Source organism: Biomphalaria glabrata, chromosome 8 (assembly GCF_947242115.1).
Source record: "Biomphalaria glabrata chromosome 8, xgBioGlab47.1, whole genome shotgun sequence".
Taxonomy (NCBI): Eukaryota; Metazoa; Mollusca; class Gastropoda; family Planorbidae; genus Biomphalaria; species Biomphalaria glabrata.
Genome location: NC_074718.1, coordinates 25,406,937 through 25,551,115, shown reverse-complemented (window position 1 = coordinate 25,551,115; position 144,179 = coordinate 25,406,937). Strand labels below are relative to the sequence as shown.

At 36.6% G+C, this 144,179-nt stretch overlaps 4 protein-coding genes across 9 annotated transcripts in view; 2 read left to right on the top strand and 2 right to left on the bottom strand.

Annotated features, from left to right (window-relative positions):
* LOC106067148 (uncharacterized) overlaps positions 1 to 3,228 on the bottom strand; it is a 9,641-nt gene extending 6,413 nt beyond the window's left edge. The window contains exon 1 of the mRNA XM_013226289.2: positions 3,097 to 3,228. Coding sequence (XP_013081743.2) covers positions 3,097 to 3,201 — 105 coding nt within the window. The 5' untranslated portion in view covers positions 3,202 to 3,228. The remainder of the gene's footprint in view (positions 1 to 3,096) is intronic.
* Positions 3,229 to 18,629: 15,401 nt separating this feature from the next.
* Positions 18,630 to 57,257, top strand: LOC106053072 (polyunsaturated fatty acid 5-lipoxygenase-like). 4 transcript variants are annotated; one of them, XM_056037505.1, is made up of 16 exons: positions 18,632 to 18,882; positions 21,097 to 21,779; positions 22,933 to 22,977; positions 25,798 to 25,929; positions 28,440 to 28,537; positions 35,744 to 35,876; positions 37,219 to 37,314; positions 38,670 to 38,766; positions 40,288 to 40,405; positions 41,764 to 41,856; positions 43,957 to 44,017; positions 45,045 to 45,150; positions 49,612 to 49,703; positions 53,730 to 53,900; positions 54,626 to 54,792; positions 57,105 to 57,257. In XM_056037505.1, exons 2-16 carry the CDS (start codon positions 21,279 to 21,281, stop codon positions 57,214 to 57,216), a joined length of 2,022 nt encoding a protein of 673 aa, XP_055893480.1. In that variant the 5' UTR covers positions 18,632 to 18,882; positions 21,097 to 21,278; the 3' UTR covers positions 57,217 to 57,257. The 4 variants fall into 4 exon arrangements, with proteins under 4 accessions (XP_055893483.1, XP_055893480.1, XP_055893479.1 ...); XM_056037504.1 differs by having other exon boundaries at positions 18,632 to 18,974; XM_056037507.1 differs by having other exon boundaries at positions 18,633 to 18,974; positions 40,291 to 40,405.
* Positions 57,258 to 62,669: 5,412 nt separating this feature from the next.
* On the top strand, positions 62,670 to 134,397 carry LOC106071023 (polyunsaturated fatty acid 5-lipoxygenase-like). 2 transcript variants are annotated; one of them, XM_056037503.1, is made up of 15 exons: positions 62,670 to 63,440; positions 98,906 to 98,950; positions 101,641 to 101,772; positions 111,705 to 111,802; positions 123,790 to 123,922; positions 125,043 to 125,138; positions 125,835 to 125,931; positions 126,620 to 126,737; positions 127,251 to 127,343; positions 127,476 to 127,536; positions 127,712 to 127,817; positions 128,586 to 128,683; positions 128,787 to 128,960; positions 129,506 to 129,672; positions 130,561 to 134,397. In XM_056037503.1, exons 1-15 carry the CDS (start codon positions 62,937 to 62,939, stop codon positions 130,673 to 130,675), a joined length of 2,037 nt encoding a protein of 678 aa, XP_055893478.1. In that variant the 5' UTR covers positions 62,670 to 62,936; the 3' UTR covers positions 130,676 to 134,397. The 2 variants fall into 2 exon arrangements, with proteins under 2 accessions (XP_055893478.1, XP_055893477.1); XM_056037502.1 differs by lacking the exon at positions 101,641 to 101,772 and adding an exon at positions 100,410 to 100,541 and having other exon boundaries at positions 62,671 to 63,440.
* A 2,629-nt stretch (positions 134,398 to 137,026) lies between these two features.
* LOC106071024 (anaphase-promoting complex subunit 10-like) lies at positions 137,027 to 143,112 on the bottom strand. 2 transcript variants are annotated; one of them, XM_013231048.2, is made up of 3 exons: positions 142,856 to 143,112; positions 138,450 to 138,612; positions 137,027 to 137,395 (listed from the first exon to the last, which is right to left on the bottom strand). In XM_013231048.2, exons 1-3 carry the CDS (start codon positions 142,977 to 142,979, stop codon positions 137,116 to 137,118), a joined length of 567 nt encoding a protein of 188 aa, XP_013086502.2. In that variant the 5' UTR covers positions 142,980 to 143,112; the 3' UTR covers positions 137,027 to 137,115. The 2 variants fall into 2 exon arrangements, with proteins under 2 accessions (XP_013086502.2, XP_013086503.2); XM_013231049.2 differs by having other exon boundaries at positions 142,865 to 143,109.
* Positions 143,113 to 144,179: the final 1,067 nt, after the last annotated feature.

The following is a 144,179-nucleotide window of genomic DNA, read 5'->3' as shown; positions in this document are numbered from 1 at the left end:
GGCCCACAATCCCTTAGTATAGAGTATGCATCAACACTTCTTAGGCATTTCAGTTGTAGCTCTCTTGTCTGCCTGCATTAAAATACCAACCCACACACACACACAATTTTCAAATGAAATGCCTCTCCCCCAACAACAGACCTTTTGGTCCTTGTATCTTGTATTGGGATGTCTGACCCTACACAGACACAAACAAACCAAACCAAACGCTTCTTAGGCATTTGAATACTGAAAGTTCATAACCATAATGCATTCCTGGTTAGTTTGACCTGAATCTTTTTTTTATAACTATTACTGGCATTATCCACTGGCTACACTTGTTGATTTGTTCCCAGGCTATTATAATTGTTTATTTGCCATGGACCCCGTCTTTTTTTATTCTTACTTATAGGAATGTAATAAAATAAACATCATCCCAAGCAAACTCACTTCTGGCCTGTGAATTCTATATCACTTTCTTCTCTACCAACCTTTTTGCCACCCCTGTTTCCCTTAAAAATATTTACTTTTAGTTTCTGTTACATCTAATAGACTCAGCACACTAAACCTAACCCTCCCAGCACATACTTTTTGCCTGTATCAGCTATTCCCCCCTCCCCACACACACCCTACACCTGAGAAACTATTCCAACATATAATCTCTGAGTATTCTTTGACTTTTCAACTATATATTTTTTATATCAAATTATTTGAAATGGTGTTTTCAAACACCAACAATTTTTAAATTGTTAAAATCATGGTCTAGACTAGATCTATAGTCATTTCTGTCTAACGAACAGATTAAGCCTGCTGCTTCAAACTTTACATTTGAATTTTTAGCGGCGTAATATGGTTAGTCCAAGAAAAAAAAATGGAAACATGTTTAAACTTGTCATCCATTTGTCTTTGTTTTTTTTAAAGGTATTACTGTAATAAATTGTGAATATTCATTAGTTATGAATCTCTCTATTTTGTGTCTTTTTTAATAAAATTTCTTAATTATTTCTCGAGTTAAGGGGTCGTGTTTTCTCCTGATGTTTATACACTTGATTTCTCTTATCAGCCGTTGTGAGACATTGGTCCAAAATAACTGACTCTAGACTAGACTAGAGACTATTCTAGACTTAGAGTTTAGACTTAAACTTTGTTAAAGTTAGTTACTAGAGTCTCTAGACTACTCTAGACTCTACGACTAGTGACTAGACCTAGATTCTAGAGACATCTAAAATTCTGAAACTTAAACTGACAAACTTAAAGGGAAACTCCGATAGTTTTTCAAATTTTAGTTATTGACATATATTTAAATTCTGCGTAAAAAGTTGTAATAGTAAACATTATATCATTTTTTATTTAAATGCTTGGAAAATTTTATATTTAATAAATTAGACAGAAAATTCTTCACGCCCCCCAAAAAACGGGGTACTGCGAGATGTTTTTAGTTTTTAAAAACGTGACGTCACAATAGTGCTGGCTAAATTTAGATCTAGACCTATATAACCGATAAACTCTCTCTAGTCTAGATCTAGACCTATCGGATCGCATTTATTGTTATGCTTCACGGCTAGATGTAGTCTCCACGTTGATTTATAATCGGTCATTGTTTATAAATAATATTCTAGATCTAAACCTCTATTTCTACTTGAAGAAAATGAAATACTGTTCTTCAGCTTGTTGCAGTAGTTCCAATCACAAAGATAAAATCAGCAAGTATGCTGACACAGAAATTAGTGTCTCTTTTCATGTTTCCAAGAGATGAAGTTTTAAAGGGAAAATGGGAAAAATTTATTCGTCTGAAGAGCAAATATTTTACAAAGGCATTAGCTTATTCCTATTTATGCTCAAACCATTTTGAGAGAAGCTGTTTCAGCAACTTCATTGCTGTGGAGATGGGATTTGAAAAAAAAAATGAAGCTAATACCAGGTGCAGTACCAACAATACATTGGATTTCCAGGCCAAAGAATTCAATTAATGATACTACTGAGACATTTTAAACAACTGAAGTTCATAAATATAAATGAAATCAGATTTGTGAGCTAGAAATTTACTACGAATACTAGATCTACTATTAAATTTCTTATTTAATAAGTAGATCTATCGTCTACGAAACTCAATTCCAACTTTTTAACTTTTGACCTTGGGGGTGTGTCTCGCCGGCTGAGCCAGCGTCAAGCTCTCTCATCACTTTTTCCTTGTCAACCAATGTTAGGTCAAAACGGCACAAAAAAATCATAACTTTCTTACTGTCAAACATACAGTCATAATTTATACACCATTAGAAATTTCTTTTAAAGTATTTTAATGATGTACTAACGAAATTTTTTTTTATCAAAGATAATTTTTTTTTCGCCTTCCTATCTATAGGATTTGAGTGCACACTCGTGACGTCACACAGAAATTCAGTGAAAATCTGACCATTTTTGATGCGCAGAAAAATTATGTCACAAAAACACCAATTACTAAGTTATTCTTGCTAATAAAAAAAAAGAATAATATATTCATTATCTATAAATCAAAATACATATTATATCAAAAATTGTCAAAACCATCGGAGTTTCCCTTTAAACTGTAAACTAACTAGATAGACTAGATAATATAATTAATTTAGATTCTAGACCTAGTAGTACTAGTAGATATCTAGTCTAGATTCTAAAGACTCAAGACTAAGTCTAAGTAAGTTATAAGATCTACTACCGTACTAGTCTAGAATAGTCTCTAGAGATTCTAAGTTCTTCAGTCAGTTTCTAAAAAGTAAGTTTCTAAAGTGACTAAAGACTAAAGTTAGATCTATCATCTAGAGTCTAGATAGAGTAGAGACTACTAGAGTCAATAGAGACAATTACTGACAGTAGTCTGAGAAGTCAGTAGAGTGAAGAGTCTAGATCTACTCATCATCTAGATCTAGTTAAATCTAGTTAAACTCACTTAATTTCTTAAACTTAATTATTAGAATAATTAAAGTTAAAATTATTAAAATTAAAAGTTGTAAACGTAATACTAATAACGTTATATTATTATTTAACTTATTTCAACTTATTTTACAATTTAATGCCCTAGATCTAGATATTTAGACACTTAACAATCATCGCTGATATTAAAAGGTAATGCAATATTGTTACCTTTTCATAAATTGAGTCAAAGTTTGTTTTGAATCGTCTGGCATTTGATTCAAAAGAAAAGTCTGAATAGAAGCCATTTGTTTTGGTTTCTGAATCACCCGCCATCTTATGAGGCTACAAGGGAAAAAAAAACATATTGAAATTTGTTCTATATAATTATGTCCACATTTTCTGAAGAGCTAGTCTATACAACTGACCTATGTACACTTAGACAAGGAAGAAAAACTACATGGCCTCTCGGAGCTAGCTATCTTATAAAATATAGACATTACTTCAAAAAAAAAAAGAAGATGATTATGTCCTACGCGTTATGCATCTAGGAATGCATGTTAACCAATGACTTGAATTCTGCTAAGTCATTGGTTTTCCTGGCTGCCTCAGGCCACCCATTCCATGCCCTAATAGCCCTAGGGAAGAAGGAGCATTTGAACAAATTTGTCCTAGCATATGGACCGTGAGGAGTGTGCCTTTATCTTTGTGAGTATTTTATTAGATTTTTTTTTTTTTTTTTAATTATTTTTTTTTTTTTTTTTATTATTTTTTTTTTTTTTTTTATTATTTTTTTTTTTTTTTTTGCATTCGAAGATTATGTTTTCTTTTATTTGTTTGATTCTTAATAGTTTCATCAATATGGGGATTCATAACAGTTTTTCATTTATTATAACACCTAGGCGTGACCTAGGTATTTAGCTTTTGTGGTCTGTATTACTGGTAATTTACCATGAATAAGATAAGTGGGATTTTTTTTTTTACTCTTAATAACTGACATTTTTCTAAGTGGAAAGATATGCTCCAATTTAAATCCCATTTCTGTAATTCATCTAATTCTCTTTGTAAAACTTCTGTATCTTGTGTTGTTTTTATTGTTCAGTATATTATGCAATTGTCTGCAATTAATCTGAATTTTGTTCCTGAAATAATGCTATGTAGTAAATCATTTATGTAAATTAAAAATAGTACTGGAACTATGATTGTCCTATGAGGTACACCTGAGTCTACTGTTATTGGTGTTGATTTAGAGCCATTTATTATTAGGGTTTATTATGACAACTACCTGTTGAGCAAAACGCAATTCGAATCTAACCCTGAATGTTTGGACATTTTGCCAGTTAGAACAATCTTTTTTTTTACTTAAGATATTTTAAAAGTATTATAATTCAATATTTGAATCACTTTTATAAATAAATAAAATAAAATAATATACCCGGTATATATATATACTGTAGAGGGACGTATAAACAAGTATAGAGATATTTAAAATTATTTATATTTAAATATATGCATTTTTATAGATATAATCTGTGAACAAATGTCACTTCTGTAGGTGTCTGCATACAACGCTCCAGGTGCTGTATGTGACCCGGGGTCCGTAATTTGCCGATCACTGCCTTAGATATTTGAACACGCTTAAAATGCTTGAATTTTCAATAAAAGTAAAATACATATAGGCCTACCCTTTCAGATCTTGCTATATATGGGGAGAAAAGATATAAACCTTATCTTTAGCCTATCTATGGCAGAGGTCAACGAGGGTCTCGCGTGGCCAGCACAACTACCAACTGGTCGAACGGTTTGCGCGCTGGACTGTCGTTCGGATTTATCGACGGTCGAGGGTTCAAACCCTACCCGCTCCCATCCCCCGTCGTCCTGCGGGAGGTTTGGACTAGGAAGTAAACTATCTTCAACTCTGAAGGAACATCCGAAACATGTAAAACATTTGACAACAAACAAACGTCTTTACTTCCCCAAAGTTTGTCAGGTACCCACTAGAGTTGGGTGGTGTCAGATGCGTCCGTAAAATCTCAAAACTAAAAAAAAAAAGCCATGACACCTACATAAGAATAGTTTTAAGAATTTTTTTTTCTCTGAATTGAAAAGAAAATAATAAGCAAGTCAATTAACTGGATTTAATAATAATAATAATAATAATAATAATAATCTTTATTATCTTTAATAATCTTTATTAAATTTGTCTTACAATTTGTGCATTACACCAAACAAAAAACATTATAACTATTAGAAACCAAAGTGTACATTCAAATACTGCCATTATGTCTTAAAATGGATATATGAACTACCAATATTGATCGGGAATTTTCACGTATAAAGGTAATCTTAGTAATTAGTGATCTGTTGTCACTATGATTATAGGCCTACAGATGTCGTTAACGTACGAAAAAAGGTCAAGATCAAGGACACCACATTGTAAAATAAATGTTACCAACGCAAAAATACAAATTGCTTTGTGCTACAAGTAGGCCTACAAACGAAAGAACGTTGACATTTGATTTTACAGTGCTGAGAAATGTACAGAAATTATCACTTTATAATCAAATAATTTGTTTATCAATAGGCACTACTTTCAAATTATGTACACCAAAAAGTTAATGTTTATACATTTATCTTTATAATAATAATAATCTTTTATTGTCCGTACGGAAATTTGTCTTACAATTTGTGCATTACACCAAACAAAATACATTATATTTTAGAACTATAAAAAACCAAAATGTACATTCACACCAGACTTACTCATAATTTACATGCGAAAAGTTTACATCAGATTGTTTCTATTTAATGATTTGATTGCCAGGGGAACAAAAGAGTGTTTGTGTCTGTTTGTCTTTGCTATCGGTGTCTTGTATTCTTTTGTGATGGTAAAATCACAAAATCCTGACCCAAAGGGTGATTTTTTTTTTCTAGAATCGTTTTAGCTTTATTATAGATGTTTGTCTCAAACAGCTGCCCAAATGGGGTTTGTTTTTTGCCAATGATTTTACCAGCAGCATTTAGGATTCTATAAAGTTTATTTTTATTTTTAATACTCAGATTGCCATACCAGGCAGTGATACTAAAACTTAAAATATTGCAAATGTGAGCGTGATAAAACATAGCCAAGGCCTTTTCGCTAACATTAAACGAGGACAGTTTTCTCAGTAATCGTAATCTTTGCAGCCTATTTTAGCTGATATAATCTGTATTTGCACTAAAATTTAGTTTATTGTCTAAGATAGTACCAAGGTATTTAAAAGTTTGCACTATTTCAATAGTCTCTCCAGCTACAGAAACAATATCATTTTCTTTCTTTTCCCTACGAAAATCTATTATCATTTCTTTGGTGTGTTTTTTTTTTTACATTTAATAATAAAAAATTATCTTTACAGTATTTTTCAATGTGTTCTATTTCTCTGAAATACTCTGAGCTCTCTGAGAGCAGGGCAAGAAGAGCCGCATCATCAACGAATTTTGTAAAGGAGCAAAAAGGACTATCGGATTGAAAATCATTGGTGTACAAAATGAACCACAATGGCGATGTCACAGCCCCCTGGGGCGCCCCTGTATAACTATGCGTGCATTTGATATAATATTGTTTACCCTAACGCTCTGAGGTCGCTGGGTCAAAAATTCGAGATTACTTTTACTTTTGACTTGTGCTCCTGCCATTTTGTTCATGATATCCGACGCCTGTCTCATGTCACTTGTCTTAATCGAGTCTTCCAGCTTGGTGCGGTAGTTTCTCCTCCCTTCCTCAAGAACGACGTTGAGATTTCGTTGAGCTCTTTTCCTTTCCTGTCCATCGCCACTCATATATGTACTTCTCTTTTTGATGATTTCCCGTTTTAGTTTTGCAGTGACCCATGGTTTATTGTTGGGGTATATCTTGATACTCTTAGTACTGATACACATGTTTTCACAGAATTTGATGTAATTTGTCACTGTGTCGTCCCATTCTTCCAGATTTGAAGTCTCTTTAATTAAACCATTTCCAGTCGGTGCAGTCTAGACAACCCTGTAGTTTGAGAATGTTGTCTTGAGTCCACTCTTGTACGTTTTTTTTGAATGACTTTGCCTTCTTTAAGTTTTGTGCGTTAATTAGGCAGCATTTGTACTGTTTTGATCCTAGTGGTGGCTTTTCACGAGATGTGAATGCTCCTTTGATATTACAGTAACATAAGTCCAGAGTTCTGTTTTCTCTTGTCGGACATGAGATGTGTTGATAGAAGGTGGGTAGGTCAACCTTCAAGGTGCATTTATTAAAATCACCCAGTATAACTACTGGTGCGTCCGGTGACCTTGTCTGAAACTCATGCACTACGTCAGCGATTATTGCAGCTGCGACTTCCGTATTGGCAGTAGGCGGGACATAAACCAGGACTATGTAAATAACACCAAAGTCTCGTGGCAAATAAAAAGGTCTCAATGAGAGCGCCAGTAGTTCCGGACAGCACATCTCTTTTTAACAGTGTAGTTGGTACAATACTTGATGTTGATGTACACACACATCCCCACTCCTTCCTTTTTCTTAGACTCAGCCGTTCTGTCAGATCTCACGCAAAAGAAACCATCAATAGCAATCAGATCGTCGTTGTCATTGTGACAGGTGGGGAAATGTGACGTGTGTTTGGCACGTTTTATGTCTAGGGGATGATTATTTTTGATAGCAATCACACCCCCACTTATCAGCATATGAATCGGGAGCAGGCACGCAACGAGACAAAGCAATGAAAGATAGATACAAAAGTTAAAAATAAAGACTATTTATTTACATAAATATACATATAAGAATAAAAAGGGGGAGGGTTTGCATCTATCTCTAAGTATTACTAGCTTTAATCATCACTCTTGCACCTATGAGAGTATGTCACTTTGTCCTCTGACTTAGCTGGTATTCCTGTTGATGTCGCAGCTGGCTGTGTCCTGGCTTGAGGTTCTGCAGCTGGAGGTGGCGCTCTAGCGGATAGAGGGACGCCGGTGATATAGTTCTTGTGGAGTCTCAATCCCCAAAATCTAATATCTGTAGTGGGCACAGTAGGGCGGGTGGCCGGCTACCGTGGGCACAATGTTACTGCGGGCAGAGCTGATCTGCCGTGGGCAGCGTAGTTGACAGGATATGTCCAGTGGGTTGCAGAGGGTTGGCGTAGCTATGACGTCTCGCACGGATCTGCCTCTATAGGGACGTCGCGCCTAATAGCCTGACAGGTGGGCTGTCGAATAGGCGGGCAACGCCGATAGCGCCAAGTGGTAGAGTTGAGTAGATCTCAGTGGGTAAGTGCAGTGCTGAATAGCACTAAGCACATATGCAGGTAAATAGATCGTTGATCCAATAGCTAGGCAATAGGTGATTCTCGATGGCAAATACAGTGCTGAATAGCACTAAGCATCTAAATAGGCAATAGGCAAATAGGCAGGTAAGTGATCCGATAAATAGGCAGACACCTGAGGGAGGCTGCGGATAAATAAAGACAAGTTAGGACATGTCTCTCATGCATCTTATCGATGCCCTCGACTGAGGTGCATTCGTCAGATTGGTGAAATTGCTTTAGAGCACAATGAGGAGATGATGACAAATGGGATTTGGAAAATAGATGGCAGATAGTAGCATTACATAAATGTACATAAAAGGGGGAATACTAATTTAAAAATGTACATAGAAGGGGAAATAATAATCTCAAATAAACAACACAGGTGGATAGAGAAAGAAAAGGGGGGGGGGTGAGTTGGGCGGTGATCAGCGACCGAGACGCTTTGTTTGCATATGACCGTGGGTCGAGAACAATGGAGCGTGCTTGAATGTCCCTTCAAGCGGCGCAACTCTCATTAGAGTAAAATGAGTAAAGGGGAGATAATTCATATATCTTCTCTAAACGCAGTATCAGTGCGCTAGTAAAATTATCAAGGCGGTCAACCGAGATAAAGGAAATAGACTAAGATGTACAAATATATACATGGTTGCATCAACGATCAATTGAGCAACGTAGCATTAATAGGTTAATGCAATACATAAATAAATACATAGGACATGTTTATGTTTTCTACTTACGCCAGTGAGAAATACACAATGCACTAATTAAATACAAATGAACTAAGCAAAATACACATGATAATATGCAATGGAAATATACACAGCGTAATTAAGATGGAACTTGTGATTAAGTTCGGCTTACCACCAGGTATTCCTCTAGGAGAAAGAATGTATGAAGTAGTCCAGACTCGATAGCTCAGCTCGTATGAGAATGAAAGAGGGTCTGGCCCGATTTAAATCTACTTATATACAGGCCTGGAGAATGTGGGCGGACACCGGAAATGTCCTAGGCTTAGCATTATCTTACACGTGGGTGAAGTAGACTTGAGCCGCACCTTGGAATATCACGCGGTGTGTTGACCAGGTTAATCTCTTAGATCAAAGAGAGACTTGAGAGAAGGGGGGGGGGGGAGAAGGATTAGCTTGCATTCAAACCAAGGTGGTGTCAATTGCGACCGTCCTTCAGACATCCGGCGGGAAGACAAAAGAGATTGGGTGTTTACCTTTCCCCGATCAAGGGCAGATAAATGAAAGGACGCGCCTTCGCTATCTCCAATGTGGTCAACTAAGTCTAGCCTGGAGGAGAAAAGGTGGCGCGGGTGGAGAATTCAGGGGTAGGATGGGGAAATAATTAAAATAAAATAAATAAATAATGAAAAATAATAATTAATGCTGTGATAATTTAGAGTGACTCTGACAGCGAGTTTTTGACTTGTCACATACGCCGCCGCCAAGATGGATCTATCGCAGAAAGATCCATAAAGTGCGAGCAGACTGATGTCACTCTAACTTTAAGATCAGTTGTTATCACAGCATTAGAAAAAAAATCCGGAAAAATAAGGGGTAGCCATGCCAGGAGGAGAGTCTGTCCAAGTCTGTCCGTGGCCTACTTTCCGTCCCTGAATATGTAGTCACCTGGGTGAAACATGTGGGGCTGCTCGGGAGAGTAGATTGGGCGATTGGATGAGTTATATTTTCTTCCTGGGGCGAATTGGGGAGGGTGATTGGGGCTTAGGCGGGGTGCCCAAGGCACGTGTGCCCGTTGGGGCTTACCTCCGAAGCCGCTGTGAGGCGCTTCTTCACGAGAGTAAGTAGTCAGCTTACCTCGGTATCGTCTGACATGATCAATGTCAGGGAAGAGTGGCCTGATAAAGAATGTGGAGTTCTGCCTGAGAACGTCCCCACGAGTACTATAATTTGGCTTACGTCGGGGCTTCCTGACATGGTCAATGCCAGGGGAGGGTTGATTTCGCATGGTGGCTGAGGAGCCATGGTGAGAAGTGTTTTCACGAGCGCGAGGGTTCGGCTTACCTCGTGACTTCCTGACACTATCAATGCCAGGGGGAGGCTGATTCGGAATGGTGGCTGAGGAGCCATGAAAGGGAGTGAGTCCACGAGAGCAAGGGTTCATCTTACCTCGGGGCATTCTGACACTGTCAATGTCAGAGGAAGGATGCATGATTGTGGCTGAGTAGCCTGGGTCAAATAGATCCTCACGAGCGCGGGTGTACGACTTAACTCGTGACTTCCCAGCAGTGTCAATGCCAGGGCAGAGTGGTTTGAGATTCGCTGATGAGTCGGGACCGGGCGGGTGAGTGTGGCGACCAGGGCTTCCAACCTGCTGGTTGCTGCCACGTTTCTGCTTCGTCGATCTACCGACGGGCAGAGAAAAGTAAGGTTTGTTGACTACTCCAAGAGGGACATATTTGGAGCCTAGAATGAAATCATACACTGGCGTGTCCATGACGGCGGCGTCAATGGTGCCATGTACGTACCTGCACTCTACGTGTACCCTCGCGACAGGTAGAACCTGCGGGGGAGTGCCACGGTCTATGGACTGGATTGTCACTGTTCCACCAGTGAGATCCGATGGGTCAATCAGCGTCTTATTGATAACCGCGCCGAACGAACAGCCTGAGTCGTATAGGCCCAAAACTTCGACACCGTTAGCCAGAATGTTCTCTACTCCCGGAGGAGAAGAGATGGGGTGAGGTAGCACCGGTGGGAGTTCTGGTTGGCCGAGATCAATGGCAGTGGGTTGAGGAATCACGGCCATCGTGGAGACGAAGTATGTGTCCTCCTCCGGTTGGTCAGAAGGATCGATCGCGGAGGGTTGAGAGACTGGCGTCACCGTAGATAGGGTCCGTGGGGCCTGCTGCTGCCGTTGTGGAGTGGGTCTACTGTCACGCGCGCTATGACGTGAGTCACGCTGAGAGTAGTTAGCCTGGTTATAGCGAGACAGGTGGTTGGGGCGGTTACTGTGGTTATTAGGGGCTGATTGCCGGCCTGGTGCCTGGTTGTGCTGGGGAGTTTTAGGAGGAAGGTTGGATTGAGCAGGGGAAGTTTGTTGGTCTGTTTGCTGGTCTGTCGCGGTTGCTTTACCTTTTAAGTCCTTACGGGCGTTCAAGTACCGGTCAGCGGCGGAAGCTATGTCAGCGGGTGCAGTTGCTTGTTGCTCCTTGACATAAACTCTGACCTCCGGGGACATGCATTCTAACAGCTGCTCAGAGAGTATGAGGCATGCTAGGCCATCAAAAGTCTCTGGCAATTGGCTGAGAGCGTGCCACCTGACAAGGTACTTGTCCAGCCTCTCGCAGAGGTTGCCGTAGGTCTCTCTGCGTTCGAGGCGGGAACTTCTGAACTTTTTGTGGTAGGCCTCGGCGGTCAACTCGAACTGGACGAGTAGCGCCTGTTTGAGGGCTGTGTAGTCCTCTCTCTGGCCGGAGGGAAGTTTGGAGTAAACCTCGTAGGCTTTGCCTCGGAGGCATTGGGATAGCCGGAAGCACCATTTCTCCTCTGGCAGACCGTAAAAGCGTGCTACTTCCTCAAATCGGACAAGATAAACTTCGATGTTCTCTGTCTTGTCGTCGAAGTGCTCCATTGGCATGTGGGGTAGACCGTTCAAGGAACTTTGAATGGATGCTGGGCTAGCCGGGCGAGACTCGGAAGAAGCCTGGCGGGCGGCCTCGTTCTCCTTGTCCGCGGCTATCTTTTCTCTCGCCGTTATTTGTTGCTCTCTTTCTCGCTCTGTGACTTCTTTAGCGATAGCTATTTCAGCTTCCTTTCTTTCTCTTTCTCTGGCAATAGCTATTTCAGCTTCCTTTCTTTCTCTTTCTTTAGCTGTGTCTGTTTCCCTTCTCTCCCTTTCCATAGCTATTTCATGCTCCCTTGCTAATCTTCTTTCTTCTTTTTCGTCTTCCTTCTCCTTTCTTTTTTCTTCCTTTTCGTCTTCCACTCTTTTTTCTTCCTTTTCGTCTTCCTTTCTTCTGAGCGCCTCAAATTGTGCTCTCACATATTCTTTCCGTTCTGCCTCATCGTCAAATATGGTGGCTGCGAAGTCCTTTAATTCAGCTATTTTCTGCTTCATGTCAGAGTCCGCTTTCGAGCGTGTGCCGCTGGCCATAATGATGAGGGGTGGGCGATGAGGGGTGCTGGGATGGTGGAAGGGCAGATAGAGTGGATAATAGGATTGAGCTTAGAATTAAAGAAAGTGGGTTAGTGGAAGTGAGTCTATGGTTATATGAAAGAGTGCAAAAGGAGTGTGGTGTCTGCCTACGTTAATCACAAAGTTCCTGCAAGAAAATATTACACATGAAATGCAATAATAGTAATAAATAAAATATGACAGAAGTGACACTCTTGTTAATGCGAAGTGATGATACTTATAAATATTTTAAGGAAAAAATATTGATATGGAATTTAATTACTGCTGCCTGTTCGTGCCTGCTGTACTAATGGGTTAAATCCCGGACGGGCCCCCAAAATGTGACAGGTGGGGAAATGTGACGTGTGTTTGGCACGTTTTATGTCTAGGGGATGATTATTTTTGATAGCAATCACACCCCCACTTATCAGCATATGAATCGGGAGCAGGCACGCAACGAGACAAAGCAATGAAAGATAGATACAAAAGTTAAAAATAAAGACTATTTATTTACATAAATATACATATAAGAATAAAAAGGGGGAGGGTTTGCATCTATCTCTAAGTATTACTAGCTTTAATCATCACTCTTGCACCTATGAGAGTATGTCACTTTGTCCTCTGACTTAGCTGGTATTCCTGTTGATGTCGCAGCTGGCTGTGTCCTGGCTTGAGGTTCTGCAGCTGGAGGTGGCGCTCTAGCGGATAGAGGGACGCCGGTGATATAGTTCTTGTGGAGTCTCAATCCCCAAAATCTAATATCTGTAGTGGGCACAGTAGGGCGGGTGGCCGGCTACCGTGGGCACAATGTTACTGCGGGCAGAGCTGATCTGCCGTGGGCAGCGTAGTTGACAGGATATGTCCAGTGGGTTGCAGAGGGTTGGCGTAGCTATGACGTCTCGCACGGATCTGCCTCTATAGGGACGTCGCGCCTAATAGCCTGACAGGTGGGCTGTCGAATAGGCGGGCAACGCCGATAGCGCCAAGTGGTAGAGTTGAGTAGATCTCAGTGGGTAAGTGCAGTGCTGAATAGCACTAAGCACATATGCAGGTAAATAGATCGTTGATCCAATAGCTAGGCAATAGGTGATTCTCGATGGCAAATACAGTGCTGAATAGCACTAAGCATCTAAATAGGCAATAGGCAAATAGGCAGGTAAGTGATCCGATAAATAGGCAGACACCTGAGGGAGGCTGCGGATAAATAAAGACAAGTTAGGACATGTCTCTCATGCATCTTATCGATGCCCTCGACTGAGGTGCATTCGTCAGATTGGTGAAATTGCTTTAGAGCACAATGAGGAGATGATGACAAATGGGATTTGGAAAATAGATGGCAGATAGTAGCATTACATAAATGTACATAAAAGGGGGAATACTAATTTAAAAATGTACATAGAAGGGGAAATAATAATCTCAAATAAACAACACAGGTGGATAGAGAAAGAAAAGGGGGGGGGGTGAGTTGGGCGGTGATCAGCGACCGAGACGCTTTGTTTGCATATGACCGTGGGTCGAGAACAATGGAGCGTGCTTGAATGTCCCTTCAAGCGGCGCAACTCTCATTAGAGTAAAATGAGTAAAGGGGAGATAATTCATATATCTTCTCTAAACGCAGTATCAGTGCGCTAGTAAAATTATCAAGGCGGTCAACCGAGATAAAGGAAATAGACTAAGATGTACAAATATATACATGGTTGCATCAACGATCAATTGAGCAACGTAGCATTAATAGGTTAATGCAATACATAAATAAATACATAGGACATGTTTATGTTTTCTACTTACGCCAGTGAGAAATACACAATGCACTAATTAAATACAAATGAACTAAGCAAAATACACATGATAATATGCAATGGAAATATACACAGCGTAATTAAGATGGAACTTGTGATTAAGTTCGGCTTACCACCAGGTATTCCTCTAGGAGAAAGAATGTATGAAGTAGTCCAGACTCGATAGCTCAGCTCGTATGAGAATGAAAGAGGGTCTGGCCCGATTTAAATCTACTTATATACAGGCCTGGAGAATGTGGGCGGACACCGGAAATGTCCTAGGCTTAGCATTATCTTACACGTGGGTGAAGTAGACTTGAGCCGCACCTTGGAATATCACGCGGTGTGTTGACCAGGTTAATCTCTTAGATCAAAGAGAGACTTGAGAGAAGGGGGGGGGGAGAAGGATTAGCTTGCATTCAAACCAAGGTGGTGTCAATTGCGACCGTCCTTCAGACATCCGGCGGGAAGACAAAAGAGATTGGGTGTTTACCTTTCCCCGATCAAGGGCAGATAAATGAAAGGACGCGCCTTCGCTATCTCCAATGTGGTCAACTAAGTCTAGCCTGGAGGAGAAAAGGTGGCGCGGGTGGAGAATTCAGGGGTAGGATGGGGAAATAATTAAAATAAAATAAATAAATAATGAAAAATAATAATTAATGCTGTGATAATTTAGAGTGACTCTGACAGCGAGTTTTTGACTTGTCACAGTCATCCTCCTCTAATCATATTTCAGTAAACGCCCTAAAAACGTTGTCTTAACGTATATGGGCACATATTTCATCCACTTTGTTTCTAATTGAGCGGACGTTAGTCGTTAGCTAGAATAATCGTAGGAAAATCTTCAGTAGTTTATAGATCTAATGGGCTTTGTTGCTGCACATACAAATTATATATGTGTCAGAAGCGAATAGCCCAATTTTTCAGTAAAAGAAATTATAAAAGTCATTTCTCTATAGAAGAAGTTACGAAGGTTCATAGACATAAATAAATATAGACTGGCCGATTAAAGAGTTTTATGAAACGAAAATTTGTGACTTACAATTTTGTGTACTTTATTATACAGCATTTATGAGCAGTATAAAAGTTAAGTATTCATATCTATTTCAGCCATAACCTATATAACTATTAAAATATTTTCACTAGTGTTTTTTTTTTAATCTCTCAGCGTGGAGATCATTCAATTTTTCATAATTCGGAAATCCGAATACAATAGATATACATGTTTTCAAGTTACATGAAGTTACTTCCTTTTTCCAGTCTATATTTATTTATGTCTATGACTTTATTATACAACATTTATGAGCAGTGTAGTTTTGTTTAATCTCTAAGACTGAAGATCATGCAACTTTTTAGAATTCGGAAATCCGAATACAATAGATATACATGTTTTCAAGTTACATGAAGTTACTTCCTTTTTCCAGTCTATATTTATTTATGTCTATGACTTTATTATACAGCATTTATGAGCAGTGTAGTTTTGTTTAATCTCTAAGACTGAAGATCATGCAACTTTTTAGAATTCGGAAATCCGACAACAATAGATATACATGTTTTCAAGTTACATGAAGTTATTTCCTTTTTCCAGTCTATATTTATTTATGTCTATACGAAGGTTATATAATATAAAACCACATACCTATATATACTACAATAAATATAGGTATTTGCTCTCTATTTAGGTAGGTTTTACTATTACACACCAAGTATCATAGTTTAGAAAAACCCAGGTTCGTTTTTTTTTTGTTGTGTAACGCTATTTGCTAACAACGTATAGAGCTAAATTACAACTCTTTATTAGTATAATTTAATCTATATATTAAATTCTGTATGAATGCATTGGTAAAATAGTAGATCTAGAGCTAAATATTATTAATTGCATTAGTAGATTATGTTAATAAATTAAGTGGAATAGATCTATTGTTCTAGAACTTTAGAATCTACATTTTTTTTGGGGATCTCGTGCAGCACAGCAGACAAACTTACAAAAGCCGTCAAGTCGCAATATGTTCTGCGTATACAGTTCACTCCATTCACGGTTCTGCGTATAGTGTAGGCGTTGTCATATCACCACACGGGCACATGTGATTCGTAAAACATTAAAATACACTGTAAACACTGCACTTATCATTAATCTTCGGAATCACTGACATTGTCATTAAGTAGACTCTATATCTAGATCTACTTTCAGATCGAATCTAGTTTAGAAATCTAGATTTTATCTTGAGACTAGATTGCCACTAGTCTAGATCTAGCTCTACCTGACTAAAGTCTATTAATTAAGATAGGCCTACATCTAGGCCCCTACTATATAGATTATTTTATATAGAATATGTATCTAGATCTAGAATAATTCTATAGCTAGTCTAGATCAGACTCAGTAGATCTACTGTCTATACAATATTGAATATACTTCTACTTATAGATCTACTATTCAACGCCAATATAATAATAAAAAGGCTTGTCATCGAGTCCGAAGATTCATGAGGATCTCGAATGCAATATTTCCCATCGATACACAGCCCCAGCTGTAACTTACATATTTCCCCACAACCAGGACAAGCATAACCATTGTCCGCCTATGGTCGATTAAGATTTTCTTTTCGCCGTCTGCGTCTGTTCTCGGCAGCGGATTTCCTTTTGGTCTTAAATGTGCATTCCGCGGCCTTTGTGAGTGACCGCCAGCTGTCTGTCTCGCTCACCAAAAAAAAAAAAGACTGCTTTTGGCATACGTTCGTCCCCCATACGGGGTACGTGCCCTGCCCAGCGTAACTGTCGGACTATAAGAAGTCCCTCAATACTAGTCCATACCGGAGTTCGCAAGGACATCGCTGTTTGTAGTGCTCTCTGGCCACCGTATGTTTATGATGGAGCTCAAGCATCTTTGGTGAAAGCGTTCAAGTAGTGTTTGGTGTTTTTTGTTTAATACGCATGTCTCGGATCCATATAGAAGGGTTGAGAGAACCACTGCTTGGTAAACACTTTTTTTTGTAGGCAGGCGGAGCGATCTATTCCGACAACTCACTCCTGGAGGCGTCCAAAAGCACTACTGGCCATGACCAGACGGTTATCAACTTCCTTGAAAGCGAGGTGTCATTCGATACTATGCTTCCTAAATATGTGAAGTGTGTCAGGAGGGTTTTGTTTCCGGGCTCATCTAGGGTATGATGTACTTCGCCGGGCTCCACACCTGAACAGTGTTTATTAACTTTCTGCCGAGCTCGTAATTTAGCCTTGGCTCGTCTGCCTGAGCACCCCTAACAGTCTAGCAATCAATTGATGCAAAAGCACTATTGGCCATGGCTAGACGGTTATCAACTTCCTTGAAAGCGAGGTGTCATTCAATACTACGCTTCCTAGATATGTGAAGTGGTCTCCCACGTTAAGAGGACGTCCATTTATGGTGATCTTTAGGGCTGAGTAGGTTTTATTGGGTCACTTCTGTAACATTACTTCTGTTTTCCCAAGGTTGATAGATAGAAGCGGGATCGTATGCGAATTCGTTGACCGCCATCTGGAGATCATGTTCACTGTAGGCAATCATCGGCATAGAGGAGCTCTGTTATGAGGATGACCATTTCTTTTGAAGATTGCCGTCCTAACGAAACGTGATGTCGATGCCTTCTTGTAATCGCTGCCTCATTTGACCCAGCATTACGCCAAAGTAGATAGCGAATAGAGTAGGAGCAAGTACACAGCTTGCTTCACGCAAATTTCTATTGGGAAATGATCGACATGTCACCATTATGTCTAATCTTGCCTTTTTGTCCCACATGAAACTGCTTGAGAATGGATAGGAGCGTAGTTGGGAATCGGAGCCTGGCCAAAATCCTCAATTAACCATTGACCGTGTCGAAAGCCTTGGTGAGGTCCACGAAGGCAGCGTATATATAGGTTTATATAGTGTACTAGACTTAAATCTAGTCTAAAATCAAGACTGTCTAAAACCCTAGATCAAGACTGCCTAGAGTACCAGTAAATTCTGATTATCTTAGATTCTGCTTCTACTATATTTATATCCTAGATCCATACTGATTCTATAATTACAATTGGAATTCAATGTGAATATTTATGATTATATAGATACGGATTATAACTAGATTTGATAGATCTATGACTATTATGACAAGGCCTATGGCATGTTTGAGATCAATTTTTCAAAGCAGCTATAATTAATGGACTTCATCTTAAACAAGTTCATTCATATATTCACATGCTATTTTTTAATTTATAAGCTTAGCATTATTTTGGACCAATGTCTCACAACGGCTGATTAGATAAATAAGGTATAAACATCAGAAGAAAACACTCAAGAAAACATTAAGAAATTAAAACAGACACAAAATAGATAGTGAGATTCATAAGAAACGAATATTCACAATTGATTACAGTAATACCTTTTTAAAAACACCTTTTAAAAAATCATTAAAAGTTTTAAAATCACAATTTTTATTTTTACAATTATTTTTGTTTGTGAAATTGTGTATCGGAAAAAAGCCGGGTACTTGAAGTAAGCTAGTCCTAAAAAATACACAGATCTTGGGTAAAAGACTCATCAAATAAGGTACTGTAAATGCGTAGTTACACGCGCTAGTTTCAGGTCTTTTATTTTTATAGCCTCTATATATAGCCTCTATATCGGGTTTTATCCCAACTACCCGTACTTTTGTGCAGAAGAATCATTTGGATCTAGAAATGATATTATAAGAACTAGATTCTAGATCTACTTGTTTGAATTCTTTCGTCTTAAAAATGAATTTTGACCCGAGCATCAACTTCCGGTGACATATTTAGTCCAGCTGCAATGCAATATTGTACTTTTTATTTTAATAGAATTAATTGATTGTTGTTCTAGATATTATTGATATTCAAGGTAGATCTTTTAGTTTAATAGACATCGCTTAAGTAGATACCAGATCTAGTCAACTAGATTTGATCAATATAGCCTAGTATTTTTTTTTCTTCCTAATTGGCCTAAGAGTTGAGTGAAGACTCTTGTAATTCTAGGCTAGGGAAGCTCACTTCCATCGGCCTGTATGGACAAACTTTTGTCTGGGAAAGATCCAAGCTGATGTAAATTTTTACATCCCTATTAGCAGGCTAGAGGTGAGGCCGAAGGTCGAGCAGCCTCCCCTATACCTTCTCTGTACCACATGAGCCGTGTAGGTGTTCGCCATAAAAAAACTGCTTTTGAAAGAACGGTTTGTAGATAGTGACATGCTTGTTGGGGCTTTCTCTTTTGTTTCCTTATTCGTCTCCTTTAAGGACACTATTTCCACCCGAGCGCCACGTCGAAGCTGAGAAAAATTGCCTGGGGGGAGTTTTTGTAAAATGTGCGTTTTGTGATTTGAAGATAGTCTATGCAGATATTTGCATACCAGAATTTAGGCTTAAATATTAGTCAACGCCAGACCAAAGTACTAGTTTATAACACAAGAGGTCTGGGAATACGTTATGCTTTATGCTATGTGTAGAGATTTGCATACCAGAAATTTGGTTTAAATACTAGTCACAGCTAGACCAAAGTACTAGTTCAGAACATAGCACTGCACCGGACGTGACCATTAATAGCCAACCACTGGAAATTGTTGACCATTTTTGTTACCATGGCTCCACCATCTCCTTCAATGTGTTACTGGATAAAGACATCAGCAACAGGATAGCCAAGGCAATAAGCACCATGTCACTGCTGCAGAAAAGAGTGTGGCACTGGCACAATACCTTGCTGGCTTTCAATAGCAAAGCCCAAGTTTACCGTGATGAGCACTCTGCTATACGGCAATGAAACATGATCATCCTACTCTTGGCAGCAAAACAACTAAATATCTTCCCCCTCCGATGCTTAAGGCGAATTTAAAAAAAAAGTGATGTGAAGAACAGGTTGCCAGGACATCCGCGGTGTTATCAGCAGCAGGCGCCTTGGCTGGCTTGGTCATGTTCACAGAGTGCCACACGACCTTCTGTATGGTGATCTAATAGAAAACAGGACAGCCGCTGGCCGTTCACTTTTAAGGTATACTGATGTATTTAAACGCGACATGAAGGTCTTCAAAATGGAAACTAACAGTTAAGAACGAGAGGCACGCTGAGAGCTAGCATAAAAGAAGGGACCTTGATTGCAGTTGGCATACACCAGAAATAGAAAGAAGGGTAAAAGTGCAACAGCGCTTGGTGATGACAGATGGTAAACATGTAACCGCAACTGTGTATCAAGATTGGATTGGCCTCTTCTGTCACATGAGAAGTTGCAAAGAGAAAGGACCGTCACTTTGGACACGTGAAAGGCCACATAACAGAATGTAGAGATTTGAAGATAATCAATATTTGAAGATAGTCAATGGAAATATTTGAAGATAGTCAATCGAGATATCTGAAGATAGTCAATGGAGATACTTGATTCAACACTGTTTACGGTAGGAATGTATCTCTTTCTTTGAGTATTTCGATCCGCAGTACTGCGGGGGATAGAGGCGAGTAGGATTCGAACGCGAAACCATCAATGTGGGAAGCGTGGTCGAGAGGCTAAGTACGCTTGAACTTGACTTGCCATAGCTACCTATGAAACGGGGCTCGAGGTTCGAAATCCGATTCGAGCAGAGTTGTGTTTACTGAGCGCCTAAAGGCAGCACGGAAAACCTTCTCCCAGATACCTCCTTCCCCTCACTGGTCCACAAAAGAAATTGGACCATAGCGCTCTTAGCATGCTATAAGCTAGAAAGTAGCGCTATATAAAAGCTATAATAATTATTAATAAAAGGAGATCAGGAATGAATATGAATAATAGAGTGATTGATAATATATCTTCTCTGTAAACTTGTAGTGTGCGCATGTTGTGAGACAATATGTATATTTAGAGATTTATGAAATTTATTTATTATGATTTTTCTTTAATTAAATATTTTTTAATGCTCGGCAGCGAGAAATTTAAATGTATAATAAAGACTATAAAATCATCCATTTTAATAATATTTTTTCCTTTTTGTTTATTACTACAGCTATTTCTATCTGAACGTCCGTGTGAATGAAAGAAACAAGGTGATGACGGGGTTATGTTCCTCAGTGCCAGAGTTTTAGGATTGACAAGAAAAAATAATTTAAGGCTCATTAGCCATGACGCTCTAATACTTTGCCAACTTTATTCGACAAAACCCAGAAAACTAAATTTAAAGACTAAAGCATGGGATGTTGCTTTGGCACGAATTACAACGATTTTGTTCTCAGAGTGACCACCGGCAGTCAGAAGAACGCTGGCACGGACACTAGCGTGTATATCATCTTGCACGACGATTTCAACCACGCCTCTGGGGTGATCCACCTGGACAACTGTCTGCATGATGACTTTAAACGAGGCAGAACGGACATTTTCAACGTGCCTACCAGTAAGACAGAGTCTCTCCACGTGCAGGGGAACATTATCCAGATCGAGCTATGGCGAGAGCGTAGTACCTTTGATTCGGACTGGTATGTGAACAAGATTGAGATTGAGAACAGGTTTAGAAACACGACCTATTTATTCCCTGTGTATCGGTGGATCAAGGCCAATGTACATTATGTAATCAACCAGTTCGATACTTGCCTGGCCCAAGAAGATCATTTGACCAAGCAAAGGAGCCATGAACTGGAGGAAAAGAAGAAAACTTACGAATACGATTTTATCTCCCCAGGACTCCCCGTAAAGGTAAACAAATTGCAAAGCATGAAACATATAAAAAATTTACATAAAATAAAAGAAAAAGCTTGTTGTATCAATCAGTCATGTAATTAAATTTGCAATAGATCTAGACTTACAATAATAAATCTGTGCGATTACAAATATTTTTTACCAATGGACCTCATTCACCAATCGTAAACAAACAACATTTAATCACGTGGTAATATTGATAAAACAACGGGAAAAAAACTGTCGCGTGATAGCCATTGTGTATTAAAAATTAGATCTTAATTTGTATAGAAGAGAATCATGTGGCTAAACATTGTTTGTTTACGATGGGTGAATGAGGTCCAATGTTTTTGTTTGGCGAAACGTCAAGCTTTTAGCTTTCTCAGTGCACACTATGCCTCCCTTCTCTTATAAGAAGTGTAGTTGCATTAAGTTTGTACTAGATTACATTTGTGCCATTAAATATATTGTTTACCAATTGCTTTTGTTTAGCGCCATTTTATATTTGTAACTTTCCCAATACTCTATGATCCTATCTCTTATTTGGACCAGTTGTGAGACTAGGGGTGGGGGGAGCGGAGAAAACAAGTTGATATTTGGGTGAATTGTACCGTAATTGTTTTTTAAAAGCACTTAGGGATGGGGAAGGCCTGAATCTGAATTCGAACTCGTGACCCTACCCGACATTCTAACCACTCTGCTAGTAAGGTGTGTATGAAAATTGAAGATTGATTGTTTCAAATTTACTTTAAATTGGCAACCTATAAAGAGGACTAATTCAGCTTATACCACCACCTCAGTCAAGTGCAGTTTCTTTCCCTTGTTTGAGATACCAAACAAAATAATTTATTACCAGTAGCTAATTAACTAATTGGTTAATTTTTTCTATTGATTCTTGTGTTGTCAGGTACAAGAAATAGTTGTGAAAATTTCAACTTGATCCGAGATTTGTGTCTGAGAAGTAACGTTTACAAACTTTTTGCCAGACAGACAGAGTTGATATGAGCTTTTTAATAAAATGATCGAACACAAATAGTCGCATTATTCATTCTTAGTCTATGATATTTTACATAATAATAAAACTCTAGACAGCTTTTCAATGTGCGTAGATCAAAGAACACTTTAATTTTAAAAAGTCTCTTCTCTGATGTTTTTTTTTTATGTTTATCAGATCAAGAAGTTTCCCCAAGATGAGGCTTTTGACTCTGACACTAAGGTACGTATGATGTTTTCAATAAAAAAAAAATGAAATTAAAAAAAAAAAACAGCAACGAAGGGATGGTGGTGTAACACAAACGTATAGCCGAGTGGCTGTTTTGACAGGACCTCTTTCCAACCTTGAGATCTATTGGGGTCAATTGGAGAGGATGATGTAAAGCTCAGTCGTAAAAAACACGGTATAATACTTCCGTCGTATTCACATTAGTGACCAATAAATTTAAACAGAGTATTATTGTAACTCGCCGCTAGTTTTACATGCTTAATGGGCCCATTACAGCAGTACCAGAGTTTCCATCACGTGGCGCATTCATTTACGGGATCCTGGGTTGCCCGTATCCCTCACCTGACCTTGGTTGTGTCATCCTAAAAGGAATGCTTTACAATAAATTTGGAACCAACCTTGGCTGCAGGATTTGTTGGAGGAAATAACGTCCAAGGGGCTTCACTCCGGATTTTTCATCGTGGTTAATTTCCGAAGCCTTAGCACCGCTAAATAAGAGTACGCTCTCACGAATGCACATCATCGCCAGGTTGACTGCCCAACCTACCCGAAGCTCCTGGTCATAAATGCTCCAGGTATCCGCCTAAAATACTTCATCAAGTGATAAAATCAGTTTCGGTGGGCTTAGTGTTTGAGCCACACTAACAGGCCAGACTTGGATGTCAAAGAGAAATGCTTTTTAGGAGTATTTGTAGACAGTGAAAGCTTATCCCCCCATGTGCACCCTCTCACTATAACAATCTTGAAACTTTTAATATTATGCGAAGGCCAAAAGAAGGAAGAGACGAAAGATGAGCTGGTTTGGTCATTTTGTAAGTCATGACTCATTTTTAAATGTTAGCCTTCAAGGAGCAGTGGAAGAAACTTGAAGAAGAGACCTTAATATTCTGCTAAGAAGAGCTGCTGACAGGAAAGAGTGGATGGTCTTTGTTATTTGAACAGTCACAGCATCCCTATGACGAAGGTCAAGGGCAGATGAGAGATGAGATTAGTTCGAACATTAAACAAAATGGGTATTAAAACTTAATAGCTTTAAATAAAAGCTCAAGTTTATGTGTTAGATGAACCACTATTTCTATTTATCAACCAATTTTATGGCTTCAAATTCATCTGCGTTTACATTAGATCAGTTTAATGCCGATAATGTTTTATTAAATTAATACTTATAACTATTTTTTTATTCAAACTCAGAGTCCCAGTATAGTGACTAAAACAACTAAAGAAAAAAATAAATTTTGATATATACTTATGTAGAGGTAAATTAAAAAAAAAAGATAGTCAGGTGAAAGGGAAAAATTAAAAAGAACAAATAGGAGGGGGTCGGATGGGGTAGAGAAGACTTGACTTACTTGACTTAGTCCTTTTGACTCCTAGTGGCGCATGGTGCCGCAACAGCACTTCGCAGTCGGACTCTAGGTAATTCTCCTCAGCTGGGTCCATGTCCATCCTGCCTCTTGGTCTACCGATTTTCTCCATGTTTCTCCAACTTACTGACGAATTAGCCCGAAAACTCCACCTACCTAATAACAGAGAAAAATAACCAGATTTTCAAACATAACTCCAGGACTTAACTACAAACAACCAAACATTAAAAAACATTTATTAGATAATACCCTAACAAAAGAATCAAATACACTGGAGCTCAAAGTAGCACGCTCGAAACAATTGAAAGCCATCAAAAACATCTATCCATATATATATACCGACGGATCGGCCTTCAAAGCCACTATCAATGCTGGTCTTGGTGCCTTCCTGGTCTTCCCCAAAAATAAACACTTTGAAATAAGTGCACCCTGTGGTGATTACTGCTCAAACTTCAAAGCCAAAATTGAGACAATTACCATAGCACTAAAGACAGTGGAAAACAAATTATATGAAGGAGTGCAATCACCATCAGATATTGTCTTTACAGACTACCAATCCACTCTGCAAGCACTTAACAGCAACACCTCAAACAGAACAAGAGAGTTGACAACACTAATTGTGGTAAGCCATCAGATGATATCAATATTAAATATCAATATCACACTATAGTGGATCACTGAACACATTGACATTATGGGAAATGAAAAGGCAGATAAACTATGGAACAACCAGACCTGTTAACTACCTCACCCTAAGGTCAATATTAGTCAACAATCACAAGGAGGAGTGGCTCAACCAATGGGCATCTGGAAACTCAGGCAGAGCCATGTACAAAGAAATAACTATGCCTAACAAACTGAACAGTATTAACTCCCCCGCAAAGAGCAATCTACAATCTTCCAACTAAGGACAGGACACACACCTCTGTTAAATTACCACCTAAACAAAATAAATTCCAAACAACTCCCCATTTGTAGACACTGCTATCACCCTTATGAAGCCGTAAACCATATTCTCTTTGAATGCCCCTCCCAAATCCACCTTAGGCAGACCCTACTTCCACCACAGCCCAACATAACCAACACCCTTTACGGCAGTGCTGAACAACTGAAGAAAACAGCACACTTTTTTTCCTTGGCACAGTCTGCAAAAGAACTCACTGCTCAGCAGCAAAAAGCTGGCTAGAAGAAGAAGAAACGTTTATTAGAGTTAAGCAATACGTCACTGAGTACCGACACTTATTTTTTTTATTTACAAAGCAAAGCACTGTTATATATATATATATATATATATATATATATATATATATATATATATATATATATATATATATATATATATATATATACATATATGAATGAAAAAAAAAAACGATTTTTGTATATTTTGCTTGTTTTATATTAGATCTATTTGTTGTTTTAATACATTTTCATATTTATGAATTTTTAGTGGCGAATAATTTCGAAAAAAGTAAAGCTGATTGTTTTAAGTAAAATTTTACTGTCAAGTGCTGAGTGGAAGACAATGGAAGACCTCAAAAATATCTACACGAAAGGGAAGGCACTCTATATGCCTTATAATGTTAGTAAATGGTTTGTGCCCTTTATATTTTTTAATGATTTTTTTCACATGTTTGTCATAAAAAAAAAAAAAAAGCTGTGTCTTTCTTTTAATAAAGTTTATTTGAACTCTGTCTGTCCGGTACAGGTTTTGTACAGTTTACGTAGCCCGCACCCATTCTCGTATCGAATGGAAACTTTACACAATAATTTGTTGTACCTAAGAAAACAGAAACAATAGGGCTGTAAACGAGTTTATCAATCAATTATTATTATTTTAATTGATAAACAAAAGTAACCAGTTATGTAATTAGTGATAATAACTACTTTTTGCATATAGAAAAACGAAGCTTATTGATGTAATATTGAGATATATTTATGGCAGTGAATTTGCGGTTCTTCACCTTAGATATGCTTTGTTTAATTAATTGTAATATTTTTCTTGTTTTATAATCTTAGTAAACAATTTGAGATTTGTATACAAGGGAGGCCAATCCACAATTAGCACATTTTAATTTGTTTGGGTCTATCCTTTGTACAGAAGACGGAAGTCTTGATAAACAAAGCGCTCTTTAGTCGTGTGGAGTCAAATGTCTAACCTTTTTGAAGAAAGTAATTTGTGTTATTGAGTTGGCAGTAGTGATAGGCGTCCTTGATATTGTTTGTTTTATCTTACTATGTCTTACAACTCTACCAAATTTCCTTTTTTTTTTCATTTTCTACATTTGTTTCTGTCCTATTAGATCACCACATCATATCTTTAAATACACTTTTCTTCTTTTTACAAAGTATATATAAACTCTGTCTGTCTTCTGTCTTCTTCTTTTTACAAAGTATATATCAACTCTGTCTGTCTGTCTGTCTTCTTCTTTTTACAAAGTATATATCAACTCTGTCTTCTGTCTTCTTCTTTTTCCAAAGTATATATCAACTCTGTCTGTCTTCTTCTTTTTACAAAGTTTATATCAACTCTGTCTGTCTGTCTGTCTTCTTTTTACAAAGTATATATCAACTCTGTCTTCTGTCTTCTTCTTTTTCCAAAGTATATATCAACTCTGTCTTCTGTCTTCTTCTTTTTACAAAGTATATATCAACTCTGTCTGTCTGTCTGTCTTCTTCTTTTTACAAAGTATATATCAACTCTGTCTGTCTGTCTTCTTCTTTTTACAAAGTATACATCAACTCTGTCTGTCTGTCTATATTCTTCTTTTTACAAAGTATAAATCAACTCTATCTGTCTGTCTTTCTATATTCTTCTTTTTACAAAGTATATATCAACTCTGTCTGTCTGTCTGTCTTCTTCTTTTTACAAAGTATATATCAACTCTGTCTGTCTGTCTGTATATCTGTCTGTCACTCTGTCTGTCTAACTGGTAAAAGGTTTGTACACGTTATTTCTCCAACAATCTATCTCGGATCAAACTGAAATTTTACACAATTATTTCTATTACCTGACAATACAGGAATCAATAAAAAGAAAATTAGTTTATTAACTATTGGTAATAAATTATTTGGTTTGGTATCTCAAACAAGGGAAAGAAATTGTAATTGATTGAAGTGGTGGTATAAGCTGAGGTAGTCCTCTTTATAGATCGTCGTCTGAAGCTTAGAGAACACAAATCTGAAAAATAGGATGAGACTGCAGAAACAATAGATAACTGTATAATCTTCCATTTTCTTAAGCTCTCCACTAGCAGAGTGGTTACTGTGTAGCTTGATCGAAAACAAACTTATTTACGTCAGGCAACCTCACGGGACCAACAACCAAAACACTTTTATTTAAAATGAAATGGGCACTAACACTATCCCCCCTTTTCCCAATCATCTTTGGCTGACATCACCGCCCCCTTCCGGTTTCCCGCGCTTGTACACCATCGTAGCTCATTTCTTTCGAAAGAGAACAACATCGGACAGATAAGTTCACTTAAGCCTATTTTGTTTAATTGTGTGTCTTTTTTTATATTTCTTTTGTAGCTGATGAAGGCCTCGTGGCCCAGACTATAGGTGACATATATGCATTTTTTTTTGGGGGGGGGGGGGTATTTCCTATACAGTTGTTCACCCCTGCAGCAGTAAATCTTTGTTTTTGAGTCTCTGAACTTTTTTATTTTTAGTCTAGATCTATCAAAAATGTAATTGTTTTTTTTTTCAAAGTATTTTTTAAATATTTTCTTTTTCTCTGTATACATTATATTGCTTCATAAATACAAACGAGATCTTAACAAAACAATCAAAGTATACACTAAAGAGCACATTAACTTATAGTGTGAAAATGTCTGAAAAGTTGCAAAACATTATAAAGCGAAATGTTTTTATTAAAGAGTAAATTAATAATTTAGTGCATTATAATAGATTACTCGTTTGTGAGGCAATGATACCTCCATCAATAGAAACACACAATTGCTTCAGTTTCATATTGCCTTCCCAACATTTCTGACGTGGATATATTATAGTGTCTTTGTAAACTCTTAACATGTTCAGGCGTTACATCTTGAGATGTTCTATTGAAAAATTCTTTCTATTTCTATTCAGGGCAAAGATTTATGGTCGGATGATGTATTTTTTGGGTATCAAAGAATTTCAGGTATCAATCCTCTGCTGATAAAACTTGTGACCCAAATTCCCCCAAAGTAAGGATCATTATTTTAATCTAGAACATTGCACTGTCATATGGTAGTGTTAGTTTGTTTGCCTTTTTGTTCATAGAACAGAGACCCACAGCATACACTTTCATAGAACAGAGACCCACAGCATACACGTTCATAGAACAGAGACCCACAGCATACACGTTCATAGAACAGAGACCCACAGCATACACGTTCATAAAACAGAGACCCACAGCATACACGTTCATAAAACAGAGACCCACAGCATACACATTCATAAAACAGAGACCCACAACATACACGTTCATAGAACAGAGACCCACAGCATACACATTCATAAAACAGAGACCCACAACATACACATTCATAGAACAGAGACCCACAGCATACACGTTCATAGAACAGAGACCCACAGCAAACACGTTCATAGAACAGAGACTCACAGCATACACGTTCATAGAACAGAGACCCACAGCATACACGTTCATAGAACAAAGACCCACAGCATACACGTTCATAAAACAGAGACCCACAGCATACACATTCATAAAACAGAGACCCACAACATACACGTTCATAGAACAGAGACCCACAGCATACACATTCATAAAACAGAGACCCACAACATACACATTCATAGAACAGAGACCCACAGCATACACGTTCATAGAACAGAGACTCACAGCATACACGTTCATAGAACAGAGACCCACAGCATACACGTTCATAAAACAGAGACCCACAACATACACGTTCATAAAACAGAGAACCACAACATACACGTTCATAGAACAGAGACCCACAGCATACAAGTTCATAAAACAGAGACCCACAGCATTCACGTATATAGAATTGAGACTCACAGCATACACGTTCATAAAACAGAGACCCACAACATACACGTTCATAGGACAGAGACCCACAGCATACACATTCATAAAACAGAGACCCACATCATACACGTTCATAGAACAGAGACCCACAGCATACAAGTTCATAAAACAGAGACCCACAGCATACACGTTCATAGAACAGAGACCCACAACATACACATTCATAGAACAGAGACCCACAGCATACAAGTTCATAAAACAGAGACCCACAGCATACACGTTCATAGAACAGAGACCCACAGCATACACGTTCATAGAACAGAGACCTACAGCATGCACGTTCATAGAACAGAGACCCACAGCATACACGTTCATAGAACAGAGACCCACAGCATACACATTCATAGAACAGAGACCCACAGCATACACGTTCATAGAACAGAGACCCACAGCATACACGTTCATAAAACAGAGACCCACAGCATACACATTCATAAAACAGAGACCCACAACATACACGTTCATAGAACAGAGACCCACAGCATACACATTCATAAAACAGAGACCCACAACATACACGTTCATAAAACAGAGACCCACAGCATACACGTTCATAGAACAGAGACCCACAGCATACACGTTCATAAAACAGAGACCCACAACATACACGTTCATAAAACAGAGACCCACAACATACACGTTCATAGAACAGAGACCCACAGCATACAAGTTCATAAAACAGAGACCCACAGCATACACGTTCATAAAACAGAGACCCACAACATACACGTTCATAGGACAGAGACCCACAGCATACACATTCATAAAACAGAGACCCACAACATACACGTTCATAGAACAGAGACCCACAGCATACAAGTTCATAAAACAGAGACCCACAGCATACACATTCATAAAACAGAGACCCACACCATACACGTTCATAGAACAGAGACCCACAGCATACAAGTTCATAAAACAGAGACCCACACCATACACGTTTATAGAACAGAGACCCACAGCATACACATTCATAAAACAGAGACCCACAGTATGCACATTCAAACAGAGACCCACAGCATACACATTCATAAAACAGAGACCCACAGCATACACATTCATAAAACAGAGACCCACAGCATGCACGTTCATAGAATGCCACAAGGTCGAAATCCACAAGGCATTCTGTATGGTGATCTAACAAAAGGCATAGGAGCCGCTGGTCGTCCACTTTTACGGTATACTGATATGCAAACGCGACATGAAGCTCTTCAAAATCGACACTAACAGCTGGGAAAAAGTGGCACAGGATAGATTCACATGGAGAGCAAGCATAAAGGAAGGGTCATTGATTGCAGATGTCAGTAGCACAACGATGGGTGCAAATGCAACAGCGGCTGGTGATTACAGATGCCCAACCTGTGACCGCAGTTGTGTATCAAGGATTGGCCTCTTTAGTCACACAGGAAGTTGCCATATATATATATAAGAGAGAGAGAGAAAGACAGACAGAAAGAGAGATAGAGAGAAATTAATCTATTAAACATAAAATTTAATGCTATTTGGGCAGTGACTAATATCCTATAAAATGATCTTGACATTTCCTGTTCCCCGTGACTTAAGAAATTTAGCTAAATGGTTATTGCATACCCAGTTCCCAGTGACTTATGTATTATCATTATGTATGTTATGATCTTAACATTTCAGGTTCGCTGTTTGTTGGCTATAATAAATTGACCATGACGTTTCAAGTTCAAATTGATATATGCACTACAAAATGATATTGACATTCCATGTACTCGTGACTTATGCACCACTTTCTTCTTCTTCTTCTTCTTCTAGCCAGCTTTATTGCTGCTGAGCTGTCAGCTCTTTTGCAGACTGTGCCAAGGAAAAAAAGTGTGCTGTTTTCTTCAGTTGTTCAGCACTGCCGTACAGGGTGTTGGTTATGTCGGGCTGTAGTGGAAGTAGGGTCTGCATAAGGTGGATTAGGGAGGGGCATTCAAAGAGGATATGGTTTACGGTTTCAAAGGGGTGCGCACAGTGTCTGCAAAGGGGGAGTTGTGTGGAGTTTATTTTGTTCAGGTGGTAATTTAATAGTGGTGTGTGTCCTGTTCTTAGTTGGAAAATTGTAGATTGTTCTTTGCGGTGGAGGAAGTTAATACTGTCCAGTTCGTTAGGCGTAGTCATTTCTTTGTACATGGCTCTGCTTGTGTTTCCTGATGCCCATTGGTTGAGCCACTCCTCCTTTGATAGCTTATCTACCTTTTCATGGTGGTTGCACTCCTTCATATAATTTGTTTTCCACTGTCTGTAGTGCTATGGTAATTGCCTCAATTTCGGCTTGAAAGTTTGAGCAGTAATCACCACAGGGTGCGCTTATCTCAAAGTGTTTATTTTTAGCGAAGACCAGGAAGACACCAAGACCACCATTGATGGTGGCTTTGAAAGCCGATCCGTCTGGATAAATATGGATAGCTGTTTTTTGATAGCTTTCAATTGTTTCAAGCGTACCTAATTTGAGCTCCAGTGGATTTGATTCTTTTGTTAAGGTGTTATTTAGTAAATGTGTTTTGATGGTTGGTTGCTTGTAGTTTAGTCCGGGTGTAATGTTTGAAAAACTGGTAATTTTTTCTCTGTTATTGGGTAGGTGGTGTTTTAGGGCTAGTTCGTCAGTAAGTTGGATCAGAGTCCTTTGCTTTTTTAGGTTGTTTTTCCTATTTTTCTGTGTTGGTAGTTTATTTGGATGATCGTCCTCCAACCTTCTGTATCTCTCAATAGCTTCTAATGCTGCTCTGTTGCGCCTTAACTTGTCATCTTCAAAAATAGACCTTTTCTCCACACTCTATCATAGGCTTGCTGCAAGTCTATAAATACTGCTATAGTGTGCTTGTTTTCATGAAACCCTTCATGAAACCCTTCTACTGTGTCCTGTCTACTTGCTTTCCTGAAGCCAGCTTGTGCATTGTGGAGTGAGCAAGTACTTTCTAGTAGAGATGGGAAACGAACCGAACCCGAACCGAACGAACCGAACTCGAACCTCACTTATGACCGAACCGAACCGAACACGAACTTTGAACTTTGAAACTGCTTGGTACGAACCGAACCGAACGAACCCTCCTTTTCTTAACCGAACTAATTTTGCAATTTTTACTTCCCTTTTTAATATTTTGTGTTAAAAAAAAATAATTACTTAAATATTTTATTTAAATTCTAATGATTCCATTATACTTTGAAAACTTGGGAGGGGGTGGTGGTATTTTGAAAAAAAAAAAGCGGCGCGCTTTGATTCCCATGGGTTTTTCCGTACGTGCCGACTCTCCCCCTAACCTTGAATTTTCGCGGGCTGTTTGCAATATTGGTTTTGAGTCGAATAGGCGCCCTCTAATTAGATCTAGATCTAGATTCAAGATCCTAGTAAGTAGAAAGTCAACATTAAAATATTGTCACTTTTATTTGAGATGACTGTTAGTTGATAGTAGAATAGTTTTTGCCGATTAGAGAGTGTAGATATGAATCTACAATAAGTTTATTTGTGTTCTAGTTTAAAATAAATTTTAATTATCTTCTATTAAGTGAATTATTTTTACAAAATTGTGAAGTATTCCATATTGGAATATTATCAGTGGCGTAGAAAGGGTGGGGGAGGAGGGGAGAAATGTAAAATCCCCCCGAGCCCCCACTTGAAGGGGGCCCCAAATTAGTGTTTTTTTACAATAAATATTCAATATTACGCAAAATGCAGGGGCCCCCAAAGAGGTCCAGCCCCTCCCGGGCCCCCAAATGATGAAAAATTCCTATCTACGCCCCTGAATATTTTTACTATTATTCTGTTTTGCATTATTGATCATCAGTATTTTTAATGCAGAGTTTCTCAAACTTTGGGTCCTCTCCCGTGGGTGGGGATGGTTAGTACCTTGAATTGGGGGATGGGGAGACGCAACTTCTTGACAAAAGGGGTGTCATAGAGTGTGTGTGTGTGTGTTTTCTGGTGGCGGTAAGAAGAGGCTAAGCGATTGATTGGTGTTTATGCATTAAAGATGTTGAAATTAGCGTAATGCAAATGTGAAACGGCAAACAATCTTGAGACATGAAAGAGTAAAGAATTTGTTTTGTGGTGACCTAGATTTTTTTTAAATATCAGTATATTTCATTAATATTACATCTCTATCTCAAATTAAATATGTGAATATTGTAATAACAGTTAGTGAGTTAGGATATATTGAGTTGTTCACATAAGAACTTTATTTTAAAGTTTATTAAGTTTATATATTATTATAAGGCTTGTCTTCGAGTCCGAAGATTAGTGAGGAATGCAGTTTTTCCCATGGCTGCGCTTGCCCAGCTGTGACCTACATATTTTGCCACATCCAGGGCAAGCATAACCACTGTTCGCAGGTGGTCGATTTAGTTTTTCTTTTCGCGTCTGCGTTTGTCCTCGGCAGCGGATTTTCTTTTGGTCTCAAATGTGTATCCCGCGGCCTTCGGGAGTGAACTCCAACTGACTCGTTCTAAGGCCGCATGCAACCAGGTGCTCTCTTCTATGTCAGCTAAGCAAAGTTGACGCCTAAGTTGGTCTTTGAAGCGTTTCCGTGGGGCGCCTCTGTAACGTCGACCACCTTTTAGCTCACCAAAACAAAAAGACTGCCTTTGGCATACGTTCGTCTCCCATACGGGATACGTGCCCTGCCCAGCATAACTGTCGGACCATAAGAAGTCCATCTATACTATCCTTACCGGTAAAAATATAAAACGCCTATATTGGTTCAATTGTACTAGCTGTTTGTAAGCGACAAACCAACGACCAACTAACAAAGAGAGGGGGCATCGAAAAAAAAAGTTTTATTTTTAGTGTAACTTATCTGAATATTAGTATAATTACATGTTTAAAAATTAAAATATATTAAGTGGAGATGTCATTTTATCTTCTAATAAGACCTTGTCAACATAAGACTGCGTTTTGAAGAAAACATTTTAAAACATCTCCGCTAGTGTGATTCTTCTGCATTTTTTTGTCTCAGAATAGTCGAATTTCTTCCGTATATTGCAATTTATAATAGTGACGACTTATGTGTGATAAGAAATCCTCGATAGAGACGTCTTTACACGAAGAATATTTCTTTAAAAAGATCACGCCCATTATAGAAGTACGTGCGCAATATGTAGGCCTACCTAGAATGTCCCTTGCATAATTCTATTGGCCAGGTCTGCCTCTTAATTTTTAGATTTAATATGGCCCTCGACTTTTTTTTATTATGATGAATAGTGCATTCTGAAAGAAAGCACATCGATATTAGCCTTTTTAAAAAATTCGCTTAGCGCCGAGTCACGCCCTGAATTAAACCACTTGCCGACTTGAGCGAAAACCTGCCGCATCTGCATTTCTATCTCCATTAAGAAATTTTTACAACGCTTTAAATGTATTTAGGCAACATTATTTTGGAAAAAGTATTGCCCATAGGCCTATTATATATTGCAAAGTATTTGTTTAACTAATAAATTGCATTAAACCTTATAACTTAATTTTGCTATTACATAATTTCATAGCATCGAACCGAGCCGAACCCGAACTTTAGACCTGACCGAACCGAACCGAACCCGAACTATACTCGTCATCGAACCGAACCGAACTCGAACTTAAATCTGACCGAACCGAACCGAACCCGAACTTTAAAAGTTGGGTTCGATTCCCATCTCTACTTTCTAGCCACTAATAAAGTCGGTTATTGATCATTTTTTCTGCCATTTTGCCAATGTTGGATGTTAGAGATATTGGTATATAACATTTTGGGTCTCCAGGTGGTTTATTTTTCTTTAAAATGGGTATTATGTTTGCGGTTCTCCATTCTTGTGGTATGTCTCCAGTTTTCCATGTATGGTTGATAAAGTTAAGTATACAGTTTTGGGCCTGTGGTCCTAGTCCTCGGATCATTTCATTTGTTATTTTACCGGGTCCAGGGGATTTTCTTGACTTGAGGCTTTTTAGGGCAGTATTGAGCTCATGTAGAGTGAAGGGAGTGTCAAAGATCTGACAGTTGACTGTTGGAGCTTTTTCTTCTTTCTTTAAGATATTACTAAAGGCCTGGTCCAGTTGTTTTCTTGGCTTTGACTTGTTAATGCTGGCAAAATATTTATTGAAGGTATAAGCCTTTTTAAGGTTTTCTGTTATTGTGTCGTAAGTGCCTTTTATAGGTTGGGGGGTTTGTTATTTGTTTCTTTCCTGCTAGCCGGTGCAGAAGGGTCCAGGCCTTTCGTCCATCTTTGTTTAGATTTAATTGTTCGCATGTTGTGGTCCACTTTTTCTTTTTTTCTGTTTTTATTTTGTATCTTATGCACTATAAAATGATATTGACATTCCATGTAGTCGTGACTTATGCACTACGAAATGCTATTTCAGGTTCCCAGTGACTAATGCTCTTACCAAGCCGTTTCTTGAAGGCTATGTCTTGGATGAGGCGTTAGAGCAAAAGAAGATTTTCATGTGTGATCTCAAAATACTTGAAGGCACTCAAGCTCAGAAAGGTTTTGTTGTAAGTCATTCCATCCATGATCCTCATTGGGGTTCAGGCTCGCCTACAATATGGTGTGTATTTGCAGAAGAACTTAAGGTCCCCACGATTCTATAAGCTGCATTTATAAAAATGAGAGACTGTGGACAATCGGAACCAGCTGGCTCCAATGGACCTCATTCACCAATCGTAAACAAACAACATTTAGTCACGTGATAATATTGATAAAACAATGAAAAAAAACGTATCACGTGACTGCCTTTATGGATTAAGTAATTTGTATAGAAGAGATAGAGACCCACGTGGTTAAATGTTGTTTGTTTACGATTGGTGAATGAGGACCATTGTAATGTAGTTTGAGTCAAGAGATGCACTGTTGTTCGACATAATGCCAGTAAGGTGGATAGCTAAACCGCTATAGGCATTTTATATTTTAAGTAACAGAAGTTGACAAAACTTCTTTTATAAACATAACTAAATATAACTTTTATTACAATCTAGACATCTTCAACTGGAGATGAAATCAAATAAATCAAATAGTAATTATACTATGAAATGGTATTTGAAAAAACAATTAACTCGCTAAAAAAAAAACACGTACTTACTGTTTCAGATTTCTTGATTGTCTCCCTCTCTCAACATCTGCATTACGACAAATCAGCTCATATTTCGTCATTCACACTGCATAGCCACCAACCAATCGCTAACTTCTTCCCACCGTCACCTTAGAAACTCATATATACACTCTATAACACGCACCGAACAAGACGGACCTTGAACCCGATGTAAAATGTGACGTAATAGGGCTACTGTAGCAACAAAAATAAAGTAACAGATAATGCCAGGCCTTCACACTATCGAGTACGGAAAGTAGACAGACATTGAATCTCATAGTGTGAATTTAACTGTGTTGAACATAGATACTGTTCTGCTATTACGAGCTAATATGTAGTGTTGGTAACCTCTTCGCTGTGTCTTGAGTGAAGTGTCAGGGGAAGGTAACAACTAATTGCAGCTAACCAACTGAACACAGGCGAAAGGCCAACAATGAAATGAGACAAGCAAGAAACAATCAAGAAATCCTTTGCCCCTTTGGTCCGCTTCAGCCCTTCGTACACATATCCGTAGCCCTGACTCGACACTAGCCCAGAGCTCTGCGCATTTCTAAGGTCGCCTCTGACACTCAAACCAGGGCCCTTTTGTTTATTTAGGTAGCCGCTACTTCATCAACACTTCTCATCCGAATAAAGGTAGCCACTACTTCATCAACACTTTTCATCCGAATAAAGGTAGCCACTACTTCATCAACACTTCTCATCCGAATAAAGGTACCCACTATTTCATCACAAACATTTGTCCTTAGATTTGCCACCCCATGGCCATGTTTTTCCTTGATAGAACCAATCACCTGAAACCTGTAGCCATTCAACTGTTTCAAAAACCGGGTCCGAAAAATCCAGTAAGTACACTTGTATATTACGTTTAATCGAAAGAGACACTGGCACAGAAAATACTACAACAGAAATAGAATGTTATGGATTGCATAGGAGAGCTTTATCATGTGGTATCTTGTAACTCCAATCTGACAATTGAAGTAATCTAAATGAAGTTGATTTAGGCTTAGCGATCCAACATTTTGCATTGAGTATTCAGCAATGACTGGCAGAGAGAAGCTGTTCTAACCACGTGACAGTGTCTTGGTCTCCGGAGTTCCGTCCACTCTGATACGTAATTATAAAAAAAAACGTACAAAAAAAAACAACTTACATGATGGAAATAACGGCATATTTATGGCTATGTATCTCAACACTGAAAAATGTACTTCCCCTTTTCAATATAAAGCAAAAGCAATTATTTACCACAAATTATATTTTTGTTATTGATTCATGAGTTTTCATCGGCAATGAATAATTGCGCAAAGTTTCAATTTGATCCGAGAATGGGAAGGGGAGAAATAACGTGTGAAAGAATCCTGAAAGACAAACAAACAGACAGAGTGAGTTAATGAAAGCATTGTCAAAACATTTGTGGAGTAATGTGGGATGGCTTTTGACGTTCATCTGATTGCGTGATCACTGGGTGGTGAATGCTGGTCCAACGAACACAACATAGAGGAAATGTTGTTTTTTTTTTTGGTGGGGGGGGGGGGGAAGACATCTAGATACTATGCAAAGTTCTATTCAACTTTTCTCAAAATCAATACTGCTGCCTGCAATCCTATGTTTAGTGTCGTGGGTCATGATTAGCGGAATACTGTCCATAGGGTGCTTTGTGACCAACCCATTGACAAAGCTCACTTGAAACACAACAGAGCTCAAGCTATGCCCCTTGGTGTTACAAACACAACCAAAGAACACTAGACAAAGGTGCATACTGTATGTCTCAGACTGAAAGGAATGGAACAGAAAGAAAGAAGTTGAACCACACCTACTTGTATGAAACTTAGTGATATGCATAAAGCACATTTCATCTTTTCAAGCACTCCTTCTTTCCTTGTGCCATTAGAGCAGGGCATGGGTTGCCTGAATCAGCCAGGAAAAGAAACAGCTTATCAGAACTTAAGTTTCCAATTAACATGCACGGCTAACACAAAGATAAGTGCTAGGCGTAATTATTCTTCTCTTCTGATGGAACGTCTGTGATTTATAAGAATAAATAAGATGATCTTTGATATTACATATAAACTCCGGTTATTTGGACCCTCAGCGATCCCGGAGAGCCTTTCAATAAGGCTGGTGGTAGTCACAGATTTTAGCTAATTTTGCAAAGCAATTATATAGACCTACGTATTCTTTTTTTACTGTTATCAATTAGATATTTACCCCAGCAAGTCCTTTCTGGACGTGGACAGTGGTCAAAATGTGGTACAATAACGCAGAAGCCATTCATCATCAAATTTTAGTACACAACGGTAAGTTTTTAAAATTTTCCTGAAAGTAATGGCTGAAACAGAGATGGCTTAACACTAGTTCTAACCGCAACAAGTACTAACGAATGATATCCCGGTGGAGGTCTTGGCAAAGTTGAATAAGACAATGTCCGAAAATTGAAATGAGTTAACGTTTGGGATACGGAAAGAAGAATGATTATCAAGTATCAAAACAACACTAATACTACATCACTAACCAGATCCATCAATACTACATCACTAACCAGACCCATCAATACTACATCACTAACCAGACCCATCAATACTACATCACTAACCAGATCCATCAATACTACATCACTAACCAGATCCATCAATACTACATCTCTAACTAGACCCATCAATACTACATCACTAACCAGATCCATCAATACTACATCACTAACCAGACCCATCAATACTACATCACTAACCAGACCCATCAATACTACATCACTAACCAGATCCATCAATACTACATCACTAACCAGATCCACCAATACTACATCACTAACCAGACCCATCAATACTACATCACTAACCAGATCCATCAATACTACATCACTAACCAGATCCATCAATACTACATCACTAACCAGACCCATCAATACTACATCACTAACCAGACCCATCAATACTACATCTCTAACTATATCCAGTATTCTATACTGCGTTATTTATTGTTCATAGTTTGGATATGTATCACTGATATGGCTGATACGATACATTTGAGCCAGATGTGATGATACGATACGTTTGAGCCAGATGTGATGATACGATACGTTTGAGCCAGATGTGATGATACGATACGCTTGAGCCAGATGTGATGTTATAATTAGAGTGCTTGATGACAGCTATGTCTTGGCGTTACGATGAGGTGGTGTTGATCAGACAATACATTTCTGAAGTGATAGTTTTTTTCTTTAACAATATCGTGATGCCGGAGATACTAGTTTAAAGTATAAATTTAAGACTGAAATCTTCTTTTAAATAAAAACAAAGCTTTATTTTTGAAACCAGGAATCACTTTAATAACATACATATATGGATCTATATCACTAAACTAGGATCTTCTAATCTATACCATACCTTTACAAGATCCAGTATTATTGTCTAGTTTACTGTCTTTTAATGTTTTCAAGTCTGGATTTACATTACCAAGCTAGAATTTTATATAATCTGAGTAGATCTTTTTCGAGTGGGGGGGGGATCGTGGCGGAGTAAACATTTTCTCCTTTTGTTTTTCCTTTTTAATTATACATTAGTTATTGAGAGCGATGTAATCATTTTTAGTATTCTTTTTTTAAAAAAAAGAAGAAACGTTATCAGTGTCGCTAATTATTTTTTTTAACTGTTTCTTTATGTCACATATTTCATTGACTTGAAAAAGGTGAAAAGGATCAAAACGTCTTCTTTTTACATTGTGTTTGTTCTTTTTTTGCGAAATGTTGCTTTTAAAAAGGATCAATGAAGCCGATGTACTCTTTTCAATGCTAATGCCAAGCACATTCATGTTTTACAAAGCAGGCTACCACTCATTGTTTGAAGGCATAGTCATAGCTGTACATCGGAACCTGTCTCCATCACATCCTATATTCAAACTTCTGGCATCTCACACAGTAATGCTACTGGCCATGAATGAGTAAGTTGCGTTTAGAATAAGTAGAGACGAGAGTTCCCATTGACTGCAGTCCTACTATAGAGCTGGCCGCTTTTTGGTGTATCCGGTGTACAAACTAAAGGAAGTGATGATACGCTAGTTGTTGTTTTTAAAGTAGGCCTATATATATAGAGAGAGACTTTCATTAGACTTTCTATGACTCAAACATTATTTTCATGCAAATAAGGCGCGACCAGGAATAAAGTAGATTTAATACGTTTATCAATAGCTACACGTTGACATATTGTCAGGATTACTCATGTTTTTTTTTTTTAATTTAATTTTGTTGGCAACTATGAAGTTTAATTTAATGTCCTTGACATTGCTTAGTTTCTAGTGAAAATGTCTAAAACTAGATTCGACTTCTGTTCACGTGAAAACAAAACATGACCTTTCAGCACTATTGTCTCATTGTCACTTAGGCCTTAGTCAGGGGACCGTTGGGACACCACACGAGATCTGTCGACCGTCTTTTTACATTCCTCTGACTGTTACCTTTGATAGAATCTCTTTCAATGACAGGCCCTTCCATTCTTTTATGTTGTTTTCCCATCACTTTCTCTGTCTGCATCTTCTTCTTTTTCCTGGTACTGTTCCCTGTAAGAAAGTTTTTGCGAACACTGAGAACCTTGTGATATGGCCATAGAGTTACAGTTATAAATAAACTGCTGTTTATTCTGCTAGTTACATAGAGTTAAAGTTATAAATAAACTGCTGTTTATTCTGCTAGTTACATAGAGTTAAAGTTATAAATAAACTGCTGTGTATTCTGCTAGTTACATAGAGTTAAAGTTATAAATAAACTGCTGTTTATTCTGCTAGTTACATAGAGATAAAGTTATAAATAAACTGCTGTTTATTCTGCTAGTTACATAGAGTTAAAGTTATAAATAAACTGCTGTTTATTCTGCTAGTTACATAGAGTTAAAGTTATAAATAAACTGCTGTTTATTCTGCTAGTTACATAGAGTTAAAGTTATAAATAAACTGCTGTGTATTCTGCTACTAAGAGCCATTTTTGAGGTAGATTGTCGACTCGAATTCCTTTTTAGTGAGACTTAGTCGGGTTCACAATCCTCACCCGAAATACCCCCTCTCTTTGGAAAAATGTTATACTCTGATCTGTTTTCCTACCTGTCTCTGGGGAGTCCATTAATAAATTTACAAATTTACCCGAGTATCTACTTTTCGTATCTATTGCGTTACAAAACAGAATCCCAAATATTGAAAGCCAGTTAACGATATAGGCAACAGTCGTCGAGAGTTACCGAAATATTTGGACATTAATTTTATGTACCTTTTAATTATGTATTTCTCAACAATTTCTGTCTTACTTGAAGGCGAGGACGAAACTTTATTTTCTGTAAAGGTGGATGGTTAGAAAAAGCTTTAAGCATTAGCTTAGAAGGTTTTGAGGAACTCACTAAAAAAGGGTAGGTTTACATTTTGTTTGTTAAACTAGAGACGTCAAACTTAATAGTACTGGTACATGTGATAGTTAAACTATTATAAAAGTGATACATCTAGATCTAAAGATCTACTTTGCCGCAAATGTCTCAAACGGCTTCGTTTGAGAAACTGTTCCGAATCTGAATGTTGGCATTGAACAACATGCGCATGAAACAAAGAAACATTAGATTGCCCTCTGCACAGATATTCTAAGCTTAAATAGTTATGCATCATTCCAAAATAGCTATACGTCATTCCAAATTAGCTATGCATTTTGACTAAATAGCTAAGAGTTATATCAAAATAGTTAAGCATTATGCCGAAATAGCTTGGAATTACGTTGAAATAGTTATGCATTATGAGCTATTTGCTAGGCATGTCAAAATGACAGTGTGTCTCACGTACTTTTCCTTACGAACCCGTGAGCCATTCAATCATGAGACAACACATGACGTCATTCTCCCATTGTTTCGTGACACTAGAAGTGAGCCATTGAGACAAAATAGATAGGCATTGGGACTAATAGATAGGCAGAAGCAATCGCCCGTTCTTTTCTCTTTTTACAAAGCTTATGTTTGATGTCTAGTGCAATTTTTTTTACACTTTATTTCTCCCACACACATTCTCGGATCAATTTGAAACTTTACAGAATTAATTGTTGTATCTAACAAAACATGAATCTGTCATAAATTATCCAATTATATAAGGCTCTTTCTGACTCGGAAGACAATGGATGCCCCCTGATGAGTCACTGGCTTTAATTTCGTCTAGAGACGGGGCAGAATCTGGAGCGACTGATCAAGCCAATACTGAAGCGGCAGAGTTTGCCCCAGTTTGTGCATGTATATCTGTCCTAGGGCTAGCTGATACAGCAGCTTCCTTTTTCTTTCTCTTGACTAATGCAGCTTCTTTTCTTTTGCTCTTGGCGACGTTCGTGCTAGAACGTAAAGTCTGTCTCCATTCTGTCCAATCTTGGGCTATTCCTTCCCGCATACTTTCGTTGATAATTCTGTTTCTCATGTCTCGCTTGCAGAATCTCTGTATGTCAGTCTTGGGCGGCCCTAGGGTCTGACTCCCACCACAGACTCAGTGTATAGGATGTCTTTAGGAATTCTTCCATCTGGCATGCAGGTGACATATCCGAGCCAGTGTAGCCTTCTCTGTCAGAAGAGCGTAGATGCTGTGCATATTGGTCAGTTTCAAAACGTCCTGGTTGGAGACATGATTCCTCCAGGAGATGTACATTATGCGTCGCAGGCAGCGTAAGATGAAGCTATTTTATCTGTGTTCTTTACGCATGTAAGTTGCCCAGCTCTCACTTTAAGGTGAGCTAGGTCAAATAGGTTTACTGTGGGTATACACGTCATCTTCCAGGGATTTAAAAGCGCTGGTGAGTACAACTGAAAAGAAGATGCCGAATAGTGTTGGAGCCAGACCACATCATTGTTTTACTCCGCTATTGATGGAGAATTATGGCTTAAAGGCGGAAATAGTGCCCTGCATATTTGCATGAAAAGCTGACACTCGTTTCAGTAGCTTGTTTGGACAGCCAATTCTCTCTAATACGGCAGACAGACCGTTTCTGCTGACAAGGTCAAACGCATTGGTCAAGTCAATAAAAGCTATAAAGAGGGACTGCTTTTTGTTCTCTCTTCTTCTCCTGTAGCTGTCGCAGGGAGAAGATCATATCTGTTGTGGATCTACAGGCCCTAGAACCACACTGCGATTCTGGGTAAACTCGTTCTGCCTAGATCTGAAGCCGCTTCAGTATTACTCTAGCATAAGCGTTTCAAATTATGCTGAGAATGGAAATTTCACTTTATTACCCAATTAGTTACTTATTTATTGGTAATTAAATATTTTGTTTGGTATCGAAAAAGGAAAATAAATGCTACTCGTTGCTGTTGTATATTTGATGTTGTTCCCCGTTTTACTTTTTGAACAAGTTTTTTCTCCCACCTATCAAGATCAAATTGAAATTTTGCATAATTATTCATTGTCGATGACAATACAGACATCATTTAAAAAATGTGTTTATATTTAGTTGTGTCCTCCATAAATTAACTTCTATAAAATATTTTCAGTTTGAACAATTGGAAAATCGACGTAGATGGAAGTCTACCAGACGATCTCAAAAGAAGAGGCGTGAGTTATTTATTTATTTATTTCATTTGTTTGTTTGCAAAATGTATCTAGATTTATGCCCACTTTTATGTTTCTCAACTAGTTGAAGGGAGAGGTTTGATTTGTTGTATTTTGAGTCTCTGAAACGCATTGTTCAGGCAAAAATTAAAAAAAAAATTTGAACGTAGATAAAATCGCGAGGCCCCAAGACGAATTTCCCAAAGACAGGTACAACATGGAGGTCGAATAGAGGAAAACGAAGACATGGCGTCCGTTCTTAGGAGATAAAAAATCCGTAGGCACAAGCTGGGAGGAGGTTATGGATGTCTCTTATAGCCGATCTCTGGGGAGAGATCTTTGGGCCAAATGCGCCGAACGGCGCTGCAGGCTCTAGTTGTAATTAAGTCTTCTGCCTCAAGGGCTTGTGTGGTTACCACCCCACTAATCCTGGACAGTTGGGAAAATGGGGGGGGGGGGGGGGGAGAAAGAAAAGAAAGAAAGGGGGATATCTGGGTGGATTTTAACGTAATTGTATATGTATAAAGTATTTTCAAAACAAACAAACAAAAGGGAAAAGATCTGAATTAGGGCCGACGTGATATTTCCCCTGTGCGATACTTACGGCTAGGGAAGATTGTATTGTATATTGTTTGTTTCAATTTAGGTCGAAGACCTACAAAGAGGACTAATTCAGCATATATCACAGCTTCAGTCAAGTGCAATTTCTTTCCCTTGTTCGAGATACCAAACAAAATAATTAATTAGTACAAGTTAATTGACTAATTGGTTAATTATTTTGAGTGATACTTGATAAAAGAAATATTTGTGCAAAATTTCAGCTTGATCGGAGATTGCGTATTGGAGAAATTACGTGTACAGACTTTGTATCAGACAGACAGACAGAGTGAGTTGATATAAGCTTTGTAAAAAGTGTGTACAATTTTCTCGTGCAAGATTATGAATATCTTTAACCATCTTTAGCCTATTCTAATTGATTGCCCTTATGAGCTGCATGCCTTGAAGCTTTTGATTGTTTTCTCCATCTTAGGTTGATGACCACAGAGTCTTACCTTGCTATCCCTACAGAGATGACGCTATGTTAATATACAAAGCCATCAAGGAATTCGTTCAGTCTTATATCGAACTTTATTATTGTAAGTTGAAGAAACCACTTGTACTAGTTGTTTAATTTAAAACAAATTTCTTCTGCCTATTCCATAGGGGTTTCCAAACCTTTTCGGCTCGTAGACCCATGGGCGTAGCCAGGATTTTTTTTTCTGGGGGATTATTTTTCTCCTCCCGACCCCCCCCCCTTTTTCCGCGAAATAAAGTATCTCTCTCTCTCTCTCTCTCTCTATATATATATATATATATATATATATATATATATATATATATATATATATATATATATGTGTGTGTGTGTATGTGCGTACATAATAAATCTTGATTACATTCTGACACTTCAATCTTTCTGTAGACGCTTATTGTGCCCTAGAGTCTAGTCAATGTCTCGTATAAGGTATCGATGCGTACATTATGAAGTGTAGATCTCATCTAGGAGACGCTTCCCTAAAGTAAAGTTCCCCTTTCAGACCTTGCGATAGGGCAGATGATGTTAAGGTCATGTTTCTTTGGTCAACAGTTAGCAGGGTGTCATGTGGCCAGGACAACGACTAACCGCGTTTAATTTCCCCAACTATAGTCAGGTGGGTGGAATCAGGGGCGCCCTAAAAATCCCAAAATTCAAAATCCCCATCTTCGTCGGGATTCGACCTCAGGTTTGGAAACCAAGCGCTTAACCCGTCCTACTATGTATGGTCTTAAAAATGTAAAATGTAGCATGTGTGAAGTGGCTGAGACTGTCAAAAGACTGACTGCCTCTTCCCCTTGGATAAACAAAACTGTTTTGTGGCACCCTTTATGAGAAAACCGCGCCATTTCTATTGTAATACTCTTGATGAGAGGAAGGACATGAGATGAAATATAGACGCAATAGACATAATGTTGACATCATGGGCGTAGCCAGGGGGGGTTGGGGTTCAACCCCGCCCCCGAAATGAAATCCCCCCCCCCCTGCGGGAGGGGGGGTGTCGGAGTTTTGTGAATGATCTTTTGCTTTAATTTTGTTTATTTTAGGTGAAATTTTCATACTAAATCATCACTTGCCCTAGCACAGCCAAGGGGATTTGAGTTTAACTACCCCTACCAGGGGGTTTTGAGTTTAAAACCCCTTACCAGAGGGTTTTGAGTTTAAAACCCCCTACCAGGGGGTTTTGAGTTTGAAAACCCCTACCAGGGGGTTTTAGTTTGAAACCCACTACCAAGGGGTTTTGAGTTTAAAAGCCCCTACCAGGGGTTTTTGCATTTAAATCCCCTTCTTCTATAAAACAAAAAAAAAATGGAAACGACAATCCCCAAATTTCAAGAGCACATCTAATGAAGATTTTGATTTTAAACCCCTCTCCAAAATTTACGATAAACCCCTCTTCAATATAAAAAAGCAAATTACACACTCAAATTTGTATGAGCGTAGCCAAAGGGTTTTTTAGTTTAAACCCCCCGCCAGCAGGGTTTGAAGCTAAAAAATAAATTTTCAAAATACAAAAAAAAAAAATAATTTCGCAATGAAAAGGCTATGAGCGTAGCCAAGCCTATTGGGTGTTTTGAGTTTAAATTTCCCTTCAGAGGGGTTTGATGCTAAAAAATACATTTTCAATATAAAAAAAATCAAATTACACACTAAAATTCTTTGAGCGTAGCCAGGCCAATGGGGAGTTTTGAGTTTCAACCCCTCTACTCCAAATGGCTTTTTTAAAAGTTTAAAACCCCTCAAGATAGTTTTGAGTTTAAAATCCCCATAAAGAGCTTTTAAAGGTTAAAAGCCTCTCTCTTCAATATTATTTCTAAAGCAAACTAAAGTCACTCAATTCTATGACCGTAGCTAAATGGGGTTTTGAATCTAAAAAAACATCTCCAGATATATTTTAGTTTAAAATCCCCCAACAGATTATTTTGACGATAAAACTTCCCTTTTCGATATAATATCTAAAGAAAAAGTTAAATATGTCTACCAGTGGCTGGACTCCATTAATAAAGTGCAATGAAATTGAAACGCACTAAATGTGGCTCTACAAAGATGGCTAAGACGGATTTTAAGAGTCAGTTATAGAGATCGGGTCTAAATAGAGGAAATCCTATGCCGAAATGGGAGTCGACCCCTTAGTAAGGTTGTGACAGAGCGTCGCATGAGGTTTGCGGGACATGTTCTCCGACAAAATGAATTACGCATAATAAGAGTTGCGATGACTTCCTAGTACAACTTGGCGCCACACTTTCATGGAGATCTTCAGAGCAGGTGGGAAGAGGCTTCAGACATTGCCAGTGACAGATTTTTGTGGAAACAGCTTGCCAGCAAATGCGCCGAACGGCGCAGGAGGGTCTAAGTCAGTAAGAATAATACATTAGGTTTTTTAAATAAAACTTTTTAATAGCAAAATAATGCTCTGTAGGTACCTCAGAATATGCATTTAGTTGGCTTTCAGTACCAGAAATAGTGCTTGGCTCTCAACGCTCCCCCAGACCCCTTGCTTGCAAGGGCGAGGAGTCTTCAATTTTTTCACTAACTCCAGGAAGAACCTATTCTAGGGCACAATAAACGTCTTCCAAAAGAATAAAGGGTCAGAATGTATTAGAGATTAATTATGTACACACACACACATATCCATCCATACAAACATATTTATAAAAAAAAAAAAATCCCCCCAACCCCCCCCCCCCCCCCCCCCGAAACAAAAATCCTGGCTACGCCCATGGTAGACATAGAGACATAGTGTAATGTTAGACAGAGAACTTGTTAGACTTACTCAGTGCTTTTTTTGTAGAAAAAAAAATAGGTGCCGGTACTCAGTGATTAGGCGCGGTACTCAGTGATTGATTGCCTAACTTTTAAATACTAATAAATTAATAAATAATTAATATACATTAAAATACAAGAAAGTAATAATTTTTCACCACATTCAAAAAGGTGCCTGTACGCCGTACCGGTGCGTACCGTCACACACACACAAAAAGCCCTTGACCTACCTATACAAGCAATGTAATTATTGCTACAATGATTTTAGCCACTGTTAACATAAGACAAGGTAGCACGGACCACCTCATCGAATTAAACATGTCTGTTATGCCTGATAGAGCAGATGTGTCAGCGAGCCATAGCTTGAGTATCACTTACATGAGTATCACTTAAGCTAGGATTTAACTTTAAAAGTAATGTTCTACATTACAGCATACAGTATCAGTCCGATGTATATAGGAGTATTAAGAAAAAAAGTAATGTTCTACATTACAGCATACAGTATCAGTCCGATGTATATAGGAGTATTAAGAAAAAAAGTAATGTTCTACATTACAGCATACAGTATCAGTCCGATGTATATAGGAGTATTAAGAAAAAAAGTAATGTTCTACATTAAAGCATACAGTATCAGTCCGATGTATATAGGAGTATTAAGAAAAAAAGTAATGCTTTGTTTTCCTTGGAATAAATAAACACCTCAAAACCAATGTTTCCCTTACAATTGTAATCCTTACGCCTTTGCAAAATAAAACGTAACATGTTATGTCCATATGGGGCATTCTAGGAATCTAAATGAAATGCAGAGTAAACCCTCGTATTTATGAAAAGTTTTCCTGCAAGATTCGCCGAAACCCCATCTCAGCAACCTCTGCAAATAGTGAACGATAAAAGTGATAAACTTTGCTTTAAAACCAGTCAAAGTTGGAATGAAATGAAACACCCAGTCAACAAGTAGGACAGTTCAAGTGCACCTCTTTGTAGTCTTGATACATCACAAAAAAAGAAACACAAAGGGGACTTATTTTTAGATCACAAAGCTTGTATCTGTCCGTCTGGGTGGATTTGTGTACACATTTATTTCTTCCACTTCCCAGTCTCGGATCAGGTTGAAACTTTGCACAATTATTCAATGTGGATGACAAGACATGAATCAATAAAAAATTAGCATATAAGCTAATCAATTAGTCGCAATTAATTAATTTTGTTTATATAGAAAATGTATTAAGCTAATGGATGACAAGCCGTGTGTAGAGAATTATGTCTTTGCTAAAAAATTTAAAGTATGGACCTTTTTGTAGTACAAAACCATCTTTTTTTTTTAAGCTCAGTGGTTAACACGTTGGCCTTCCACCAAGGAGGCTCAAGATCTCGAGTTCGAATTCAGACTGGTGCAACTTTGTTTTTAAACCTTCTCTCACAAAAAGTGAATGAACCATGGTGGACTGAGCATGCTGTAAGCCCGAAAGTTGCACCAAAGAAAGCAATACAAATGTAGCTTCCCTACAGACCGGAAGGTCAGAGAAGGGAACTTAACACCTTTTGAATTTCACTCAATAGAAGCATTAGTTGTTTTTTTTTTTCTTTAAATTTATATTTGATTAGTACACAGACAAAAAGAAAGTTACATTAACTCTAACGACAGTTGATAGAATTTGAAAACATAGACTAATATTCACACTTACAGAAACGCAGTCTGCATTATGAAATAAACAACTTGTCATTTGACCTTGCATAAAAACGTCTATCTTGCATCCAGCCACAAGTCATCTCTTAAAGAAGGATTGTGAGATACAGAACTGGGCAAAGGAACTTGCAGCTCCAAGGAACAAGGGAGGTGTTGCCGTATTGGTAAATTAAATAATCTCTCTCTCCCTCTACGTATGTAAACTAGCTGCAAATTTTCGGAATCTTCATCTTCCTCACAGGCTTCTTCCATTTTCTGTTGTCTGTCCATAACTTTGTTTCACTTGCTTTTATATAGACAAAGGACTTTCCGGGAATAGAAACTATCATTAGAAAATCCGGCGGTTTGACTTTATGAAAGCATTTAATGATAAACCGTAGATCATCTAGTTAGGTTACGTGACGTTCTGGCGCAGCCATTTTGGCTCGATAGTCGTTTTTGGCGCTATGGTCGTTATGACGTCGTTATTTCGGCGCGAGAGGTTCTGTTAGTATTTTATAAAATATATATAAAATAATATATATATAAAATAAACATTGAGTTTTGTTTTACTTTATTAAAGTGTACAAAGTAAACATTCTCTCTCTATCCCCCCCCCTCAACCGCCCTTTCTCGAAAACAAAAGTTTCAATTATTTTGACTATTGTTTGAACGCGTATATAGCGTTAGATAAGCTCAGGGCATGTCCTGTCAGTGGTTGTTGAGCCAAATCCCGCCTTCACATACAGCCCATTTACGAGTGTTGTAACTATCACGCAGCATAATGAAGCTAGTTTATTTTTAGTTCTCTGCAACCATCTCCATAGCAACGTCTAGGTTGGTTGTCAACGAGCTCTTGCAGTAAGCATGCTTTCTTGGGAAAAAAAAAGATTCCCTGACCATAAAAGGAGCAGCGAAGATTTATCGGGGTGAAAGGCGTGGTTTGTTTGCAAATGTAGAGAGAGGTTCTTCTTCTTCTTCGTTCTCATTTTTATGTTGGAGCGTTCATATGACTAGACCATTATATGAGATGAACTGCGCAGTGGTTTCCAAATCAGGGAGCTCTCCATATAGTTATCTTTCTATTGGGGTGTTTTGGGGCCAGTGTCTTGTACAGGCCTCTTGGTAGAGAGAGCAGTTTTGGAGGTCATGGTCGGCATTCCCTGGTGACACTCCACATGGGCAGATTTCACTGGTTCCAATTTTGAGATTCCGGTACATGTGTTGTCGCATTTAGTTGTGTCGGTCCTGAGTCGAAAGATTAGACGTTGATCTTCTCGGGATAGCTTATAATAGGCATCATCTTTCTTGTGATTTGGATGAGAGCTTGTCCATTTCCCATTTATTTTATTTACTACTACTTTCTTCATTTCTTCTGGATAGAGTGCAGAGTTTAATTGTGAGTTTGTTCTCCCACTCTTGGCGAGTGTGTCAGCCTTCTCGTTTCCTTCTAGTTGTATATGAGCTGGTATCCATTGAATAACAGTTTATTTGTTGTTGTTGTTGAGCTTTGTAAGTGCTGTCCTGAGACTTTTTATATAAGAGGAATCAGAGTTTTCAAGCTTTGGAGCTTTTTTTTTTTCGCATCGGTTAGAAAGACAATCTGACTGTGTAAGATACTTGGATGATTTTCTAGCATGGTAGCAGCTAGTGCTCGTGCTTCCCTTTCTGCTTTGTGACTGTCAGAGAGCTCTCCAGTTGCAATGGATTTTTCTAGTTTTTCTCCATCGGGCCATTCGATGTGTATTCCAGCTCCTCCATTTGTGGTGGCTTTATGGGATGAGCCATCCGTGTAAACTCTGATCCACAGAGCGAGGTTAATGAATAACAAGTTTTGGAAAAGACGGGCAAAGTCAGTTGTAGAAAAAATCTAGTTGAGTTAAGTTGTAATTGAGTTGTAGAACCAGAACAATGGTTACTTTTAGTATATTTAGTTTTATAGTATATATATCGTGTCGAAATGATTTCGCGCCAAAACGCCGAAATTCGATCCAGGAAATCCGTCTGTCTTTTTAACATTTTTTTTTTATTATTATAGTAACTATATGGCTCCTTTTGTCTCGAAAGGCAATGGATGCGCCCAAATGAGTCACTGGTTTTGGCTTAATCTTGAGACGGGGCAGAATCTGGTGTGGCTAATCAAGCCAATTCTAGAACGGCAGACTTTGCCACAATTCGTACATGTGTATGCCTCTGATTTAGGGCTAGCAGACAGGGCAGCTTTCTTTTTATCCCTCTTGATTAAAGCCGCTTCAATTCTTTTGTTCTCAGCAAGGGTTGTCCCAGCACGCACAGTCTGTCTCCATGCACTCCGGTCTTTGGCTATGTTTTCCCACTTACTTTCGCTGATGCCTGAGGCTCTCATGTCTCGCTTGCAGACATATGTTAGTCTTGGGCGGCCCTTGGGTCTGACTCCTTCCACAAGCTCAGCATATAAGATATCTTTCGGGATTCTGCCATCTGGCATGCGGGTGACATGTCCAAGCCAGCGTAATCTTCTTTGTGTCAGGAGAGCATACATGCTGTTCATATTGGCCAATCTTAAAACTTCCTGATTGGAGACATGGTCCCTCCAAGAGATGCCCATTATGCGTCTCAGGCAGCGCAAGTGGAAACTATTCAATCTGTGCTCTTGGTACATGTATGTTGACCAGCTCTCACTGCCATAAAGGAGAGTGCTCACAACACAGGCGTTGTAGACTAGGATTTTGGTCGCTGTGGTCAATTTACCATTTTCCCAGACGCGCTTGGAGAGTTTTGCCAATGCTGTGGTAGCTTTTCCTATCCTTTTTGTCAGCTCGATGTCTAAGTCTAGGTTACTGACAATTGTTGAACCCAAGTAGGTAAATTCCTGCACCACTGAAAGGGTGTGGTTCCCAATTTGTATTATAGGTATTTCTGCGACGTCTTGTGCCAGGATTTCGGTCTTGGAGAGACTTATAGTAAGGCTAAACTCTTGACAAGCAGCTGCTAAGGCGTTCACTAGCTTCTGTAGACCTCCTTGTGAGTGAGATACGAGTGCCGCGTCATCGGCAAACAGCAGCTCCCTTATCAAGATACGACGCCTTTTCGTTTTGGCTTTAAGACGTGCCAGGTTAAAGAGCCTTCCATCGGATCTGCTATGGATGTATATTCCGTCTTCCAGGGATTTAAAAGCACTGGATAGTACGACTGAGAAGAAGATGCCAAATAGTGTAGGGGCCAGTACACATCCTTGTTTGACACCGCTCTTAATGGAGAATGGCCTGGAGGAAGAACTTTCAAACTGAACGGTGCCCTGCATATTTTCGTGAAAAGCTGACACTAGTTTTCTTAACTTATTTGGGCAGCCGATTCTCTCTAGTACAGCAAACAGACCGCTTCTGCTAACAAGGTCAAAGGCCTTGGTCAAATCAATAAATGCTATGAAGAGGGGCTGCTTTTGTTCTCTGCTCTTCTCCTGTAGCTGCCGAAGAGAGAAAATCATATCTGTTGTAGATCTACCTGCCCTAAAGCCACACTGCGACTCTGGATAAACACGATCTGCCAGGATCTGTAATCGCTTTAGTAATACTCTAGCAAAAGCCTTTCCGACTATGCTAAGCAGTGAGATGCCTCTGTAATTGTTACAATCAGAGCGGTCGCCTTTATTTTTATAAATTGTAACAATGTTGGAGTCTTTCAATTCCTGGGGGACCATTCCTTGTTCCCAGCACAAGCTTAGCAGTTCATGGAGTGGTTTGATTAGGGCATGTTTTCCAGCCTGAATTACTTCAGCAGGAATGCCATCTCCTCCGGGTGTTTTCCCATGTGCAAGCATGTCAATGGCAATGCTCAGCTCCTTTACTGAGGGCGTTTCGTCTAATTCCGTCAAAACTGGAAGTGATGGGAAGTTGGAAACAGCATTTGGTGAGATGGCGTTTTCAATCTGGTAGAGTTCTGCATAGTGTTCAACCCATCATTATAGTAACTATTATTGTAGCAAGTCATCAAGTCTGTCGAATCAGTGTCGAGCATAGATCTCTGACGTCGACTGCCTATGCTGCTATGAATTTTAAGATCCACGAGACCACGGGCATACCGACTTGGCGTGTGTTAAGATCTATATCTTTTGTCCTTCAAATTGGACAGCCCTCAGATTCAAGTACTTTTTAAAACAACCACAATCATGGAAAAATCAAATTATCTAGAAAAGCCAAATGCATTTTTTTCTTTGTTCTGTTGACATTTAGGGTTCTGATAATAATCGAATTGAATCCAAAGTTCATCTTTTGCAAATCCTGACCAACATTATCTTCATCTGCTCTGCTGGTCACACAGCTGTCAACAGTCCGCAATACGACGCTATGGGTTTCCCGTCAAATTACCCAGGCAAACTGAGAGGAACACCACCCACAGACCCTGTAAGAACTGATCACTAATGTACATAAAATATACATACAATAATACCTTTACCTATCCCTTAGTATTTTGGACCGTTGGGGCACCAAGCAAGACTCGTCGACAGTCTTTCTCCATTCCTCCCTGTCTTTTGCCTTGTTTAGAACCTCTTTCAATGGCAGGCCCGTCCATTCTTTTATGTTGTCCTCCCATCGCTTTTTCTGTCTGCCTCTTCTTTTTCCTGGCACTGTTCCCTGAAAGAAGGTCTTTGCGAGCCCCGAAGATCTTAGAATATGGCCATAGATTTTAAGCTTGCGTTTTTTTTACTATAGTTAGCAGGACATCATGGGGTCCGATCGCTGCAGTAACCCTGTCTTTTATCTCTTGGTTTGGGATGCGGTCTTTGAATGTGATACCGAGGATCCTTCTGTAGCATCTCAATTCCATTGCTAGGATCCTCCTCTCTAGCTCTGCAGTCAGCGTCCAAGACTCACAAGCATATAAAAGTGTGGCCATGACCAGGGAGCGCATCAGTCTGATTTTAGTGTACAATAATATATGATAATATAAATATCAGGATAGTAATCTCAAAAGGAATAAGTGAAAGTGCTATAAAAACTCGATTTCGGAAAAATACATGATTTTGAGACGAACGGTTCGTCTTTAAGAACTGTTGATGTTATATACAACATTTACCTCGATTACAAGATGTGTATAAAGATACTGGTGTACTGTTTTCTAACACTAGGCGCAGGTAATCACGGAAAAAGATGTTTTGAATACACTCCCAGACAAGCGTTCTACTCTGAGCATAATGATCATCACCAAAATACTAAGTGGCCTCAAGTTAAGTCGTCTTGGAGAGTATACCACGCAATATATTTTTGATCCGGAAGCTTGCCAGATTGTCAAGAAGTAAGTCCGAATAGCTAAATCCATCTTCTTAGTAGCATCGAAAGAAAATAGAATGGGTAAGTAATCTAAATACAAGTTAAAATATTTGAAAGCATCAACTCATTATGGGATGAGCGCTCAACCTTGACGAGTGACGGACACGGCTTGAAAGTTTGATCTACATGCCCTATTGTTTGATAGACTTAGCTTTAATGGACCAGCGTTTATTTTTTCTGAAATGTGTATCCATCTGCCTTGGTCTTTTAGCCTAAGTATCAGCATTGGGAGTTGTCAACTCCAACTGAAAACCCCGGTCAATAAAGTTGGTCAGAGCACCTGGCCAGAGGTCAAGCGTGACGTGCGCTCATGTCGGATAGTCTGGCCGCATTGCAAGATGAAAAAAAGTTCAAAGTCGTCTTGCGCTATCGAGAAGTCAACAAGATTGATAGATAATTAGACTTGAAGAGAATAATAGGGACGGTGCCTAGGTGGTCAAACTGGCTAGTTGGCAATATGGTGGGGTGTCCGGACAGTGAATGTTATTATTATTATTTTATTAATATGACAGGTAATAAAATAAATATTTGTGCGTAATTTATTTAATTAATTAATTTTTTTTTTTGCTCAAAGGACGAATCGTAACAATCATGTACCTACGGATGGGGTTTATTGTTCACAGTAGAATATAAGCACAATCTCATAGCAGCCCACATTAGAGAAAAGTCATTCTTGCTTTAACCCTTTCTATCTGTCCATCTGTCTGTCATGCATATCACCTTTCTATCTCTCCATCTGTCTGTCATGTATATCACCTTTCTATCTCTCCATCTGTCTGTAATGCATATCACCTTTCTATCTCTCCATCTGTCTGTCATGCATATCACCTTTCTATCTCTCCATCTGTCTGTCATGTATATCACCTTTCTATCTCTCCATCTGTCTGTCATGTATATCACCTTTCTATCTCTCCATCTGTCTGTAATGCATATCACCTTTCTATCTCTCCATCTGTCTGTCATGCATATCACCTTTCTATCTCTCCATCTGTCTGTCATGTATATCACCTTTCTATCTCTCCATCTGTCTGTCATGTATATCACCTTTCTATCTCTCCATCTGTCTGTCATGTATATCACCTTTCTATCTCTCCATCTGTCTGTCATGTTTTTCACCTTTCTATCTCTCCATCCGTCTGTCATGTATATCACCTTTCTATCTCTCCATCTGTCTGTCATGTATATCACCTTTCTATCTCTCCACCTGTCTGTCATGTATATCACCTTTCTATCTCTCCACCTGTCTTTCATGTATATCACCTTTCTATCTCTCCATCTGTCTGTCATGTATATCACCTTTCTATCTCTCCATCTGTCTGTCATGTATATCACCTTTCTATCTCTCCATCTGTCTGTCATGTATATCACCTTTCTATCTCTCCATCTGTCTGTCATGTATATCACCTTTCTATCTCTCCATCTGTCTGTCATGTATATCACCTTTCTATCTCTCCATCTGTCTGTCATGTATATCACCTTTCTATCTCTCCATCCGTCTGTCATGTATAACACCTTTCTATCTCTCCACCTGTCTGTCATGTATATCACCTTTCTATCTCTCCACCTGTCTGTCATGTATATCACCTTTCTATCTCTCCACCTGTCTGTCATGTATATCACCTTTCTATCTCTCCATCTGTCTGTCATGTATATCACCTTTCTATCTCTCCATCTGTCTGTCATGTATATCACCTTTCTATCCCTCCACCTGTCTGTTATGTATATCACCTTTCTATCTCTCCATCTGTCTGTCATGTATATCACCTTTCTATCTCTCCATCTGTCTGTCATGTATATCACCTTTCTATCTCTCCATCCGTCTGTCATGTATATCACCTTTCTATCTCTCCACCTGTCTGTCATGTATATCACCTTTCTATCTCTCCACCTGTCTGTCATGTATATCACCTTTCTATCTCTCCACCTGTCTGTCATGTATATCACCTTTCTATCTCTCCATCTGTCTGTCATGTATATCACCTTTCTATCTCTCCATCTGTCTGTCATGTATATCACCTTTCTATCTCTCCACCTGTCTGTCATGTATATCACCTTTCTATCTCTCCACCTGTCTGTCATGTATATCACCTTTCTATCTCTCCATCTGTCTGTCATGTATATCACCTTTCTATCTCTCCATCTGTCTGTCATGTATATCACCTTTCTATCTCTCCATCTATCTGCATTGTGTTTCACGTTTATATCTGAAACATTACAAAGCGCTCTTGAGAATCCACTTTCAGCATGATCTAAAAATTTCTTTTTTTTATCATTTAGATTTCAGAGCGATCTTCTGGAATGTTCAAAGGAAATTGAAAAAAGAAATCAAACTAGAGAATACTCTTATGAATACCTACTGCCTGAAAGAATAACCAATTCATTTACTTGAAAGATTTTCTTGGAATAAACTTTTTGTTTTAATTTTAAAAATTTTTATTAATTTTTATTATTATCTGGATACATTTATTTCCTTTTTTTTTTAAAAAATCATTTAAATTAGTTCTTATTGTTTACCAATTATTCCTATATTCATTTAGTCGTAGCCTTACTTGTGATTAATAGGGCATGATGGAAAGTCTTACAGGCTGCAGTCAAAATGAACGTAGTGTATCTAGATTCCCAGACGATTACTTGATTATTTGTAATATTTTTTTTAACCGTTTTTTGGTTAGGGCATGTAAAATTCAGGGCTTTGGTGTAGGACAAATTATGCCATTGTTTGGTGTCTACGTCATGTTTCACTCAGACGGCAATCTGTTCAATCTTCTACGTCTCCCGTCTCATACAAAAACAAAGGAAATAGTCCTAACAAAGCTTCCCTATCCTGATGATTGTACCTAGCTCATAATGAACATGATCTCCAGCTCGCGGTCAACGACTTTGCATACGCTGCCGGCCGCTTTTTTTGGTTTATCTATCAGGGTTACATTAGACAGTTTGTGTGGAAACACAAACTCAAAATTGGCCCCCGAAGTGGTCCACCGAGTCTTCACCAGGATTCGAACACGGGACTTCCGGTTCCAAGTGCTTTACCCCTCAGCCACAGCATCTCCATATATTCATTTAGCGTACACTTATATTTAAAAAAAAAAAAATAATAAACCTTATCCATACATTCAAAATTAATAATATGTTACTTGTAATAAAGAGAAACCTGCCTGGTCGTGCGGTTTGCGCGCTGGACTGTCGTTCGGATTTATCGACGGTCGAGGGTTCAAACCCTGCCCGCTCCCATTCCCCGTCGTCCTGTGGGAGGTTTGGACTAGGAAGTAAACTATCTTCAACTCTGAAGGAACATCCGAATTATGTCAAACATTTGACAACTAAAAAAGATTTATACTTCTTCTTTTAGTTTATCTATAAACCTCGGTAAAACAGAAGCCATCTTTTTCAAGTCAACTAATAAAACCTGCTAAGCCTCAAAGATTACCGTAAATGGATAGCCCAATAAGGTGGTAGACCACTTCACATATCTAGGAAGCATAGGGTCAAATGACATATTGCTTTCAAGGGAATAACTATCTGGCCAGGGCCAGTAATGTTTTACACTTTTTTGGACGCCTCAAAGCGAGAGTTTGGCGGATTTAATCGCTCCGCCTGCCTACAAAAATTAGTATCTACCATGCAGTGGTTCTCTCGACCCTTCAATATGGAACTGACACATGGGTAGAATACAGAAAGCAACTGAAACTACTTGAACGCTTTCACCGAAGAGGGATTTCTTATGGTGAGACAGTTATGCTAGACAGGGCATGCATCCCGATTGAGGGACGAACATATGCCTTAGGCAGTCCATTGTGGTGAAGTGAAACGTGGTCGAGATAACAGAGGTGCCCCACGGAAACGCTTTAAAGACCAACTAAGGCGCCAATTTGCGTTGACTGACAAGGAAGAGAGCACCTGCCTGCAGGCGGCTTCCAAACGAGACACCCGGGGATTATACAAAGGCTGCGGGATACACATTAGAGGCCAAAAGAAAATCCATTGCAGAGGACAGACGTAGACGGCGAACGGAATATCCAAATCGACCACTGCAGGTATGTTTATGTCAGCGCTGGATGTAGCATAGAATGTGGCGTAGCCATGAGGAATACTGCATTCCTCCTTAGTCTTCGGGTTCTTAAGACACGCCTTATTAGTAGACGTTAATAAAAGAACAAAGTAAAAGTTTAATCAACCTTTTTATAGGCTTTGCATTGTACGTATTGCAGGGGTGGGCTATTTACAAGCCGCGGTCCATATGCGCCCCGCCAGAGTGTTTTATGCGGCCCGTGCCTACTCTAATACATATTAAAAAATGCAAATATATTGAAAATAAATCATTTTAAATGTCTTTTTTTTTAAATTAAAACTTCCGATTCTTATCACTTATGATGAAGAGTTTAAGGTAAACGAAGACTATTTTATTGACATTTCGAAAAATTCAGTCAAAGACGCAAACTCAGACTAGCATTTATTCAATGATTAAGTGTTGGGATGGCTTGGAACATGTGTAACAAATGATGGAGCCCGTGCTTTGACTGAGAAAAATAGTTTTTTTAAAATAAACTTTAAGAACAGTATCCCAACCAACGGCGGACTGAGTGTCAAAATCGGCTCGGGCATTTGTATATAATCCGGACAACAAATTGTATATCATACGAAGGGCCTCCAATTCTAAGTCTACTTGTTCTCAAAATCATTAAAAGTTTGATAAATGTATCGATAACTGTTCGCAAGCGTACAATGAATTACATATATATATATGTTGTAAGAAATATAGAGGTATTATGTCGCTTTTAAATCGTAAATTGCGCTGGCCCTATAAGGATGAAGCCTACCAATGTCTACGGATGTAGGCTATAACATCACTTCGTAAAATGTGTTAAGATTAAATTAGTATCTGTCACTGGCAATGTCTGAAGCCTCTTCCAACCTGCTCTGAGGACCTCCATGAAAGTGTGGCGTGAAGTTGTACTAGGATGTCATCGCAACTATTATTATGCGTAATTCATTTTGTGGAGAACATGTCCCGCAAACTTCATGCGACGCTCTGTCACAACCTTACTAAGGGGTCGACTCCCATTTCTGCATAGGATTTCCTTGACTTAGACCCTATCTCTATAACTGACTCCTAAAATCCTTCCTAGCCATCTTTGTAGAGCCACATTTAGTGCGTTTCAATTTCATTGCACTTTATTAATGGAGCCCAGCCACTGTTAGACATATGTAACTTCTCTTGACTACGATCTTGGAATTAGGTGACTATTTTGCTTTAGGGATAGGGAATAGGGAAGTTTTATCGGCAAAATAATCTGTTGGGAGGTTTTAAACTAAAATATATCTTGAGGTGTTTTTTTTTTATTCAAAACCCCATTTAGCTACGGTCATATAATTAGGTGACTTTAGTTTGCTTTAGAAATAATATTGAAGAGAGAGGCTTTCAACCTTAAAACGCTCTGTAAGGGGATTTTAAACTCAAAACTATCTTGAGGGTTTTAAATTTAAAAAAAAAGCCATCTGGAGGAGACTTTTGGAAACTCAAAATTCCCCATTGGCTTGGCTACGCTCAAAGAATTTTAGTGTGTAATTTGTCGTTTTTTTTTTAGCGGCCCCCGAAAGGGGAAAAGACGCTATTAGTTTTGTGCGAAATGTCTGTCCGTCTGTCCGTCTGACCGTCTGTCCGTCCGTCCCGTTTAGATCTCGTAAACTTGAAAAGATATTGAAAATCCGACATCACAATATTTTAGACCATTCAAAGTTCTGATGCAACGGCTACTTTTTTTTTTTCTGAAAGCGAAAAATCTAATTTATAAAATCAGTTATGCAAGCAGTTTTTTAAAGAGAAAAAGGTAATTAGTATGCATGATAAGTTTGACCTAATTTAAAACAAATAGTAATCTTGTAAACTTCATTTTCCTAGAAATTTTTATATTGCGGAATTTTTTTATTTTTTTTTAAAGGATTCGAATAAGAGTATGAGCCTTTCAAAACAATTATATCAATTATAAGACATCAGATATGCCAGGGGAGTCGTGGTGGCTGAGCGGTAAAGCGCTTGGCTTCCGAACCGGGTGTCCTGGGTTCGAATCCTGGTGAACACTTGGATTTTCAACTTTTGAATCTTTGGGAGCCTTTGAGTCCACTCAGCTCTAATGGGTACCTGACATTAGTTGGGGAAAAGTAAAGGCGGTTGGTCCTTGTGCTGGCTACATCACACCCTCGTTACATCATCTGCCACAAGGTCTAAAAGGGGAACTAGTTAGGCCAGGTTCACATCTAAATTTACATTCACTTTCACCTATTCTTTGATCCGAGGGATTGTTGGGGCACTACACAAGATCTGTTCACCTTCTTTCTCCATTCTTATCTCTCATTGGTCTTTGATATAATTTCATTCGGATGTTCTTTCTGAACATATTGAAGCCTGCCTGGGTGGACCACTTCGGGGGCCGATTTTGAGTTCAAGTTTCCACACAAACTGTCTTTTGTAACCTTGTTTATATTGAAGATGTATTTTTTAGCATCAAACCCCTCTGAAGGGAAATTTAAACTCAAAACACCCAATAGGCTACGCTCATAGCATTTTGATTGCGAATTTTTTTTTTTTTTATTTTGAAGATTTATTTTTTAGCTTAAAACCCCGCTGGCGTGGGGTTTAAACTAAAAAAACTTTTGCTCATAGAATTTGGAGTGCGTAATTTGCTTTTTTTTTATATATTGAAGAGGTATTTTTAGCTTCAAACCCAGCTGAAGAGGGGTTTAATTCAAAACCCCTTTGGCTACGTTCATACAATTTTGAGTTTGTAATTTGCTTTTTTATATTGAAGAGGGGTTTATCGTAAATTTTGGAGAGGGGTTTAAAATCAAAATCTTCCTAAGATGTGCTCTTGGAATTTTGGTAGGGGGTTTTAAACTCAAAACACCTTGGTAGTGGGTTTCAAACTCAAAACCCCCTGGTAGCGGGTTTTAAAATTAAAACCCTCTGGTAGGGCTTTTCAAACTCAAAACACCCTGGTAGGGGTTTAAAACTCAAAACCATTTTGTAGGGGTTTCAAATTCAAAACCCCCTGGTAGGGGGTTTCCAACTCAAAACCCCCTGGTATGGGGTTTTAAACTCAAAACCACCTTGGCTGTGCTAGGGCAAGTGATGGTTTAGTATTAAAATTTCACCTAAAATAAACAAAATTAAAGCAAAAGATCAGTCACTAAACTCCGACCCCCACCCTCCGCCCATGATGTGCATGTTACATCTTATCAAACATAGCTTTCCCATTTCTTCCCACGATGAAAAGTAAAACTATTTCCAGTGAAATTTTTTAAAAGTACAAGTCTAATTTGGATTCATTGATTATGTAATTTAAAAGCAAAAATTAAGACGTCAAGAAATTGGACATTTGCTTATTCTACATTGACCTACATTATATATATTTTTTTTTGAGTTTTCCAGTGTTTCTAATTTTGTTATCTATAAAAACAAATATTGTCTGAAAGATAAATAGATAAATAAGTTCCTTTTTTATATCAATATTTTTTTTCCTTGCTACTTATAATTGTTTGCTATTTATAACCGAGACATGACTCTTTGATCGCTAACAATGTTGAATTTTTAGAAAAAAAAAGTTTTAACACCGGGTAAAGGATTGTCCATAAGGGCGTTTCACTGTTTTCCTAGGACCTAAAATAAGGAAACTCCCACAGCCCACGTGGGCAGAGTCTCCTTTTTGCTGTACAGTCGTGAATGGAATTCCTTTGGCCCCTACTACACACGAACGACCAGAGATTTCCTCTACGCTGACCTACTTGCCTAAAATATCCGCCACTCGTTCGCGCGCTTCAAATGGTGTGACGGAGGCTGACTATAACCTACACAGGCAGCGTCCTCACTTGCGGAAGTCAGTTCACGACTTTGACCTAAAAGGCGCTTTCTGTAAGCCAGTACCGGGAGAATAGTAAACACAGTCAGGTGTTAAGATCTAGATCGAGTTGTTCCAGTAAGATTTGTTGAGTTAGTTGTGTTAGGTCGAAGCCTTGTACTTTCATACTCTGTGATAGGTCGCGGAAATTTTCTGTGTTCTATTTCATTCAACGCTATTTGGATTAGGGAAAAAAACAGTCTAATTAATTTCAATGATGGGAGGCTGTTTCGGTAAGAAAAGTGGAGAAATTATGATCTACGTTCAGACTGGGGACCGGCGAAATGCCGGTACGGATGCCAATGTGAAGATTGTCATGCATGACGAGTACAATCACGCTTCGGACCCCATCACCTTGGACAACTACTTCAAAAATGATTTCGAGAGAGGCTGTTTGGATACGTTCTATGTCCCATCCAGCAAAATAAGGCAGCTCCAGCGGATGGGCAAGATCGTCCGCATAGAGCTCTGGCGCAACGATGCCGGGGTGGCCAGCGACTGGTACGTGGACAAGATCGTGATTGAGAACAGAGTGACCAACAGCTCTTTCGTCTTCCCGATCTTCCGCTGGATCAAGGCCAAGTACCACTACCAGATCAAACACTTGGACACGTCGCTGCCCCAGCAGGAGGAGTTTCCTGAGCAGAGAAAAATGGAATTAGCCGAAAAGAGAAAGGAGTACGAGTTTGACCAGAAGGTTCCCGGCGCCCCAGTACAGGTAAGAAATAGTCGTGAAGTACTGTTATCCATATTTGTCTATATTGAACTTGTTCACACCATCTACTCAAGCGTGGTCTCCTTAAGCTTTTAAGTCGGTGTGTGTTTGTGTGATGTGGGTGTGTTTTATTAATCCTCCGCTGTTTACTATACAACCACGATGACCTACATTTGAATGTAATCTTTGAAACGTGGAAACCGATCTAGACTATATACACACTACACAGCTCGTTGACAGGAGTTGAACCAGGTGAACAGGTTGAATGATTGCCACACGTTTCACTTTTAGGTTGATAACAGCCTTTGTGTAGCTCTACTTTTAAACGCTTCATTTCTATCGCCTATTGTTGGCGACAATGTTTTTGTTGCTTTCACTTACCCCCCCCCCCCCCAGGTCTTTTTTGCCTTTAAAAGCTATTCAATAATTTATACAAACGATAAAATAGAAGCCGTTGAAATATTTGAATTTTGATTCTTTCAGTATAATAGATTTTCTAATATGTAGAAAGGGTAGAAAGTTATATTACTCTATAAGAAAAGAACAGTCAAGTGTTCTATAACTTCATGAGAGTTGTGCTACTATTTGGCCTGTCGACATTGTTAAATTAATTTGGAATACAACATACCGACTAGAATCGATGAAATATAAAATTAGCTTTTGAGCAGTATCATTGTAATTAAGTAAAGGTTTTAAAAAGATATTACTGTTATGTCCATATAGATCTGTTGATACTAAAACATGTGACTGAAACATCATCCTATTGGCCTGTCTTATCAACAGAATACGTTATTTTGACGTGGACTATATCAGTTGTGTTCGAACCCGGCCCATATACGCATTGTGGCGTCCTCAGCTCCTCGATCCTTGAACTTGAATTTGATGAAACTGTCACAGTTCTGCGTATTTCTCAGGAATCACAGTTCTGCTTATTTCTCAGGACTAGAGATCTCAACATATTGACATTTAATACTAAGACATAGAAGCTTCTACTTCTCCTTTCAAAGAAAGGACTATTATAAAAACTAATTTATAAAAACACAAAGCTTATAAAAGGGAAAGAACCGCACATATTTATTGACATAGATCTTAATACTGCAAGATTCGACTCCTTTTTTGCATATGATTCTTAATGAATTAATTACCACTAATATTTTTGTTTATTGATTCATGTGTTATGATCAACAATGAACAAGTGTGTGCAACGTTTCAGCTTGATCCGAGAATAACTCGCACAAGATTTTACCAGACAGAGTTAATATAAGCTTTGTAAACTTCCGTCTTCACCCCCCCCCCCCCCCACTATATAAGTAAATTTTTAACTGTAACATTTTGAGACGCTGATACGATGACTTTAGTCTATAACTTGGGAAGAATTTTTTTTTTACCACTTTTTGGAATGTATGTGGATTGACTTATGTCTCGGTTTATATGGTTTCGGTCACAGTATATGCATAGGTCAGTGTGACATAGCAGAAGCTGCATCTACCGAAAGGTCAAGCTTTTCTGTTCCTGGTTTAATCGTCTCGGTTTAATGGACACTTTTTGTTTTGTTTCCGGTCAGATGGGATGGTACTGCAGATTGCTGAGGTGGGCCGTTATGGTTGACTGACCTCTTGACCCTGTCCGCTTGTTCACCTTTAAGTCTTACTTGTAGTTTTTCAGTGGCTTTTGTGTCTACAGTCTATCTGCCCCCTCCTCCTTTTCCCGTCTTGTAACATCATTGGGGGGGGGGGAGGGTTTTAAAAGGACGTGTAATCTTTTAGATCTTGGCCTAGTTAATCTTTTAGATCTTGGCCTAGTTAATCTTTTAGATCTTGGCCTAGTTAATCTTTTAGATCTTGGCCAAGTTAATCTTCGAGACTCCTACATCCATCATTAGCAACGCCACATATTTGCATAGCGGAGCAGGGACGATTTGGCGCAGCCGTTGACGGCATAGAAGCAAACGGTTACAATCGAAAGAAAATCTGTGTGAAGGTCTCAGCACTCATACTGTTTGCTGTGTGTGGGATGTGGATATAAGAAGTGTGAAGGTCTCAGCACTCATACTGTTTGCTGTGTGTGGGATGTGGATATAGGAAGTGTGAAGGTCTCAGCACTCATATTGTTTGCTGTGTGTGGGATGTGGATATAGGAAGTATGAAGGTCTCAGCACTCATACTGTTTGCTGTGTGTGGGATGTGGATATAGGAAGTGTGAAGGTCTCAGCACTCATAGTGTTTGCTTTGTGGGATGTGGATATAGGAAGTGTGAAGGTCTCAGCACTCATACTGTTTGCTTTGTGGGATGTAGATATAGGAAGTGTGAAGGTCTCAGCACTCATAGTGTTTGCTTTGTGGGATGTGGATATAGGAAGTGTGAAGGTCTCAGCACTCATAGTGTTTGCTTTGTGGGATGTGGATATAGGAAGTGCGAAGGTCTCAGCACTCATAGTGTTTGCTTTGTGGGATGTAGATATAGGAAGTGTGAAGGTCTCAGCACTCATAGTGTTTGCTTTGTGGGATGTAGATATAGGAAGTGTGAAGGTCTCAGCACTCATAGTGTTTGCTTTTTGGGATGTAGATATAGGAAGTGTGAAGGTCTCAGCACTCATAGTGTTTGCCTTGTGGGATGTAGATATAGGAAGTGTGAAGGTCTCAGCACTCATAATTGTTTGCCTTGTGGGATGTGAAGTTATAAAGTGTGAACACATGAGAAGCTGGAAACCAACGATTAGAATGTAACTAATCAAGCTGTCGGAGGCTCTGTGGCTGAGTAGTCAAGCGCTTGGCCTCCGGCCCGGGGTACCAGGTTCGAATCCTGGTAAAGATTGGGATTCTTTAATTTCGGGATCTTTAGACCGCCTTTGAGTCCACCCAGCTCTAATGAGTACCTGGCGTTAGTTAGGGAAAAGTAAAGACGGTTGGTTGTTGTGCAGGCCACATGACATCTTCGTTAACCGTGGGCCACAGAAACAGATGACATTTACATCATTAGCCCTAGATCGTAAGATCTGCAAAGGCTATTTTTACTTAGTGAGTGTCCCAATCATCACAGCTTGATTCAACAACAAAATTGCTTTCAGAAAAAAAAAGTAATCGTTGCACTAAATGTAGAACTTTGAAAGATTTAAAATAGCATGGTATTGGATTTACAACTTTTGGTGCCTTTGATCTCAACGAGATATAACTCACAAAAAACAACAACAACAACAACTAATAGCGCCTAAAATTATGTATATGTTTTGGTTGAGAAATATAAAACTATTTATTTATATATTTTGTTGGCAAGCGGGAATGTGGTCTACGTGGCTCTGTGCGAGAAAGAGGCGGGGCAAGCCGACAAACAATGCGAAATGCCAGACATCATCCCCCATTGTCAAAAGTAAACGATTAGACCATTAGAGTTGAGTTGCAGGCCGTACTTTAAGTTCAGGTGTACTTTGTCGATGTAAAACTTTTAGCGAAGAGATGTTTAAAATCTCCAAAAACTCAAAGTACTTTTTTTAAATTCTAAGTCTTCTGTTTTAGTCGTTTAAAAAATGGGAGATTTATTCTACCCTACCCACCATGTCATAGTTACGCTGGGAAGGGTTTAACTACACTGGACAGAGTAGGGTTAAACATACCGTATCATTAAACAACGAATGGTTGAACAGTTTTGCCGCGAGAGTTGATCCTCATGGACTTTTCCACTATCGAAAGCGCTTATTGGTACGGTACTCAAATTCCATTTGACTGAGGCCCTGAGCCCAAATCTTCTATTTTTAAAGCCCTGCACAAAACCTTGCTGGTGTTGGTAAATCACCATAAATTAATGTCCAGGTCCAGAACTTGTGGCATCCCAGATCTGTCGAGACGCACAGCAGCAAGTTTGGTGCAGTCCAAAAAAAATATGGGTCACGGTTTTCTCTTCCTCACCGCAGCCGGGGCACCGTGAGTCCAAGTTTGGCGAAACATCAACCAACTGTACAGTGGCCCGTCCTGCACTCCGCTACAACAGCTTTCTCAGGTCTAGCAAGTCTGCGCCACGAGAAGATCCAGGTCGCCTCATATGTTTTCAGACTTCGCGGGCTTTTTGGGACCTGTTCCAATACTCAAATCATTTCTCCATTTCAATCGTCTGGATTGTTGCAAAAGCATTCGTTGGTACCCAATAGCTGCATTTTTGTTAGAGCTAAACAATTGATTTGGAGTTGAACTAATATAGGAAATAGATTGCCCATATTTTTATAATCTATGGTTTAGGGAGATTTGTTAGAATCAAATGATCGGCCATCCAGCTGAAAGTTCTTTAGCCAATGTCTAGTATATTCTTAGTTCCCTATCTTTCTAGACCTGTATTCTCGGCATAATCTCAACCGGTTTAGTGTGAATGTCTGCCTAGTTCATACTGTGTATTTTAATGACACATTTCTGAAATTTGATAGCAGTTGGGGTAACGGGAACATGTTGTGCCACATTGGTCTCAGAGAATTTTTATTGGAAATATTAGAAGTCTTTTTTTTTTGTATACCACTCTGAATATAGCCTTTGAAGTTCCCACAGCACAGGGAGAGAGGATGAATAGTATATCTAGATGGTAGTGAAATTATACTTAATGAAATAAACGAGGCTAAAGTCCACACTTCCTACTATTTCTACTTGCAGTCCAAAGTGGTTGCTTTCATCCCCCCCCCCCTTTTTACCATTTTTTTTTAAATTTAATTCTCCTACGCTTTCTTTGAAATGGAAATTTGAACCGCAAGTTGAATGGGGCTGTGTTGTAACAGGCTTACATAACTACATGCCCAATTAGAAGAACTGGTCTTTCCATACTGAAGTGAAGCTGTATACAATAACAATTCGTTCACGTGTTCAGTCTGATAGGGGCTTGTACTCAAACTCAACAGGATATATGAATGGTATTCCACACGCTGAGAATAGAAATAAATTAACCTTCTTTTCAAATGAATACAACTTAAAGTGTAATACAATTAATTAATACGATTTTTTTTTAAATAAAAAAGTTCATAATCTTATTGAACTGTCAAGATGGAAAACGTAATGTATCCAGACGTGAGGGCGTAACTCAGTTCTTTGTTGGTATTTCATGACATCTAAGACCTCCCATCTCTTGATAGCCCATGGCATTAGTTAGAGAGTGAATAAACTGTAGGACGTATTGTTGGCTACACAAACTGTAGGACGTATTGTAGGCTACACACAAACTGTAGGACGTATTGTAGGCAACACACAAACTGTAGGACGTATTGTAGGCTACACACAAACTGTAGGACGTATTGTAGGCAACACAAACTGTAGGACGTATTGTAGGCAACACACAAACTGTAGGACGTATTGTATGCAACACACAAACTGTAGGACGTATTGTAGGCTACACACAAACTGTAGGACGTATTGTAGGCAACACAAACTGTAGGACGTATTGTAGGCTACACAAACTGTAGGACGTATTGTAGGCAACACAAACTGTAGGACGTATTGTAGGCAACACAAACTGTAGGACGTATTGTAGGCTACACAAACTGTAGGACGTATTGTAGGCAACACAAACTGTAGGACGTATTGTAGGCTACACAAACTGTAGGACGTATTGTAGGCAACACACAAACTGTAGGACCTATTGTAGGCAACACACAAACTGTAGGACGTATTGTAGGCAACACACAAACTGTAGGACGTATTGTAGGCTACACAAACTGTGGGACGTATTGTAGGCAACACAAACTGTAGGACGTATTGTAGGCAACACACAAACTGTAGGACCTATTGTAGGCAACACACAAACTGTAGGACGTATTGTAGGCAACACACAAACTGTAGGACGTATTGTAGGCTACACAAACTGTGGGACGTATTGTAGGCAACACAAACTGTAGGACGTATTGTAGGCTACACAAACTGTAGGACGTATTGTAGGCAACACAAACTGTAGGACGTATTGTAGGCAACACACAAACTGTAGGACCTATTGTAGGCAACACACAAAATGTAGGACGTATTGTAGGTAACACACAAACTGTAGGACGTTTTGTAGGCAACACACAAACTGTAGGACGTATTGTAGGCAACACACAAACTGTAGGACGTATTGTAGGCAACACACAAACTGAGGACGTATTGTAGGCTTCACACAAACTGTAGGACGTATTGTAGGCAACACAAACTGTAGGACGTAATGTAGGCAACACACAAACTATAGGACGTATTGTAGGCTACACAAACTGTAGGACGTATTGTAGGCAACACACAAACTGTAGGACGTATTGTAGGCAACACATAACCTGTAGGACGTATTGTAGGCAACACATAAACTGTAGGACGTATTGTAGGCAACACACAAACTGTAGGACGTAATATAGGCTACACACAAACTGTAGGAAGTATTGTAGGCAACACATAAACTGTAGGACGTATTGTAGGCAACACACAAACTGTAGGACGTATTGTAGGCAACACATAAACTGTAGGACGTATTGGAGGCTACACAAACTGAGGACGTATTGTAGGCAACACAAACTGTAGGACGTAATGTAGGCAACACACAAACTATAGGACGTATTGTAGGCTACACAAACTGTAGGACGTATTGTAGGTAACACACAAACTGTAGGACGTATTGTAGGCAACACATAAACTGTAGGACGTATTGTAGGCAACACATAAACTGTAGGACGTATTGTAGGCAACACACAAACTGTAGGACGTAATATAGGCTACACACAAACTATAGGAAGTATTGTAGGCAACACATAAACTGTAGGACGTATTGTAGGCAACACATAAACTGTAGGACGTATTGGAGGCTACACAAACTGAGGACGTATTGTAGGCAACATACAAACTGAGGACGTATTGTAGACTACACAAACTGTAGGACGTAGTGTAGGCAACACACAAACTGTAGGACGTATTGGAGGCTACACACAAACTGTAGGACGTATTGTAGGCAACACACAAACTGTAGGACGTATTGTAGGCAACACATAAACTGTAGGACGTATTGGAGGCTACACAAACTGAGGACGTATTGTAGGCAACATACAAACTGAGGACGTATTGTAGAATACACAAACTGTAGGACGTAGTGTAGGCTACACAAACTGTAGGACGTATTGGAGGCTACACAAACTGTAGGACGTATTGGAGGCTACACAAACTGTAGGACGTATTGTAGGCAACACATAAACTGTAGGACGTATTGTAGGCAACACACAAACTGTAGGACGTATTGTAGGCAACACACAAACTGTAGGACGTATTGTAGGCAACACAAACTGTAGGACGTATTGGAAGCTACACAAACTGTAGGACGTATTGTAGGCTACACCCAAACTGTAGGACGTATTGTAGGCTACACAAACTATAGGACGTATTGTAGGCAACACAAACTGTAGGACGCATTGTAGGCAATACACAAACTGTAGGACATATTGTAGGCAACACATAAACTGTAGGACGTATTGTAGGCTACACAAACTGTAGGACGTATTGTAGGCTACACCCTGTTCAATTTTTTTTTACTTCCAACCCTGACCCCATTTTGCTATCTTGTAAAACCTAACCAGGTTTGGTCACTGTGGCGCGGCAGTAAAATGTCACTGTGTTACCATAGCTCTGAAAGCTATAACAATGCCTGAGCTGGCACTATTTCGATCTTAGCGTTACTTAAACTTTCGGGGCGCGCCCCTAAAGACGGCGCGACGAAATGACTAGGGGGAGTGGGGTGCGAAGCCTTTCTTTTTTCGAGGACAAAAAAACAACAAAAAAAAAACTCTGTTGTATTTGAACTGTGATTATAATATTTGAGTTGTAATCCATTAAAATACTATCTTGTAATATATTTTAAAAACTCAATTATAATTTAAGTGCTGTTGTTTCATCTTCGAAAATATAATCTTTCATAGTGTTTTCGTGAGAGGTTTATGCAACAACTTTGATTCCAAATTTCTTTTGAAGACATGTCAATACGTCTTCGCTAATGCGGCTCTACATTCTTCCCGCCCTACACATGCCAGAATGCATGACTACGCTTGGTACCCTCGCTGGAGGAGCTTACGGCGTTCTCCCAGAACGAACCCCTAGCTGGCTAAGGGTTGGGGTAATTTTGATTGGTTAAAGGGGCGTCACTAGTAAACGCTGTCTTAGATCTATTCTCTTTTACCGTTCTCTTTTTTCTTCTATCGACAGTTGTCAACATCATGTCAATGTCCATACATGAACAGTCAATGATTCAGTTACAATCTTTTATTTTATTTGTTACCTATTTCTTTTTCATATTTCTTTCAAATTCTTTCCTATTGGTCTCGCTTACAAGATTATTTATTAAACAAAATGAAACAATTTTTTCATAGATAGACAACGATTCCTCTACTAAGGTATAAGTCCGTGTAATACCAACTGTTAGATGGACAACCATTCCTCTACTTAGGTATAAGTCCGTGTAATACCAACTGTTAGATGGACAACCGTTCCTCTACTTAGGTATAAGTCCGTGTAATACCAACTGTTAGATGGACAACCATTCCTCTACTTAGGTATAAGTCCGTGTAATACCAACTGTTAGATGGACAACCATTCCTCTACTTAGGTATAAGTCCGTGTAATACCAACTGTTAGATGGACAACCATTCCTCTACTTAGGTATAAGTCCGTGTAATACCAACTGTTAGATGGACAACCATTCCTCTACTTAGGTATAAGTCCGTGTAATACCAACTGTTAGATGGACAACCATTCCTCTACTTAGGTATAAGTCCGTGTAATACCAACTGTTAGATGGACAACCATTCCTCTACTTAGGTATAAGTCCGTGTAATACCAACTGTTAGATGGACAACCGTTCCTCTACTTAGGTATACGTCCGTGTAATACCAACTGTTAGATGGACAACCATTCCTCTACTTAGGTATACGTCCGTGTATTACCAACTGTTAGATGGACAACCATTCCTCTACTTAGGTATACGTCCGTGTAATACCAACTGTTAGATGGACAACCATTCCTCTACTTAGGTATACGTCCGTGTAATACCAACTGTTAGATGGACAACCATTCCTCTACTTAGGTATAAGTCCATGTAATACCAACTGTTAGATGGACAACCAATCCTCTACTTAGGTATAAGTCCGTGTAATACCAACAGGATCACAACCGAGTTTTATATGAAACGTTCTTCCTTTGTTTCTGTGAGTACACAGTACATTTTATAATATCGTTTTAAAGCATAGTGGTGTCAGCATAGAAGAAAGCAGCAGTCCTTTCAAGAAGATATCCTTCAGAGACACTGACGATTGGTAGGGCACACCCTTTGCAAGCCTGCATTCAGCATCACAAGACAAACCATTACCTGGAATCCTTAAGGAAAGAGAGACTGCCCTGAAATATATAACGCTGAGATTTCGATGCATACGTTAAGTAGATGGGAAATACGTGGGGGCAGTTGTAGAGACTTGCCCATAAGCTCAACCAACAGGATGAAACTGGATGGTGGCCTATGGTCCACACGTGACCTCACACAAGACATGACAGGATGATATCGGTGTCAACATTTTGCCGTTTTATAGATCCTGGTGTCAACTTAGTGTTTCCATATTTGATCAGTAATATAAAGTACGTTGCACAACGGATATAACTTTCTACTTTTTATTTAACTGGTACAGTCAGAGAAACTTCCGTCAAAATCCTGACTCACTAGACTAGTTTATACGTTAATACATGAACTTGAATTTAGCAGCGAAGCGATCTATATCAAATAACAACCCTGTATTAGATCTATAGGTTGGAATAGTTGGTTTCAGGACTGGAAAGTCTACTACTCCCTTTGTGCCCAGGCAAGAAACTGTCCGGCGAAGCTCCTTAAAGCTGCCACACGGGTTGAGTAAACACATTTCCCCCTCAACTCTTCACACTTATACAGGAATTAAAAACCCTTGGAATGCAAACGATTAGCTCCAACTTGTAAGCAATACAAGGCTAACTAGTTGTACCGTTTGTAACAAAATGTTGAACATCGGTCACTTGTGCGTCCCCCTATCTTTAAAATTGTAGGGACGCCTCTGACGTTTAATGCGTCTGTTTGTGAACGCTGGTAAATGTTTTTAAAGTACTTTGCATGCGTTTTTGACACAGAGCACGTTTTATCTGAAAAAGATAATCAATCCTAACTAGTCATGCGATTTGAATCTATAAGTTAATATTATAGACTATCAGTCTACCTATTGGCATTCTGATGTCATCAATGGATTACAGGGATGCACTTTAGCATCACGTGATATCATACGACCAATTTAGTTAGGCACGTGATTAGTGTCAAGAACTACTCACATTGGTGTTGGAATGATCTGTCTATCATGTCAGGTCCCCTTAGATCCCGTGACACAAATCTTAATAAGGAAGCAAAGATGCGGACATTATGGAATATAGGCTCATGAAAAGGTCACGATTAGGTGATTTAACCCGAGCTATTCACTTGTTTTGATTGACACTTAAGTCTAAGAACTTTGCCTATTGTCATTCCTTCAGTTCTTTGTTAAATCAGATGAGATACATATTATCAGTGTCACCACTCGTCCAGTGAAGGATGGACATGTCCGTATTTTCGTGGCCGTGTTCTCTTATACAAAATGTTATTTTTGCAAGGGTTAAGATTGTTATTTACATGTTTCTCTATTTTCTTCTTTTGCATTGAACATGATTTTGGGCGTGTCCAAGGGCAATGTTTGTAAATATAGTGAGCCTATCGTTGGCGTTCATTTAGTTTTATTTAACAGCTCCTACACCGACATCTATCTATCTATCTATCTATTTATTTATCTATCTATCTATCTATCTATCTATCTATCTATCTATCTATCTATCTATCTATCTATCTATCTATCTATCTATCTATCTATCTATTTATCTATCTATCTATCTGTCTGTCTGTCTGTCTGTCTGTCTGTCTGTCTGTCTGTCTGTCTATCTATCTATCTATCTATCTATCTGTCTGTCTGTCTGTCTATCTATCTATCTATCTATCTATCTATCTATCTATCTGTCTGTCTGTCTGTCTGTCCGTCCGTCTGTCTATCTATGTCTATTTATCTATCTGTCTATTTATCTATCAATCTATTTATCTATCTATCTATCTATCTATCTATCTATCCATTCACCCGTCCGTCCGTCTATCTGTCTATTTATCTATCTATCTGTCTGTTTATCTATCTATCTGTTTATTTGTATGTTTGCGCATGGCTCAGTCTACCAATCTTGTCAATGCCTCCCCACACACACACAAACCGTCCTGCCTACCTATTTACCCGTAGCTTCCCCATTCATTCAACAATCAATGTCATAATTTCTGCCCCTATCATTGTCCACACTGTCACGTGACAGTGTTAAGGACATTGTAGAAGCCTGTCAATGTTTCTTTTGTTTTCTTCAAATTGTTTTGCATTCTACAACACATTGAATGTAAGACTTCATTTCCTTGCCGAGCGGAAGACATGCTTCTTTGCAGACGTTGTTGTCCTGTTTGTTTGTTGTTTTTGTTTCTCTTGTAATAGAACAAGTGCCAAAAAGCTGTTGTAGTCATAAATCGTGTAAACAAATTAAAAGATCATCTATCAACATTTTGTTATTGTAATAGATGAGTTTTCAACCAATCTTATGCGAATAGATTAAGTATCAACCTGGTGTAGTAATAGAAGACTTATCAAAGACTTATCAAAGACTTATCAAAGACTTATCATCCATTAAATCTATGACGTACAAACTTTCATTTGTGACGTTTTTTTTTCTGAACCGTATAGTGACCAAAACCAAAACAAAAACTAACTTAGCAAACGGAGAATGTTACCCCCACCCCCCCCTTTTTTTTTATTGGGAAAAGGGGTTTTGTTGGCATAAAGGTAATAAATCTTTCTACTTTTTTTTTTAAAGACATTCGGTAATATATTGAACTCACTTTGACGAGAGTTTAGTTTCAGCTAATATTATTTAATTGCTAAAGAAACATAATGTTGTTGTATTCAAACAAGGTCTAAGATTTTTAACTAGATCTATTTCTTTCTTGGCTTCTCTTGCATTAAATGTCAATCTATGACTAGGGCGTGTCGAGATTTGACGTTTGCCAATATAGTGGCTGCTTAGGTCGAGTATTGTGATCTTGTGAAACACCCAGCCCACTGTTAGCTAACATATCTATGACATGTACTCAATAAAACAAAACCACGACATTTTAAAGCAAGGTCCTATTCTAAACATAGCAATCTCAAGTTGACTCCCTCATAGTGGAGTATTCTCATGCCTTGTGGAGTAAACGGTTCAACTATGTAGTACCCTAATATCACTCCCAGCTAAATTCTTGTATGCAGATGTTAATCTCGGAAATGGCTTTTACTCCGGTCTATATATGCGCGCACATCTCCGAACAAATACAAAGTACTGGGTATCGTCAATACAAAGTAAAGAAACAAACGAGTGATCGTTGTGCTGGCTACATTATACTCTGGGCAAAAGTCATGCGTCATAAGGTCTCTATTTCTCATAAAGAAAAATGTAAAAAATATACTATAATAAAAGACCTAATAGCATTTGTATAAATACATACAATATCAAACTATATTAAAAGTACATGGGTCAATGGTAACTGTTTGACACTTTGTTAGTATTATTAGTTTATGTAGAGACGCATCATAATTGACGGATTTTGAACACAACTAGTGACGTTATGACTTAGTTGGTTTAGAGGCTACTTACAGACAGAAAATCAGTTGGTGATAGGATTTCATAAGTGTAGGACGTATTTATCGACAGAGACTCCACTGTGGCCTTTAGAGTATTAAACCATCATATCAATTGTTTAACAGTTTTGGACTTGGCTTTACTTGTTAACTTTGTGTGTGAGTCCTTTTTCCGTCTTAGTGGTTAGTCGCATTGAATACACCCGCACAAGTAACCCAGACATTTCCAGAGTAATCTGTCGAAGTCAGACAAGCATCACTAACTGCAAGACAGATAGGCCTCATCACATAACACACATTGCATCACAAATGAACATGTGCTCAGTGGATTGCCCAAACTATCAGAAAATGTTGCTACGAACTAACATCTTGAACGTAAACAAAATATCATTTGACAAAAAACAAATTATTTCCTTTCAAAGTGCTGTCATCCGATCACTATACAAGAGTATATTTCTATCAGTCAGAGACTGAGTGAACATTTCAGCATCTATTTATTTATTTCTATATTTCGTACAAAAGAAATCGTGCATTGTTAAGTGAAAGAACCTTTAGACGGCAGAGTCCACATGACAAAATACCAGGAAATGATCCTCCACTAAAGTCTTGACGTCAATGAAGTTAGTCGTCCTGTTCTTGAGACTCTGTTCTGGTTCTTTTTTGTATTTCAAGCATTTGAAGAAAACACAATCCACCTCCCCCTTCCCTCTCTTGGTATAGTCAAGCGAAGAGAAGTGGTTGAACCCCCCTGGCAATGGGTGGAGTTTTTTTGTTTGTTTTAATTTTGTGTGCAAAATTTTCGTCTGCAACGTTCTCTTGAGCTCTGCAACGTGTCAACAAACAAATGACAGAATGAGACAATAGTCAAGGTGACAGACAAATGACAGAATGAGACAATAGTCAAGGTGACAGACAAATGACAGAATGAGACAATAGTCAAGGTGACAGACAAATGACAGAATGAGACAATAGTCAAGGTGACAGACAAATGACAGAATGAGACAATAGTCAAGGTGACAGACAAATGACAGAATGAGACAATAGTCAAGGTGACAGACAAATGACAGAATGAGACAATAGTCAAGGTGACAGACAAATGACAGAATGAGACAATAGTCAAGGTGACCGACAAATGACAGAATGAGACAATAGTCAAGGTGACCGACAAATGACAGAATGAGACAATTGTCAAGGTGACAGACAAATGACAGAATGAGACAATAGTCAAGGTGACAGACAAATGACAGAATGAGACAATAGTCAAGGTGACAGACAAATGACAGAATGAGACAATAGTCAAGGTGACAGACAAATGACAGAATGAGACAATAGTCAAGGTGACAGACAAATGACAGAATGAGACAATAGTCAAGGAGACAGAAAACTAAACCATTGGTTTAGAAACTTTTGAAATATTTGTATTTAGATAAAAGTCAAAGTGCTGAAGTTGAGCACGCGGGGTGTGGGGCATCTTTAGCGGGTTTTTTTAATTGGACCTAAACAAACAAAACATATAACAAAATAAATTGTATTATCGAATCGATTGGTATCTTATCCAATAGCGTTACGAAACAATTTTACATGAACAATAGAGATTTAGCACGGTTATTTTGGTTTTCTTTAGAATTGTTTGCATACACACAAACATACGCTTTCGCTGTCCCTCTGTTACACACACATTCTTTTCTCTTTCACACACTCACACGCACATGCCAAACACACACACATGATTTAAAAAAAAACAACATTGGCGTCACTTTCGCGATTGTTTTTTTTTTTTTTAGTCATTGTAGCAGTTCAACCATATAACCATACTAATTGGTTCAACAATATATATGAGTGTCCTAGAAACACAAGCACATCAACATTAAAAAAAAAAGCATAATAGGAATAAAGATTAGGGCATGTAATATTTACTATGAAATGCCACAGAACTATTGATTCCAACCTGTTCAGTCTTCCGTATAACTGACCCGTCGTCTAAAGCCTCCTTCCTGTTAGTCCCGAGTCGTGCTGTCTGCAATGTACGCCCTCATTTATTGAAGTTTGTCTTTAGCCTTACCAAAACTGATCAGACTATTTCATATTGTATTTCTAGAATCGATGGTGCGGTTAGGAAGGAGGGTAGATGACAGGTGATGGGGACTAAGTATATTATAGGGCGTTTTAGCACTTCACAAAACAATAAACACGATAACAAGAGACCTCTCTTTTGATAAACAATGTAGATCAATTGGCAGGTTTAGATATCTGAAGCACTATAAACTTAGAGTATAATCAGATTACAATAGCGCTTATTTAAAAGATGAGAATGAATATGAATAAAGTGATAGTTAATAGAAAGAAATAAGAAAGCCTTTGGGTTAACAATAAGTCATAGTCTTGTGTAGAGACCAGAAACAATGAACTACAAACTATCAATAATCACAATCCTATTTTTCTTCTTACAAAATGTACATTTAAAGCTTGATTACCATGGATACTTTACGTCCGGTTCCAGGTTGTCGCCTGTCTGGAATAGGACATACAGGATGGCTGCCTAGTCTTGCTGTATGCTCGCTGGACTGTCGTCTCGATGGTATCGGGTTCATACCCTTCCCGCTATAACGCTGCCACCCCCACTCGTCATCCTGTGGGAGGTTTGAACTACCAAGTAGATGATCTTACACTCTATTTCCTGTTAGTTTCAACTAAGATAATGTTTCGAAAATCCTAGATCGAAATAATTAATCTCCTTTAAATTTTAATCATTGTTGTCACCGGTCTTTGACTTGTAGCACCAAACTGCTGGTAGACAACTCAACCGTTATAGGCCTAATAGATCTTAACTAATAAACTTGAATAACTTTCTTGTGAATAATACTAAACATAACTTTATTTATAATAGAGACAAAATCAAGTTAATACCGTTAATATGAGATCAAATAAATGAACTTGAATAAACTATTTCTTAACAAAATTTAACTCACTACAATAACACAAACTTTCAGTCTCACGTTTTGGAGTCGTCTGTTTCATTACTCGGACTACTAGATCTTAGCATTAAATTAGATGTTACATAGGTTAGGACTGAAAAGAACTTCTTAGAACTACTTGACAAAACAAAGCCTTGTTTCAGAGTTTTTGAAGTTTTTTACGACATTTAGTGTTAGAGATCTCACTGTCTGTCTAGATATAGTATAGGTAGGTCTGTGTTTGAACTCTTTCAATTTACATATATAATTATTTGTAAAAGACAGTAGGTTCGACGAATTCGAAACTAAAACCCTTTGTTTCACAATTAATCTACTAGATATAGATCTATATCTAGTAGACTTACAAATTTGAAACAGAATTATTACCTCGAACATAACTGTGGCTAATTGTGACGTTTGATGGACTGCCCAGCCAGCTTTGAGCTGTCACTTCATACGCTCCAGGCAACCGCGCTATGTGGCGAGAGAGAAAAGGGGTGGGGGGGGGGGAGGCCGAGGTTTGAGCAACAGTGATCCCCCTCCTTGCTCCCAGGCAGATCTCTCAAGTGCTTGCAAAGTATTGTTTCACACGGCTTGAGTTTTGGTCCGTCTAGTGAACTTTAGTGTGAATGAATGTGAACAAAGTAGATTGTAGAAGTGAACTTTAGTGTGAATGAATGTGAACAAAGTAGATTGTAGTAGTGAACTTTAGTGTGCATGAATGTGAACAAAGTAAGATTGTAGAAGTGAACTTTAGTGTGAATGAATGTGAACAAAGTAGATTGTAGTAGTGAACTTTAGTGTGAATGAATGTGAACAAAGTAGATTGTAGTAGTGAAGGCTTAGTTCAGTCCATCCGGTTCACTGGTTCAAGTCTACCATGGTGCTGTGTGGCCATCTGTCTAAAGGCCTCTGTCGTTGTTTCTTCTCTGTCGTTGTTTCTTCTCTGGCGTTGTTTCTTCTCTGGCGTTGTTTCTTCTCTGGCGTTGTTTTTTCTCTGGCGTTGTTTCTTCTCTGGCGTTGTTTCTTCTCTGTCGTTGTTTCTTCTCTGGCGTTGTTTCTTCTCTGGCGTTGTTTCTTCTCTGGCGTTGTTTCTTCTCTGGCGTTGTTTCTTCTCTGGCGTTGTTTCTTCTCTGGCGTTGTTTCTTCTCTGGCGTTGTTTCTTCTCTGGCGTTGTTTCTTCTCTGGCGTTGTTTCTTCTCTGGCGTTGTTTCTATCCCTATGGACGTCCATCTGGAGCTGCTTCTAAAGTCTAAAGAAAAATGTCCTTGTGTTTCTTGTGGAACGATGTGACAGTCTCTTAGTGAGTCCGTGTCTAATTGCAATAGTTTCCAATTTTATTGTTAGTTTCTTTCAATTTGGTAATTACTATAGTTATTTTTAGCCCCCCCCCCCCCAAAAAAAAAAATATTAAAAAAATAAAAAGCTTCTGCTAGTTTTTGTGTGGTCTGTCTGTCCGTCAATCTCTCATTGAAAATCCAATTTCAATCTATTTTGTAGCATGCTAAAACAGGTGCAATAGTAATTTTTTTCCTTCCATAAGCGAACCCTTTTGTTCTTATAAAATTGAATAGGCAGACAATTTTTGTTTTCACACAACAACATCTTTAAAAATACTTAGAAAGCTTATCTAGGGTTTACAAATAATGGCAGTGATCGTTTCCTCTAAATACTGGTTGGGAATTATGACGCCAGCTCAAGAAGAAGGATTCTGAAGGAACATGCTTTCCTTTTGTGGGACGTCTGGTAACCATAGCTCTGACAACAATGTTGCTCTATGAAACAAAGTTGCTAAGCTGGCTAGATGTAGCAGAAGGAGAAGTCAACATTTCGCTACTTTTTAATTGTAAGTTTACTTCGTCTTTGCAAGCGAACTGGGAGCTATTTTTATCACAGAAACATCTCACATCAGAATGTTAGGGAGAAAATAAAACAGCACTTACATAGTGACTGTGTTTTGACAATACGTTGTACCTTAGTTTGTTCAGTTTTGAAGTGATGGGAAACGCGATAGACTAAGTACTTACACATTTACTTGTGAAGAAGTGAGCCGATGTAGGTCAGAGGACACAGTGTCTGTGTGTCCGGACGGTTTCCACCAGTGTATCCTTGTTAAATTTCCAACATGTATGACACGTCAATAATATCTCGAGAGTTGTTTCCCCAACGGTAATTTAGTTGTAAATATTCGTTGTCCTTAGACATTTGTTGCCCACATGAATAAAGCAATTCAATGAAATCATGAAAACGCATATTTAATCTTGTATAATGTTCAATGTCGGGCCACTTTGTATGTATATATGAGGCGTCAAGGCTTAATAGATATAGTCTTTGCTAAACAAGGAATATCCTTTTTAAAATCAGTTCCTTCTTTATGTTCAAATAATATAGTAAAGTAAATATTTATAGTTGTCATTGAAAAACAAAGAAAACAATTAAACAATGACCAGTATGGGGATCGGAACCACGACATTCACGTTATTAGCACGCCGTTCTAACTATTGGGACAACTGGCTATGCTATTGTGTTTGAAGTTTCATCTGGAGAGGAATGTTAAAATGTTTCCTTCCGTAATGGAGTTACTGGCTTGTAGCGTTTGAACATAGACTTATATATCTACTACTAGACTGGAAACTGGAAATAAATTTTTATCCGCGACTGATCGATCGTGAACATTGTGTAGAAAGTTGGATCAAGGCGTTGTTTTGTCAAGTAGTTTAAAGAAGTAAAGTTGTTGTTTTTTTCAACCCTAACCTATGTAACATATAATTTTATTTTTTAGATCTCCATGTCCAGTCTAGATATTGTATATATACGTCTATGGTTTTGAACTTGTGGTTTTGAGTTATTGCCTTGTGGTCTCGACTAAGATCACTGACGAAAGTGTGCACTAAACGTAGGAATAAAACAATAAAAAAAAAAAAAAAAAAAACATATTTAAAAACAACAACAACAACAAAGCTCTAAAGTGTAATTGTATCAATTAGTTTGGATCAGTCATGTCATTACATGTTTAATAGATCTAGACCAGTGATTCCCAAAGTGGTCTATATAGACCCCCAGGGGTCTACGAAGACCTCCAAAGGGTCTACGAAAATGAAAAAATAAATTGGGGGTCTATGAGATGTCCACGGGGGTCTACGATAATAGATTTCATCCAAGCAGGTCGTTACTTAATTTTCATATTCCATTAATGTAATTATTTAAAACATTAATATATGATTTGTACCCGAGTTAATCTTTTAAATATTTATCCTGCTATTCAAACGAAAAAGTGTTGTATTCAATTTCAATACTTATTTAAATACCTTAATTTTGTCTACATTTAACTAATATTTAGAAAAAAGGAATGTAGACAGTACAGCATTAATTATTTAAAATTGGGATTCATTCCTTCCTTGTCAAACACACAGTTGCCTAAGTGACTTTTTTATGACGATATGAGACCAGTTACGCTGGAGGATCATCTGAGACAATGCCACCCTGACAAAAATTAAGATTTGAAAAACTTTCGAACGCTCAAAGTTCAGAATAGACTCACAAAATCTCTGTTCGACATCATATAGAGAAGATGATGGTTTGTGAGCATCTTAAAGATTTCTTTACTTATAGCGAAATACGAAAAACAGCAAGGTCAAACATTGAATTTACCAGCCGTTTTACACAAATCTACATCTGTTATTATTAAAGAATTTCTTTAAGCGACAATACAGTTCAAGGTCGCTTCGGTGGCATGAGTTATAAAATTAAAATCTTCTTGTGTAAATCTTTGCAAACCATATAAATACAGTTTGGTCTGACAAGGTGTATCGCTGTGTGCTACAAACAGTCTAATGGTCACCATCTCATCTCATCTTTTCTATGCCTGTGGTCCTTTCTGGGCATAGGCCACCAACCAGCTTCCCCCAGGCATCTCGGTTCTGGGTGAGACTCTCCAACTGTCCACACGTCTTGCCCATCTGCTTGGCATCTTCTTCCAAATCGCGGTGCCATGGTAAAGCTCGAGCAGCCTTCCATCAGCTGAAGAACACCTGGGGATCTAGGGAAATAAGCACCACCACCAAGATTTAGGCTCTTTAACACCATTGTTAAAGCCAATACTACTTTATGGAGCAGAGGCAAAGAACGAAGCAGCATCCCATTGAAGTAGATATCCTTCAGAGACGCTGAAGATAGATAGGTCACACCATTCGCAAGCCTGCATCCAGCATAACAAGGCAAGATCAAACCTGGAAGAGGGGACGGCCCAGGAATACATGTCGATAATGGTCACTTTCTCCTTATATTTCCTTAAGGTTGACCCACAGGACCTGGTTTAGGCTCCAGTTACTCGCCTTCGCCCCTCTCTTGTTAATGAAAACAGTTCCGCAGACCCAATATTTGAGCCACATCAAGAAATACACTAGCAACTGCTCTTTGCGAAACCTTTTACAATGCTACTTAAGGCATATTAATTAATTAATAAAATAATTAAATAATTAATTAATATTTAATGTTGGAAAGACTACTTTATAGAACGACAAATTCGTATATGAAACATAATATCCGTAGTTGTGTAGTTTTAAATTACTTTTTCACTCTAAAACTCAATACAGTTAGAAATTTGATTTAAAAAAATATTTTGATGAAATTGCAAAAATTTGCAAGTTGAGCAGGGGGTCTACCGAAAACCAGAAAACATGGCAAGGGGTCTACAAGACAAAAAGTTTGGGAACCACTGATCTAGACTAAGAACAATACATTTGTGCGATTAGAACTATTTTGACCAATTGTTTTTGTTTGACGCTATTTCAGGATTTGAGCTTTCTCACTACGTTATGGTCCTAGCACTTGGTCTGGACCAGTTGGGAAAAAAAGATGTGGGGAAAAAAAAAGGCTTTCTAGGTAGATTTTACGTTTTTAAAAGCAATTTCCCCCCTCCTCCCCCACCCCCAATGGCGAACGACCTGAATTCGAACTCTCACGCCACATCGGGCCGACGTTCTAGCCACTCTGCTAGTAAGGTACCTATGACTAAAGAAGATTGTATAGTCATATATTGTTTGTTTCAATTTAGAGTGGCGACTTTCAAGGGGACTTTAGCTTATACCACTTCAGTCAAGTTCAATTTTTTTTTTTGCTCGAAATATCAGACAAAATAATTTATTATCAATAGTTAATTAACTATTTAAAAAAAAAATTGATTCTTTTGTTGTCATGTAAAAAAAAATATTTTGCAAATTTTCAGCTTAATCCGAGTTTGGGTGTCGGAGAAATAGCTTGTACAAATTTTTTACCAGACAAACGGAGTGAGTCGATATTAGCTTTGTAAAAAAAAAAAAAAGGCTGTCTTCTCTCTATTTTGTCTCTTTCTTTCACCATGTCTCGTTTCTTTGTCTTCTCTCTATTTTGTCTCTTTCTTTCACCATGTCTCGTTTCTTAGTCTGTCTTCTCTCTATTTTGTCTCTTTCTTTCACCATTTCTCGTTTCTTAGTCTGTCTTCTCTCTATTTTGTCTCTTTCTTTCACCATGTCTCGTTTCTTAGTCTGTCTTCTCTCTATTTTGTCTCTTTCTTTCACCATGTCTCGTTTCTTAGTCTGTCTTCTCTCTATTTTGTCTCTTTCTTTCACCATGTCTCGTTTCTTAGTCTGTCTTCTCTCTATTTTGTCTCTTTCTTTCACCATGTCTCGTTTCTTAGTCTGTCTTCTCTCTATTTTGTCTCTTTCTTTCACCATATCTCGTTTCGTCTCCTCCTCATTATCCTCACTTCATTCTTTTGTCGCCCTAGATACTTCTCCCCGTTCCCTAGATACTTCTCCCCGTTCCCTAGACACTTCTCCCCGTTCCCTAGACACTTCTCCCCGTTCCCTAGATACTTCTCCCCGTTCCCTAGATACTTCTCCCCGTTCCCTAGACACTTCTCCCCGTTCCCTAGATACTTCTCCCCGTTCCCTAGACACTTCTCCCCGTTCCCTAGATACTTCTCCCCGTTCCCTAGATACTTCTCCCCGTTCCCTAGATACTTCTCCCCGTTCCCTAGACACTTCTCCCCGTTCCCTAGACACTTCTCCCCGTTCCCTAGATACTTCTCTCCGTTCCCTAGATACTTCTCCCCGTTCCCTAGACACTTCTCCCCGTTCCCTAGACACTTCTCCCCGTTCCCTAGACACTTCTCACCGTTCCCTAGATACTTCTCCCCGTTCCCTAGACACTTCTCCCCGTTCCCTAGATACTTCTCCCCGTTTCCTAGATACTTCTCCCCGTTCCCTAGATACTTCTCCCCGTTCCCTCATACTTTCATTCTTCTGAGCGACTTCTTTTCTCATTCTCTCTATCTCTCCATTGTCAACTTTCTAGCGCTCCTATTCTAATACACAAACGAGCAGTGTTTTAAATAAGACGTGTTGTCACTTAAACCGGCAAACATGCACATCAAGAGCATATCCCACTCTTGGACAGTATCGTCCAGCCTTTTCCTCTCATGCTCCCACTCTGGTATTGTTTGTTGTGGTGCTGCCCTGATGCAGTCACTTTGTGGTGCTCTGTTATGTCAGTACTGGAGCGGTGGTCCCGGCTGAAGACGTAAATGTTCAACTGTCAATGACTGACAACTCTGTATCCAATGTGCTCATAACAATGTACTAGGGAGAGGGTCGAGGGTTTAATTGTGTCTGAGTAAATAGATATGAATAAAGGCTCAGAATGACTGCGTGGCCATCCCGATGGTGCCAGTTCGAACACTGCCTGCTACAATCCCTTTCTCCCCTGCAGGAGGTTTGGACTAGGCTGTAATTAATTTTTATTTCTATGTTAACATTCGAAACTTGTTAACAAATAGAGCATATATATATATGAGTGATTTTGGCGATTGACTTTGATTAAGTCTATTGATATTTTCATACATGTGTGTTTACATTTATTTATGTGTAGATCTACACGTTAAAATGTTTGTGTGCCTGCTAATCTGGGCAGCAGAGTGTTCTACGATGCGTCACTGTCCAGAGAAATAGACAACGGTCTCGGAAAGGCCAATAGCGATTTTGGTCGCCTCATACTGAGAGTATGGCGGAATAGGTCTCTTCACATAGCCACAAAAATCTATGTTTATAAAGCAGTGGTTCTCACCACACGTTTGTACGACTTTAAGACCTGGATTCTGTATCGAAAGCATTTAGGGCTCCTCGAACTCCTCCATCAAAGATGCCTTCGCGCAATAATGGGCATCCGCTTGCAAGTCTACATTACAAATAACTGTGTTCATCTGGCGGCCGTTGCTGTCAGTATAGAAGCACTAATTACCATTCTTCTCCGTTGGCGAGCTTAAAGGATTTCGACGTAACAGAGGTGCCCCGCCCCCCGTAAGCGCTATAAAGATCAACTCAGGCGCCATTTTGCCCTCACAGGCATAGAGGAAAGTAGCTGGCAGCAGATATCCTATGAAAGAGACAGTTGGAGAGCTTTCACAAAGGCTGGGGAACACACATTTGAGACTCAAAGAAAGCCATTATTGAAGACAGGCGCAGAAGACAGAAAGAAAGCTTAAATAGACCGCCAGCGGACAATGGCTTTGTCATGCGGAAGAATATCCAGGTCGCAACTGGGTCTGTGTAGTCATGTGAAACACTCTGCACTCATCCTTAATATTCTTTTTAATCTGTTGAGCATGTTTGTCTTAGTGTGTGTATATGAGTTTGTCTTAGTGTGTGTATATGGCCTATGTGGGTACATGCGATCAGATTGCACATTTTCGCTTAATTTTTACTATTTTCTTTTATTTAGTAAAATGTTTAAATCCAATAAAGATACATGAAAAATATTACTGATAATATTATATAATTATAAAAAAATGATATTCTTTAACACTGCTAGAAATATACATTGAAGAAGAAAATCCAGGTTTCTGTATCACATCTTTCTTATATTATAAAGTAGAATGTTAGGTGTATGTATGTTACTTATAGACATCAAAACCGCTTGACCAATCTTGATAAAACTAGGCAGGAATGTTCCTTGGGTACCAACTTAGACCGTATTGTATGTATTGTAGCCCTAAAACAAACTTAAGGCAATAAAATGAAATAAAGTTGTCCGACTCTATTAAAGCTATAGTATTTTATGAATCTAGGCCATGGTTAACAATGTTGACATGAGAAAGGATCGAAAGGATTTAGACCTAGATCTAATTTTAAGAAATACACTTTGCGCAGATAGTTTTTTACTTTGACACATGAAAATACAAAAGAAGATCCATTGATTTCATTATATACTAAAATTAACCTTCAATTTTGTGTTTCAAAAGCATTTTTCACATAAATTAGTTCCTGATATCTGTGACTACAGATTTCCTGACGAACATTCTTTCATTAGACATTACCAAATGGTTACACATTAACAGTGATTAACACATCTCTCTACTGAGTCTATTCCTAGGCCTAGGTCTAAAACTCTTATTGAACTCTAAGATGATAAAACTTCTTTTCGCAAAGATAGTTTTATGCTTTAACACATAAACATACTAATTATTGTCCATTCATATTTTAATCAAATTAATATTCAAATTCGTTTTTCTAAAGCATTTTTAATACATTCGTTCGCTAAAGCTGCGTAGCCTGTTGAGATAGGCCTATCTTCATTCATGAAAAAAAGGTCACGCATGCGCAACACAGAATGAACTCTATAAAAGCCAATTTTTAACTCTAGATTAGTGTAGAATTAGATCTATGTCTTCCTCAAGATCTACTTTATACTTAAACACATGAACATACAAAATTAAGTCAATTCATCTCAAATTTTAATCAAATATATGTAGGCCTACAAGCAAATGTTTTAATTTGAAAAAATGGATTTAAGCCAATTAGCTATTTTGATTTGATAGCTTCATTCACACTATTTTTACATTGACACATTCGCTTTACTTATTACATTATCATTTCGTTTAATTGTTTACAAAACACTCTCAGTGACTATATCGACAGTAATGCGCATAAAAAGACCCGCGGGTCGCGGGTAACACATGTCTAGTTTAAATATAAAAAAAAGAAATACTTCCACTTTTAGTGCGATTCATACGAATCGAATTTTCTTTGATTGGAGATTTCCACTATAAACTAAACAATGTTAAAGAAGTTTAACTGAACTTCACTGTTGACCACACAAGTAAATATCATCGACTTCTGTATGAACTAGATCTAGACTGGACATGGGAATATTGTCAGTACAAAAAATGTGAAATTGTTTTTTAAAGTTGAAACAAGGCGTTGTCTTGTAAAGTAGTTATAAAAATAAACGTTTTTTTTTTAACCCTAACCTATGTGCTGAAATACATACATATAATATACATATACATATAATTTAATTTTTAGATCTAGATCTAGTAATTGAACATCAAAAATAAGAGTAATTTTTATATACATAATCTAGAAAGATCTAGGTACTCAATGTATTTAATTGTACATAATATGATTAAAATCAACACACACGAATTATTTCGATCTTTTTTTGAAACATTATCTCAATGGAAACTAACAGGAAATGGCGTTGTTTATATATTATTATTATTTATATATTAGCGTGAATGTATAGTTCTGTGATTAATAGTCTATTCTAAAGAGAATCCAATAATTGATTTTGCATTATTTCTAAACTTTTGAAAACTAAAGATCATTGCTTGTCTACGACAGAAAAGATTGCTTGGAGCTACTTCCCTTAGAATTTGAAAAAGAGTTACGTACATAAAATTCTCTCTATATATAGGTCTGTGAATCGATCAATCGCGTATAAGAATTTGTTTCCGGTTTCCAGTCTAGATATAAGTCTATGGTAAATATTTATATACAAACGGAAGAGTTTAGATTCTGCAGTGCTAGAAAAATGCGCCAAAATTTTTCATAGAATTTTTTTTTAAAACATAACTTATCAACAATTTTTTATGTCAAGCGTATCAACACTTTTTTTTATGTCAAGCGTATCAACACTTTTTTATGTCAAGCGTATCAACACTTTTTTATGTCAAGCGTATCAACACTTTTTTATGTCAAGCGTATCAACACTTTTTTATGTCAAGCGTATCAACACTTTTTTATGTCAAGCGAGACACCAAAAAGAAAACAATGTTGTTGTTGTTGTTTTTACCGCTATATATTAAAATCTCTCTATTTTTTTAATTATATATTTTCATTTTGATTAGGACTTTTTTTTTACACTTCCGCTGACGCAAGTCACATGATCGCGACAGCAGACGATTGGAATACACAAAGTCAGTAAAAGTCAGGAAAAGTTAATTGTTAAATGCATCCGTAATCAGTATCGCCTTAGCAAAAGGTCTAAGTCCTAAGTTGGCGTTGAAAAAAAACAAAAACAAAACTGGAAGGTTTTTTCCTCTTCCTCTTCTTCTTCCTCTTGCGCACCAGGATGTGTACATCAACATTACACGTGTGCACCAGGATGTGTACATCAACATTACACGTGTGCACCAGGATGTGTACATCAACATTACACGTGTGCACCAGGATGTGTACATCAACATTACACGTGTGCACCAGGATGTATACATCAACATTGCACGTGTGCACCAGGATGTGTACATCAACATTACACGTGTGCACCAGGATGTGTACATCAACATTACACGTGTGCACCAGGATGTGTACATCAACATTACACGTGTGCACCAGGATGTGTACATCAACATTACACGTGTGCACCAGGATGTGTACATCAACATTACACGTGTGCACCAGGATGTGTACATCAACATTACACGTGCTGTTCTTTGTATGTGTGTTATGGAGTGTGTGTGTGTGTGTGTGTTTACAAGGTGATGATGAAGAAAGCTTTTAGTTTTTAGGTCTTGGGCAATGAAATCACGGCAGAGTCTGTCATAATTTGTTAAGAACGCGAGTCGACCCAAAGATTTGAAAGAGTAAAAGAAGTGTATTGTAGTGAGTTAGATTTTGTTTGAAATATCATTACTAGGTTGATATCCAAAGTTGAATTGGTCAATGTTGTTCATAAAAGCTATGTTAAGTTTTGTTTTAATTAAAAAGTTTGTTTTTTCAAAATATCTCACATTCTACAATTAAAAATATAATACGCCTACATCGGTTCGAACTCGGAATCCTCGTGGAGACTGCCTGGAGTGCAAATCACACGACCAGGCAGAAAATTATTTAAGCAATCTGCGCGGTTTTGACCTTAGTGCGTTTTGGCTCTCGAGGGACGATACTGAGAGAGGGGGTGGGAAGGATAAAAGTCGAGAGGAGTCTGGTGCTGTACATTCAAGCATGCCCTAACGTCACACACGCGCACATCCATTTGGTTCTATTTCCAGCGTCAAAGGGCCGAGGAGCCGTAGTTATGACGTCATTGGAAACAAGTGGGGGCGAGAAGTGGCGGTAACCTCTACGCCCAAGTGTAAACATTGCCTTTTTTTTCCTGTTAACTAGTAGAGTTACTTCCCTTATGTTGGTGGACTTTACAGTAGTCATACTTTGAACAAGATTGGACGTGTTCTTTTTTTTTTTTGATCCTCCTTTTAACGGGAGGGTTGCAGAGGCGTGAGATGGGGGGGGGCATAAAGGAAAGGGAGCGGTACAACGGCCCTAATGAAGTAAGGCGTCCATCACATTTAGTCAGAGTCATTTGAACTGACTCCGCCTACATCTGTCGCCACGGCATGGCTAGGACACCTGATCTCAATGTAAGGTGGTAATTCAAACTGACATGTACAACGTAGTTAATAAGTAACACTCCCATTTCCCACCCACCCCCCTTTTTTTTTTTACACAAAGAAATAGTTTGTAGAATTGGATGTAGTAAATAAATACCACAAGGGTATATAATCGCACGGTTTTGAGTTGACATTCTGACGGTGTCTCCGCTGTGGGGAAAACTGACAATATCCAATGTTCCATATGACTGTCCTAGAATTGCCGAATTCCGACTTCATAGGTCAGGGAAACCTCTTGCTCTGAACATTCCTGGAAATAGTTTTTGAACTAGTCACGTTAGGTTCTGTTTTCACGGAGTATAAGTTCTTGTAGACACGTCAACGTGACGTAATGGATAGAAGTAGACATATGATCACGTGACATCCTTTCAAGTACTTTTTTACAACTAATAATCACGTAATATAAAGATATTAGCACTCATAACTTTTGATAATCGCGGGACAAAATTTCAGAGGACAAGAAAACAGTGCTGGCTGAAGAAAAGGGCCAGAGAAAACAAAATCAAGGCAACCGACGAATAACCTGCTCAGTGTTCGGCCCAACATTCCGGTCTCACCAGCCACACGAAGAGGCACTAAATCGCAGTGCAAACACCCCAGCTTCCCTGTATGACAAAAGTGGTGATAATTTGATCTTAGAATAAAAATATATTAGTTTAAATTAAAGAACATAAATATTGTTTTATTTTTCTTTACATTCTTTTCGAAATTCATTGACCTTAAATGTTCAAGACGACTCTAGATCTCTTATATGTGTATAAGTGCAAAGGCTGCCTACTGTCAACAAAAAAATATCTATAGTTTTCAATTGATTAGAGATAGATCATTAGGAAGCCTTCGTTTTACGCAGAGATCTCTTGTTTTCTTGGAAACCGGAGTGAATCATTTCTGGCTTGTACACGATTAAAACCCGCTTGAAACTATTCTAGGAAGCTTTCATGGAGAGCTCTGATGTTTTGTTATTTTTTTACTTTTTTCCTTCCTCGTTGAGCTCGATAACATCTATATGCGAAATGATTCAACAAACCAAACCACAATCTTTCTTGGAGAGCTCTATTTGTAGGTACTAGATACGGGATGTGTGACTGAGTGACATAAACTATTTGGCTACCTGAGGCTGAGTGGGGAACAAGTTTGAATCCCATGTAGACTGGATATTTTATTGGAGATATGCCTCGAGTTGTTTGCTTAGCATGGAAACCCCCCCCCCACACACACACACACACAGGACCGGCCTTAGGCCTCTGCAACCTATGTGGCCGTAGTGGGCCCCGCACTTTCATAGGCCTCACGCTAATTCTAGGTGTAAATGATTCAATTAAAACATTATAAATTATATATAATAACAGGGTTTACTCGGCCTCCTGATTTTCCAGGGCCTCTTGGAAATCTCATGAAATTCCAAAATACGCGAAAAAGTCATAAAAATCTCATGAAATTATTACAAATCTCCTGAAAACTCATAACAAATCTCCTTAAAATAGAAAAAAAAATTAACATTATGCTTATCCCTACCCAGATTGGGCCCCGCGCAATCCATTTCGCATAAAGCCCCGCAATTGTTTGGGTCTGCCCTGCCCCCCCCTCCCCCCCCCCCCCAATGTCCACAAATAAGATTGGACCAGAGAGCACTGCTTTCCTTGTGAGCAATAATACTAGATCTAATAATATTGCAGACCTGCCACATCACCAGAAAATTTCTCCGTGGACGTTGAGGCTACAATGGATTTTTTTTCTCTCTCACGAAACTCCACCCTGGCAGTGCCAGAGAATGAATATAAGTTCGTTTTCAACATAATAATAATAATGAAAATAACAATAACTGAAAGATAAGGTGATGGTCCTGAATATCTATTATAAATATAATTAATCTTCGACACGGCTTTTGTGTTCATGTTTTGTGTGTGTCTGTGTGTATGAGATAGTATTGGCTGTAACGGGTAAGGGTGACATGGCATACCTATTGTGTGACTGACTTCGCGAATGAATCAGTCGTAAGGGCCAAGCAGAAGTAGCGTGGCGTGAGAACTATTTGAAATGTTCGTCTCCTCTGTGACTAAGAGCTAAAAGGAGGTCCTAACTTCCCTCCCCCCCCCCCACTCCAAATTTGACACATGCTACACACTGCCGCATATGCAAATGTACACCCCTGTGTGCACAAGCACACACTCAACCACCTCATAAACACACACACTCGAAATCAGAAGTAAAAAAAAATCCAGCTGCCTTACCATTGTGTGTGTGTGTGTGATTTGGGTAGGTGTTCCTACTTCTTCTACTGCAATGAGTCTCACGTTGTTAACTTTCTACCCATTTAACGTTAGTACACAACAGCATCGTAAGTCAGAATATCAAAGTCTCAAAGTTGGTACATTTTTTTTTTTCTCTAAAAGAGCTGTAACTTTACAGTTAAGTTAACCGGTAGGTAATAGTTCAAATGTTCTGCAGTAAATATTAAAGAGTAACAGGGCAGTTCTGCAGTAAATATTGAAGAGTAACAGGGCAGTTCTGCAGTAAATACTTAAGAGTTATAGGGCAGTTCTACAGTAAATATTAAACAGCAACTCGCCAAATACAGTAGCTTAGGGAAGCTTAACTGGATGTCTGCAGTACATGCTTAAAGCAGGAGTTTGGTAAGTCACACTAGCTTTGTCATAGGATGACATAACGGTCGATTACAATGATTGTCTAATAATAATCATGCCAACAAATCGGTAGTTGTCACTATGTAGACTTTTATGGATGCGTTACTATCGAATTGGGTTATGGAGATTTCAAATGTCTGCTGAAGGATCCTTACATATGTACAGAAATAAGATAATTAAGCTCTCAAAGTAGTAAGCATTTAATTTGATTTAACTTCAATACTAGATTCACAAAAGTAGTCTTAACACGTAGCGTTGAAGCTTATTGACTTATCTGCCTTATTGTTTTCCCTGTATTTGTCTCTCTAAAATTAGTTTCTCCATAAGGCAGGAAAGAACTAAAATCTTCTATTAAAAAGACACCTGCGACAATACAATTACAAAAACGTTGAACCTTATTTTTACGTGATAGTAGGCTAGTTATGTAAAATCCTGCAAAGGTTTCAGCTTTCTTCTTGATGATTAAAACGGTTATTTGGTTTGCGCATGGCGATTTCTCTCTTTAGACTCAATACACTAAGTAAGAATGGGAGTAAGCACAGAGAAGAAATAACTTGTGCCACTTCATGCTGACATACTGCCAACTTAACAATGTGATAGAGTCTGACATCTCTTCATTAATTATTGAGTGTCCTTGACCTGCTTACAAATTATCTATTCATGATTAAAATGCGAGGTCGTAGAGTGTGCTGTAGGAAGAGTTTCTATTCATTCACGAGTATGTACGTTTGATTTTACCTTTTTTTTTTCTCTGTTTATTTATTATTCTTTTTTTTTTTTCATAATGTCTTCAAAATGCTCAAACTTTAAACTAAAAACTGAAAAATAAAATCATAAAACCAGAGACCTCTCTAGGCGTAAAACTTTAATCTAAAAACAACAACAACAAAACAACAACAAACCTTAAATTCAAAACGTAAAACTTAATATTCAAAAACAAAACTTAATGTTCTAAAGTAAAACTTAAAATTAAAAAATTAAAACTTCTTATTCAAAAAGTAAAACTCCAAAAACTGAACATAAGACTTTAAAACTTTTAGCTTAAAATTTGAATCGATGGCTTGGATCTTACTGCGAGCTATCAATAAAACCGGTTTAAATTAGCCTCCCCCCCCCCCAATAGAAATGTATATATTTGTGTCTAGCTCATTGTCTTGTCCATGTACGAGTGAAGCCATTATGTATACAAACAGAGAACTCCTTCACTAGTAGAACCAGGTCCGGACTATTGGGAGGGCAGGCGAGCGTACAGCCCCAGGGACCCCCTCAAGAAAGGGGCATCCACAAAAGAGAAAAATATATCCGAATTTCTAAGACTAAGACTAAGACTAAGACTGCTTTATTGATCCTTACGGAAATTTGTTGTGATTACAAGGACTCGTTTCTCATATAAAGACAACACAACAGAAAAATACACATAAATACAACAGACAACATAAACAGTTCATTCAGCGACTACACACAGGTATCTTGGTGCATTTCATGTTCCCTGATCAATGAGTGGCGGTGATAGAGTCTGACCGAGTGAGGTACGAACGAGTTTTTGTACCGCTCCGTTCTTGTTTTGATTGACAGCAGTCGCCCACTTCGCGACGACCTGGCGTAGTTCTGATGGAGCGGGTGGCCGTTGTCTTCCAAGATTTTTTCGATTTTTCTTAGGCACGTTTGTTCAAAAAGTTCCTTTAAATGTGGTAATGTTGTGATTGTAATTTTTGATGCTTTTTTAATGATGTTTTCTAGACGTTGCAACAGTTTAGATGAGGCGTTGCCTTGCCAACAACTTATTCCGTATGTTAGCAGATTTTGTACAGTCGCGCCGTAAAATGTCTCAAGGATCTTCTTATTTAATTTAAAACTGTTGAGTTTGTATAGAAAAAAGAGTCGCTGGGCTGTTTTCTTTGTCAGAGTTCCAAGGTGGTCTTCCCATGAAAGCTTGTTGTTGATGATAATGCCTAGATATTTATATGCCTTTACTTGTTCTATAGATGTAGTGTTTATTTGCAGTTCACGTATAGTTTGTTTTTTCTTTCTAAAATCTATTATAAGTTCTTTAGTTTTTGTTACATTCAGTTCTAGAAAGTTGTCGGTGCACCAGTTTGTAAACTCTTCTATCGAGCTTCGATGCTGAGTTTCGTCTCCTGAAATAAGACCGACTATGGCAGTATCATCAGCGAATTTAATGAGTTTAACTGAGTCATAGATGCTTCTTATGTCATTAGTGTAAAGAGTGTATAGCACAGGAGAAAGTACACAACCTTGTGGAGCACCCGTACATAGTACTCGAGTTGACGATTTGGTGTTGTTGACTTTAACATACTGGGGCCGTTGGGTTAAAAAGTTTAGAACCCATGCTTGCAAGTAAGGGCTTACATTTAAGTTACTCAGTTTGTTTATCATTAGATGTGGCTGTATGGTATTGAAAGCCGAGGAGAAATCTACGAAGAGGACTCGTGCATATGTTTTGGGTATATCGAGATGCTTATAAAGCGGGTCCAAAAGCAATAGAATGGCATCCTCAGTTCCTCTAGCTGCTTTGTATGCAAATTGGTGAGGGTCTAGGCTGTTATTGACTTTTGCTATAAGTTGTTTAAGGATATATTTTTCAAAACATTTCATAACAATAGGTGTTAGTGCTACTGGGCGGAAATCATTTAAGCAATCTATTTTTGGTTTCTTAGGCACTGGTATGATTTCTGAAGTTTTCCAGATGTTTGGAATTACGCACGTTTGCAATGACTGGTTAAAGATATGACAGAAGATAGAAGAAATTTGCTCCGCACATAGCTTGATCAGCTTGCCACTAATTTTGTCTGGTCCACAAGCTTTTGTTACGTCTACTCTTTTAAATAACAATGTCACTTCATCCTCCGTTACAAAATTGACGTAGGGCTCTTGTTTTCCTTTGGACAGAGTGTTGAAAAGTTCTTTGTGTAGATCAACAAAATCTTCTTTGTCAAAACGAGAATAAAAATAATTTAGTTCGTTGGCGAATTTCTCATCATCAGCCACTAAAATTTGTTTTCGTTTTGAGGCGCAGCCTGTTATTTTCTTTAATCCCTCCCAGCATTGTTTTGAGTTGTTCTTTGCAAAGAAATTTGACGGGTCAGAAACTTTTTTTTTTTCAGAATTTTTTTTGCGCATTTTTACGGCTGGCAAAAATGTCGTGATTAAGAACTATAAGCTTGTTGTCATAGACTTATATATACTACTCTAGACTGGACATAAACATTTTTTAGCACTACAAAAAATGTCGTGAAAATGTTTTAGAAAGTTGGATCATGGCGTTGTTTTGTAAAGTAGTTAAAAGAAGTACAGTTGTTATTTTCAACCCTAACCTATGTAACATATAATTTAATTTTTAGATCTAGATCTAGTAATTGAACATCAAAAATAAGAGTACTCTCGTCTCATAATTATTATTTTGCAATTTGTAGATACATAATCTAGAAATATCTAGGTAATCAATCTATTTAAATGTACATAAGATGATTTAAATCAACATGAATTATTTCGATCTAGGATTTTTGAAACATTATCTCAATGGAAACAAACAGGAAATGGCTTTGTTTCATATATTTGCGTGAATATCCGAGAAATGATTAAGCAATATTTCTAAACTTTGAAAACTAAAGATCGTTACTTTTCTAAGACAGAAAAGATAGCTTGGGGAGACTCCCCTTAGAGCCTGAAAAAAGAGTTTACATACATAAAAATTTATATATGTATAGGTCTGTGAATAGATCAATCGCGGATAAGAATTTATTTCCGGTTTCCAATCTAGATATAATATATAAGTGTATGCTTGTAGTACACTCGGAATACGTAATTACAGCTTCGGATTTACGACCGTGCTTCTACCAAGGGCCTTACTCTCCAATAACTCAAAAATATATATATATTTTTTTTTTAAAAACCAAAATATGCATTTTAATTTTTTTTGTAAAAGGAAAGTGAGATTAAATTTATATTATCCTATTTCTTTATTCAAAAATAAAGCATGCCTTTAGCTATAAGTATTTCCATTCAATCATTTAAGCTTTTGAAAAAGTGTAGGTGCCACCTGGGCTCCACAAAAATCCGGCCATGCACATGATTGTAGAAAAACAAAACAAAAAGACTTGTACATATAAATATCCTCAATTCATAACATATAAATTGCCTCAATTCATAACATATAAATAGCCTCAATTCATAGCACATAAATATATAAATAGCCTCAATTCATAACATAAATATATAAATAGCCTCAATTCATAGCATATAAACAGCCTCAATTCATAACATATAAACAGCCTCAATTCATAACATATAAACAGCCTCAATTCATAACATATAAATATATAAATAGCCTCAATTCATAACATATAAATATATAAATAGCCTCTATGCATACACTCTATAAACGGTCTTCATCGCTTATTGTGAACACACAATGATATAATGTCCTCTAATAGTTCATTTTTTTATCATCATGGTTTATGATTTTGGATTAAATCTATGACATGCAGTTCTCGGACCAAGTATTTATTGTGTTATGTAAATAGCGTGTTGCTGAACCGAAGACCTTTAAATGTACTAGGGGGGACCATAGTTTTTTTAACCGTTGCTGCTAGACCATGTGGCGACACCCTGCACCCTCCCTTCTCACACATTCTTATACAGTGCCTTCTACCCCCCCCTTCCCTCCGGGGCTGCTAGTTGTGTGAAGATGTTTACACTTCATGCATCATTAGCACAAAGTTCAGGATGTCGTAAGAACTCAATACAGTGTGTGGGTGGGTGGGGGTGCTGTGGTGGAGGTAAAGAATGGCAAGGAATTGTTTTGATTAGGTTCTCTCGCCTCCTTGCTACACGCAACACACACAAACACTTTTTTAAACAACGAATTCATTTGAAATATATGGGAGTTGTCTTTTTTTGTTTTCTCTTGAATCAAAATTAAGTCTAAGAAGTTGATCTTGTTAATTGGAGCTTTAAAACAAATCTATACTATTTTTTTTTTTAACATTAAAGATCTTCGTTTAATTCTTCTCATATAGTCGTTAGTCTATAATTGTAAGTCCAGCACGGGGAAAGACTGTTGAGTGAGAATTGTTTAAAGTTAAAGTTCAGGGTAGTGAATTTATGAAAATTGTTCTGTTACTAATTCACAACACAAGCAATTCTAATAACGATAAAAAGTCTCGACAAAAATTGAAGAGAAATGTGTAATCTTTTAAAAATATGTGTTCGCTCGATTTATTTCATGTATTAACACAATGTCGTAAAGTATGTTTCAACTGGTTTAACTTGCACCCATGTGATCATTAAGACAGAAATACAGCGAGCGTAAGACAAGTAATTGACTTACATGCCACGTGAAATATTGACTTTTTATAGTAAAAAATTGAAATGATATGATCATAACAGCAACAAAAAAAAAATTAATAAAATATATTATTCTTTTATAACAGGTCAAGTCAATGCCCTCAGATGAGCAGTTTTCATTTGATTATAAGGTAACATTTGCATATTATCTACAATTATCTTTTAGTTGAAATAATGAAAAATTCATTTTTCGATTTTTGCTTTCATTGGCTGGGAAACAGTCTACTTCAGTTGTCCCCCTTTGAGCCAGCGTTGACAGAGCGTTTTTAAACCTTGGCTGCTGATACCCTTGTAGGGCAAGGAACATTAGGTAGACACTTCCGTACTGGGTGCGATTGCTTTTGAGAATGAAAAAAATGCTTTTCGATCAGAGTAATCAAGGGATACTTTGCGGTCCATGGATACTATGTGGTGCAGAGGTACTTTTTACTGCAGTGGTACTTTGTGGTCCAATGTACTTTGTGGTCCAGGTTTACTTTTTGATCCTTGGATTCTTTGTGGTCCAGGGTATTTTGTGATCCAGGGGTACTTTGTGGTCCAGGATATTTTGTGATCCAGGGGTACTTTGTGGTCCAGGGTATTTTGTGATCCAGGGGTACTTTGTGGTCCAGGGTATTTTGTGATCCAGGGGTACTTTGTGGTCCAGGGTATTTTGTGATCCAGGGGTACTTTGTGGTCCAGGGTATTTTGTGATCCAGGGGTACTTTGTGGTCCAGGGTATTTTGTGCAGGGGTACTTTGTGGTCCAGGGATATTTTGCGTGCCAGGGTACTTTGCGTGCCAGGGTACTTTGCGTGCTAGGGCACTTTGCGGTCTATGGATAGTTTATCGTCGAGGGTTACTTTTTTTAGTACACTTTCAAGAAACACAAAAGTATATTTTCGTAACTTCTATTTGAAAGATTACTTAAAGTTTTAATTTCTTTTAAGTAAACTTTACTTTAGGGCGGGGTGGCCGAGAGGAAAAGTGCGCGGGGCCACGAGTTTGACTTTGGGATTTTTAGGGCGTCCCACTTTATTCCTTTGGGCACATGAAATTAGTTGGGAAAGATAATGGGGGGTTCTACTTGTGACTGTCAGATGGCATCTCCAGCTATAGAAACAGATTTACATCACCTGACCCTTGGACCACAAGACACGAAGAGGAGGTGCAAACTTGCTTAATATTTGTTTGTTTCATGTATGTTGACCAGTGGGCTTGGGAAAGTGGCTGAGTAGTTAAGCGCTTGGCTTTTGAATTTCGGGATTTTTAGGGCGCCCTAACTCTTGGTCGTTGCGCTGGCAAAAGAAACAGATAACCTTAACATTATCTGCCCGATAGATCGCTAGGTCTTAACTTTTTTTTTGTGATTTTCCTACTCGTAATAAACAAGTATAAAAAATAAATGATAAATATTGATGTCTTCAGTGATTACAGACTCATTAGTGAGTGTGTATTTTTAAGTGACTTTTTATTGCTATTATTTATATAGTGTTTTCGTTATTTGTTATCATGTTTTTAATTATCAAATGGCATGTCAAAGAAGGTACACAATGTCTAATGATTTACACTTTATTTCGCCATGTTCCCGTGTTGCACAAAACGTTCCCAGTGGGACATTGTTACACTGAAAGCCAAGCTGATTGCAAGCAGCATTTTGGTCAAAATTATGGCCTCCGGAGAGTGGGAGAGTATAGCTACCATGACAGATGTCTACAAGGAATCCACGTTCCAAAAGCCAAAAGTTAGTTGTATTTTGTGTTGGCCATGTTGTCCGGTGAACTGTTCAACTTTGGCATGGCATGGATTGCACTCCCTCGAATTCTGTTGCTTGGATCCCTTTTTGTGTTTGCTTCTGACTGTTGTGCTGGTTCCCTTACCTCCACCCAGCTGTTCATATTTTGCATTTTGTTATTTTACTTTATGACAATCATATTTAATTCTTGCATGACATTTTGGAAGTGATTGTGACTATTTTAAAAGTAATATTTGATTAATATCTCATAACATTTACATATTCAGTAATCGGTTCCTACTCGGATCTACACATATTCTATAGTATACAGATATACTCTATCGTCTATATACATATTGTCTTTTTACAGAATGTATCATAATAATAACACTTTTATAAAACCAGTTTCTTTAAAGTTACCTCAAACATAGTAACTAGACCATCAATACCGTCAATGTAGACATCGTATAGAATTACTGCTTGTCGAATTGTAGAAGTCTTTAATATTCAAGGACTATAGTAGTGAATAATAAACAAACAGAATAGTTTCTCGCTACACAGATCACAGCCTATAAATACTGTCTTCTCTGGAACTAGTTTGTACAAAGCGTACATCAACTCACTCTCTGTCTGGTATAATTTGTGTACACATTTTGTTCTCCCACTAGACATTCTCGGATCAAGATGAAATCTCACACATTCATTGTTGATGATAATTCATGAATCAATAAAATAAAAAACCAATTAATTAATCATTTAATGTTTATCAATTAATTTTGTTTAATATAGAAAAAAAGAGCTTATTCATGTAGTATTGAGATATGTAGCAGTGATTTTGCGGCTGTTTCCCTTAGAGAAGTTTTTTTTTTTTTTTTGTTTTTTGTTTTTTAAATAATTCCTTTGTTACTATATAGTTTTTTTATTTTATTTATTTTTAATTTTTTTTTTAAAAGAAGGGCTTGATCTTTGAGGTGACGCTTGTCAGCAATGCAATGAGTTTAGGGATCACTCTCATAACCTATGTATTTTTGTTCTATTTTTGTTCTAAAAGTCACGTGCTTTATTTTCTTACACTCGGTTCATTTGCATATTTGCATGCTGTCGCCAGTGGGATATCGTGAAAACAAAGATGAAGCTAATCGCGGTCAGTAAACTGGTCATGCTGACCAAAGGAGAATGGGCGGACCTCTCTGATCTCAAGAATGTCTACACGAGAGATATCTTTTATCAGCCTTACCAAGTCAGTATGGCCTGTGGTCAGTTAGTTTAGTATGACCTGTGGTCAATTAGTTTAAAACAAAAAACAAAACTCAACAGAAAGTAAATAGATGTAGCTTTTTACTACTTTCATCTTTCCAGCACAATTCTACTATCCCTTCAGAACGCTTTTACCACATGTATTGCTAATGTATAACTGCTTGCCTGTTTTTGCATGCCTTTTAATTTTTTCATTTCATCATTAACACATCACCAATAAACATATCAGGTAGATCTCTATCGATTATTATGTCTACTATGCCTACGTTAACCTAAACTTATTTGTAAAATTTTGTGATCTGCTATCAAGAATTTTTGACAAGATTGCAAAGTCCATTTTATTTCAAAATCAAAGGTAAAAGTTTTAATCGTTAAAAAAAATCAAAAACTATATTGCGCTGTATTGATGGAGGATGTTTTGTTGCGCGTACAATTAGATCAAGTTCTTAACAAACGCGTACCAAATCCTTAAACTGTATTTTGTATGTTATACCGGTCCCGGACACAGGATACCAATTTTATGATTTCAACATTGTAATTTGAAAAACCGATATTTTAGTTTTGTCTAATAGACTTTCCGGATCTATACAAATTTAAGAGCATTTATATCATACTTTGTTGAATTCAAGACATGCCTGACTTCACACAATCAATAAGGTAGACAGTAGCCATAGGAAATAAATACATGTAGTACTTTTGATTTTCGAAGCTAAATAACTATTTTGCCGTTCCCAAGGTACACAACTCTACTGTTATGTACTAGTTTATAGAGTATGTTAGTTTTGTTAGACAAATATATTGTGTATTGTTTTAGCGACGGTAAAAGTAGTGACGTAGTAAGACAAACGAATGACGTATTAGGATAGACGAACAAGAAAGCAACCTGGCGAGAGTATAGAAGTAGTGTGCTAATATGTTTATATTGCATCATTGTTTGTTGTGAATGTTTTGTGAGAAAGTAGGATATGACGTAATAAAAAAAAGTCTTCTATGTCTACTTGTATAAACACAAAGTCTCTGTTATTATTATTGTTATTAATAATTAATGTCTACAGCATTTTATTTATTTATCTGTGACAATAGAACATGGTGTCAGATTTGGTGTCAGATCTTGTGTTAGATTAGGTGTCAGATTGGTTAAAAACGCTGGTAACAGGTAGTGGTTTCTAAATTGCTAAAAGTACATTTTATTTGTATCAAGTGGTGTCGTTAGTTCATTTTGTTTTAGATCTAGATCTAGACATAGAATCTATAATCTATATCAGTGGTTCCCAAACTTTTTTGTCTCGTAGACCCCTTGCCATGTTTTCTGGTTTTCGGTAGACCCCCTGCTTAACTTGTATTGCAATTTTCGCAGATTCATAAACTCATTTTTAAAACTAATTTATAACTGTATTGAGTCGAAGAGTGAAAAAGTAATTTAAAGCTACACAAAACGATACAATCTTTTTTGACTGATAAAATTTAAACCAAAAAAAAAAATGTATTGCGGGAATCACCAAACACACTAGAATTTTTTTTATATTTTTTTTTGCATGTTCATCATTTGTTATTACGGTTATTATGTTTCATATAGAAATTTTTGTTCTATGAAGTAGTCTTTCAAACATTAAATATTAATTAGTAATCAATTTGCCTTAAATATCATTTTAAAAGTTTTTGAAAAGAGCAGTTTCTATTGTGATTTTTCACATCTGGCTCAAATATTGGGCCCGCGGAGCTGTTTTCACTTACATGAGAAGGGTCAAAGATGAGTTACTGGTGCCTAAATCAGTAAGCTTTGGCAGGAGGGACTCATTAGCGTTGACTTGCAGCCCACCAAGCCAAAGGAAAACTGAATTCAATAATCTGCTGCTTTGCAGCTATACCCAAACATGGGAAAGGTTTCGTGAGTCAGCCCTGGGGATAAATATGGAGCAGAAGACCATTATGCAGTTTGCAGCTTTAATGCTCATCCCACCGATGTGCCCTTGAACTATAGTGTTTCTTAAAGAAATTTGTTGCATAATAACAGATTTACGTTTATGTAAAACAGTTTTTAAAACTACTTCAATGGCTGGTAAAATCAATGTTTTATCTATAGTGTTTTCCATATTTGGCTATAGGTAAAGAGATCTTATAAGACACTCACAAATCACCATCTTTTCTATATGATGTTGAAGAAAGATTGTGTGGGTTTATTCTGAACTTTATTTTTGAGTTTTTGAAATTTTTATCACGTTTATTTTTTTTACGAGGGTAGCATCGTCTCAAATAATCCTCCAGTGTAGGCCGAATTGGTTTCATATGGTCATAAAAAGGCATTTAGACAATCGCTTATTTAACCAAGGAAATAAATAATCTATGATGTAAAATCTAGATTTCTTTTTGTGAAACATTAGTTACAGGTAGACAAAAGTAACTATTTACATAAATATGCCCTATTGAAATTAAATACAACAATTTTACATTTCAATAGCAGGACAAATATTTATAACTAAATTACCAATTATTTATACGTGCTTGAAATAGTAACATTAACGGAGTGTGAAAATTATAACTGTCTGTAATTGAAATTCATCACCGTAGACCCCCATGGGCATCTCATAGACCCCCAATTTACTTTTTCATTTTCATGGACCCCCTGGACGTCTTCGTAGACCCCTGGGGGTCTATATAGACCACTTTGGGAATCACTGATCTATATGAATAATAGAATTATTCGATCCTCCTAGACCGTTGTCACTAGACGGTAATCTATCTGAAAGATGGAAAAAATGGAGACAAAGTTTTGAACTGTTCATGGTCGCCTCTGAAAAGAATAGGAAGCCCGAGCCAGTGAAGAAAGCTTTATTGTTACACCTGATTGGTGAACCCGCTCGAGACATCTACAATACTTTTCAAGTATGTGAAGATGAAATTGTAGACAAAGTAATTGAAAGGTTTGAGAATCATTTTTGCCTAAGTCTAACACTGTGTAAGACAGATTTAAATTCTTCATAAGAAATCAAAAAGATTGTGAAACGTTTGAACAGTATTATACTGAGTTGAAGAATTTGGCAAAGGAATGCAAGTTGACAACCTTCGAGATGAACTCATCAGAGATCGATTGGTATGTGGCATACAGTCGGATCGAGTGAGAGAGAGACTTTTGAGAGATGTAGCCTTAACTTTAGAGAAAGCAGCAAACATAATTCGTGCTGACGAGCATACCCAGAACCAAATGATAGATATAAAAGGACTACATGTGGATGCTGCTAATAAATTAAAGAAGGCAGAAGATAGAAAGCCAGTCAAAAGCTCACATGTAAAAGTGACAATGAATCATGTAACAAGTATCATTAGAGATTGCAGATCTTGTGGTAGATCTCATGGAAAATACAATTACCCAGCAGTAGGACAGACATGCCGAAAATGTAAAAAGAGAAATCATGTTGCTTCCAAATGTCATTTGAAACACTTCAAGGCTGTTGATTTACTGGACGATGAAAGTCAGTCAAGCCAAGTAAATGAGTTGTGGTTTGAGGCTATTGGTACTGACAACAATGTCAAAGTTTGGATGGTTAATGTCACGATTATGGAAAAAATAGTCAAAATGAAGATTGACACAGGAGCACAAGCTAATGTCATATCAGAGTCAACGTGGAACAATTTAGAAACTGATACTCAGGTAAGGCACTCAAATACTACCCTACGAGCATTTGGGGATAAATCATTAGAGTTTTTAAGGAGTTGCATCGGTCATATTTAAAGTCGACGATGTGGAGGTCCAAGATGATCTGTATGTGATCAAGAAAGAAATAAACACAGTTTTAGGTATAAAAACATCTATTGCTTTGAAACTAATTGAAGCAAAAGAAAACGTTGAAGTACATGATGTTAAGCAACAGAATGAAGTTCCACGAGAGTTGATACAGAGAAGTCAACTAACAACAACTTATACGTCAGGTTCTCAATTGCACGAAGAGGATAAACTATTACATGGTCAAGAGCAATCGAGATCAGATGATGATATGCTTATGACAAATCAGAGCGCAACAGAAAAGTTTTCCGGAAGTGATTAGAAGATAAAAGAAATTCGTCGAAAAACTGAATCTGATGTTAAACTGAAGTTATTGAGCAAGTATGTTAGAAAAGGATGGCCAAAGTTTAAAAATTAAGTGCAAAAAAAAAAAAAGTAAAAGTGTACTGGTCATTAAAAGACAGTATTCATGAAGAGAATGGAATATTGTTTTATGAGAACAGAATTATAATTCTTTCAAGTATGAGAAATGAAATTCTCGACAAGTGGCACACAGGTTGGTCTTGAGAAAAATGGATCGAAGGCATAACAGAATGTGTTTTGGCCAGGATTGTCCAAATATATTTTTTCGACAATAATGAAATGCTCAACATGTGCAATGTTCAAAAGAAATAGTGTGAAGGAAAAATTGCTACCTCATACTGTACCAGACAGACCATGGAAAAAGGTTGCGACAGATTTCTTTGAATGGCGAAACAATGACTACTTGCTAGTTGTGGACTATTTCTCCAAATACCCTGAAATAAAACGACTGGAGAACAAAACAGCAGAATGTGTTATCAGGGCAATGAAAGGTATTTTTGCTAGACATGGCATACCAGAAGAAATAGTGAGCGACAATATGCCATTCAATAGCTTTCAATATAGAGAGTTTGCTTCTGAGTTGGGTTTTAAGATAACCACATCAGGCCCTAGGTACCCTCAATCAAATGGTCAAAGTGAGGTGTATGTTGGTATCGTAAAGCAGATATTCAACAAAGCATACAAAAGTGGGAAAATCCATATCTCGCTATGCTCGAGTATAGAAATACTCCGATAAGCGGGTTTCCGTATTCACCATCACAACTGCTGATGTGTAGAAGACTCAGGGACATCATTCCAACTGATCCCAAACTATTGAAACCATCTGTAGCTGAAAATGCAGAGACATTACTAAAAGAACGACAGATGAGAAGCAAAGTGAAATACGATGCAAAAGCAAGACTACCTAAAGATTACTCTTGTCAGAGAGAAAGTGACAGTTCGTCTAGGACAAACATGGCAGAAAGCAGTTGTCATTAAAAAAAAAACATTCATCACCCAGATCTTACGTCATAAAGACAAACGATAGAAAGACCTACAGACGAAATCAACGCTTTTTGAACAAGAGTTTCGATGAAGACATCTCTGGGTACTATGATACCGATGAAGACAATGAACTGCAAACTGTTGTAACAAACGAAACAGACAGTTAAAGACCAACGTCTAGAGAACTTGTGCCAGTCAAGATAACCAGAAGTGGTCGAGTTATTAAGGTTCCTAGTAGATATCAATCTTAAGAACTTTAAAAAGAAGGATGTGATAATATGTTTCTATTGCGTCATTGTTTGTTGTGAATGTTTTGTGAGAAAGTAGAATATGACGTAATAAAAAAAAGTCTCTTTTATTAGGGGCCCCGTAAGGGGAAAATGCCGCTATTAGGTTTGTGCAAAATGTCCGTCTGTCACACTCAGATCTCGAAAACTAGAAGAGATATGAAAAATATTATTTCATCATTAAATGCGGCTTGAAAAGTTTAGGTGCAACGGCTACTTTTGGTTTTCTAAAAGCAAACCGTTTAATTCATAAAATTAATTATGCAAGCGATTTTTTCATAAAAAATACACCAATTCTAAAACAATTACGTAAATGTAAGGGAGGCAATGCTACAATATGCTAACAAGGATGCATCGGCTTTGTGTATTTTCAGTATCATTAAGTCAAATGTATTTATAAAATGCACAAGAAATGTTTACAACAAATATAAATAATAGTTATAGGTGTTTTTTCTGGTCAACTAGCTGCTAAAATTAAAAGAAAACATTTCTGTTTGTTTATTAAGGCTAATAATGCACTTTGTATGTAAATATCTCGCACATTTTTTAAAATGGACTTTTTATGCAGCAATTTTCGTGCAGCAGCGTAACGTCGCAACATGCCTTACTGCTAAGCAATTTCCTTAAACTTTTTTAAAAAAATCAGATTTTATTTATTTTTTGTTTAGTGCCCCTATCCGAATAAAAGAAGCTTATTTTTGTACGTTTTATCTGTTGGTCCGTCTGTCCGTCACGATTAGATTAACAAACAACACTAAAGGCTATTGTAAATCTGATTTAACCTTTAATTTTTCATTCAGGAATATTGAATATTGCAATAGTTTTAAGTATGTATAATAGATTGTTCCGGATGTTTGTGAAAAACAAATCAATGCCTACGAATATTTGTTTGCTCTTCTAACTTATATTAGATTTTATTTCCATGCTTAAACGTTGCAATAAACACATGATCTTTAATACATTGTTCCGGTTTTTTAATGTAAATAGCATATAAATGCTAAATAAAAATATCTATACTGATTTATATTTCATTAACTATAAAGTTGTTCCGGATATTGTTTTATAAAAAATAAATTATGTCAAATTATTGTTTGAAATCGCATAATTGACTAATACTACACTTATATTCTTTGACACTACGTCACTATAGTTTATTTATCAATATCAATTGTTCCGAATTTTTAACTTAATAGATTGTTTAGGATTTTAAAATAAGAAAGTAATTTACTAGAAACGATTATTGAAAATCACTTTTTAGACTTATTTTACTGTTAATTTTCTTGCCGAAACATAATAAAAGTTGTTTAATCGGTAAAGAATGTTCCGGATTTTGTTTCGAAAAACAAATCGACCTACATTACCTTAATTTTCTTACAAATCGTCGCCAAAAAATGATCCGATATTTATATGAAAAATCTAATAACGCTAATAAGTGTTTGAAATGCCTCTTCTAATAAATAAAACAAATAATGTTCTCATTTACGAAAATTGGTTGTTCGGATTTTTTATGAAAAATATTTTAACTTTTATGTAAAATCGCACTTCTCTCTTACACTACATTTAACTTTCTAGCCAAAACGTTATAAAATCTAATCATCGTTAATATTATGTTCCTATTTTTAAGGAAAACAACTTCCTAACACCAAAGTATGGTTTGAAAATCTCTCCATAAAGCTATGGTACATCTAATTTTCATAACAGACCATCCCACAAATTTAATTAACGGTATTTGATTAATCTGGAATTCTTATTTTCTCTCAGTATAAATTTATAAACATCCGGAACAATCTATTATAGAAATTTAAAACTAATGCGATGCTTCGGAAGGGAAATTAAATTTGAATCAGATTTTCAATAGCTTTTAGGCTTTTTTTTCTCGCTATTAACATGACGGACAGACAGACTGACAGACAAAACAAAAAAAAAGCGTCTTTTATCCTTTTATATATATATATATATATATATATATATATATATATATATATATATATATATATATATATATATATATATATATATAGTCTAACTAGCCCATCAAATGAAATGCTAAAAGAACTCACTCGGTGCACCAATGTCTATGAACCCTCGAGAAGCTGCTCGTATAGAAGACATTTGTAGTCTAACTAGGACGTGTGACGTAATGGAACTTTTTTCCTTTCACGATATATGGAGTTAATTCTTTAAATGAAATGCTAAAAGAAATCACTCGATGCACCAATGTCTATGAACACTCGACAAGCTACTCGTATAGAAGACATTTTTTAGTCTAACTAGGCCGTGTGACATAGTGGATTTTTTTTCCTTTGACGTCATATGGAATAAATTCTTTAAATGCTAAAACAACTCGGTATAGTAATGTTTATTAAACCTTGTAATGTGACTCGCATTTTAAAAAGACATAATAGCTAGATTTAGATCTACTCTAGATTTTTTACACTAGATCTAGATTTTATTTACACTAGATCTAGATTTTTTTTACACTAGAGCTAGATTTTTAAAACTAGATTTAGATTTAAGTTTTAATTAAAATCATTGTAGAACCTAGATCTAGAATTTCTTGGTCTAGTTTAGAATGTTTGTTGTTTTACATGTTTCGGATGTTGCTTCAGATTTGTAGTCCAGACCTCCCGCAGGACTACGGGGGATGGGAGCGGGCAGGGTTTGAACCTGGGACCTTCAATGAATCCAAACGACAGTCCAGCGCGCAACCCGCACTACCAGACAGCCATGATCTAGATCTATAATTTTAATTTCTAGACTTAAAGTGTAGATTTTTATTTCTAAAGTCTAGATTGTCAATATGTCAATATTGCAATGTTATAAAATACTAAAACTAATCTACCTTTTTTAAAATTTTATATTGAAATTGATTATCTAGTGTTTTTTTTTTTACATAAATCGTATCTAAATTACATCTACATTATCCCAAATATATATTTTAGATCTAGTAGATATAGATATCGAGAGTGCTAAATTAGTAGTTTAATTTAGGTAGATCTACATCCTCATTCTAGTTCCATTTAAATGAAAATGCTCAATACCAAAAGATTATCTAAAATCGCTCTTCTGACATATTGTACATATCCGGTAGTTGTCATTCCGTAATGTGTAGGTATATTATCAATAATAGGCTATTAGTTTGTAACCAGTTTGTCATTAGTTAAGAGCAATGCCTGGTCGTGCGGTTAGCGCGCAGGACTGATTATGTATACGGTCTCGGTTTCATACCCTGCTCGATGACATCCTCCGTCGACCAGCGGGAGATTTTACATAAAAATAAAAAAAAAATTTTACAACGCCAAATGAATCTTTGAAACATTATTACTTTTAACAATCAAAACAAAATCACGTCTAGAATATTCCTTGCGAATATGCGGATCCGACAGGGATCCGTCTCCCACGGGGGCCGCCTCTTGTTATTATTGTTATTATTAATTAATGTCGACAGCAATTTATTTATTTATCTGTGACAACAGAACAAGTAGTTTGTTTTGGATGTTAGTTAGAAATAGCGACGTTTATGAAGACTAGACAGACTTCCCAGTGATAAATATAGGTGTCATTTTATAACAGTGAAAGTTGTTAATCAAGTATATTTTTAACTTGTAAGGTTCTGTGTCTAATGTGAAGTAATAATTGAGATCGAAGTGAAGTCACTAGATTAGCCCACAACACTACTTACTAATAAAACGTAGGTCTATAATCTATATCATAGGTACTAGAGTCATAGGTTAAGCTTTTATATAACAAAAAGTAAAAACGTTTGTTTGTTATTGTGTTTTTTTGTGTGTGTATATATAATACTCTCTGTACGTGTGATTCGTTGAAAAGCTTCACTTGCTTCCATTCATTCTATGGATAAATCTCTTGCTTTTGATTTGTAGAACATCTCTGAAAAAAAAGTTTCATTTGTTACTTTGTATGAGTTTTAAAAAAATATATAACAATGATCCCAGAAGAATGAGAAAGTTTTTTTTTTCCTTTTCTCTTTTTGGTGCTGGTGATTTAAGTCTGAACTAATCCATACACATTTCTCAACTAAACAAATTTCTGATTTAAACTCAATTCTGTCCACTCTTAGTCCACCTAACAACAAATGATGACCACTTCATAGTGTCCAAGAATTGAAATTGTTTTGTAAAGTTTTGATTGCTATGATGTATTAGAATAGATTGTCTTATTAGTTAATATGTTAATTTTCATTTTTTTTTAAATTCGATAGTCATTAACTAATCATATATATATGAAGAATTTCTTCTTAATGCGCTGCAACAATTACAAAACGTATGATAATTTTTTTTTCAAACTGCTTCGTTCTCTAGAAAAAAAAAATCAGCTACAACAATTTTTTTTTAATTCTTTAATTTTAACCCCCCCCCCCCCCCCCCCCCAAAAAAAAAAAAAAGCATCAGATGTTAAAAACATATTTTTTAAACTGAATTTAATTGTTTTAGCTTTAAACGTTGATAGATATAGCATTAAATTTTCATTGAGATTTTTTAGGTAGGCAATGTGTAAGTATAATTTTAGTTTCATGAGATATATTTTTTTTTCTTCAAGGGAGCTGATCGATGGAGCAATGATCTCTATTTTGGTCTTCAGAGGGTGGCAAGTTTAAACCACTCCCTCATTGAACTTGTGAAAGAAATGCCAGACAAGTGAGTAGCCCCCCTTTATGTCACACACACACACACACACACACACACACACACACACACTTTTACCCCCTTACAAAACCATTCTTACACAACATATACACGAACGTGTCATCACAACGTATAGACGTGTAACACACCAGAACACTTCCAACACATACGCACATCAGTGTAAAACATAATCTGAAGTAAAAATACAACATAGCAACAACAGATAACATGGCTGGACTGTTACGTTGTAATTGCGTCATTAATTGAATCAGGTAAATCATTAAACATCTTGACTTTGAATGATAAACAATCGCGTTTTATTTGTTTGCCTGTTCGAATACACTCACGTGTACCAGTAAACAACACATTTTTTTTAACCAAGCGAATAATACATAGGAAAGGCACGCTGTGCGCTTAGCGTTAAGTTCTTAAAGTAATTATGTTCTTGTGTAGTGAAGTTATGTTGTTTAGTAAGATTCTTTCGTTTAGTGAGGTTCTGTCTTCTAGTGAGGTTCTGTCGTTTAATGAGATTCTGTCGTTTAGTTAGGTTCTGTCGTTAAGAGAGGTTTTGTTGTTTAGTGAGGCTCTATCGTTTGGAGAGGTTCTGTTGTTTAGTGAGATTCCATCGTTTAGTGTGATTCCTAGTTCAAAAAGCTTTCGCCTTACTATCTGTCTCAAGATGAACTCGTAAAAAGAAATGATCCACCTAGGTTCTTGGCTCTTAGTTCTTAAGGGCAGTATGTTATAATTGAGTTGTTTTTTCATATATTTAAAATGCTGTCTACAAAGGAATTCCGCAAATACTGGATGTAAAGCGTGTAAAGAATGTGATTTGTACCCAAATGTCCGATTTCTGTCCCACAAATTGAAGAGTCAACAGTCTTTGCTGTACTGCCATACTGTCTTACCACATTGATGGACAAAGTTTGGGAAACAATCTCAACAGGCAACATACCTGTGTCTTTACCTTTAGTTAATACCCCCTCCCTCCCCCCTTAGAAACGTGAACAACGTAACTCAAGTTGTGGACCATATTTGTTTTATTCAACTTTATATGGCCAAGGACATGTCACCCGTATGGCAGATGGTAGAATCCCGAAAGATATCTTATATGCTGAGCTTGTGGAAGGAGTCAGACCCAAGGGCCACCCAAGACTAACACATAGAGATGTCTGCAAGCGAGACATGAGAGCCTCAGGCATCAGCGAAAGTATGTGGGAAAACATAGCCAAAGACCGAAGTGTATGGAGACAGACTGTGCGTGCTGGGACAACCCTTGCTGAGAACAAATGAATTGAAGCGGCCTTAATCAAGAGGGAAAAAAAGAAAGCTGCCCTGTCCGCTAGCCCTGAATCAGAGGCATACACATGTATGAATTGTGGCAAAGTCTGCTGCTCTAGAATTGGCTTGATTAGCCACACCAGATTCTGCCCCGTCTCAAGATTAAACCAAAACCAGTGACTCATTTGGGCGCATCCATTGCCTTTCGAGACAAAAGGAGCCATATATATATATTTTATTTATATTTTAACTAATTGGCCTCATTTTAACGATCAGCCTGACATACTTTTTTAGCCCGTGAATTAGTGTATCTGTTACAGTGAAATTTTGCGTTTCTTTCCTTCTCTCTCACTCTCTCTCTCTTTTTTTTTTCGCTCTCTGGAACCCCCATTTTTTTTAACCTGAGCATCATAATGTCTCCCACATAGACTTTTTACTTGATTTGGAAAGACCCGCTTATAATGACCCAAACACGCTCTTATATTTTTGGTCCGTCTATTTCACTAGCACTTTGACTTATCCCCGCCAAAAACAAAAAGTTCGTCTTTCGTATACATTCCCGTTTCCACATTTGTCTTTTGTTCTCTAAATGTCACGTACGCTCTGTAAGCGATAGCATGTAAACCTACTGGTCTAAATGTTTGTGAATCATTAAGTCTTTAGAAGCGAGCATTTTTTTTTAAGTCCAACTACTGCTTTTGTTAGGTTAGAGTTACGGTTTAGAGTTTAGGTTAGGGTAATTGCTTAGAAATTTACGAGAATTATTCCTGGTATTTATGGCTGTCCCCAAAACATTTCAAATGAACAAACTTTTTTCTATGCAGTTAAAGGTTAACCATTTTATTCTGTAATGACATTTCCTACTAAAATATATAGTAACCTCTGTTCCCAGTGTGTTGTGGTATTTCCGGGAGTCGTTTCCCAGTGGTTTATTTTTACATCAGTTTGACTTGAATCAATCAAGAGAACTAAACATTGACCTCCATGTAAAGAAAGATCATGAAAAATAAGAAGCTCTGCATAAAGTCACAGACGTTCTCCACCATTTTGTGAAAAGAAACGAGTAGGTGAAGGAGGCAACACTCCTGGTTATCTAGGTCTACACTTATTAGAATGTCTAGTGCCTCGCACTTATTCCATCATGTATCGCTTTTCATCTTTCGTCCTTTTTTTTTTTTTTTGACAAGGCTTCTATCAACTCACTCTGTCAGTCTGTTGGTCAAAAGTTTGTACATGTTGTTTCTCCCACACCCAATCGCCGATCAAGATGAAATTTTGCACAATTATTTTTTTTTACCTGACAACACAAGAATCAATTAAAAAAATTAACCAATTAGTTGAATAACTACTAGTAATTAATTATTTTGTTTATCTTGAATAAGGGAAAGAAATCGTACTTGAAAGATGTGGTAGTTTAAGTTGAAGTAGTCCCCTTGAAGATTCTTGAGTCCTGGGTGAACATTTCTTTATGCATTCGAAAAAAAGATCACGTAAAGATTCACAAAGATACCCCTTCCCCCCCCCCCCTCTTTTTTCACAATTGATCCAGACAAGTGATAGGATCATAGCGCATTGGGAAAGCTAAAAGCTAAACTAAAACTAAACTATTGGTAAAAATATTTCTAATCGCACAGATTTATTGTGTCTAGGTCAGGATCGGCAACCTTTTTAGTTGGAAGAGCCAAAAATTATAATTTTCAAAGTTTTTAAAGAGTCTTTTTTTTTTCTTGCCAACAATAACTAGTACTCGCATAAATAAAGTTTTTTTGATTAAATTTATAAGAAAAATATTTATTTATTCATATATAAGTAGTGTTTTTTTTTTCACAACAAATTGGATAATATAAAAATATATGATTATTAAATAATTACTTCTTATTTACATAAAATATTCAAACAATTTAACATTCACTTCAATATTTGCATGTAGCTCAACAACAATTAATTGAGCAGACAAATTCAATGGGAGCGTGGTTTTAGAAAGTTTGGATAAATTTGGCACATAACATAATATATTTTTAGTTTCAAACACAACACTAAATTTTCTTTTGTAAGTTGGCTTCTTACTTTACTTTTAATTATATTCATGCAAGAGAACGCTTTCTCGCACGAATATGTCAATTCGAAGATAGTCAGTACTCTAAATGCCAACTTCACCTGACTGTGGCAGTCTGGAAGACTATTCCTTGCGTCGAATAAAAGTACCTTAAGTCGAGACATTTCTTTCAAAGATGTCCACTATTGTTGTGTTACATACATTTCTGGACCTCCAACTTTTCCAACTTGATTCTCAACTCTGTAAATTCTCCACTCCACAAAGCTTTACTTTTTAAACCGATCAATTGCATTTCTAGAGATCCAGTATCAAATTCAAATTGCTCAATGTGGATTTCGTTACTATTTGTGTTGAGAGAAATTACTATGAATGCTTGAATGCTTTCCTTGCAATTAAATTGCTCAAATCTGTTAGCAAATTCACCTTTACATATTTTTTTTTGTAACAGTGCTGAAGTAATTCGTATTAAAAGTTGCACTGGCTTTATTCCTATAAAAATTGAAAATGTAGTAATTGAACGCTATGAATGTCTTCTGCAAAAAGAATTTTTTCTTCAAAATAAACCAATTCTTATACCTAAACATAGGTTGGGTTTCCCTTTCTTTGCAGTTTTAGATTCAGCTTATTTTATTTCGGTGTTATATCCACCATAAAGTACAATTTTCGCAACCATTTGTCGTTCTCTAATTCAGGGTGATTAATACCTTTTTTTTTTCATTTAGAAATGTGTTTATTTCATTCAAGCACAAAGCAAAACGCCTTACCTCTGGAAAGCCATCGCATTTCATTGTCTCCATTTCGTTTAAGAATCCTTTAAACTGACGATGGTAGAGTGCTTTTGACAAGATGCTGTTAACAATCTTGATTACTAAAATTCATGACCCCAACTATTTCAGCCGGAAACTTTTGGGCCCAAAGCGCTACTTGGTGTATTATTTAGTGAAACGTAAGAATTTCGTGGCTTATTTTGCTCCGAAGAATCGTTGTTGTCCCTTTGTTTTTTTCATTTTTAAAATAACTTCTAAACAATTTTCATCTACGACCTTGCTACGCAATTATTCTGTTCTAAAGATACATCAGTGAGTGACAAATAAACAAGTTTGTTTTCAACTACAGTACCTTGAAGAGCTTTCGTTACGTGACAATACAAAACTTTGAGAAGATAATTCGCTTCTAATTCTTTTACTTGAAACAAAAAAACTCTACGTCCCATCGATTTAGAACGATTTTTAAATGTTTTGTTTTCTTCAATAAAAAACATATTTGCTTATGGAACTAGGAGCCGCAGCTTCACATCTAAAGAGCCGCATGTGGTTCGCGAGCCGCAGGCTGCCGACCCCGGGTCTAGGTCAATTGTACATATAATTACATGACTGATCCAAATTTATTGATACAATAACACTTAATAAATTATTTTTTTAAAAGTATTTTTAAAAATGTTTTTCTTGGTTTTCATTTCACACACGCCCATTACATTCACTGCAATCCATTTAGACACTTTCGTGCGAAAGGGTTAGCACGTATGTCGTCAAAGTTGTTGTTTAGCACATTGGCTTCGAATCTAGATCTAGATTTCAGTCTGTTGTACGTGTAGTTTGACACACTCTCTGCATCTCTAAGCCTACTTGTGCTTCACAAAATGTTCGTACGAGATAGTCGATATTTAGTTCCGCCTTTCGTCCTGATCGTATGTTGAGACAATTTATTTTTACTTCGTATTCACACACACACACAGACACACACATGCAAGATGTTTTCTACAGTTGTAATAAGATACTCCCTGTGCTAATATGTTTATATTGCGTCATTGTTTGTTGTGAATGTTTTGTGAGAACGTAGGATGTGACGTCATAAAAAAAGAGTCTTCTTTGTCTACTTATATAAACACAAAGTCTGTTATTATTATTGTTATTTATAATTAATGTCTACAGTAATTTATTTCTTTATCTGTGACAACAGAACACTCCCTCCCTCCCCCCCCCACCTTCACTCATTCACAAGCGTCCATACAGAAACACACACTTTCAATGTGTGTGTGTGTGTGGGGGGGGGGTCACCCATACACACGACAGGGCCGGCGTTGGATTACTTGGAGGCCTTAGCCGAAGTGAATTTGGTGGCCCTAAATAAAATTAAAAAAAAAAAAAAAAAAGAAAACAGCGAAAAAATAAAATTACGCAATTTATTTTTAAAAAAAAATGCCTGTGTGTATACCTAAATCAACAAGTAACTGAAATTCAAATATCGCAACTTCCGAAGTAGAGACAGAGTTAGAATAGTAAACTGTGGTGATTTCTGTTCCTTTATTTATTGGTTGATATTTCTTCTTATATTATTTGTGGTTCAAAGAGAATCATCTTGCTGGAGATTTATATAGACAAATTGATAACAAACTGAAGAAACATCTCTGTTGTTTTCAAACTTTTTTTTATTAAACTTCTTCAAACTTCTATTTTTAAATTCAATGCTGACTTGACTTAAAACTTATAATATTAAACTTTTTACTAACATAACTTTAACTGATATAACTTATCATTTATACAACTTAACAATACAACAGCAACTCCAACTAGTATAACTTCAACTAATGGACCCGCAAATGTTTAAACTTATTATAACACAAGACCGTTACTAAGCAAAGACCGTTACAATGCAAGGACCGTGTGATTGTCAAAAGAGTTGAGCTTGAACAAACCGTTCTGTCTGGAAGAGATCCAAGTCAATGTCTATGTAAACATTGCTATTTCCGATATATCTGGCACTCCGGGCGCATGGACTAGAATGCATGGCCGAAGGCCGAGTACACCAGGAACCTCCGACATTTTCCTATGTTGTACCAAGCTAACCGTGCAGGACTCGTCATTAGTGTAACGGTCCCTTGGGGATTATCGACAGGGACGTGGAAGCTCTCTTTCAACTCCACACCGTGCAAAGGGAAAGCTCTGGCATTCCCTTGGACACTCCCACAGTAGTTTTGTTTTGCTATTCATTTAGCCTAATTACTTCCTCAAGTAATCTTTTTCACCCGGGTGCTACGTTGAGGCAGAATAGCCTACCCGGTCAAAGCAAGGACCTGTTACTTTGCAAGTACCCCGACTAACTAGCTTTCCCCTAATTTATACTTTTAACAACCGTAATTTCCAGAATCATAGAAACTTCTTTCCTAAATATTTTATTAATTTTGACCTTCTAGAAACTGACGTATGCTATTTTTCCCTGACCTCTTTCCCTGATTGGATGATTATAATTAACGTTTGTTTGCTCTGGTCTTCTATGACCCCGGCTTCTAGAAACAGATCGAATTAGATCACAGTATCAACTCATGACATAAACATAAGAGTCATAGCGTTCTAGTATGTTTGAGATCTGATCCAAGTTTCGCATTTTTTTTGTCTACATTTTTTTAGTACTGTGTTAGGCCCCCACCAAACGGAGGCCCTAGGCCGCTGCCTAGTTTGCCTATGACTAAAACCGGCCTTGCACATAAACACACACGCTGACGTACTGTTTGGTTCTATTGATAAAGTATGCAGCTTTGGTGTTACAGGGCCATGATTTGCTAGTTGCAGTTTTTCTCTGGTAATACAGGGCCATGATTTGCTAGTTGCAGTTTTTCTCTGGTAATACAGGGCCATGATTTGCTAGTTGCAGTTTTTCTCTGGTAATACAGGGCCATGATTTGCTAGTTGCAGTTTTTCTCTGGCAATACAGGCCATGATTTGCTAGTTGCAGTTTTTCTCTGGTAATACAGGGCCATGATTTGCTAGTTGCAGTTTTTCTCTGGTAATACAGGGCCATGATTCACTAATTGCTGATTTCTCTAGTAATACAGGCCATGATTCTCTAATTGCAGTTTTCTCTGGTAATACAGGGCCATGATTCGCTAGTTGCAGTTTTTCTCTGGTAATACAGGGCCATGATTTGCTAGTTGCAGTTTTTCTCTGGTAATACAGGGCCATGATATGCTAGTTGCAGTTTTTCTCTAGTAATACAGGCCATGATTCGCTAATTGCAGTTTTCTCTGGTAATACAGGGCCATGATTTGCTAGTTGCAGTTTTTCTCTAGTAATACAGGCCATGATTCGCTAATTGCAGTTTTCTCTGGTAATACAGGGCCATGATATGCTAGTTGCAGTTTTTCTCTAGTAATACAGGCCATGATTCGCTAATTGCAGTTTTTCTCTGGTAATACGGGGCCATGATTTGCTAGTTGCAGTTTTTCTCTGGTAATACAGAGCCATGATTCGCTAGCTGCAGTTTTCTCTGGTAATACAGGGCCATGATTTACTAGCTGCAGTTTTCTCTGGTAATACAGGGCCATGATTCGCTAATTCCAATGCTTGCCAGCGGTGTCATGTATGCTCTTTACGTGATTGCATGTAGGTCTACTGGTCTAAATGTTTGTGAATCATTAAGTCTTCAGAAACGAGATTTAAAAAAAAAGAGACTTAACTACTGCTTTTGTTAGGTTAGAGCAGTGTTTCCCTCTATTGGTGTTCAACGAACTACTGGAATAATTAACGTCGTGAAATAATCTCTCTGAAAAAATAAGCAAAGTGTTCCAGTAAATTGTTAGATTGTGCGAAGTGGTCCGTTATGGAAAAAGTTTGCAAAACACTAGGCTAGAGTTTGGTTTTTTGGGGGGTCAAAAGGTTTGATGAATAATTAAGGAAAGAGGTGGATAATTTCTTTTCTTCTTTTATCTTTTATTTCGCTTTATTTTTACACATTTTATTTTCTAATTGTAACCAATGGCGTGCCCTTTCGCTGTCCACTCTCTCCGCTATCCGATGTCAGCCACGGTAGATCTAGTCCTTTGAGTCACCTAGTTGCCAAGTTACCGGGCTGTGTACACAAAGTGAAAGTAAAATGGCCGGTAACGCAAACGTGTTGTAGCGAGATGAGTTCAGAAAATGGCCGAATGATGAGATGGTATCTTTGCCCAGTCATTGTTAGGTAAAGTAGGATCAATGATGTCCATATGTGTGCAATAGCCCTCCACACCCCCCCCCCCAAATAAATTTATTACGTAACCTTCCTCATATTTCCCCGAAACAATTCATTATTATCTCTTAATTATCACACAAGCATGGCCGCCATACGGAATCACTTGGATATGTTATGCTAATGACTCACACGCGTTACCCAACTATACAGAGATTGTCACAATAAACAAACGATGAATATCATAATGAAAGACTTATTTGTGTCTCATTGGAATACGATGCAGGTTCGAAAGAAAAAAACAAACCACCGGAAAAGCGATAAAATGAGAACTCTTGCTGAAATTTAAGTCCAATTAATTTTAACATGATAATCAGGGGCGGACTGGGTGTCAAAATTGGCCCAGGCATTTCTATAAAATTCGGCCTACAAATTCTCAATCATGTGATGGGCATCCATTTCTAAATGTATCGGTCCTTAAAAATCATTGTTAAGTTTGATAATGTATCGATATGCATGCATACAGTGAACTCTATATCTTAATAAGCAATATAGCGTCTTTTTAAATCAGCAATTATGTAGGCCCTAAAAAGATGAAGCCTACTAGTAGCACTGTCTACATTTTATTTTCGGAAAATGTGTTCGATTAAAAGAGTATTACACTGTAATGTCTGTGAAAGATTTTTTTAACACGACGCTCAGAGGGCCTTTTAGAAAATAATAATAATAATATGATAAGAATATTATAAAACCTTTAACAACTTGATATGTACCATAGTGAATTCGATCAAGCCATTTCGGTGGCCCTTCCGGCCCATTTGGGTACCGGCCCACCGGGCATTTGCCCAAATAGCCCTATAGTCAGTGTAATAAGTGGTTATTGTAGGCCTACTATTAAAAGATTTGATAAGTTTATATTATCACCACAGTTGTATTTCTTTAACACCTTCACACTCCCCCCCTCCCACACACTTTATAGAGCTACCAATACGTATTAAGTTTTCATCGAAGAAACAGAAAGACTAAATTAAACTTCTATATTTTTCAAACATGATACTCTCCCTTCCTGAGAGAGACTTTGATTAAAACAAAGTTCATTATTTTCTTATATTTGAACACAAGCTTTGAGCTTGCCTTATAAATGCGTTTTAATTCAGGCCTATGTCTATTTAGAATTGTAACTCAAATATGTAAAAATATAGATCTATATATAAGTTCAATTAGTAAGAAATCGTTTTTATCTCATTTCTTAAATTAAAAGAATTTAAAAAGAAGGGCCTACGGTACACAAAATGATCATAGGATGTCACCTTAAAATAGTTATAAAAATGAATATAGATCTATTTACACTGAATTCATTGAAATACAAATGTAAGGGGCAGTACTAATAGTTAGAATTTTTATAGTCTTATTCCAAGAAACGGCAAGTAAAAGGTGAGGAGTAGCTAGATCAAACCTCCTCATCCCCTACCCGTAGTGAATTTATATGGTAGGAAAACATGTCCTGCGGGAGTAATGCTCCCCTGATTTCTGGAAACGATCCTGTTAAGCAAATAATTAAATCACTTTTCATTGTTATGTTAGGGATGGATTCCCTGGTCAACGGACATCGTGACACTGACGGTTCCATCCCCTTGAGATGATCATTGTTTAGCATGGACAGCATGGGTCTCATCAGACAAATGGTCTGTTCAGGAGAGGACAAAATGATATAATTGTTTGTCCTTTTTTTTAACGAGCGCCAATTTTTTTAATATTCCCGTGAAATAGAAAAATAAACAAACCAAGTATTAATTGCTTATATATTTATATACATTTATAAAACAAAACTTGATTGGCAGTTCGTGTAATTTATTAGTTAGCACTTATATCAGGGTGTCAACATCAGCCCTTACATTGCCATACAATGCAGCCTACCATCTTAAGCCATATCAGTCCTGAAAATCATTGTGTAAAATTTGATAATGTATCGAAGACTGAACGCATGCATACGTAGGCTGACGTAATGTGCTGTATTTATCCAAGTAGATCAACTGATTAGCTCTAGGAATCGTTTGTTACATAATTTATTTTGGTTGAAATGACCAATTCTGCATGTGTATAAAAATATAGGTCTATTTTCATAGATTGTATAATTTGATGTTCTGCATGTGTATAAAAATATAGGTCTATTTTCATAGATTGTATAATTTGATATTCTGCATGTGTATAAAAATATAGACCTATTTTCATAGATTGTATAATTTGATAGTTTGTAGTTCATAATCTCTTATACCCAAATATGAAAGTTTTCTCCCCCCCCCCCCTTCCCGTATAGGCTACAACCTGTACTTTAGTTGGGTATTACTTATTGTGACGTAGTCATAGATCGTTACATCTTGTTATTCGTCGTGCTCAAAAGATACCCCCCTGCCCGTTACTGACAAGTTTGTTCTGGCCTGTATTGTGTACACTATTAACTAACATCAACTACATTTCTATTTAAGGCCTCTTGGTTTCTATTGATCAGTGTAAAGAAGTGGTAAACAAAAACTGTCGGTCAATTATTATTATTTTTTAAGTAGCCTATATTGAAAGTATGGGCTGATTACTTGGGAGATGACCACTGTCCATTTTGGCTTTGGGTCTCATTTTGTGTGCTTTTCTTGTATGTCACTACATGTTATTTGTGCTCCTGTCTTAGATCAACTGATTAGCTCTAGGAATCGTTTGTTACATAATTTATTTTGTTTGAAATGACCAATTCTGTGTACACTATTAACTAACATCAACTACATTTCTATTTAAGGCCTCTTGGTTTCTATTGATCAGTGTAAAGAAGTGGTAAACAAAAACTGTCGGTCAATTATTATTTTTTTTTAAGTAGCCTATATTGAAAGTATGGGCTGATTACTTGGGAGATGACCACTGTCCATTTTGGCTTTGGGTCTCATTTTGTGTGCTTTTCTTGTATGTCACTACATGTTATTTGTGCTCCTGTCTTACAATAGTTTGAGAATTTTCTTTTCCAAACCTACGCGTGCCAACCCGTGAAGAAAACAAAAGGATTTAGAACTAACCTTGTTTTTCCACAAAGTTTGATTGCTCTTTTTAGATAGATCTGCAAAAATGTCAACTTATCATATAAAAACCCTTACAAGAATCTGGTAGCAACACTATACACCAATATGTCCCATTCCTTCCCCGCCTTTCTAGTTGCTTCATTATGTCTCTCAAATGATATAATATATTTAGGTCCATGGATATGGTCTTTTAGCGTTACTCATTCCTATGGTGGTACTTCATTTCCGATATTGATATCACATCACTAAAGAATCGACTTGTCATTGAATGATTGATGTTTCTGCTGTCATGTCCTTATACGTATAGACTCAAGTTTTCAATAATTGATTTGAATCTAAAGTTTGGGGAAAAAATTAAACGATAAAGTGTCTTGAAATGTGCACAATGTAAAAATAACTACACAGTTAGTAGGCCTACTATTAGTAGGCTACTGCCCTTTATTTGTATTTCAATGAATTCAGTGTAAATAGATCTATATTCATTTTTATAACTATTTTAAGGTGACATCCTATGATCATTTTGTGTACCGTAGGCCCTTCTTTTTAAATTCTTTTAATTTAAGAAATGAGATAAAAACGATTTCTTACTAATTGAACTTAGGCTATATATAGATCTATATTTTTACACATGTAAGGTTTTATATGTATTCTTTCAGACTTCCAGTCACGGATGAGTTGTTACAACCTCTGTTGGAAGGTTACACCATTGCTGAGGCCATAGCAGATAAGAAATTGTTCATTTGTGATCTGAAGGTTTTGGAGGGAATTTCAAATAGAGATGGCTTCGTAGTAAGTAGCATGAAGACCTCAGTTTAGCATGTATATGTATTAAATGGGGAAGCTTTTTTTTTTCTGAGGTAATTTATTCATGGGCTATAGCATATCATATAGAGTTAATTATAGTGTAGATTATAGAGAATTTCATATATGGGACATTTAGTGGAAATAGATTATCTTCTAGAGATCTTTTTTGTGGGATACAGCATATCTATTTTTAAGAAAGGAATGATGCATATAAAGGGCAGACTGCAAAAGATGAAAAGTATTGAAGTATTAAGTTTTCTTTTGAGATAAGGTAGATGATGTAAAGGAAACATGTTTCTTTAGTTAACATTTATGCCCATGACACATGGCTGACACAGATTTGAATTTACCTTTAGGCAACATAAGCTATATATAGATGACACTGACATATATAATTTGGACTTATAAAGGGCCCAATATATCAAATATTTTTTTCAAGTTCCCTTAACTTTTAATATGGCACTGTTAGCACAATGACAGACCTTTCCTTTCCTTTTAGAGGTGGATAGACTAGAGGCATCTTAAAAACAACAAGAAAGAGACATATATTTAAAAACCCTGCTTTAAATGAGATTTGAACTCATGACCCCCTAGTTTAAACGTCATATACATCAGCACTCGGCTAACACATACTCTTACATATTTTTTTAAAATAATGATGATTTAGATTATAAAGGATTTGTTCAACTTCTGACCAGAAAATGTTTGAAAGATAATATTAATATTTACTACATTAGCTCAGTTGTTTAGGGTTCATCAAAATAAAAATAAATTCCATGAGAATTTAAAATATGATTGAACACAGCTTAGAAGTCTATGAAAATCTCAATTTAAAAAAAAGGAAATTTTAAGTTTTATATGTCAAAAGTAATTTCTTTTCTGTAAATATGTAGTGTGCAGACTTGTAAATCAGAGATGTAGCCTAATATATCTTATGAAATTAATGAGCTTATGAAACATATTCATATTGAAAACTTTGCTTACTTATATGGTCCACCATTTTGAAACATTACTAACCTAGAATTAACAAAGCTGAGAATATTCTATTTGTATGTATTTATTTTTATTAATAATGTTATTCAATTCACTCTCATGCTCTACACAGCTCTGTAAACCCATTGGTCTGTTTTATTGTGATAAAAGTAATCAGCTGAAACCTGTGGCCATACAACTCTTTCAGAAACCAGGTCCAGACAACCCAGTAAGTAAGATTTATGATTAAAAAAACAGTATATAGATTTTGGATAATGTTACATCACAGCCTCACAGTATTTCAGTTTAACTTTTCACACAGTTTATTAGTTATTCCTAGGTGATAGTTTATTCAGATCTTTTAACACTGTACATGTAACAATTTTTTTTCAATTAAAAGAGTTATGGAAAATGATGTAAGTGTTAATGATATGCAAAAGAGCAAAAAAAGAAATCATAAGATATATTAAACTGAAAAAGAAATTTAATAAAGCGCATACTTCACCTTCATTTAGAATTTAGGTCAAAATTGTGACAAGAAGGTCAAAATTCTAACCCTCCTTATGCCAAATGTACTGAAATCTTATTGCAAACTGATAATCTTATGTAACTTTTTTTTTTTTTTGGGGGGGGGGGGGGGGAAGGGAAGAATAAAAAATGGAAAACTGAAGAAAGCCATAGATATGCATCTTTTCCTCCCCACAGTTATACCCACTGACCTACATATTATTGCTGTAAGCTAAACTTTTACACTTGGAGCATAATTATGTCCCTTGTCATTCCACCACTCTTGCGTTTCATCTCTTCTCTATCTGCCTACCTTAAGTCCTAAAATAAACATTCAAATGAATTCTCTTGTGTAAATTGATATTCAGCATATGACTTCTTGTTATATTAATGTTTTTTTCCTTTTAATAATTTCAAGATTTTCACCCCATTAAACCCATCTCTAACATGGGCCCTAGTCAAGATGTGGTACAATAATGCTGATGCTGCTTATCATCAAGCACTAACACATCTTGGTGAGTTTTATGGTCTCCAATTTTAATAAGTATAAGAATAGTGTAGTATTAATGATTATTTACTTCAGATAGTTACAATAATTTAGATTACCTTTGAGGTTTGGGCTATAATGATTAAGATTAAAGACACTTTGCTCTATGCTCAATGCCGGATATGAACTTCATTTGAGAACAAATTGGAAATTTAAAAAAAAAAAATAGAATTCCAGATATAAGCTTTGCTCTGACCTGCAATTACACAATAATGTCAAAATATTAATTGTTTTGTTAATACATTCCTAAACTTGCCATTAGCTCTACTAGCTTTGAACAGAAGACATTGAAGAATTTTCTTAGCATCTGACTTTTAGGTGCTGTTTCACCTTTGCTATGTACACTGAGCAGTGTACAGTTCTACTTTTGTATTTTATTTTGGCCCCTAGTCTGATAACAAAATTAGCTGTTGCTGCATTACCGACAGGTGTATAGGCTGAGTTCATACTCCTATTTTTTGGCATTGAAAATTAAGCTTATAAAACTGATAAATGTGCCTTGAAATAATTAATACAATGGCCACAACATATTTTCATTTATTTAAATATATATCTTGATGATTTTTTAATTTTTTTAAAGTCATTATTACTTTCAGATGTTTTATATCATGATTATAGAGTCAATGTTAAACAAAAAAATGTAATTTATTGATCAGGTTGTACACATTTGTTAATGGAAGGTGTTACTGTAGCCACACATCGAAACCTTTCCCAATCCCATCCAATCTTCAAGCTACTGGCGCCTCACTTTTTGTACCTCATTGCTATCAACACGTAAGTCTGATCCTGTATTCCATTAATATTTGCATTAGTGTAAAAAAGAAAAGTTCCCTTTCAGACCTTATGATCTTAATGTCATTGGTTAACATGCATGACTTGATGCATGAAGCATAATCATCTTTTTTTTTTTTAAGTAACGTCTGTATTTTATAAGATAAGATGATGTAAAGGTCATGTTTTCTGTGGCCCACGGTTAATGAGGGTGTCATGTGCCCATCACAACCCCCAACCACCTTTACTTTTCCCCAACTAACATCAGGTATAATATGGGTACCTTTTAGAGTTGGGTGGACTCAGAGGTGCCTTAAAGATCCTGAAATTTAAAAACCCAGTCTTCACCAGGATTTGAGCCTGGGACTCCATGGTTCAGAAGCCAAGCACTTTATCACTAAGCCACTGCACTTCCTATTTGAATTATAGCTTTTTAATTATTTTTTTAATGAACATTTTTTTCTAGTATAAAACTAATAAAATACCTTCATAAATTTTTTTTAAAAATCTTTTTAGACGAGGCTTAGAGCTTTTAATTGCAGAGGGTGGATGGGTGGACAAGACAATGAACTATGGAACAAAAGGACTTATGGAGCTCATAATCAAAGGGTAAAATACTTCATGTTCTACTAGTTAATCTAAGTACCACTATCTCATATCTAAGCTTGACTTCTTTTTCATTGCTTTTAACCTTTTTTTTTGTGTGCCACTTATCATTTGTTTTATAATTGAATGTTGCAGTTTGAATCAGTGGAGGATGGATGTAGATGGAACACTACCAGAAGATCTTAAAAGAAGAGGGGTATTCGTATGATTTTCTATTAAATAAACTACAAAACTAAACATCCTTCATAATAAAGTGTATAAAAAAAATTTTTTTAGAAAGTTAAAGTAGAGAATAGTGTATTTGTAAAAATCACAGCACAGTGTTGCTGTGGCTGATTATTGATTCATTTCAATCCTATTTTTGTCTTCAGCTTGATGACACCAATGTACTGCCCTGCTACCATTTTAGAAATGATGCTTTGCTACTCCACCAAGCCATCAAGAAATATGTCAGAGCTTACATAGACTTATATTATAGTAAGTTTCCTCAGTAATTTTTTATAATCACTTTCTTATTCTGAGTGCTATAACAATGTAATACAATCACATTGTTTGATCTGCAAACTTTAGGTAATATAAAATAAGAAACATTTCTTACTTTGGTGAACATATATCCCAAGTTGAACTCTAAATGGACTGAATGCAAAGCATTATTTAATACCAAAAGATTACATCTATAAACATTAGCAAAAGAATGGGATAATTCTCATCCAGGAACTACAGACCAATATCACTCATCAGCATAACATGTAAAATACTAGAAAATATAATATGTAGCAACATCAGAAACCACTTAGATAAACTTAATGTACTTTACTCCATACCAACATGGCTGTAGGAAAGTAAACTCAACTAATAGGACTATTTGATGACTCTTCAAATGGTTTAGATAATAATGAACAGATAGATGCCATTTTATTAGAACTTGACAAAGTTCACCACCATAGCTTGCTTAAAAAATTAAACATTTTGGCATAGCTGGTCAACAAATTACACCAATGGATTCTGAATTTCCAAATGAACACCAATAACATAAACACCCTCTAAGATTTGGGGAGGGGGGGAATGTTAAAAATAAAAACCTCATTTATGGAGTACTTTGTATGAAAAAAAGTTGAGAAATCTTACACTATAGAATTCAATAGTCTTCTACAAGAGATAACATGCTCAGATTTTGTATTTATTCTAAAATCCTCATCTATATTGGCCATTCATATTACATGTATTATCTTTTGGTAATTTTAGCAAGTCCTGAATTGCTGGAGAATGATATTGAAGTTCAAGGTTGGGCAGAAGAACTTGCCAAACCAAGAAACTACTCAAGTGGTGGAGTTGGCCTTTTGGTAAAAAAAAAATCACTAATTAAGCCTATACTTTAAAAATTGTATTGTAGGAATGTATGATAAATATGACTTGTAATCTTTTTTTTTTTTTGTTATGCTCTAGGGAGTACCAGGTAATGGTAGAATCAAAACAAATGAACAACTGGAGATGATTGTTACCAGTATCATCTATACATGCAGTATTTCCCATGCGTCCACTAATTTCCCACAGTATGATGAATATGCCTTTCCACCAAATTACCCTGGACTTTTGAGAGGCAAACCGCCATGCAATGTGGTAAGTTTGTGTCTATTGTCAAGTCTATAAGATAATTCTTGCACTAGTATAATAGTATATATAAAAAGTTCCCCTTTCAGACCTCACAATCTCTAGGACAGATGATGTTACGGTCATCTGGTTCTTTGGCCAACAGTTGACTAGCAGGTTGTCATGTGGCCAGCACACTGACCAACCACTTTACCCTCCTCAACTAAATCAGGTACCCATTAGAGTTGGGTTGACTCAGGGGCACCCTAAAAATCCTGAAATTCAAAATCCCAGTCTTCACCGAGCTTCGAACACAGGACCCCAGGTTTGGAAGCCAAGAGCTTAACCTCTCAGCCACCATGCGCTCTATAATATACATATGGCACTATAAAAAGAACATCAACCCAAAACTAATTGTGCATTACATACATTGCATATTAGATTTTTTACTAATATATAAGTAACATATAATACTTTATATTATATTACATTATAACTATTATCTAATTTAATCCTTTCTTATTTCAAGAATATATAAAGAATCTAGAAAAAACTTTCATGATTTTTTTTTTCAGTCATGGGCTGCAACAGAAAGGGACATTCTTAATGCCTTGCCTGACAGACCAACAACTTTAGACATTATGATTGTTACCAAGATCCTAAGTTCTAAAGGCACAAAAAGTATTGGAGATTTTGAAGTTCAGTTTGTGTTTGATCCAAAAGCTTGTGAAGTATTAGATCAGTAAGTTATTTCATTTATATAGATTATATCATATACAGATATATAGAATAGGACTGCATTATATTGACTACTTTAATTTGCAAATAGCTTTAATATTTTCATATATTATCAACAGTCTAATTCAGGCCATTCAGTTAGGCACAATGTACAATTTGAAAGAAAGAAAGTTTTTAATATTAACAAATTAGGATTTCTTTAGAAGTAAAAATCTAGCTCTCTCTGTTACAGTGTGGTGAATATTCAGTGCAAAGCACTCTTATGCTTTAGTAAAATGAGTGAAAGTGTAATATTTTGGGATTTGTTGTTTTGTTAGTGCTGCAAGTTTGTGTTATGTAGGTTCATCAGTGTGTTCTTTTTAGTTTTGAGAATCCAACAAAATTTCAAAGTACACGCTTTTTTTTTTTCTCTATAGTTTTGTGGTAGTCTTGGTAGCAACATACTATATCATTTTGCTTGTGCATTTTTGCCCCCTGTATCTATTTATGTTCTGAATTAAATTATTTGTTTGTTTGTTTTTGGTTAAAATTAAATATTATATATAATGCTATCAATCACAATTGTAAGTCCCTTAGTTTAGTTTGGCATACAAATTAGATTTTAAAGACAATGAGGTGTGATAGTTTGAGACACAGTAAGAAACAAAATATCTTTTAAGAGTGTCGAAAGAAAATTCAGTAAAATTTTCTAGATTCAATAAGACTTACCTGGTCAAAACTTATTTAAATTATTTAGCTTTTTTAACTCTATGTAGAACCCTGAGCCTGAACTTTGTTTTTTAAAAGTGTTGTATAAATGAAATTAAACTCAAGCCAAGCATACAAATAATCTTTGTTCTGATAAAAAAATAAGGATATATTCATTTTAATCAGTATTTCAAATTCTTTCCAGATTCAGAAAAGATCTTCATGCTATCAATGAGACAATTAAAGAGAGAAACCTACACAGAAATCCTCCATACGAATATCTGAAACCAGAAATCATTCCAAACAGCATTAGTATTTAAAATTAAACAGGGTATCTAGTTTCTTCAATTTTTATGGTCCTGTATATTATTACAGTATCCAGAGATAATATTTTAATTTAAAACATCAAAACATAGTCACAGAGAATCCTCATAAAGATACAAAAGATCTTTGTGGGATTAGTGAAGTAAGTGTTGATTCAAGGTGTAGTGTATCCAACTCAATGACCAACAGACTTATTTATTCCTCACTCCTTCCACAAACAAAATGTCCATCAACCATTAATAGAAGAGTAACCAATGGAAGTTATAATATGCAGAGTCACATTTCTTGTCTCCAGGAATGAAACTTTTGGTCATTAGTTTTAGCAAATGGGCCAATATTGCACTACTGTAGGTGGTTCTCTAGGCATGTAATGTGCTAAAGTTTCCAGTGGCATTTAGGAAAATGATGTATACAGTCTTTCTTTATGAGGAATTTTGTTTCAATTTTTTTTTTCTTTAATGATTGCATAATTTCTGTAAAATTTAAGTCTTTCAGAAATTATCATCAAGGTTACTTGTATTCTATTGATAGTAGACATTTTCTTTGCCACTGTATTTAGGATATTGGTAAATATGAATTTCTAATAATTATATTACAATTTCAAAAGATCTATTGAAATATTAGTTATGTCAAATACCTCCCTTTACATTTTTTTAATATAAAGATTATAGCCAATATCATTTATGTAAATAAACATATTTTTACAGATTTTTACTTTACTACATTTTTAAAAATCCTTTATTTGTTTTGGAAACTATGAATTGTTCATCATACTGTGTTCTTGTTTCTTCAGTCACTTTTTGATTTCAGACATTTCATAACCCTGTAACATTCTAGTTTGACTGTTTAAACAAATGATTTTTACTATATCCATATTCTATGTATACCCTACTTGATCTGTGATGAAAATATATACACTCCTTTATGTTGCACTGTGCTTTTAACATGCTAAGTTTTTCATACTGAGCTTCTAAGTGTAAATCAAAATGAGATGTAAGACATTCCATTAAAAACTTATAATCAAACTGCACAATGTGGCAGCTTATCTCTGTATTTGCCTCTCCAGTACTTTTTGGAATAGGCATTTTACTTCATATCCAAAAGCTATTTCTCCCCCTGCAAACTGTTCTACACACCAAAGATACCATCTATTTTATTTTTAAAGTAATTAACAAAACTATTTTTAAATATTGTGCTGTGAAATCTACCATAGTAGTGTAATTATAAATTTATGCCAGGCAGAAAGAGACAAAAGTGTGAGATTGTGCACAAATTGAAAAGAAATGATTTTGATTGTTGAAGAGTTTTTATTTCAACTAAAAAGAATGTTGTTTTTTTTTACTGATTCTAGCAAACTATTAATAAGCATTTTATAAGTTTATTTTGGACTAGAATTGTAACTTGGTATCCTGATGAATAAGGAAATAAACATCTCAAATAACTTTGTTCATTAAATATAAAGATTTAATAACTTAAAGGAATTGTTTTTTCACCATTTGTTTAAAAAAAAAATAAAATTTTCTCTAGTTTTAAGAAAATGTTTGTATTATCTATAGAAAATCATGATATGTTAACTCTATATATGTTTACTCTATTGGTAGGAAAAAAAATATTTTTTTAAAACTTTAATTTATTTTATTTCATATAAATATAGATGTAATTTTTGGAAAGGTACATTTGAACATAGATTTTACATAAGTCTGCTGCCTCTACAAAATACTGAACTTGAAAAAAAACAAAACACTTTAAAACCACAAATAATTAGAACAAAATATAAGTATAGGCTAATATTTTTTTTCTAGTCTATATTATTACACTTTCTGAATGCTGTTAAAATGTTTTATCTTGTTTTCTAAAAACCATCCTCATCACAGATATGCATGCTAGTTTACTAAAGGTTACTTATATAGAGACTTAGCCTTAGAACTATTTGTATTATAGATACCAAACAAAAGATGAAAAAATAAATTGTAAAATGTGATAAACTGACAAGCAAATAATATGCTTGATAAATATTCAATGCTGTTTTTTTTTAAATTATAATCTGCTTAATTAATAATAATTATAGACCCTGGTACTGGTCTAGATATTTTTTTATTCTTTTGTCAGTTTTTGAAAAAATAAAATAACACGGCTTTTGTGAAGTGTACCCTGAATTGAATAATACATTTATAATAAATTTTTAATATATTGATTCTGATAGCATTTATAAATGATTCAACTACAAACTAAAGTTATGTTCATTACTTTGTTGACTTTGTTAATGTACAGTATATATTTTTGTATGGAAGTTTAACTTTTTTTTTTAACAAAGATATACAGTAAGGCTTTCATATTTGTCAATAATGCATTATGGCGAAAAAGACAAATATTGAGGCTCAACTGAAGCATTTTTAGAAAGAAAAAAAAGGACCTCTTTTCAACAAAAAAAAATGAAATGCAGAATAAAGGTTTTCTTATTGAGACTTTGCAAGTTTGTAATTTTGAAACCATGCCTTTATTTTGACTTATTTAAAACTATAATATGTGCTATTTCATGACATTGTTTTTTCATTATATTTTAAAATAAGCATTTTAGTTACAGATTTTGTATGCCTACTTGGCTACGTTGTTTTTTTTGTCTGACAACAAACGTTTTGACAAAAATATTTTACAGCAGTTGACACCATTTAATTTGTTATATTTCTTCTGAGCTGGCTTTGGGCATTCAGAACATTTTTTGTTTGTTTGTTAATGAATGGCCATTTCAAATTGTAAGAAGCTCACTTAAAGTATTTAATACCCCATCATCTATAAATATATGCATTTTTTTTTTGTTCACTGTATTTTTATTTTGATATTGTTATACTCTTTAAGGCCCCCACACACTTTATAAGTATTACTTACGTTGCATGACATTTAAATCAAAAACATGACATTACAGTTATAGCTTTCACAAGCTTAAAGAGGTTAACCTAATGACACATATTTTGTCTGAAACAGCAGCCTCAATTAATATACAGACATAAACATTTGGGCTTATTTTTAAAACATGTTTTAGCAGTGGTATTTTATTAAAGGTATACTTATAAATGGATCCTGAGTAATTTATATTCTGAAGGTTAACTCTTTATCTCCATAATTATTTTTCCATGTTCAGACAGAATTGTTCATTTTCCATATTCTACCCTGTTATGATTAAACTTCAATAACATTTTTGTTTGTAATCAGAAAGCATTACTTTTGGTATAGAATTATAGGAGAATGCATGCTCTTTTTATATAACACAAATTAAATTTTATAAAAACAGAAATTAATTTAATTTAATGAGGTCAAATCAATGATGTTATCATTAATTAGGAGAAAAAGAGTTAAGTAAACCTATTTTCATTCACTGAGAAAGATTTCTGAACTGAACTTGCAACTGATTAACTCTTCAGAGCATCCTGTGTAGAACCACTATTTTGACATTTATTTTACCTGTTAAAAAAAAAGGGGCATTAAAATGAGGGGGTAATTATATTAAGAGTCTAGTAACTCTGCGCTGAAAAATAAAATTACTTTGCATTGTAATGATTTTGTTCTATTGTAAATACATATTTTTCCTTTTAGCTTATTTTTCACAATAAGTTGTGGCCAAATATATTTTATTATGACCATTTTGGCTTCATGTTTTTATGTATTTGTGCAATTTGTACAATTTTCAATGTGTAAATAAAGCTTATATTATTAAAAAATATATATTGTTATTACATTATTACTTCATCGGACAAAGATTATGCCTGAGCTTATATGTGGCAAATTATGTAGGTCACAGCTGGGGCTGCATAGCCACTGGAAATACTGCATTCCTCATTAATATTCAGATTCAAAGACAAACCTTATTTTAGAGTAGCAATACTGAAACAAAGTCATCAGATGTCTATTTTAGTATCTTAAAATAACATTACATGACATTGCAACTTAATTAGTTTTATGCATTATACCAATTCATTTCAGAAATTAAGTGTTAATATATATTTTTAAAAAGTCCAGGCCAGAATCACACAATTTTGAGGTGAACAAAATGAACAAAGGAAATGTGCCTTTTACAACTGAAACTCTTAGGCTAATAATTTAATTTTCTTTTATAAACAAATATGTGCAACAAAAGATTGTCATATTCCTGCATTAATATTTGTGGCAAAGATGACAATTATTTGAGAATGTTTGATCAGGCAAAAGTAGGCAAAACACATCATTTGCTAATTCCAAAAAAATATAGAGCAACATTTTTAAAGCTTGCATATGACACCCTATTAGAAGGACACATGGGGGTGAAAAAAACACTGAATAGAATCTTGAATGAATTCTACTGTCCTAAAATTACTCATGAGGTCAAGGCCTAGATATAATCTTGCAGATATAAACAACAGACTTATGTGAAATGCCATTTGAGAAGATAGCTGTAGATATTATTGGACCCATGCCAGAAAATATCCAGTATAGGTCATCGCTACATATTGATGAACATTTTTTTTATGCATTTAAAAAACGAACATGTAAACTTTCACAAGATACATCTACTTCCCTCCCCCTTTCACAACTGGTCCAGACAAGTGATAGGATCATAGTGCATTGAGAAAGCTAAAAATAAAATTGGCTAAAAAAAATATACAGCACAGATTTATATGTCCTAATTACCCTGATACCATGACTGATCCAAACCAATTTGAAGGTTTGTTTTTTTAAGAAAAGAACTTTTTATGTTTTTCTTGTTTATTTTTTTCTTCTATATGTTGTAAATGTTGTGTGTCAGTTTTTATATTTATGAAAAGAAATAGAAATGTGTACCCCATGACATTGTTTATATAAAACAAAAAAAGGACTGTGGGGACTAGGAATATGAGAAGTGCAAGTGTCAATATAAACATGAGAGAGAGATATGTTGTTGTCATAGAACATATAAATTAGATTTAAACTAAACTTGAAAGAGAGAAATATTTCTTGTCATTTTAATATAATACAGGTGGGCGACTGTGAGATGCCAAAAAGAGGTATGTCTGCTGGTCAAGGATTGATGTGTTTTGAAGCTGTCCATTGGTTAATTGAACATGCACATGAGAATGTGTACGGTTGAATCAAAATTGTATTTAAAAGCTTGATTATGTTAACGTTTGTTAGTTGGAGCTTGTAAAGTAAGAATAGAGTTAGAATTTAGAGAGAGAGCTGGAGACTAAAGAAAGAAATGTAAAATTGTATTTGTATAATAAAGATTGAAGAATTAAGAATTAATTTAAGAATAAACAAAATAGAAAAACCATCATCATAAAAATAAAAAGACTAATGGCTCCCTGGTCGTGCAGTTTACGCGCCGGACTGTCCCGGATTCAAACCTTGCCTGCTCACATCCCCCTTGAACTGTGGGAGGTTTGAACTAGGAAGTTAATTATCTTCAACTCTGAAGGAACATCCGAAACATGTAAAACATTTAACAAAAAACTTGCATCATAACACCCTCTTCCCAACTGGTCCAGACAAGTGATAGAACCATAGAGAAAGCTTAAAGCATGCCATTGTGCTAAATAAGAACTATTGAAAAAAATATTTCTAATTGCACAAATTTATTATTGTTAGTCTAGATATATTACAAATTTAATACATGAATATAAGCTTTGTTTTGTTTTAAATTTTTTTATTTGCTTGTTTTGTATTACATTGATAGATCTATAAACATAAACACCACTGAAGCATTGATCTATTCAAAAGTCAATTGAAATTCAAGAAAACATAAGTTGTGCGCAGATGTCTGCAAACTCTGGTGCAGACATACATTGATTCATTTTAAGACATAATTTTGTTCATATTGAAAGAACTCTGACACTATTACTATCTTTAAGCTAGACAATAACAAAATGATACAAGTGGTAAAATTGTAACTTAAAAAATATATATAATCTCTTAGATTTTAAGAATTTTTCTTCTTACAAAATTTTAATCCATTAGCGACTACAGATTTAAATAAAATTGACATTTCTATTTATTTATTTTTTTATTTTGAGAAGTCAGGTTTTCATGATTGCCAAGAAGTTCATGAAAATGCATTAGCTTTGAAATATAAATTTAATTCCATGACCTTTCAATTATTTATTATTCTCTTTTCATAAGGTCTCAAACTAAATATAGGATTAAAAAAAAAACATTTTTTAACCACAGTGAATGCATAAATAAAAGCTGTAAACTTCAAATCTTGTTTATTTCATTGTATAAATCCTATTTGATTGTAAGCTTTCATGCAGCATGATTATGTCAATTTTAAAAATACAATCAGTGGGAAAATTGTAAACAAAAAGTTTGTTTACAGCACCCTGGGGAGAGCCATGTCTTAGTGCAACTTATGAAATACTGCAAAAAAAAAATAAATCTTTCAAACAAATATTTACAAGTCAATTTTTTACATTGATGCATGTGTGAAATGTCACCTTATGGTAAATGCCAAATTTTTCAAGGTCATATTACTAGCATTGGGGTAAGGCACATCACCATAGTTAACAGGGGATCTGACTTTGATTCTCCTTATGTGAGTGTCTCTGCCATTCTGATGGTTACTGAGCACAGCTATCTGTATCATGAAAGTCCTGATAGGTTTGTCATGCACATCTTTCAATGGTATGCACACCCACCCAGTAGGCTCACTCAGCTCCACCTGTTCAATTTCCACCAAATCATTGGCATGGTTACCAGCTCGAATAGATAGCCTGAAATAAGAAACTATTTTGGTGAGTTGGTTATCTAAGTTTGAAGTAAAAATGCTACTAATGCAAAAATTGAATTTTAAGTGCTAGAAAATATTTGTATCTTCTAAACACCGTTGTTTTTTTCTTTTATTAATGAAATCTCAAATCTAAGCTTGTCTTAATGAATAAATGTCACTTCGTAAATTATCGTGTCTTGTGTTGAGAATTAGATCGTTCTGAAATTTTTTAAAACTAAAAATAGACTAGAAAACTTTTAAATTTTATAAGTACTTGGATAGCTCAGCGGCTAACACATTAGCCTTCAGTTGTAAAGGATTGAGTTCAAATTCAGACTTGAGCAAATTAAAAAAAAATGCTTTTGAAAGGCATCACTTAATCCTATTCTCAGCTATTTCCCCCCTAATGGCCCACAAAAGTGAATGAACCAAAGTGCACTGAAAGTTGCGTCTAGCTAAAACAATCAATAAAAATATTTTCAATTGTACAAATTTACTATTGTTAGTCTGGATCTACTAAAAATTAATTACATGAATGATTGATTCAACAAAATTGATTTGATTTAACTCAATATAAGCTTTTTTTTAAAAATAGTCTTTTTATTTATTCATAAATTCTTAAAGAACAATATCTTAAGAAGTGACTAAGGTTGAAATGAAACTAAAAACTTCTCAATTTAAATGTTTAGCTCATAATGACACTTGTTCAGCCCAGGACTGAAGAAGCACTCATATATTATATATTTTTAGTTTAAACGAGCTGGATTCTATTCATACAAGACAACAAAGAAATGTAAGGCTCTTAGTACTTTCTAAAGAAATATCAGATTAACAAAGTTGCAAGCTAATATGTTTTGTTTCCATTTGTGAGACAGTTAATGTGTTATTGTCAACTTTGGCAATTCTTTTTGCTTTTTTAGATTTTCAAATCATCAACCAAAATCTTAGGTAATTCTTTTTGCTTTTTTTTTTGTTTTTTTAACTTATCAAATGTCCCATCTCGTAAAATTTCAACACTTTCCTAATAAAAGCAAAAATGTACTAATTTTATACCATACCTATTTGGTGTGTAGCTTTCATCTGATTTGTAATCAGCATATATGCAAACATCTTGTAGTGTAGTTTTTCCCCTGAATTGAATGCTTACAGTGTGAGGCTGTGGTCCGTCTGATTGCCAGTAGGTTTCATTTGATTCTTCGCGCAGCTGTTCCACACCAAAACCTAATTTTTTAAAGAAAAAAAATTCAACATATGAAGAAACAAAAAAAAAAATCTTTTTTTACAAGATTTAATCATCTTTTATTTGTCAGTAGATAGGCTGTTTACACATTTCCAGGTCAGAGTCATGATCTTAGAGATACAAATGTGTTACAGATGAAATATTAGCCAAACTGTTTTATATTCTTTGCTCTATGTGCATGCAGATCAAATGTCATGGACATAAAACTAGGGGCTCAATATAGGTATTAAAGACTAGCTAAATTGCCCCTGGAAGTCAATTAGCCTTTTCTCCTATAAATGATTAAAAAGTTTTTGCCCCTACCACAGCTTTTCTTACATACTGTGCCTGCTAATATAAGCACTGCAGAGAGTAAAAAAGCAGATGCCTCCCTGAGCAGGAGAGAAGTAAACTTTCTTCTTCAGATCATCATTAGACAGAAGTATTTGCATGAAGGAATAAGCTTGTTTAGTCACAGCTAATTATAACTCAATTGGAAAAAATCAGCTTACTGTTACTTGCTTGTCTTCGTGATGGAGCAGAAAATAATGCAAAATGCATTGCAGAAGACAACAGGGCATTATGCATCAGTTTTAACTGTTAAATTTTCATAATACACAGCCTTCAAAATATATATATCCTGGAAATTTAAATTTCGTGATCTTTGGGCGTCTCTGAGTCCACCCAGCTCTAAATAGGTACCTGACATTTGTTGGGGAAAAGTAAAGGCAGTTGGTCATTGTGCTGTCCACATGCCACCCTAGTTAACCGTAGGCCACAGAAACAGAGATGACCTTTACATCATTTCCTCTATAGACCACAAGGTCTGAAAGAGGACCTTAACTTTTTTACTTTTTAAGAGCATTTTTAGTTTTATGTTCTTGTTTGATTTGTTAAATATTTTTTTTTATAAAACCTAAGGCTTTTATTAAATATTAATTACTCTTTAATTATTCATCAGCATTGGAATTCCATGAGAACATTTCATTTGTTCTACACCTTATATATATATAGGTATTTTTAGTTTCTAGTCAGTGTAACTGGTTTACAATAAATATGAAAAGATAATTAGTTAATAGTTTTAGTTTGTTAGTGTGTACTTGTTATTTCTCCTACACCCATTTTCGGATCAAGTTGAAACTTCACACAATCATTTCAATCATTCATTGACATAGACAAGACACGAGTCAATAAAAAAACGAACCAATTACATGTAATTATTTACTGGTAATTAATATTAATTATTGTGTTTAATAGCAACAAGGGAAACTAATAGCCTACATTATTTCTGTAATAATCATAAAAATAAAGATGCACTGATAAAAATATGGTGAGGGGTTTGATATGGCCATGATATGGGAGACAAAAGAAGAGGGTAAGCTTTATAGTCTAGTTTAGTTGACATATATGTCACATAATTCACATAGTCCCCCCATAGTAATAGCCATGGAATACTCCCGCATAGTTTATTTTTTAGGCATAGGCCATAATATCAGGCATAATTCCATGGATAATGGGCCCATATGTGATATGATGATGATGGAATATCCAATATAATCCATTGACTTTGTCATCAAATTTTAAACAGAAAAATAAACTCAAAGTCAAGTAGATCTAGAGTAACTAACTTGCATCTATCGAACACCTTCGTTTTAAGATACTTATCGAACACCCCATTGTATTTTTAAAAATTCTCCTTTATTTCGATGATTATGGCGAAACTAGTCCATTCCTATTGTGCATCGTCCATTTCTTTATAGTTAAGTTATATTTAGTTTCATTTTCACCCGAGGATCATTTTTTTACTTATATTCAAAGTGCATTGGTAATATTGGTATAAAAATTTCACTTTTTTTTACCTCTTGGGAAGAGTGAAGTGAGTCTCGGGTTAAGGGTATTTTTTAATGCCAATGATGCTTCAGCTCAACAAAACCTATATAATACGCTTCTAATTAGGCTGAGAAATATTTTTTTTAAAGTGTCCTTTGCTACCTAAACATGAAAATTGAGGTTTAAAAAGGGGGTGTTCGATAATAGCTGTTTTTATATAAGCAATCTCAGCTTAGTAAGATACCGAACACCATTTTAATGTTTAAAATAAACATCAAAGGGATATAACCCAAAGAAGACAAAATATTTAAATTATATATTTTTTAATTGTTATTTTTTTAAATAATGTAATGCAAAGTACATATATAAATTACACATCTGTTACAATTTGTATCAGCTTTTTGTGGTTTACCGTAAATGTGCTATATTTTTCTAAGTAAATAGATTTACATCGATATGCACTAATTGTACCCATTTTAAAAGCTTGATTTTATGACACATATAGTTTGATGCTATTATCATTGTTGTGATATCACATGATTAATGAATTTAGAATATAACATTATAAAACAGGAACAATGAATTTAGAATATATCCAGTTGTGTTTTTTTTCAGATGCCCCATTCTATTAACTTCTGAATTATGTGTTATAAACAAATACCTATAGCGCATGTGCTTGATGTGAAGAGATATTAATAAAACGAAAGGGCTAAGGGGGAGGTATAGAATGTAGATATGGTATTTTGAAATAAAAATGTCTTTGGTAGGTAAAAAAAAAAGGGGGGGGGGGGAGAGAAACAGTCAAGACACTATCAAGAGATCATCAATAATTGATCGACCATTAAAATGTGACATCAGCCTTAAATACATAGTCAGTTGTGCTTCTCATCTAGACGTGTCGTGTGGCGCAGGGTCTATAAAATTATATATATATATATATATATATATATTTCCATAAAGTATGATATAGCTCATAATGCGCTACAAAGACACTCCTTTGTGAAGCATCACAAATACTCAAAATAATAACAATAACACATTTAACCACTCTCTTATTCTGCCTACACCCCCTTACCCGCACTTTCTTCTTACGCAATTCCACTCTCCAACATTCACACTTTTTCAGTGCAAAGTAACAACATAAATTTCAAGACTCAATCCAAACGCAGCCACCAGACTAACACACAACAAAAAAAAAAAAGGTCAGTGATAGCCCAACACACACGTGTTAACCATGCCACCAACACAGCCCCAAAACATTGTTCAAGTTGTATAAGAACAATTTTGAGGGGAAAGGCGTGATAGATATATAGATATGTTGTTTGTGTGTGTGTAACTAATACTAAGCGTGCTCTAAAATACAGTGTTTTTTTTTGGTCAACCAGGTGGTTTAGGGAGGGCGGCTCTATCTACATCTATAGGTAACACATCTCGCAAGCTACCATAGCTTTTCAGCACCCCCCCTTCCCCGCCTAGATCGAAAAATATCTAGCACTGACTTTTGGGCTGTTACATACACTGAGCGTGCTAGATCCGCGGCTAGGGCAGCGTACCGTATGTTTTGTTTTTAGGTCAACCAAGTCGGTCCAAGTAAACTGTTGTGTCCTGCAATGACTTGGGGAGGGCGGGATTATCTATTGGCTACCAAAGCTTATTAGGCTCTCCGTCAAATAAATAATATCTGGATTAAATTTATTAATGGCCTTATTATATGTCTCAAAATAGCTTAGACCTAAATAAGTACTACGGTAAAGCGTTACTGGGCTTAGCACCGTCAGTTTCTAAGCAGAGCTGATCAGTGATAGATTCCTTCGATGTGGACCATGTGAAAATGACTAAAATCTGTCTGTCTTGACGTGGCGTAAAAAGAAAATGATATAAATAAAAAAAAATATAGATTATAACACTTTTGAAACACCATACTTTTCACAAAATTTTAAGATTATAACACTTTTAAAACACCATACTTCTCGTGTGTTCGATAAGTTCTTAATATGTTCGATAAGATAAGGGCAAGGGTAAAAAAGTGTTCGATAATTTAAGCTTTTGAAATCATCAACCTGACCCACTTTAACATCAAATATAAGTTTAACTATGAGTAGTAATAGAATAAAACATGTCTACTTTTAAAGAAAAATGGATGAGGAGTTCACAGATACAATCAGTTTTTTTCTAGGTCTAATTTTTACGGAGATACACAAATTCAAACATAAAAAATGTCGGCGAATGAGCTTAACTTGTTCAATAAACGTAAGTTACTCTAGATTAGTTTTATACTACTATTACTACTTATAATATATTACAGACGTTACTTCAAAAAATCTTCTTTTTATCTTTTATAATATAGACGTTATTTCAAAAAAGAAGATGATTACGTCCTACGCATTTCATGTGTCAATCTAATCTGAAACTAACCCGCCGTACCCGGTTTACAGGAAGAAAGTGACCAGACAGCTTGATTGCCAACTTCTCTTAGTTTACCATCTCTTTCATCTTTGAAAATATCTACGGTTTGTGCATCGCTAAATTTTTTAAGCATTTTAGATCTCTAGATCTATATAGATAGATTTTAGAGGTCTAGACTAGATATCTAGATCTATATAGATCTAGTCTCTAGAGACATAAGTTTAAAACTTCAGTAATAATGTAATCATTCATAGCAAAATCTAGTTTCAGTTTTTAGATTAGTTTAAATGCATTAAAAAATACAGATTTGTATATAACAGATAGAAACAAAAAATGTAGATCTACCACAAATTTTAAATCGGAAAATACAATATTATCATACAAATCACATAGACGTCTAAATCTAGTTAATATTTGTATTTTAAATATAAAATAATGGAGATCTATATATCTTTATGAATATCTCAGGTCCAAAACCTAGACTCTAGATCTAGAATAGTTGTTGACTCTATTGAACTATTCTAATTCTAGATCTAGATCTTATGTGATGATCTGATCTACTCAATTTTGACAATTCTAATTTATATATATTCTAGACATGGGCGTAGCCAGGATTTGTGTGTGTGTGTGTGGGGGGGTTTCGGGGAGTTTTTCTCCTCCTCCCCCCCCCCTGCCGAAAAAAAAAATTTATATGAATGTTTGTGTGTGTGTGTACATAATCTTTATTACATTCTGACCCTATCATTCTTTCAGAAGACGTTTATTGTGCCAATAATTAAAATAGAATATGCATCCTCTGTTTGGGATCCCTCAACTCAAGAAAACACGAAGAAACTGCATGGGTGGCCCCAAAGTGCACTAAAAAATACTGGAATTTAAAATCCTATTATTTAACAAGATTTCAACACAAGACCCAACGTTCAGAAGCCAAGGGCTTATATGGAACTGACACAAAATAGATCAGTGAGATTAATAACAAACGAATATTCACATTTGACCTTTAGTAAAATCACTAAATTTAGAAAGCCTTCAGGACAGAAGACTCAAAAGTAAATAAAGTAGCAATTATACATAAAACACTGAACCATGATCTTCAAATACAAAAACAAAATTTAATAAAATAATTCTCAGATAGACACAATAAAGATAAAGGCACATTCCTCATCCCATATGCTAGGACAAATTTGTACAACGTACTCCTTCTTCCCTAGTTCTATTTGAGCATGGAATGGCCCGGGTTGCCTGAACCAGCCAGGAAAACCAGTGACTTGGCAGAATTTAAGTCATTGGTTATAATGATTGAATGCATGACGCGTAGGACGTAATCACCTTC

Excerpts from the sequence above, each read along its gene's own strand:
- LOC106053072 (XM_056037505.1), top strand. The coding sequence starts at position 21,279 with ATGGGATGTTGCTTTGGCACGAATTACAACGATTTTGTTCTCAGAGTG. Across the intron at positions 35,877-37,218 it reads AAGCTCAGAAAGGTTTTGTT|ATTTGCCACCCCATGGCCAT; the intron begins GTAAGTCATTCC and ends ATTTGTCCTTAG. Across the intron at positions 40,406-41,763 it reads ATGCTACTGGCCATGAATGA|GCGAGGACGAAACTTTATTT; the intron begins GTAAGTTGCGTT and ends TCTTACTTGAAG.
- LOC106071024 (XM_013231048.2), bottom strand. The coding sequence starts at position 142,979 with ATGCTTAAAAAATTTAGCGATGCACAAACCGTAGATATTTTCAAAGAT. Across the intron at positions 138,613-142,855 it reads CTGTAAACCGGGTACGGCGG|GTTTTGGTGTGGAACAGCTG; the intron begins GTTAGTTTCAGA and ends TTAAAAAATTAG. Across the intron at positions 137,396-138,449 it reads GAAAGCTACACACCAAATAG|GCTATCTATTCGAGCTGGTA; the intron begins GTATGGTATAAA and ends TTCTTATTTCAG.
- LOC106071023 (XM_056037503.1), top strand. The coding sequence starts at position 62,937 with ATGATGGGAGGCTGTTTCGGTAAGAAAAGTGGAGAAATTATGATCTAC. Across the intron at positions 98,951-101,640 it reads AGTTTTCATTTGATTATAAG|TGGGATATCGTGAAAACAAA; the intron begins GTAACATTTGCA and ends TGCTGTCGCCAG. Across the intron at positions 125,139-125,834 it reads AACCAGGTCCAGACAACCCA|ATTTTCACCCCATTAAACCC; the intron begins GTAAGTAAGATT and ends AATAATTTCAAG.